The 132,324-nt window shown below is 31.3% G+C and overlaps 2 protein-coding genes across 12 annotated transcripts; one reads left to right on the top strand and one right to left on the bottom strand.

Moving 5' to 3' along the window:
- Positions 1-14,854: 14,854 nt before the first annotated feature.
- Positions 14,855-31,155, top strand: LOC143071883 (uncharacterized). 4 transcript variants are annotated; one of them, XM_076246525.1, is made up of 9 exons: positions 14,855-15,005; positions 20,283-20,360; positions 20,661-20,864; positions 22,464-22,592; positions 24,306-24,522; positions 25,701-25,894; positions 26,906-27,014; positions 28,020-28,131; positions 28,573-31,155. In XM_076246525.1, the coding sequence occupies exons 2-9, from the start codon at positions 20,307-20,309 to the stop codon at positions 28,781-28,783; spliced, it is 1,230 nt and encodes a 409-aa protein (XP_076102640.1). In that variant the 5' UTR covers positions 14,855-15,005; positions 20,283-20,306; the 3' UTR covers positions 28,784-31,155. The 4 variants fall into 4 exon arrangements, with proteins under 4 accessions (XP_076102640.1, XP_076102641.1, XP_076102643.1 ...); XM_076246526.1 differs by lacking the exon at positions 14,855-15,005 and adding an exon at positions 19,426-19,491; XM_076246528.1 differs by lacking the exon at positions 14,855-15,005 and adding an exon at positions 19,513-19,548.
- A 5,459-nt stretch (positions 31,156-36,614) lies between these two features.
- Positions 36,615-119,127, bottom strand: LOC143071884 (myocyte-specific enhancer factor 2C-like). 8 transcript variants are annotated; one of them, XM_076246531.1, is made up of 11 exons: positions 118,993-119,127; positions 118,682-118,756; positions 100,308-100,425; positions 62,829-62,958; positions 58,141-58,344; positions 47,515-47,658; positions 43,985-44,177; positions 43,076-43,257; positions 42,481-42,592; positions 40,601-40,751; positions 36,615-40,107 (listed from the first exon to the last, which is right to left on the bottom strand). In XM_076246531.1, the coding sequence occupies exons 4-11, from the start codon at positions 62,880-62,882 to the stop codon at positions 39,810-39,812; spliced, it is 1,338 nt and encodes a 445-aa protein (XP_076102646.1). In that variant the 5' UTR covers positions 62,883-62,958; positions 100,308-100,425; positions 118,682-118,756; positions 118,993-119,127; the 3' UTR covers positions 36,615-39,809. The 8 variants fall into 8 exon arrangements, with proteins under 8 accessions (XP_076102646.1, XP_076102647.1, XP_076102651.1 ...); XM_076246532.1 differs by lacking the exons at positions 100,308-100,425; positions 118,682-118,756; positions 118,993-119,127 and adding an exon at positions 88,807-88,941; XM_076246536.1 differs by lacking the exons at positions 100,308-100,425; positions 118,682-118,756; positions 118,993-119,127 and adding an exon at positions 82,747-82,868.
- Positions 119,128-132,324: the final 13,197 nt, after the last annotated feature.

Below are 132,324 nucleotides of genomic sequence, written 5' to 3' on the forward strand. Positions count from 1 at the left end.
TAAATCCCCATTTTGCATTCAGCTTTTTATTTCTATGTTAAAGTCATAAGAAACCTCAAATTAAAAAAAATAATGCATAGGTTTTTTTATAACTCAATGGATAGTTTTCAATTTAAAACTTATGTACATATACTTTTTTCTGAAGAAAATTCTTTAATTTGTACATATTATGAAGAAGTTTACTTTATTTTAATTGCTTGCTTCCAGGAAGCAATTCCCCCGACATATTTTCTGTATTCAAAGTGACCTTAGCGCATGACCCATCTCGTAAAAAATCGGTGATTGCAATACGCATAGATGTCCTTAAAATAAACTAATATCTCATTGTACAATACAATATACAATATATTTATTTTCCAAATTAAAGGGCCCATTAAGAGCATAACATTAATTACAACATGACATAAACATTACAGAGTGATTTAAGAAACATAAAATAATAATTGAAATTCAAATGCATGAAGAAAGGATCAGTGGTCAAGGGGAGATAATTTTGATATATTTTAGAGTATCTAACTAATTTTCTGATTTTCTTAGTTGCAGGCCTTTATCCAGGTATGCACATAAAATAGATAGAAATCTGCTATCTTCATTAATCATGATCCATGAAAAAAGATCATTTATATTTAAACTATCTAAACTGGGGTATTTTTTTATATAATCAGTGATATCTCTTCTGAGGTTATTGTAAATAGGGCATTCCAGAAGAAAGTGCATTTCATTTTCAATACAATTTGTATTACAATATAAACATATCCTCTCATGTCGAGGTAATATTTCATATTTACCACATACATTGGTAATTCGTTCATGTCTGCCAGTTTCTATTCTTAAACAGTGATTGCTAAGTCTGTATTTTGTTAATAAATGTTTTTGTGGGTGCTTTAAATCTAAATAATTTTCATAGTCAAATGACTTTTTGAATGAAAAATAAGTGTCCAATTTGCCTTGATTCTGTAAATAAAAATCTCGCATTTTCTCCCAATCATTTTGAAAATTTGATTTGAGCTGTTTTTTCAATAAGTTTTTAAATTTATTTTTTCCTAGATTTTTACATATATTTAGGTCAATACCCAATTTTTCACTGTAGAAGATGATATTAGAGAGCCATGAATTATTGGAACTGGTTTGACCTTTACTTTCTATCATTTTTAACTCAGCATAAGCATTTTTCAATAAATCAGATGGAGAATTCTCTAGTCTATGCCAATACATAAACATATGTGTTAGCAAATTTATATAAAGAGGATATCTACCCAATTCAGACAGGACTGCTACATTTGTGCACATCTTTGTAACACCAATAATATACTTACAAAATTTTAAATTTAGCTTCTCAAACTCCCAATCTTTAAATATGTCATAAAGGGACAAATTTTTCCTTTTAGAAGTAATGTTAATAACACCCCAATTTTCACAACCATAAGTTACAATTGGCTGTATACAGTGATCAAATAAATGCAAAAGAGTTTTAATAGGAGGATTAGATGATTTCAAATCTTTATAAAGTTTAAAACTGGCCTTTTGACCTTTTTGGAATAATTGTTTCCTGGCTTCATTAAAGTTTCCAGTATTTTGGATGACTATGCCAAGATATTTGTATTGTTTAACACATTCAATAGAGTTATTTCCTACATTAAAATTTTCATTAAGGAGTCTACCACTCCTATTGAATATTATAATCTTGGTTTTCTTCACATTTATTTCCATACACCAATCTTTGCAGAATGTGCACAAAGTATCAAGTCTCTTCTGAAGCCCTTCTTTTGAGTCAGATATTAATACAAGATCATCAGCATAAAGTAGACATGGTATCTTTTCATCATTTACATGTTAAACACGTGCTCAATATCCATACCTTTTTGTTGAATGTTGACAAACAGGTGACAATCGTCAGACTTCGGCTTCAAAACACGAACTTTAATTACCTGCTATATTTTCACAACAACACTGATCGATTGAAAATAAAATTAACGATTATAAGAAATGTATGCAAAAAAAAATGATAAAATAGTGCACAGAAGACTAAGTTTATGATGTTTGCATGCATTAGTTCAATAATTGGAATAGCATTATTTTTCACCGGTCACTCGTTTCAAATGAATTTAATTAATTATAACATTATAAGGCCAAAAAGTTTCGGAATTGTCCACCAAATATATCGTTTTGACTAAAAAGACCTATTGATAAAGGACACGCAATTGAAGCACGATTTTTATTAAAAGTTTATTTTCTGATATATCAAACATTGAAATTATGTAGTTTGTTCTCACAGTGAATTGTGAAAGATCGTACCTTTCTGCACTGTTTATATGACTTTACTTCTCGGTTAATTGTATTTTTACGTCCGAGGTTGTAGTAACAGCTTCGATTAATATGAATGCCATGTTATAATGAAAGCTATCAAAATCAATGATTTTGATATAAGAGCATTAAATGATAGTACCACGACTATAAAAGGTATTACTTTAAAAGTATATGAATTATAAGTTGTATAAATAAAAAAAAATATAAATGCCTGCGCAGTACTATACGGTACTGTAGTGCAGATTTTCTGACAGCTTTAAGAGTATAAGAATCTTGACAGATCATGCTAAAAAAAAAGCTTATTGTACCATAATGTTATCATCATTTTTACATTATGGAGAAATTGATATTGATTTCTAAAAAAAAAACGTTGTATATCATAATAAAACAGTTATTAGTTCCCTCGATTTGTTACTAGTACCTTTAAATTTCCTATGAAATTAAATACAAGCATAGCACTAAAGCCGACTTCTTTTACACTAACTATGATGAAGCTTGAGATACAGTGATGGGTATAAGGGTATACGTAAGCTTCACAACCAAAAGACTAAAGTAGTCATTTTCATTTGATTAGTCACGGCTCGAGGAAATGATACCATAATTAATAGATTTAGTTGAAACTAGCTGATCATAGCTTATCTGTATACTAGATCGATAGAGCTGCACAGCTCGACCATAACAGTTTCATACTGTCTAAATGCCAAACGGTTTATATGTTTGGTTTCCCATTGTTGTCTCGTGCGATGGTTAACCCAACAATACGTGTCGTGTACATTGCATCATACGTTGTTTACTATATACCACTTTATTCACAGGCACATATCCCAGCCAAAAAAATGTCCTACATACCTAAATATAACAGTGTTACTATACATGTACAGTATATTAACATAGACAAGTGCCTTTGGTATCATACGTCTTTTACCTTACCATTGTTTCTGTACAACGGTTGATGAACTATCAATTCCCAAGGTATTATTATACGTCTTTACCATACCATTGTTTCTTTACAATTGAGGATTACTGATAGAGTTTAATATAGACATCTATTGTTGGCTTCCAAATGTTCGGTTTGAGCATTAATACTGATGGAGGTTTATCTTAACATATAAAAAGAAGATGGCATTTCCAATGTATTATTAGCTTTCAAACTTTTGGTTTTGAGCATTACTGATGGAGGTTTATCTAGAATTATAAATAGAAGATGTGGTCTGATTGCCAATGTATTGTTGGCTTTCAAACTTTTGGTTTTGAGTATTTAATACATGATGGAGGTAAATCTAGACCTGTGACTTTTAAGCTTCAAAACGTTTGGTAAGTTTATCTATTCTTATATAGATAAGACCGTTGTTTTTCCCGTTTGAATGGTTTTACACTAGTAATTTTGGGGGCCCTTTATAGCTCGCTGTTCCGTGTGAGTCAAGGTTCCGTGTTGAAGGCCGTACCTTGACCTATAATGGTTAACTTTTATCAATTGTAACTTGGATGGAGAGTTGCCTTATTGGCACTCGTACCACATCTTCCTATATCTATATAAAAAAAGATAAGGTTGGATTGCCAATGTATTGTTGGTTTCCAACCGTTAATTTAAGATTGCTGGTAGAGGTTAAATAGACATGTTTCTTTAGGCTTCAAACGTTTGTTATTGAGCATTATTATTGGAGTATGATATAGACATGTAGTGCTTGCTTCAAAATGTTTGATTTAAGCATTACTGATGGCGGTTTATCTAGAAATATTAAAAATAAGATTTGGTCTGATTGCCAATTTTTTGTATGCTTTCAAACTTTAGGTATTGAGCATTGTTGATAAAGGTTTATCAGACTTGTAGTTTTTGCTTCCAAATGTTTGGTTTTGAGCATTCCTGATGGATGTTTTTCTAGACATGTATTGTTTGCTTCAAAATATTTGGTTTGAGCATTATTGATGGAGGTTTATCTAGAAATATAAATAGAGGATGTGGTCTGATTGCCAATGTATTGTTGGCGTTTAAACTTTTGGTATTGAGCATTGCTAATTGAATGTATTCAGACTGTATTATTGGCTTTCAACCGTTTGTTTTTAAGCATTACTGATGGAGGTTTCTCTAGACCTGTATTGTTGGCTTCCAAATGGTTGTTTTTGAGAATTGCTGATGGTGGTTTCTCTAGACCTATGTTGTTAGCTTCCAAATGTTTCGTTTTGAGCATTGCTGATGGAGGTTTCTCTAGACCTGTTGTGTTGGCTTTCAAATGTTTGGTTTTGAGCATTGCTGATGGAGGTTTCTCTAGATCTGTGTTTTTGGCTTTCAAATGTTTGGTTTTGAGCATTGCTGATGGAGGTTTCTCTAGACCTGTGTTTTTGGCTTCCAAATGTTTGGTTTTGAGCATTTCTAATGGAGGTTTCTCTACACCTGTTGTGTTGGCTTTCAAATGTTTGGGTTTGAGCATTGCTGATGGAGGTTTCTCTAGACCTGTTGTGTTGGCTTCCAAATGTTTGGTTTTGAGCTTTGCTGATGGAGGTTTCTCTAGACCTGTTATGTTGGCTTCCAAATGTTTGGTTTTGAGCATTTCTGATGGAGGTTTCTCTAGACCTGTTTTGTTGGCTTTCAAACGTTTGCTTTTGAGCATTGCTGATGGAGGTTTCTCTAGACCTGTATTATTTTTTTCCAAATGTTTGGTATTTAGCATTACTGATGGGGGTTTATATAGATAGGGGAAGGTTGGGGTGACCGCTAACATGTTTAACCCATCACATTCTGTAGGTATGTGCCCGTCTCAAGTCTGGAGCTTATAATTCAGCAATCTAATTAAAAACCGATCTCTTGTCGTTCCCGTTTTCTGATATGTCGCGTGGATCAGAAAACGGGAGCGATGAGAGATCGGTTTTTAATTAGATTGGTAATTCAGTGAAAGTCGTTTGTTGTTATGTTACATATTTGTTTTTCGTTCATAATTTTTTACATAAATCAGATCGTTAATTTTCTCGTTTGTTAGAAATGTTTTTCAGTTGTCATTCCTGAGCCGTTCATAGCTGACTTTGCGGTATAGGCTTTGCTCATTGACGAAGGCCGTAAAGTGACACATAGGTGTTCACTGCTGTGTCATCTGATCTCTTGTGAAGAGTTGTCTCATAAAACATACCATATCTTCCTTTTTATATATAGGATTGGCTTCCAAAGTCAAACGTTTGGTTTTGGCATTACTGATGGAGATGTATCTAGACCTTAGTTTGATTGTTGGCTTTCTAAAGTTTGTTTTTTGGCATGGTTGGTTAAAGTTTATCTGGATCTGTATCTTTGGTTGCCAAACGCTTTTTTTACCATTCTGTTGGAATTTTATCTAGAAATGAATCTTTGACTGCCAAATGCTTAAGTTTTAAGCATTGCTAAAGAGTGATTAAGCATTGCGGAGGAAGATTTTTATTATTGCTGATAGAGATTTTTAGCATTGCGGATAGAGGTTTTGATTATTGCTGGTGACGGTTTGCATTATTTTTTTATTAAAGTTTACAGCATTCGTTGATTAACTCGAATTTAACATTGCATCAGCGCGAAACAGTTACCTTAAGACAAAGAAGTTCTAATTATAGAGATAATCTTAGAAATCAGGCAAGATAAAAGAAAAATACAAAATTAAAAGTCGAAGAAAAGTAACAATACTACCGCAAAAAAAAACGTCGAAAAGACGAGCAACAGTCAGGAAAATACTGCATATAGAAAGGTAAAGATAAGCAAAAATAATCTAACCAAAGGACGGAGTGAAATCAAGTGCTCTGGAAGGGTAAGAAGAAAATGTTAAACAGGTCGCACCCTCATGTTGTTAAGGACATGCACAAATTATATATGTGATCGTTCTCATTCGGCGATGTCTACCAAGATAGAAGGACGACAATTGGAACTTATTCGTGGTCATCTGTTACACTTATATTTCATTTCGGTCAACAAAATCATGCATGGTGGCGTTCAAACAAAATTGAAGGAAAAAATCAACTTAACCATTAAGATCAATTGGTGTAATAGATTCATTGTAAACAGCAATGATGTATGAAGGAGCATGATGGGAATCACAAGCTCTTGTATATTGTATCAACTGAGAGATTTAGTCTCCATATAGTCGCTGCTGGAATGTTTCAGCAAGGAAAAGAAAGTTCAAAAAAGGAAAGCTGAAATCATCTCTTTTTTCATTAAGTATAATTCTCAACGGATCATTGTTGTCAATTTCTAGATGTGAGTCAAGATATGAGACAAACCTAAATGTATCAATGGGATCCTTTATTTCAAGTTCGATGGGGAAGTTGCGTTCAACAGAGTCACAAAACTCAGCATTGCCCATTGAGGTGATATTATATATTAATAGCAGACTAGTACATCGGAGGTTGGAGGATAATACTAGCTTCTTTTCTTTTATCACGAAAAAAAAAAAAGAAATGAAAATATAACAGGAATAAGTCGGCAATAAAAGGATTCTACCATTTTATCGAGTTGTCTCTTTGACATATTCCCCATTCCCATTCTCAATTTACAGTTGGTTCCAATTGGAATTTTTGATTGTCTGATGAAAAAATGTACTCAAATCGTTACAGACATATTGTTATTTTGTGTGTTTGCTTTTTTTCAAAACAAATTAAGATAGGATTATTCTTTCAATCCATGCTACGTTTGTGTTCTGATAATGCCAAAAGACCAGTGTATACTTTTCTCTTGGGTATATGTTCCTTGTTTTCCTCCGAATTCGAATATAGACCTTAAAGATTCAAGAAATTTGTCCTCAAAAGACGTGTTGTCACTTAATGCTAACAATAGAGATTTAAAGGTGAAAAGGTCAGATGGCCTAGAGGTTTTTTAAACCAAGAAAATACACGTATCCAATGGTAAAAAATGGGAAAATGGCGCGAGCAAAATTTCAGACAATAAGTTTTATGCCTGAACTTAATGCCTAGGCGTTAGACTATTGCCTAGGATTTAAGCTTAATGCCTAATTTCACTTATTGCTAACTTACATATGTTATCAGTTTTAAAAAATAAGATAAGATAACTTTATTAGCACTAACGCATTGACAATAAATGGTTGTGGCAACAAATTAAAGACAAACTACGATGAGGGGTTGTAATACCTTTTTGTGTTAACCTGTTATGGCCCTTTTCAAGGTGTTGTTAACTGTTATCTGAGATCAATTTAAGCTGTTACCTGTTTTCAACCCTGTTTGTTAACTGTTATCAGCATTTTTGCATTTTTACATCAGAGGCCCCTGAGGGGCCTCGGGTGTATTGCCATCGCCTACTTTTCAATTCGCGCAAAGATCAAAGAGATGCATATATAATTAGTTTTGGAATAATAACCGACATTATAGACCCGCGGACCTATATAGTGCAGAATAAAATTCCGTATCACTTCTTTTAAATTCATGTTTTCAATGGATACTCAGTTTTTTTAATTTTTCTTAATGCAAAATTTATAATATGAAAATGTTTTGTCGTTAGAAATATTTGTATTTTAATCAAACGATCTTCAATATCAAAAAATTGTTGTTGCGGATGAATACCACGAGTGCGCAAGAGGACAAGAGCGAGTGTGTAGAAAATCGAGAGGAAATCAATTCACACATTTATACACAGAAAGGTAATTATATTTCAATTATTTGATTTGGAGTAACCTTTTTAAACCGTTTGTAGCATATATTTGTCTATAATATTAACGTAGCAAAACCAGGAAAATTTAATCTGTCATATTAAATATTAAAATAAATTATCAGATCACGTCCCCCGCAGCCATTTTGAAAATACCAGCAGATTGGGTAGGAGTAACAAGAACCTTCAAGGCCTTTAAAGATAAGGTTACTATTTGTGTATTTTTTATAACAACAATTTGTTTTTATAAAGATCTCAACAATTTTTTGAGTTAAATTTCTTTTCTTCGTTCTTCGTAAATAACAAGTAGATTGATCACTTGGACACACACACGGAACTATTTTCTGTTTTTTAAGATACTGTTTCGGATTTTCGCTCCCCGACTTAGTTTGTTGCATTCAATATGTCCCCTTGACTGGAAAATACGCGGAATTTGTAATGACTCTGAAGTCCTATGTCTATGTAAGTAATTCTAATATATAATTATTGGTTGAATTTATTGTTTATATAATATTCAGAGAAGACTTTTTCTTCTTCCTATAGAGTTGGACTCTTTTTGAGTGTATAAAGACTCTTGCTCGTAAAATCAAGAGTCTTACTTTACACTGAAATGTCAGAATTTGGGTTAATCACATTTACTGAATTACTATAGATATATTGGGAGAAACCTTACAGTTTTGGAGATATAAATATAGATTAACTGTCCTGTTTTTTAAGTCTTCCTTAGCTTGTAGTATTGTATTATTTTGACCATATATGACATGTATCGCCAAAATTATATGATAATTTGATGACATACTTGTGCTTATCATTCTCTACAGCATTATTTAATTTAAATGTGTAACCATATCCATGTCAAATTTTAGTAACTTATATTAGACATTTGTTCACACATACATGCATATGTGCATATGAAAACTTGAATTGAGCAAATATGATTAGTTATACAATGTATCTATGAGAAATACAATCAGTTAACTTTATCTACATTGTATGAGCACCCATGAGATCTTAAATTGAGCAAATATGATCAGTTATATGTTGAGTAAAATTTGAGCTAGATCTACTCAATTGAGTTAGATATATATCAATATTGAGACTAATCTAAATGGTTATTTGAGCACACATGAGCCTATTTATACTATTGAGAGCAATATTGGGATACTGCATGAGCAAACTAAGCAAATCTTTATTGAGACAAACCTATGAGCGCTATATTTTTAAATTTGTTCTTGACAATTTTTTGTTTATTTTTAAAAAAAATATAGGGACAACAGAGTTGGTGTATGTGGGTTCAATTCCCACCCTAGGCATTCATTTATATTGGCTGGTGCAAAGCGGGCAGTTTAGCTTAGTGGCCCCACACTGACTCTGTTGTTCATATGTTACTTAATAAAATTAGGCGGCATCGTTCAGGTCTTGCCATCTTTATTTTTCTATTCGAAAATCAGACACAACAAAACCATTGAATAATTGTGAAAATTATACCACAGATAACTATGGTAAAACTTTAATTGTTTTTGGCATAATTAAACTTGGCTGCCATTCAAGATCTAAAACGTTTTTATATTGATGAATTATATATATCAGATTTGGATTCTTTTGGTTACAAAACATTTTGGATGGTACATGTAGGTAGCGGCCAAATCTTTATTCCTAAAGGCTTAAAGCTTTCAGGTCTGAAAATTGCCCAAAATCATCACATTTTGACAAATTTGGAACATAAAATGTACTTTTATGAAAAGAACTGATTTATTGAGTGTTAAGACTTTTGAAATAGACCCAAATTACGAACCAAATTGAGAACTTTTTGGAATTTTATATAGTTTAGGCTATTTTGGGCAATAAGTGAAACTTGTCCTTTGAATCAGTGGTTTCACAATAACCATTATATACTAAGTATCTGTTAAAAGATAGCTCTTTCACAGTACATTGTTAAACTTAAAGATAAATATATACCGACAATGACCAATATTAATGATGGAATGAGATTATACATGTATATATACTGTTTTATATTGTTACATGTACATACATAAATGAAAATTAAAACCAAACTGTTGTCATTATTCATAAAAAAAGAAAAGGGAGGTATGATTGGTATAAATCAGACACCAGCTCTAGAAACAAAATGATGAAAAAGAAATAAAGCTTATAACCATACAACATTTTTACAATCAGAAAAAAACTATACATAAATCAGTTAGAAATAGCCATGAAATGTCAAATGTTAAACAATATATACAAGAAAACTAATGGCCACATCAATGTACAATCGGGAAATCAAGATATACACCAAAAAATTACAAGGCCTGTTTTACAGGTTTCTTACAAAGGACCGACACATTCATATGGTAGTTGTGTTCTATATGTATAGTGCAAAATGTTCTCATTGCTAAACCAGTGGTATCCAAAGTATTAAATCCAGAACAAAGTAAAAAAAACCTAACAGTTGAAAAACTATCCAAATGTTGTGATATTCAATTAACAAAAATACCATCATTAGCAAATGGCTATCTACATATAATACATTGTAATATTTACAATGAACCATTTAATAATTAAAAACCAATTGTTCAAAGAACAATTGAAGGTCTTTCCACAAGTGAAGATCTATTTTATTATCAAAATATTAAAAATCAATCTAAAATGTCAGTTCCTATGGCTTTATAATATATAAATATGAATTTAAAGCAAAGGTCAAAATCTAGAACGTGCAAATTACCTATGACCTTGACCTCAATTTCAAGGTCATAAACCAAGGATCTCAAATCAAAAGACCCTAGGTCTTTATTATGTATGGTTAATGAGTTATATGACTTTACGCATAATTCTAAATATAAGATGGGCAAAAACTCCTATTTATTGTTTACACACCCTTTCAACAAAAATTTATAAGTAACGGCATGTTGCAACTAACAATTTAGTGAAAATAAGATGTAGATATGTTATAAGGTTTTGAAAATAAGTAAAAATAAGCCAAAATAAAAAATATAGAATATGACCTTGACCCTTGACCTTGACTAATTTTCATTTTTTTTGGACCAAGGATCTCAAATTAAAAGACCCTAGGTCTCTATCACTTGTGGTTTACCAGTTAGAAATGCAAATCACTTATATCAAATACATAAGGGGGAATAACTCTCATATGGAGTATCAGGATAGCTTCGGTTAAAACTAAACTCCGAATCCTGAAGATGTAACGAGCAATTTGGTAAAATAAATTTGTCGTAATCTTTTACGGTTGCGAAGGAGTAGTGGCCACAAGAAAAACAGTGTTTGGGGAGATAACTCTTACTGCGCGGTTGTCAGTTTTAAAGCGTATAAACTATACGATATCGTATTCCAAATACCTAAGCGACATCTTTTGAAACAACAAAATTACGCAAGAAAAAAAATTAGGCGGAAGAAAAAAAAAATAATAATCAGAACAAAATCAATAGGTCTTTCTACGGAAAGGTGGAAAGACCTAATTAGAAAACAGAACCTACAATGTACATGTATAGCTGCTAATTAAAAAAAAAATATAATGGATAAATGATTGACTGTGTTACAATAAAACCAAGATACAAATGTAACTCAGTGAAGCTATTTATGAACATTTAAAGAGTTTGTGTTGACTGCAACAAAAATCTAGAATAAGGGATAGTAATCTTGCTGTGTTAACATCCATTTAATTAGCAATTGATCCAAAAGCTAAATGTTTCAGAAAAAAGACCTGGATACTACATGTACAAACATTGTTAATTAATGCCATTTGTAGAGCAGGATCTGCTTACCCATCCGGAGCACTGAGATCACCTGTTTTGGTGGGGTTCGTGTTGCTCAGTCTTTAGTTTTCTATGTTGTTTCTAGTGTACTTTTATTTGTATGCATGTCTTTTTCAGTTTTAGTCATGGAATTGTAAGTTTATTTTCCATTTATGAGTTTGCTGTTCATCTGGTATCTTTAGCCCCAAAGTTTCCCCTGGGTCAATTATTTTTCTCGCCACCTCTTTCGCCAAAACAATATATTTTTCCCCACTTTATTTTTTAATTAGCCACAATATTACAATTTATCTGTTTTGATATGATTGTCTTAAACCTCTTTTTCATAGTTCAGTGAGTGACTATATAGCTACTTGAAGAATTGTTTGCTATGTTGATTCTCTATTATAAGTTATACGCTAACGATTTTTGTATGTGTGCAACTATATGGTCATAATGCCAATCTAACAGTTCTCATTTGACCAAGTAATCATTGATAATTCACAAAGTTAAGTTTCCTAGTTCAAGTCAGTATCTCAGATATGATAGCATATTATATTTAATATTTGTACTATATTGTATGGTGAACATATCTGTCTGGTAGGTATAATATAAACACCTGTCATTTATCAATAATTCAACACAACTTGAGGTCCTCTGATGTTCAGTACTTCAGTACTTTGATTTGTTAACTGTTTTTACCAAAATCGAGGTCGGTTGTTTACCTGTTAACGGACCCCCTATTGCCCCCTCTACGATAACATATATACAATGAAGGAGTGACAGTGGATAATTATGAGAGAAATATATAAAACAAAAAAGAGAAGCATATACATAATTACAGAAATCAAGTATACCTGAGTTTTAATAATGAGTTTCTCACCAACAAGCATTTACTCAAATAGTTGTCAACAATTTTTAATATTGTTGGGGAAATACTATTTAGTATTGATATAAGCAAGTTATATGATAAAGAAGGTTATTTGTTGTTCAATCGAACATTACTTAATTTTTTAATGAGGTTATCTCTGACATAGTTATAGGATGAACATTTTAAAAGTAAATGCAGTTCATCTTCAATGTCTCCATTGTTGCAGCAAAGACATACCCTACTTTGCTTTGGTATTTTTAGATATCGCCCTCTTTCAATAGATAAAGTATGAGCACTTAACCTTAATCTACATAATGTTGATCTATCACATTTGGATTTGCATTGATCAACATACGAGGGTCTTCTATTTGGTTTATATAGTATATTAAAAAAGTTTATTTTATTTTGATTGATGTCAGTCTCTTGCTTCTCAGTGGAAGGATCGCTATATCGTTGATTCTCTCTTGAATGGGTTTTAAATACATTTTAATATCAATAGGATTTAGATAATAAAATGAAATCCAAGTCTTGAAATAAGATCCAAGAGTTATTTTTTCAGTTTCTTTATATATTTTTGGAGCAATTGAATTATTTGACTAGTATATGAAGCCATTATTTTATTGCTAAACATTCTATTCTGGTATTTAAGGCATTCTATTTAGCTCGGCTAAACATGCAGCATTGGATGCTTTACAGTGTATTCCTAGAATTTCTTTAATTAAATATACTGCAAGTGTTCGAAGGGATCTGAATCCCTGTGTTGTTTGCCTGTTCCCCATACTTCTATGGCACGCCGTTTTTATATTTATTCAAGAGCCCCTAATAAGAATTACAGTATTTTTATAATAAGTGTCACTATGCAATGGCTTGGGCTCCTGACGATGGACATGGCCATGGTCAATTAGTTAATTCTAATTGGTCTAAATAGATGTTCGAAACACCTTATGATCTATGGAGTTGGGGTGCTGGGATAGGCTTTGACAACGATTTATTGAAATATCTTATTAAGTAAATAAGATATCTCTATTATTAACTATATAAAAGATATCTTATATAGTTAATAAGATATCTTTTAAATTAATAGAGATATCTTATATATTTAATAAGATATCTTTATAAACATTTTAATAAGATATCTTATTTAATATATAAGATATCTTATTTAATATATAAGATATCTTATTTAATAAATCAGATATCTCAATTATCTCATTTTGTTATTAAGATATCTCAATTAGTTTATAAGATATCTTATTTAACTAAATAAGATATCTCGAAATTGAATAAATATAATAACGGCGTGTCATATACTTGAACTTCACTACCGTATAGAGCAATAGGCACAACTAGGGAGTCAAATAATTTTTCTAATAGCTTGCATTGGTTATTCAGTCCATTTTTTAAATTTTTTAGTGCTTTTCTACCCTTTTCAACAAGCAATGAGCTGCATAGATTTAGATTTCCTGTGTGCTGCAGTGTTATGCCAAGGTAGCAGTATGGTTTGACTGTTTCCAGGACTGATTCGTTATTATATCTAAAAAAATATTATGGGTTTTTCCATTTGAGTTAAATTAATGACTTTTGATTTGTTCATGTTAACTTCTAGTTTCCAGCATTTACAAAAATCACTAAGAACATTTAAAGCTGTGTGTAATCCCTTTTCAGACTGATTTGGTAATACAACTATAACATCTGCATATTAAATGTTTGTATTGAAATCATTTTAATGTATTCATATAAACGCTTGAGAGTGTTTATACTTCTATTTATAACCAATTGCGAGACTAGATTATGTTTTATTTTATCTGTTCACCAAACTTTCACAGTTTAGATGTCTGATTTTCCACCTTAACAAATTTCCCATAATGAGCCTCAAATTCCTTAAGCGTCAGTAGAACCAGAAACCAATCACAATTTATTTTTAATACCTCCCTCAAATGTGTTTTATTTGTAGTTTTGCTAGATTCTTTTGTTCTTATACATCAAGAAAGATTTAAGAATTTATAGGATTTTAATTATTTTCATGTTTAAATTGTTGCTGGGTTCTTCCTTGAAAATTGTAAGGCAGAACAGAAATGGAAAGTCTCAACATGAAGGGGTACCAGATGATCCAAACGGTTACCATATTTGTAACAGGATATGTACGCGGGCACCTGTTAGACACAACATAGTCCGTTGGTCTTTTGTCATCTTTGAATAAAATACTGATTGACACGTAAAAAAACCCTAAGAAAAATATAGATAAATGGTTTCATCTGTTGATAAAAATATTTGATGCTCCTTAATTTTAATCTTTTAAAATTTCCTTTAGTCATGTGATGCCAAATACATTTCTTGCGCGGAATAATCGCCATATTGGATACGCTATAAATACCATAGTGTTTTCCGTGCCTAAAATAGCACAGAAGTTGAAGATTTTATTCGACAAGATCCTACTGGATAGTAAAAATAGCAACTTAGATATTTTTATAAGGTAAATATCTATATTTTAATTGTTTTAAACCAATAAGTCTCATGATCTTTTCATCAAGGATACATCCACCCAAAATGGCAGTGAACGGGCCGCGTAAATTTGGCACAATTTCAATTTAGGTTTGTGTATTGTCTACATAGACAAATTCCATTACCCGCCCGTTCAGTAGTATGCTCGGAACATATAATGGCGACTTATTTAAAGATGTATACTATTTTATTTTAGATAAAACTGCCAATTTCATAAATACAAAACCACTTCAGCTAATGGTGATCGATTTTGAAATCGAAAGTGGGCGACACGATTACGAGTCGACATCGTAACGTCTTGTTTACCCAGTTTTGATTATACCACGTGCTGTCTATTTATGAAAATTTATATTTAGCTAACTTTTATTTATGAAGATTTATTTAGAATATTGTGAATCAAATGAAAAGCAGTGCATATTTGCTTCATAATTCATTGCAGTATTATAACATCTTTGTGATTAGCTAATTCTGGTTTATTGAAGTTTAAACTTGCAAATAAATGCAAAAGGACAGATGCATCCATGATCACTGCAAGCATTGATCTTGCATAAAAATAGAACATGAATTCTATGTTGAGAACCAAAAAATGTATACAGCCAGAAGGAGAGTAAATAAAATGAAGTTAAAATTTGTTTGAATTTTAAAATGTAAAAATGAGGTCATGCATTCATGCATACTTAATATATTTTCAGATAAAATATAAAATACATTGCATTACTTCATCCAATCCTAAGCAGAACAGAGACTATTTTAATTGTCACAGTTGATTTTCATACATACATTTCAATGTTGAAGATTTTATTTTCCATATTATGTACTGTTTATTCGTTTAACAATTGGATACTTGTATGTTTTTGGGGAATTTGTTGGACTTTGTTATGTTGGCTGGATGTAAGTTATCTATATATACATGATATAGCTGCTATGTACATAAAATAATAAGTACTATATATACCATGGTTTTTACGAGTTAACATATTTAAACAAACGAATCCGAAGGATGAGTTTGTTTAAATATGTTAATGAGTAAGACACATGGTATATAAAATTTGTAATATAAATAAAATGATTGACAGCTTCAAGACCTTCAACTAATATTGGAAATAGATCACGTTACAGTTTTATCCAATGAAATGGAAGCTCGCGCAAGTCACTTTTGCGCTTCGTGTATGATCGTCTGTATATTTCGTGTAATAGAACCCCTGAATTTGCAGAAAGTAGAGAAAATGTTGGATTTTAGTTTTGCGCCCCGTGTATGATTGTAGGCGCAGGTAATTTCATAATGTCATCAGACTGAGGTAAACAAAAATGTCGGATTCCAGCGACAAGGATTAAATAATTATTCTAATGACGGTAAGAGTTGTTTTTTTTTTGTTTCAATGTATCATACAAATTAATCATATTTTACAGAATTTTCATCTAATTGAAAAATGCTTTTCTTCCGTTATTTTATTAGATTATTTATTAAAACACAATTTTAATGATAAAACAATATTTTAACAGTGTCGGATCCAGGGGCGTAGATAGTGTATGTCCCCTAATCATGTTTTTCACAGATATTTGTAGCCGATATTTATTCCTTTTTGTATAGATACCCCCCTTTTTAAATCGAAATTTAATTGAATTTTCGCAAAGGAAATGATGGTTTTACATTTTTTTTTTTTCAAAACGAAAGAAGAAACATTTAGTAATTGTTTCAAAATTAAGGGAATTCGTAACAATCCTATATAGTTTGAAAAGGGTTTCTTGAAATGTGGTACACATAATTTATTGCTTTTTCTTATAAAATGAAAAAAAAAATGAAGATCTTGACCTTTTAGTATGTTTTACAGTTTCCTAAATATTTTAGAGGCGGATACATATATAAAAAAAAAAGGTGGAGCTTCAGCCATGGAATAACATGAAAATGAATATGTTATACCATGGTTGAAGCTCCGCCTTTTTTCCTTTGGATTCTAGTCGAGTTGCATATTTAATTAGCAAAGTATGGTACAACATAAATTTGCATATAATATACCATGGTTTTTCCTCACCACACTTTTTAAGCAAATTATTTCATAAAAACATTAAAGGAAAAAATCCAATTTATGTTACAACAATTGCTGTACCAAATTTATTTTACGCATATTTTGAGACATGTACATACACCTTATCACTATTTGTCTGCCATTACTGGATATCACACAGGTTCCCGTAAAATTTTGACATCATAAAACAAAATATCTGACGCCACAATGGGAAAGTGGTTGTTGTAGGCGTCAAAAGTTCAAGCGGCCGGGTCAGCCGGGATTAGCGATAAGGTGTATTTAGGCCAGCAACATTTCAAGTTACTTACTTGTTTGAATTAATGATACAAGATAGAAGTTTGAAAAGCAAAAAATATATAAAAAGAAAATAGTTTCAGATTATTCTGTAAGTAAATTTAAAAACAAAAGCAGTTTCACGTTTTCTTTACCACATTTATAAGTAATATATGACAAATGTTTCCTTTTATTTAGTTGTTATTTAACCAGCTGATACATGAATGTATATATGAAGTCAGCTTTGTATTGCTTTCTACAGTTTTACTTTGTCTGATTTGCAATTTAAATTTTACTTTTTGTTGAATATATTTTTTGTACTGTTATATTTGGTAATGACAAATCCTAGTTTATAATCCTTTTGAAGAATGGAGACATTTACCAAAGCAGTATTTACATGTATTTTTCTTCTTGTTACATCACTTACGGTGTTGACAGAGTCATAGCTATATAGATTTTCATCATATCTGAAAGAGGTTTTTAATCTTGAAAATCATGTCAGTTGTTTTCTTCTGTCATGTACAACTAAAATGTATGTCTGGGAAATAGTTTTTTTTTTTGACACAGACATATAATATAAGAAGTATTAAAATGTACCAATTATATGATAGTGGCCATGGGTCATGTATTATCATGAAGGTCAAAAGTTACTTATGTCTCGATACTTTACTCTTACCCTTTGACATGAAGCCTTTGGCAGAGTTGTGCTTCTCATGTACATTTAAATACCAGGTTGACAAAATAAAATTGAGAATGGAAATGGGGAATGTGCCAAAGAGACAACAACCTGACCATAGAGCAGACAACAGCAGAAGGTCACCAACAGGTCTTCAATGCAACGAGAAATTCTCACACCCGGAGGCGTCCTTCAGCTGGCCCCTAAACAAATATATACGGTACAGGTTTAGAGATAATGAACCCCATACTAAACTCTAAATTGTACACAAGAAACTAAAGTTAAAATAATACAAGACTAACAAAGGCCAGAGGCTCCTGACTTGGGACAGGCTCAAAAATGCAGCGGGGTTAAACATGTTTGTGAGATCTCAACCCTCCCCCTATACCTCTAGCCAATGCGGAAAAGTAAACGCATAACAATACGCACATTTAAGCCTGATTTATATGAGTTGACCAGTGGGAAGTTAACAGTCTGCACCGTTAGCCACTAGTCCAATGCCCCAGACTAGTAAATATTAATTCAGACTGGTGAAAATTTTATATAGTCATACATGTATAAGGACAAGTTTTGATATTTAGTGTCCAGACTAGTAGATGAAAAAGTTTTTGGCGCAGACTGGAAGTATTTGGGAAAGCTGGGTATTACTTGCAAAGTATCCCAAAATGTACACATTCCTAGATGTAATGGCGCCATTTTTCATGTACTATTATAATACGGGGGACATGGGTACATGTACAATGTAGGTTAGTGCAATACAATTCTTTGCAATTTATATACAAAATAGATTTTTCTAGAAGCACTATTTTGGAATACAATTACATTAATAAAATGATTGAGTAGATAAAATAAATCTGAATATTTTATTCTATGGCATACACATGCATGTTGAGTTAAATTTTACAGGTTAGAAAAAAGAGTTAGTGAGTCAAACAACTCTGAATTATAACGAAACTTTGTTATTTACTGTTCCTGATCTTCCAGCTCAGATAGCGAATCATTTTATGAAATATCAACCAGCTTTATGTTTTCAAGATGAAATACAACAAATAGAAGTTTTTAACGACCTTGACTGGCTATACAGCCCTTGCACGGTCGGTCGCTAAGATGAAATAGTGTGTGCATACTATTCTTATCTTCTTTATATAGACCATCACATTTAGAAGTGGGTGGGACTAAAATGAAATCTATACATAGAAAAGTTTATATTAGTGACACAAGAATTGTGACATTTCTGTCAATATACTGTTTTAATATTACAGAGGTTTTCTCCTAGTATTCAAATCAATGATATTAGCTAGAGAATCTATCCAAAATCAATAAAGAACCTTCTTAGCTTCCTGATGTCACCTCTATAAATAGCCACAATGGAAATTCCCAGTTCACAATAACTCGGTGTGTCATGCCTTGACATGTTTAGTACATTGTTAGATAGATATATTTCACATGATCTCAGGTATACACAGGTAAAATTAAAACAGGTAAATCTTTTAGTGTATTTTGGGTAAAATTAATATATATAGACTAAACATTGCAAGGTTTGTTGTTATGTTATTTATGAAAAATAAAATTATCAATAAGAAGGTATTAAAAATAAACAATGGTAACAGATGAGAAGTTCATTTCTAAGTATGGTTATGCATTTACCATGACGAAAGATAGACAATAACCTTCTTAGGGGATTAGTATTGGGTATTTACATTTTTTGTCCTTTCAGTTTGTAAGAGCTTTTACTACATTTTGTATTGCATCTTTCAATGTATTTACATATATATATGTAAAGTGTGAGAACTATTTGAGATTTTTATTTTGATGCGTCTCAAAATAAGTACATGTTTATGTCAATATAGTGACTAATGATATGTTTGTTCTAATAATACTCATATCAGGTAAAACCAAATGAGAATATATATAGTTAATATCACCATGAACATGGAAGGGTGTAAATGGTAGTTTTGTCAACAGTACATGTACATTTAGTACTGTATGTGTGTAGATTATTTGTACATTTATGATAACAAATATATGTACATGTATACTGCACATCCCAAAACACCTCCATGTATATTAAATTATGAAGAATTTCTTTATATTTGATATTCCTGTTTTGTCATTAGCGCAGTAAAAGGAATGAAATCTGCAATCAGGTATTGATTAAATGAAGGAAGTAATTTGTCAGGGGGATTTTCAGTTAACCATTATAGACTTTTAACTGATTCACGCAATTGAATTTCTTTAAAAAAATGTTTTAATAATTATAAATTAAATGCAGGTGGAAACTTAAACATAAAAGAAAATGGGAAGAAAGAAGATTAGCATAACCCGAATCAATGATGAAAGAAATAGACAGGTAAGAATAAAATAAAGGGAAAGATGACATTTACAAATGTCATTAAATAAGATTTAATTTGAAATTATAATGTTTGCTCACCCTTCCTGTTTAATTTTGGAACTATAAGTGACTTTTTTCTTACCTAAAAATAAAAATCATGCATATTCATGTAAAATATAACAATTGTATCTGCTTATATTTTTTGTGTGTCATACACAAAAAAGAGTTTGAAGCTTTTCTTAAATAAGTCAGTTTGTGTCACATGTGACATTGTGTGCCTGTACTTTATTAGTAGTGTACATGTCTGTCTTTTTACAGGTGACATTTACCAAAAGAAAGTTTGGTTTGATGAAGAAAGCATATGAATTAAGTGTCCTGTGTGACTGTGAGATAGCCTTGATTATATTCACCAGTAACAACAAGCTGTACCAGTATGCTAGTTCTGACATGGACAGAGTTCTACTGAAATATACTGAGTATAATGATACCGTTGTCAGTCAAACTAACAAAGATATTGTAGAGGTAAAGGATTAAATACTTATGTTAGACTTGAACAAAACACCGAAACCAGGGGTTCAAATAAATGGTGGTCCGAGGTCCGTGACCTTCCTCTTTTGCAATCAGACTTTTGACTTGGTTACTAGCTACCCCGACAGACTTTGACTTGAAATAAAATTAAAAATAACTTTGCAAATCTTTTAACCAAAGTCTCCAATAAATGATCTAAAAACTTATTTTCATTTTTATTATTCATGACAGCGATGTTCATTTTGCTCAACTGCTAGCTTTATGCAGAAAATCGTCGACAAGTTATGTGTAAATTCGAGTAAAATCGTATCTGACTGACAAAAACAACATTGAAAAACAATGGATGTCGTGATGACAATTACAATATCGGGTGTGATTCCGGGGATGCGGATAAGGGTTAATACAGGGTTTTGGCAATCAACTACATAAAGAAACAAATTCCAGGCAGGTGACAAAATATATCTTTGGTTATGAAATATAAACACAAGAATTGAAAACCAAAAGATATATGGAAAAGAAAGAAAAAGCAGAAAATGATTTATACAGAAACTCAAAATTACTTTTTGACAAATTTTAATGTCAAATTCCAATACAATGTACGTGACAGTATAAATTTTCTTTATCAGTGATGAATGTTGATAATGCATGTAGATGTTTTTAAAGTGTAAACATATTACTGCAATTTCAAGGGGTAATTTTTTCTCCATTTTGAAGGGCCAGTTAAAATAGCTGGAAGTTTCTTTCTTATTTTCACAAATAGTGCAACTAGATATGATACCTGAATGTAAGCAAAGCATCATAAGCTTTAGTGTCAACCCTGAGATAATCATATCATAATTAGTAATACCAATTGTTGAGACAACACACCCACCCACAGTGACATCCTTCCCAATACCAAAAAAAAAAGATTACTTGGATTAATTATATACAAGACAATTGCATTTATCATGAACAACTGTGAAACTGATAATGAAATAAACTAACCTAATACCAAAAGTATGACCTGGAATTTAAGTTGTGGACCTTTCAGTTTGGAGAGTCAAATGTGCAGGACCTTCCAGTACCAAATGTTAATTTGAACCCCTACAACACCTCCAAAAAAATAGTTGTTCAAACAATGACTAATGAAAAACAGATAGCTTGAATTGGTACAGATATAGTGGGACACATAAGATACAAGAATATTCATATAGTACACAGGTGCCCCACTCACACTTTAGTTTTCTATGTTCAGTGGACTGTAAAAATTAGGTTCAAAACTCTCACATGGCATTAGATTAGAAAGATCATATAATAGGGAACATGTTTACAAAGTTTCAAGTGAATTGGACCTCAACTTCACCAAAAACTTTAACTTGAAGCCGGACAGACAAACAGATGCACAGACCGAAATACATAATGCCCTTAAGTGGGACATAAAAAGAAGTTTATGATAGAGTAGTAATATAGAATGTTGTAATGCAGGATATTTTGTATGCATGTTGTATCTGATTATCTTTCCTACATATACAAATGTTGTGCATTTGTGTACACAGTTGTTGTTTTATATAGATCAAACATTTAATGTATTTAATGTATTTAAATTTTAATTAGATGTTAAACAAGAAAGACATCTCTGGTGAAGGAGGTGATGATGATGACAACTATGTACTTACACCAAGGACTGAGGAAAAATACAAAAAGATAGACGACGACTTCAAAAAAGCCATGGAGCAGGGAGTAGTAAGTTCATGATCAGATTTCTTAATCTAACCATATCATTAATTTATCAGTAACATTTCTGTAACAGTTAATATTTATGTGATGATGAGGGTTTTACAACCAATATCCAAATTACAATTGTTTTTGAAGGACCACATAATAAATGTACATGCATTTTCATCAAGTCAGTAATGTACATGTTTTATTTTTTATGCCCCACCTACGATAGTAGAGGGGCATTATGTTTTCTGGTCTATGCGTCCGTTCGTCCGTCCGTTCGTTCGTCTGTTCGTCCGTCTGTCCCGCTTCAGGTTAAAGTTTTTGGTCGAGGTAGTTTTTGATGAAGTTGAAGTCCAATCGACTTCAAACTTGGTACACATGTTTCCTATGATATGATCTTTCTAATTTTAATGCCAAATTAGAGATTTTACCCCAATTTCACGGTCCACTGAACATAGAAAATGATAGTGCGAGTGGGGCATTCGTGTACTGAGGACACATTCTTGTTTATTTGTAAATTTTGTATATTTTTAAATTTGTTAATATTGACCCTATTATTACTAGAGTAGTATCTAATTAACATAAAATTTTGGCCATATCACAATGTGCTACATTTTTCATCCTCTCAATCGTCATTTATCAGATGAAATGTTTTTAAAGCCATGCCCTACAGATTGTTCATTTTAAAAATTATAGTTGAGTTTTCTTTCACAAAAACATAAAACAACTACAGTTATATATGCATGGTTTATTTTACACATGTCTAAGTGCATTGTGTTGTGAAGGAAATTTATATTCAGTACATGTATGTGATGTAAATAGTCGCACCTTAAATTCATTTGATGGTTCCAGATTATACAATATTTAGCTACATTGTATCCTGGATCTATTTTGGTCTTGTTGCTTGTGAAGTTGTAGCTATTTCTGGATTTTCATTGATTTTATATAAGGATTAAATATTTGTAGCTATATATAAATAATTAAAAGACATCAGATGAAATTACAGTGATTATTAAAATCTATTTTGAGGAATATTAAGGTGTTATAATCATATTAACATGTGTACTGGTATATATTGTTAGGAATATTTAGGTGTTATAATCATAATAACATGTGTACTGGTATATATTGTTAGGAATATTAAGGTGTTATAATCATATTAACATGTGTACTGGTATATATTGTTAGGAATATTTAGGTGTTATAATCATATTAACATGTGTACTGGTATATATTGTTAGGAATATAGATGTGGTATAATCATATTAACATGTGTACTGGTATATATTGATAGGAATATTAAGGGGGTATAATCATATTGACATGTGTACTAGTATATGAACTATGAGTGTTCTTTTTAACATTTGATTGCTGGTGTTTAATGCCACTTTCAACTTAATTTGAAAGCACCACTGACCTTTTAGCAAATAACTAACAATCCTTTATTATATTAAGCTTAGTTAAACTAACCTAATTATCGAAGTATGATTATAACACAAAACCTCAGTGTTAACACACTTGTGATTACTGCAGATTTGACAATTGAATCTCCTGACTTTGGACAGGCAAAACAAATATACATTGTTGCAGTGTGTTTCATGTTTGAGAGCACTGATATTGCCCATGGGGAAATGATGTAACAAACCAACATAAGAACACAGTGTAAAACAAAATAAACCAATACGCTCTCAAATTTTGTAACCAGCATCTTATTTCAAACACTTTTTGTTTCAGAATCAAGGACAATATCAACAGATGAATGTTACAGTGCCCGTCGGTCAACCTGTCCAGAATGCAGCCTTTTCCTTACAGCAACAACAGGCTGCTCTGCAACAATTACAAAATCTCCAGCAACAGGCAGCACAAGCCAGCCAAGCATCCACCTCCTCTGTTGTCATGTTACAACCTAATACTACACATACTGTGTCGCCTTCATCCAGTACCCAGTCAGGTAAATAAGTCATGTTACAACCTAATACTACACATACTGTGTCGCCTTCATCCAGTACCCAGTCAGGTAAATAAGTCATGTTACAACCTAATACTACACATACTGTGTCGCCTTCATCCAGTACCCAGTCAGGTAAATAAGTCATGTTACAACCTAATACTACACATACTGTGTCGCCTTCATCCAGTACCCAGTCAGGTAAATAAGTCATGTTACAACCTAATACTACACATACTGTGTCGCCTTCATCCAGTACCCAGTCAGGTAAATAAGTCATGTTACAACCTAATACTACACATACTGTGTCGCCTTCATCCAGTACCCAGTCAGGTAAATAAGTCATGTTATAACCTAATACTACACATACTGTGTCGCCTTCATCCAGTACCCAGTCAGGTAAATAAGTCATGTTACAACCTAATACTACACATACTGTGTCGCCTTCATCCAGTACCCAGTCAGGTAAATAAGTCATGTTACAACCTAATACTACACATACTGTGTCGCCCTCATCCAGTGCCCAGTCAGGTAAATAAATTCTAAAGACCTTGTTTCAAAGGCCTAACCTAGATGTCCTCAATGTAAATGAATGAAGACAGATCTTGAATTGGTCTATCAGCACTGAGAAAGAGAATTGGATTAAAGTAATCTTTCTTGAAATGAAATTCTCATTTTCAGAGGTGCTCCTACCCATGGTGCAAATTGTTATAATATGATAACTATTTTTAATTTGAAATGTTTACTGACTGATTCATTTACAATTTCGTTTTGAGGATCATTATGACCCACGGGATAAGCAGATTGCCTGTTAAGACGTCTGATGTGACCATTGATTAGATTGGGGTTGTACCATGACAAATTTTAGTAAAGAAACTGATCTAAAAACTTTGTTATTTTGAAAACGAGGAAAATAATGAGCGCTGGCAAAAATACTGAATATACTGTATCACTGTCATGCAGTACTGTGGCATGGTGTAGCTAATTACCAAATATTCTGTATATATGGTATTTTGCTGCTATTGTAATCTTATTTTATAATAGAATATAGAAACAACTTTTTTAAATACCATGGTGATATTTGAAAATACTTGGGTCAAAACAGTTACATTATACATGTACTGTTATTGATATTTAAGTTTTCAGCTCAAATATGATAAATGTTTTCTGATTGATTTCAGTTAAGGTTGTGCATACAGACCAAAGTACATCAGAGACTCCTAGTAGGGGATTTATGTTGCCTTCAGGACTAAGTCTCAGCAAAGAAATGATTCAGATGTTGACAAACCCACAAACACAGACACAAAATGAAAAAGAAAAACCAAGACTACGAGTTGTTATACCAAGCAAAGATAAAGATTCGTCATCAGGACAGGTAAGGACAAGACAGTCTCGCAAACAGCATCGGTAAAATCACCAATCAAAATTGAGATTGATTATATTTGATTTAAGCCTACAAATGTTAAAGGTTTGTCCTCAGCACTGGTAAAATCATCAAATAAACTTTAAATTAACTGAAAAACAGCAACTAAAATTCAAGTGTAGTTGTACCTAAGAAAAACAAAGAGCTGATGTCAGCACTGTGTAAAGGTCTTATCAATCAAAATCTAAATAAATTTTATTATAAATAATTCCAACAGAACTTTTTGATAAACCTTGAAAGAGTACTAGTAGGGTCACAAAGTTAGAACAACCTATCTTTCCATTTTGAATTGGCATAGTTACAAATTTGCTGTTCTCTTTATTCAGTTCAATTATAAACCATATGTGTATATGATCAATTCAAAAAAACTACAATCTGTGGCCATTGAAATTTTGGTTTTGTTCAAAGGAAAATAAATAACTCAAATTGGTCGTAGTTAGAGATGAATCCCAAAACCAATCTTAAATTATAGCAGGGAGTCGAGGAGTCAAGAAAAAAGCAGCAGACTGCCACACCCTTCAAAACCAATGTTAGGAAAACAAATCTAAAAACAAGCACATGTCAATAAAAACATAATACCTATTGATTGATCTGGGTTATTGAAAAACAAACTTATGACAAAATAGAACACTGTACTATAAGTAAAATGTCAATAATTAAAATAAAAAATGTGCAAAATGATGAACCATTATGTAAGCTAACAGTTACTTAAAACAAAGACTGGGCAATACTAAGAACTATTAATTCAGGTAAAACCTTATAAAAACAGCTTGCAGTTACTGAAAACAAAAACATAACAATATGACCAACCATTGATATAAATAAACCTGTATAAATGTATTGGTATCAGATAACAGCCACACAAAACTTGAATGATAGACTTGCTTTCTTACACACAATTACTAGTCTGTATATATATTATACTTCTCAAGTGATTTTACATGATGTTTTTATCTTTAACAGGGTTCAAGTAAATCTGGATCATTAGACACACCATTAGTCTCCCAGGCCACACCAAGTCAACAGGTCAATACATCACTTCCTTCAGCTTTACCATCTGGCCTTCTACCTAGTAAGTCACAATCATTGTACTAATAGGGGGACAGGGTAAGGGTTAGGGTACAAACAAAGTCTCCCAGGCCACACCAAGTCAACAGGTCAATACATCGCTTCCTTCAGCTTAACCATCTGGCCTTCTACCTAGTAAGTCGCAATCATTGTACTAATAGGGGGACAGGGTAAGTGTTAGGGTACAAACAAAGTCTCCCAGGCCACACCAAGTCAACAGGTCAATACATCGCTTCCTTCAGCTTTACCATCTGGCCTTCTACCTAGTAAGTCACAACCATTGTACTAATAGGGGGACAGGGTAAGGGTTAGGGTACAAACAAAGTCTCCCAGGCCCCACCCAGTCAACAGGTCAATACATCGCTTCCTTCAGATTTACCATCTGGCCTTCTACCTAGTAAGTCACAATCATTGTACTAATAGGGGGACAGGGTGGGGTCAGAGTCACAAAACTTATACAAAGTTCCAGATGAGCACTAAGGCAGTCAACTATAGAAATAAAAAGATTTGGTATGATTGCCAAGGCGTTTTTTGGCTAAAGTTTTACCCTTGACTGTCTGCATGTACATCCCTCCGTCTGTACATCCCAAATTTGCTTTCCATTTCTCTAAATTTAGTTTGCCTCATCCAAATGTTATGAAACTTATACACAATGCTTATTACCACAAAACACAGATCAAGTTTTAATTTTGGTGGCATCACTTATACTGTTCTAGAGTTATGCCCCTTTGCAAATTAAAATTTACTGGATTTTTGGTTTCCTTTCTCTAACTTAAGTTTGCCTTTACCAAATGCTATGAAACTTATACACAATGCTTATTACCACAAAACACAGTTTATGTACAAATTTGGGTAGTGTCACTTTTACAGTTCTTCAGTTATGTTTGTTTATAACTTTATATTATATAACATTGCATTGTATTGGGAGAAGAGAATTTTAATGTGTCAGGTTAATATAAAGTGGGGGCACAACACATAATAAAGATTTAACATTGATTAATGATTACAGGTGATTTAAGGATAGACAGTGCTGATTTGGCAAACTTACTGGCCCCTTGGGGTCAAAACCCTGGACCACTGACAGCAGCCATACAGTCCTCTGGTATTACATTGACACCCGGGTAAGTTGAGATCCTTAGACCTCATATTAAATAGTTGCATCATTATAGGGTTTAATCTGAACCTGTTTATAAGACAAAGGACCAAAACAGTGTGACTAAACATGAAATACGAACATAAATAGAAAAGATATTTACATTCAAATATTTTATACTGTATTCTGGCAATTTGTAAAATAAAATAATGTATCAATAATAATCTTTGGGAATGAAACTGAAGCTTATGACAGAAAACAAATACAAAAGAGTTAATTTAACAGGGGAAAAAATCCTTTAATTATCTACATTACTTAAGTTAATTTGAAAAATAGAAATAAATTGAATATTTGAATTTTTAGAGAAAAATTGTGTTTAGAAAAAATGATACTCTGTGATTGTATAACTTGTTAATGAAATGTTTAAGGTGTATATTTTAAAAAGTGAAATGATTGATATATATTTTAGTGGAATGACTCCTACTACACTGAGTCTACAGAACTTGTTAATACCAGCTAACCAGGCAGCTGCTTTACGATTGTTAGAACAACAGAACAAAAACGTTAAAACAGAACCCTCATCACCACGGAAACGATCGTCTGCTGAAGATAGTGATGATGACAGGGAAGATGAAGGAGACCCACCAGAGAAAAAATCTAGATCTACATCAAATCGGTGATGAGGGCTAGATTTTAACCATGTACATATGTAAATAGTTGTAGCAATAAGTGAGATTCTTACATCATGTTTATAAATAGAACTGTATGGAATGTATGATAACTTTAATAGTGCTATGAGGTATGAACAAAGAATGAAAGATTTCATATGAAATAAAATTAGTTTTTCCTCATTAAATGATCTGATCATTGAACCATGTAATGGTCTTGTTTGTGAAACATATCATCCGTTAATTTGATCATCAATCACTTTATATGCATCGCATATTATTGTATTTTTTATGTCAAAAATAAATACCTATGTTCAACTGATAAAATTAAGCTTTTTAATACAACATTATTACTTGATGTGTAATAATTAGTTCAAATTGCATTCAGTTTGTTATTGGTTGATTTTACCACACATTTATAACTTCTGTTGCCATAGCTACATTGTACAGAACCCAGATCTGCCTAAACTCTGTTTTTTTGGTCTGTTGAATTCCATAACCATTTGTAAAACAGTAACAAAACCTGATCATGACGAAACATTTAATCTGGAAGTATTAATATAATTATATATTGTTGTTAGTGATGATTATATGCAGTTTATATCAGGAACAATATTTCTCAACATCTCAGTTCTGTATTGGAATGAAGATATTTATATTGATGATGTTCACTTTTTTTACTGTCATAATTTTCGTTAAAACAAACCTCCCTCCACTTAAATTACAATATTATTATCTTATAATTAGATATGTGGTGCATAGACAATCCCTTCTAAGCTCAGATTGAATCCAGAAATTATCATGACTTATCCATTATATTGTGATGTAGATTAGATTATCTCCCTTTGTACAGATATTTGAAGATGATCTGAACAATTAATACCACAATCATTAGTAATTAGTTGTTATTAGAACATCCTATATGTTCATACTAGATGAGATAAACGTTGAAGTAGATTGATACAATAAATGTTCATTTGATTAATATTAATTCCAGTTGCCGTGGTTAATTGTTTCTCTTTTGAATTCATTGAAAAATAGGGTTATTGTTGAGTGTTTAAATTTATGGTTTTGATTAATCAGAACACCTGCAAAAATTTATGTACTAAAAACATTTGAACCAGAGAATGAATTTAATAATGTACATTCAGAACTCTATTTGTGATGATTTTTATAAGAACTCTTAAATTAAATGTGCCTTTCATTAAAAAAGATACCAGTGAATTTGTTTTCTTTTTTGAGCGCATGTATAAGTACCATACAATCATACGATATTTCAATATCATAAGCTATTTAAATTTTACTTAACAAACTTTAAAAGTGTCTTTTGACCTGTTTTAAATAAATATCATTAAATTATTTAATTCTTGATTTATCGAAGTTATTGTGATGTCAGTTGTATATGCCCATTATTCAAAATCAAATCTTTTTCTTATATTACACAATTCAAAAGTAACAATACTTAAAATTTAATTCATTGGTATTTTATTGGATGCAAGATAAAATAATGTATAATATATAGAGCAAGTTGGAATCATGGTATATAGCACATAAAAGTCGTGTATGTGTGTGTTGTTTACACCGGTGGTACATTTTTATGCACTCTGTCAAAACATTTTACATTTTTATAATAATATATCTGAAAAAACATCTAGTGCCAAAGTCTAGAATTAGATAAATGAAATGATGATGTAAGGTCAATTATCAGACTTTTAGTCAAAGATGAAACTTATAAAAATGTTTGAAATTTACATGGTCACAGAATTATAAAATAAATACAATACTGTCGCAAGTTAACACTATATTCACTGTTTTCACTTTAAACTGAGTTGCCTCATATTTTTCTAATTTTTCCAGGAAAGTAGTTATACATACTTTCAAGATTTGATTCAAGATATAACAGTCATCTTACTTATTTGTAAGCTATATGCAATTCAAGATTGTCTCATAAGCTTAAAACTGAGAAAAGGAAATTTATTTGAGATTTAAATGAGCATAAAATGTGCATAAGTATTTTATTCTTAGACTTTCACTGTCTGAAGTTGTAGTATAAAAATTGTGGGGAAGTGGAAAAATCTTAGTTACTTGAAAGGCATGAATAGTCATGATTTAAACAGAATGTAGGAAATAGTTTATTGACGACTCAAAAATAAATTTCATTCAGAACTATTTAAAAATTACATATTTTGAATATGGTAAAGATGAAAATAATATTTTAAATTTGTTGGTTTTAAAATTATTTTGTTACTTTCTGCATCATTGAAATCCTATATCCCAACTGTTTTGTTTCTGTCATGTTAAGAAATTGTTCATTAAATGATCATTCTGATATTTTTAATCAGAAGTTTTGTACATAAATATGCATATTAAAAGATTGAAAAGTTTATTGGTTTTGTTTTAATACTTGATATATGATTGGTTAGCATTGCTTTTGTTAGATTTTTTCTCTGATACTTAGAGCATGAGCACTGGCTCTTGTTTTGTTTATATAAAGTAGATACTGGGTATTTGTCAATCAGTAGCCTCATGGCCTAAATAACCAGAAATATCTATAGAGCAACATAAAATCTTCAGCAATAGACATGTGTCTACACTATACATCAACAAGTCAGTAGCCTCATGGCTTAAATAACCAGAAATATCTATAGAGCAACATAAAATCTACAACAATAGACATGTGTCTACACTATACATCAACAAGTCAGTAGCCTCATGGCCTAAATAACCAGAAATATCTATAGAGCAACATAAAATCTACAACAATAGACATGTGTCTACACTATACATCAACAAGTCAGTAGCCTCATGGCCTAAATAACCAGAAATATCTATAGAGCAACATAAAATCTTCAGCAATAGACATGTGTCTACACTATACATCAACAAGTCAGTAGCCTCATGGCCTAAATAACCAGAAATATCTATAGAGCAACATAAAATCTTCAACAATAAACATGTGTCTACACTATACATCAACAAGTCTCCGTAAGTAGTGAATGAATTAAATTTCAATTAAGAACAAAAAGAAGATTTCATATTAGATAACTACTGACTAGGATCCCCACTATAAACAGGCAGATGAATTGTAGCAGGGTTGGCATGCTATTTTTCTGAGCTCAACTTTCACCTTTTATTGTATAGGTATGAATAATTTTGTTTAGTGATAAATCTTGAAACAGGATTAAAAAAACATGAACCCACTTCTTCAAACTAGAAATTTGTAAGGGTTCGACGGAACCCAGTGTCTTGCCTACTTTTGCTGTTAATCGCAGGCTCAACAAAAATGAGCATAAAAATATTTCTCTCAATACTATCTTTTGATTTTAGGAAGCTTCTGTCCAAGTTTGGTGAAAATCAAGGATAGTTTACGAATCTAATATATGTTTTAAAAACTTTAACTGCAGTCTGTATGTAATGTTAACTGGAAGAAAAACTAAGTCCATTTATAAGGAAAATACAGATAAACAGGTACAAAATTTTAACAAAATTTCCTTGTTCAAGAAAGTTATTAAAGTTTCAAGAACTTTAACCTCAGAGTGAAAATATTGTTTCCTGGCAGAAAAAGTCCATTTATTTGTAAAATAAGGAAAACAAATTTACTTCTTGTTACTATCTTATGATCATAAACAAGCTTCTGTCAAAGTTTGGTACAAATCCAGGATAGTTTAAGAAAGTTATTAAAATTTTGAAAACACAGAGTGAATGTAATATTTCCCAGCAGAAAAACTATTTCAATTTTTAAGTAAACTATGGAAAAAATGGAATTTTATTTTTACAAAATTTACTTCTGGATATTATCTTATGATCATAAACAAGCTTTTGCCCAAGTTTGGTACAAATTCAGGATAGTTTAGGAAAGTTTTTAAAATTTCAAAAACTTTAACCACAGAGTGAATATTTGTGGATGCTGCTGATGACCATAAAGCCCGCTCGACAAAAATAATAATTGGAGATAACCCTGGTTTTGTGTTCACTCAACTAATAAAGAAATGACTTCTCACATTGAGTGGAATATATAGGAATTATAAATGAAACAAAACACCAGATGAAGATGGTTATTAAAAGGCATGAAGATAGGAGGGAGAGATAACCAAAGACTGAAGTAGATAAGACATACCATTACAAAAAGACAAAAAGTCCATAAGTAACAGTAGATAACCAAAGTCTGGAGTAAATAGGACATACCATGACCATAAGACAAAAATTCCATAAGTAACAGTAGATAAGCAAAGTCTGGAGTAAATAGGACATACCATGACCATAAGACAAAAGTCTATAAGTAACTACACAAACAAAAGTGCTTGTTAGCACTGAAGGGTACATATTGATTTCATTTTGGAATGTCAACTTTTAGAAATTTGATCCTGATAATTATGATGAGTTTATTATACGACCGCAAAAATTTTAATTTTTCGTTGTATATTGCTATCACGTTGGCGTCGTCGTCTGCGTCGGCGTCGTCATCGTCCGAATACTTTTAGTTTTCGCACTATAACTTTAGTAAAAGTGAATAGAAATCTATGAAATTTTAACACAAGGTTTATGACCACAAAAGGAAGGTTGGGATTGATTTTGGGAGTTTTGATCCCAACATTTTAGGAATTAGGGGCCAAAAAGGGCCCAAATAAGCATTATTCTTGGTTTTCGCACAATAACTTAAGTTTAAGTAAATAGAAATCAATGAAATTTTGACACAAGGTTTATGACCACAAAAGGAAGGTTGGTATTGATTTTGGGAGTTGAGGTCTGAACAGTTTAGGAATTAGGGGCCAAAAAGGGGCCCAAGTAAGCATTATTCTTGGTTTTCGCACCATAACTTTAGTTTAAGTAAATAGAAATCTATGAAATTTAAACACAAGGTTTATGACCACTAAAGGAAGGTTGGGTTTGATTTTGGGAGTTTTGGTCCCAACAGTTTAGGAATAAGGGGCCCAAAGGGTCCAAAATTGAACTTAGTTTGATTTCATCAAAAATTGAATAATTGGGGTTCTTTGATATGCCGAATCTAACTGTGTATGTAGATTCTTAATTTTTGGTCCCGTTTTCAAATTGGTCTACATTAAGGTCCAAAGGGTCCAAAATTAAACTTAGTTTGATTTTCAAGTTGGTCCAAATCGGGTCCAAATTAAACTTTGTTTGATTTCATCAAAAATTGAATAATTGGGGTTCTTTGATATGCCAAATCTTACTGTGTATGTAGATTCTTAATTTTTAGTCCTGTTTTCAAATTGGTCTACATTAAAGTCCAAAGGGTCCAAAATTAAACTAAGTTTGATTTTAACAAAAATTGAATTCTTCAGCTTTTTTGATATGCTGGATCTAAACATGTACTTAGATTTTTGATTATGGGCCCAGTTTTCAAGTTGGTTCAAATCAGGATCCAAAATTATTATATTAAGTATAGTGCAATAGCAAGAAATTTTCAATTGCACAGTATTCAGCAATAGCAAGAAATCTTCACTTGCACAGTATTGAGCAATAGCAAGAAATTTTCAATTGCACAGTATTGCGCAATAGCAAGAAATCTTCAATTGCACAGTATTGTGCAATAGCAAATATTTTCAATTGCACAGTATTGCGCAATAGCAAGAAATATCTAATTGCACAATATTGTGCAATAGCAAGAAATTTTCAATTGATTGGAGTTATCTTTCTTTGTCCAGAATTGTAGTTGAATCAACTTAAATCATTGTTTTATACAATATACAATGTATATTCACTTTTACTACCAACTGATAAATTAAAACAATCTTTACCATTCAGTGATAACAAGCACCTTTTGTTACATTTTAATATTTTATGATGTATTTAAATGAGTAGTTATTGTTGCAAACTCCATTAGAAATTTGAATTGAGATCAGTTTTGGAAAAAGGGAAAGGGGATGTGAAAAAAAAATGGGGGTGGGGGGGGGGGGGTTAAATTTTTCTCATTTCAGATTTCATAAATAAAAAGAAAATTTCTTCAAACATTTTTTTGAGAGGATTAATATTCAACAGCATAGTGAATTGCTCAAAGGAAAAAAAAGTATTTTAAGTTCATTAGACCACATTCATTCTGTGTCAGAAACCTATGCTGTGTCAACTATTTAATCACAATCCAAATTTAGAGCTGAATCCAGCTTGAATGTTGTGTCCATACTTGCCCCAACCGTTCAGGGTTCAACCTCTGCGGTCGTATAAAGCTGCGCCCTGCGGAGCATCTGGTTTGAGTTATCTTCCTTTGTCTTTATATACATATGTCTTTTTCATATATCAGAATTTCTACACATTCATATTAAACAAGCATTTTAAAAGTTGATACATATGTACTGGTAATGTCAATTGGGTCAAAAAAAATATTTGACAAATATAGTAATGAATAGATACCGATAAATCCTTACTTGCTAAAGTTGTTTCCTTGGACTAAATGCAAACCGCAGTAAATTTATTTTTGTATAGCATTCAGATGATTCAACTGTACATACTCCTATCCATATACTGATACAATGGCATAACCTGACCTTGACATAACTTCATGGTTCAGTGATAAATGTTGAGCTTGACATGATTAGATACCAAAATATTATAAAATTATATTTGATGTTTGAAATAGTTATAAATAGCACATAAAACGTAATGGATTCATCTGACCTTGATTGTCTTATTGGTTCATGATTAAGATCTCTGATGCTACATGCAAGTAACAGTATAACTACATATATGGTATAGTTTTAAATAACGAAGGTGTTCTTGTCTATCTAAACTAGTATCACTGACCTTGACCTTATTTCATTGTTTAGTTTTTGTGAAAGTCACTGTAAGGTTAACTGCATAGAAGCATTGTATGTTGTACATGCATATCTGAACTGACTTGGGTGTATTTTTCCTCTGAACTGGTTCCACTGACCTTGACCTTATACCATTGTTTATTTTTTGTGCAAGTCACTTTAAGATATAGGTTATCTGTATAGAATCATTGTATGTTGTACATGTACATCTGAACTAACTATGGTGTACTTGTCTGTCTGAACAGGTTCCACTGACCCTGAGCTCATGTCATAGTTAAATTTTTAAGATTGTAACAGAAGTTACTGTAAGTTATATAGGTTAAATGCATAGAATCATTGAACAGTGTATACATACATCTGACAGGGTTCAACTAACCTTGACCTCAAATGCATCATGTATCTAGATATATTTGGATGGATCAAGTTTAATAATTTTAAGTCAAATGAAGCCTCTGTAACCTTGAATAAGTCCTTCATAAATAGACTATAATTTGAAACTGTTGCCTGTTGAACAATAAAATTGAAATGCAAATGGGATATATTTCAAAGAGACAACAACCCGACCAAAGAGCAGAAAAACAGCCCAAGACTACCAATGGGTCTTCCACAAGACCACATAACATTACGCAGATGTTACCCAGTAACCCAGAAATCAAGGAATATATGAAATATGTTTTATAGCTACATGGTTCAAAAATCAAGAACAGTCTTTCCTCCAATTTTGCCTTAATAAGATCACAACTATTATTTTCTTTCATTATTATATGTTATCTGGTTCATCATTAAAATTACAAAGATCATAAAACAAGATAAACCCTTTTCAAAATGTTGCTTAGTTTCTGTAAATTAGGAAATCTATATATGCCTGCATTTAATATTTTGGTTATCAAAACCGGCTATTTAAATATTACGATTTCAGGCTTTGTTCAAATAATGCTATCAAAATTTCAAAAGATTGTCTACCCATAAAAACATTAGAAATATTTCTGAATTTACAATAGTTTACTTTTCAACCATCTTCCCCGCTATAAAAATGAAAGCAAATCACTCACAAGGCATAAATAAAATGTTAAGAATGACAAATAATATAAGCTTTATTTTTTACTTTTTTTGTTATTATTTACATTGTGATGACATTGTGTGTATGCACCATTACATTTGTGTGAAATCTAAGCCTCTGATACACCTCGTTTTCCTGTGGAACTCTACCACTACCCTTCAGTATAAGTATATAATTATGTGTATTTTTTTTTTAATATTACAATAAATTACATGATAACAATACTTAATTTTACAATGAAAAAGTATAAAAGGGGGAAGTCATCAAACATTAACACCGGAAATTTACATCTCTTATATTTCAAACTCCAGTAGATGTCCTAGCAGGAAAATATTTCAACTCCATATGAATTTCTAATGGGATCTAATGGAAGATTAAATTATGTATTTCAAACTTCGCCTGATGTTCTATTGGTCAAGGTTAAGTCATGCTTATGTTGTTTTAGACGTATAATCAGACTTAATAATTTCACATATATTTTTTTTCAAATACTTGATGAAGCATCAGTCATACAACAACCATTAAATAAACTGAAAATTTATATATTTCGCAACTGTCACATCAAAACTTGACTTGAAGAAATGTTTATATACAAAACATATAAAAGTACTATACAAGTCATCCAATCATTAAAACTCAAAATTTAAGTTAATATAACTCACGAGAAATTAAGCATGAATGCACACTGCACTGAGATTTGATTTAACAATAATAAAGTACATAGCCTCAATTTGGTTTTTATGATATTTAATGACTATCATTTGCAATCCTTCAAGAATTCATTGAGGCACAATTAATATATTATTTGAATGACTCTTGCAGAAACCAAACATTTAGGCACATGAATTTATCAACGTAACATTTCCCTGAGGTAATATTCTGTCAACAATTTGTATAATTTTTGAAGTTTCCCCCCCACAAAAGAAATGTGGCAGTATTTTCTGTTTACAGGTATATCATGCAAAGTGTTTTATTGTGAAATTATTTATAATAACATTAAGAAAATGCAAATCTACTTAAATAAAAATAATGATTCAAAATCTATTTTACTGATATTTTAAATTTGTGATGAGTTCTATGATAACATATAATCATATATAATGATGATCAAGAGGACAACTCATCTCTGCTATACAGTTCTAAATAGCACTTTAAAATAATGAGGGGTAGAAGCAAGTTTAAGAGGCACATAATGATAAAATCTATTTGGAAATGCAAACACAAGTCCATACATGTCTCACACATTCATTATTCACGTCATTAACTAAAAGCACAAAATAACTACGACAGTAGTTCTTCACTAAAGTAGAAAATCTTACTTCAATAAGAAGCAGAAATACAGATCATCACAAACATTTAAATATGTAGAAAATATTTTAAACACTTCAAGTTTAAAATTTTAGAATAAAAAAAAAGAATCTGAAACACAAATATTCTGTGTGTTAAAAAATAATTATTTAAGATAGTCAGCATGTATTATGATCTATAACAAAAGAAAAAGTACAATTCTGTCTGAATTTTGATTTTCATAAGAGAACATGACATGGATTTGTGGAAGTGTTTTCATGGGATACCATACTAGAGTCTGAAAAAGTTTGATAGTAAGACCGAAATTTTGAAATATGTAAAACTTATTGCCTTTTCTAGACTATTTTTAGACAATATTTTAACAATTTAAAAATGGCAAGTTGTCAGTAACATAAAGATAATGTACTTAAAAAACTTAACTCATCAATTATACTAAAAGATTCATGTTTTGGTGTTTAATAACATGTATGAAACACAATTGTTAGGATTTGAAAATTTACCAAATTCATGAGAATTTTTGTTCAGACTCTTGGTATCATGTATGTTTTGCTGGAATTCCAAAAGTACAAAAGTCAACAATATAGAAATAAAATTCAACATAAACAACACAGAGTAGAGACAATAAATAAACAACAAAATATATAGTAACAACTCAGAATCAACAGAAGCACTATAAGGTATAGCATCAAGCAAATAAATTGCATTCTTAACATTTTTTTGGGGACACCATTGTAGTTAATGTCCAAAAAGAGAAAATTTAGAAATAAATGTAGACCAGAAATAACTTTTATTTCTTTTTGAAATATTAATTAGGTATTTCTTTTCTAGTACCAATTCAGGCATATTAATAAAAATAATCATCACTAAAAAAAATGTCTACTCAATTGTCTTTCAACACCAATATAAACATTTCTCTAATAGCCTTAATAAGATTTGTTCAAACAAAAACAAAAAAAACAATACAAAAATAATAAGATCTTATGAGTGCCAAATGTTTTCAATAATTTTTCAACACAAACATTTTGGTGAAATTCACATGATACAATGTTGTACTTAACCAGTTTTAGTACATAATTTTCTAGGAATAGTTTCAATTTTTCACATAAAATCAGAATCATTCTGACGCTTGTACAGACATATGTAAATTATATTTTATGAAAATAATAGCTTTATGATAATGTTGTTTCGAGTGATTACCTCCCTTATATCAGGTTCTGGAGATTCTAACACACACTGGCTGCCTACAGAATTCTTAGAACATTTTATTACTAACATAAGGATAATTAAAAGAAATAAAATATATTTCAAATAAAACTTTTAAATTCATAATTACTAAATCTGTTGTTAATAATTTGTTTTATAAAGCAAATTTATATATTACTAAAAAGTTTGTTTTACATCACTGGAACAGGAAAATTCGGTTAAGCGAGTAAACTTTTATGGTTCCAAATTGTAAAAAAAATAAATTGTTAGCTTCCATGTAAGTTTTTTCAGTGTAAATTTTCTGACATTCCTTTCAAAATAAAATGACAAATTCTCTGGCAAAGACAGTGAATATGTAGAATAACATTGTCACTTTTATCTCATTCACACTTATGTACGAACATGTGATACATAAATAAACAATAACAAATATGACGTACAAACATGTGAAATTGAGAGTAACAGTGATAAAATATATATATGTACAGCAAAATAGTTATCTCCATTTAAAAGGCACATACACAGTGTGAAAACCATGGTAACATTAAATAGCACAGCTGAGGTAAAAATCTCAATGTCACAGTGAAGCTTGGGGTCAAATTTAAAAAAAGGTCAACACCATGGCAACAATTACATAATATTTAACAAAGAACAGTTTATATGACTACTTAATTTATATAACTCAGCTATAATACATATTCTAGGTAGCCCATGGGCCTCCATGATCAATACGAGGCCTTTTTAACATAGGTCCATCATAGTCTAACGAATGTGATATGCCCGTGGGCGATGAATTGTTACTATGTGAGTGGTTGATATGACCAGGAGAAAGATGATTTTGGCCTGTTGACGGAGGTCTTAACGTATGATGATTCGATGGAGTAGTCGAGTCTCGAGGTGGAGATAATGGTTCGCTTTTTATATTCATAGATATATTATGATGATTCATCGTATTCACATTTAGAGGCGATATACTGCCTCCACCGTGTCCACTGGTCCTACAAAAGAAAGGTGAAAAAGTCAAATAAAGAGTTGCAGAAAAATTAAAAAATTTGATTGCACATTTAAAAGCAAAATGGTGGTATAATGCCTATCATTAGTGAATTAAACTGTAGTTGTTGAATGTAGAAGATGGGATTCAAGACATCCAAAATAGTACAAATTAAAAAAAAATTAGGGTGCATGACCAAAGTCAGGAGCCATTAATTCATTAGTTATGTTTGTTGCTGTGTTTCATATTTGTTTTTTTTTGTATATTGTTTGTACATAAATCAAAAAGTTAAGTGTTCTTTTTGAGCATTCAACATATAAAAACATGCCCCTATTCACATTCATTGTACATTTCTGCTAGACATTAAGCATTTGCGAATCAATAAACTAAATTTACAAGAACTATTCTTAGAAAATTTTGAGTTTTTATATGGTTAGTGAAAATCTGAATAAAAACCATTGATGAGGTGTAAGATACTGTGAGGTATAGGTACTACTTACGAGTGTAAAGCTGGATGGAAACCACTGATGCTTCCAGGTCCATTACCTCCAGGAGGTATCCCTGAGGTCAGTGATCCTCCGCTCCATTGTTGTGAGTAGTTTGGCATGTTACTATTCATATCTATATTGTTGTTATTCAAGGCAAAGTCATCTGAAATAGAAAATATTATAAAAAACATTGCCACAAAATAACAGTGGCATAAAGTAATCAAACATAGCTTTGGTAAAATTTCAGTTTTATTACAGGAGGCATCACATTGAAGGGCTAAATAGGATCAAAGCATTCAAATACTTTCATTGAGTTATTATTTTACTTCTGTTTATAGTTTATTCTGTATTTAATATACTTGTTTTGTATTTAAAATTTTATATCATGTATGTATGTCATGTGTCCAGGGATAGAACTTAAGACTTTTGCAATGGTAGCCCACAGCTTAAATTTTGTAGCCCATATATATAGTCCTTTACAAGAAAAGCAGAAATTTAAGTAGCCCCACACCAAATTTTAGGGACCATTGGCCTGTGGGCCCCTGCTAATTTCATACCTTGTGTGTCATTTTAAAAGACTTATAGTTTTAATGGGAGATATTTCCAACATCCATAAAACTGCAAAATGTCCTTTTAAAAAAACAGCTACATTTTACAAAATTTTATCATTCCATTATATACCATGACATTGGAATAAGAAACTTTAATTCCGTTGTATACCAACTTTAAAATTTTGGATAATGAATCTGTGAGAATTTTAATTATTAGTGCCGTTTGTTCAAAGACCTTGTAAAACAACAAATTCATCCAAGCATTAAATACAGAATGGTCGCAGCATTATGATTAAATACCACAAATGAGACAAGGTCTCAAGTGGTTTATTATGGGGACAATTACTAACAATAATATACATTGTCATAAAACTAAAGTGATTAACACCTCTATTATTTTGACAATTGTTTGTAAATAGATATCCACATGTCCATAACGACTCACTAATGTGATTTACTGATTGACAATCGTGTAACGTAAATATGTCCATTGTAGCATTAATAACACAAGACAATTACTATAGAATTCAAACTTGTATGCAATGGAAGTATGTTAATAATTCAGGACTTTTTGTGTAAACTTATTCCTGTTCTTCACATTATGTAAATTATTAATTTTTAAAGACTTGCTCTTACATGAACAATTGTTATCTATATGTAATGATAAGCTATTGATATGTGTTGTAATTATACGTGGGTATTGAGGCATCAAACTTTTGTTTCAACTTCTATTGTTCCAACAAGAGAGAAATACAAACTTCTATATTACTTCCTCGTTTTAATTTCAAGTTCAAGTTCAAATTACAATTCTACGGCCCTTCATTTAACATATAAATCAAGGTTTTAAATATAACTTGATCTAGCAGATACCCTATATCTAAGTCTATAAAAAATGCATTTAATATGGTGTATATTTCTTTGAGGATTTTTTGGTGCATTTCTATTTGGGGTTATTGGGTTTATCCAAGTCATTCTACAATTTCTTTATAATGATAAAGCATATATACCTGTTTTTTTTTTTTTTAAATAAATTCAAATTGCTAGGAACCAGACAATAAAATTCTAAAAAAAAAACCTAATATAGCTGGCAATAAGCATTGGATATTTCTCATTTTTAAAGGTTGTACTGTTACCTATAATTGCTTACACCACTTTCATGGATAGTTGTCCCATTGGTTATCATACCACATCTCCATATATTTAAATGAGCATGCTTTCTTCAAATTAAGTTGCACTTGCCCTTTGTATAAAATTGTTGGACCTTTATTCTGACATGCATGGTACTTTGATTAATTGATCTAGACTGTGTTATCTCCCCTTACATGTAGAACAAATACTTACTTGAATGATATGAAGTAGGCAATGGGGACGGATAGTTTGTAATATGGTTACTAGGGCTTGTAAGTGACACTGCAGGGGTCAGGAGAGAAGAATTTGTAGACCTTGATTGTGTCTGAAAAGCAAGTAAAAAACCAACATGAGTTATTTACATTAATAAGTATGTTATTCTATTAAAAATTAAAAAAAATAACAATACGAGATATTTACGTTAATTGTAGTTTTTCATTCAAGTAAATGCTAGCAGATTCATTGGTCAAGTTAATAGAAAATTAAAATGTATAGCACCTTGTTGTGTAATTGCCTCTGACAGTATCTTTTTCATTCTGCCTGTTGGTGTAATGTATATCATCATTAAGGGCTATTCCCTAGAAGACATTTATCATTATTCAATCAAGTATTCAACAAGTTTTTAACATTGAACAGAAAGAGAATTTTGAATTTCACCAATAGTGATTTTTTTTGGTATATGATAACAGATATCATATCGCATGATATGTGCTCTTTTTAAGTGCAGCTATCTTGATCAAGTTCAAGAAAATACTTTAAGTTTCAATAAGTGAACTGCTGTTATCTACAAATATTAATGTGTACTCACTGGATCAGGACTCAACATGTTAGCTCTAGAGTTGGGCATCATTGGTCTCATATTATGCTGCCGTGATGGCGGAGATTGTCGTGAAAGTCCTTTGTTGACCATGGCACCGGGAGAAGGACATGGAGAAACCCTGTGAGAGTATCCATTGGGTTGGGAAGCTCCTGTTAAATCTACCATGTTACCTATGAAACAATTATCAATGTTAATAGGGGTTGCAAGACAAAATATTTCTGAGCTGTGTTGAGAATAAATAACAGCTCATTATTCTAGATTAATAGAATTAAACACTCAGTCTTCATGTTTATTTTCACTACGCCCGTCTAATATAAATTTTTGACTGCACTTAGTTCTCAAGTTATAATGTTTGGTTTAATGTTGATCATTTTTATGCAATGTTAGCAAATCCACATATAAAATTATTGCTAAAAAACATATTGTTCAGATCATGAAAATCAGCTGTGTGTAGTGGATTGTCAACTTTTTGGCTAAAAATAAAAATTGTAATATATTGTATGCAGAAAGGTTATAGTGTATATAATTGTGATTCTATATATGAATAATTATTTTTTTAGAGTTAAACTCATTTTAAACAATCAACTCGTATGTAGTAAGATGTTAATGTAAACAAGAAGTTTTTTGCAAGTTTAGATTTTAGAATTGAAGTCATTATTAAATACTCATTCAGTATGGATTACCAACATTGAGAATGCCAATATAATTCATATACAAGACTATGCTTGGATGTTAAAAGAAATTGTTTGGCATTAAGAGTAAATTGCCTTCATTTAGAGTTGTTGAAAACTGAATTAGGATGAAAGGGTGGTACCTGTAACAATTTTTGTTAAGCACTAAAAGGAATCACAACTCATACACTAGAGGGAGATAACTCTCATTATCTTGACTACTTACCTGTAGAATTTGGCCTTGGACTGACACTTGGATGTTGTGGTGGCTGTAATAACCCTGGACTACTGATAGTTGGGTTTGGTGACATTCCATGATGTAAAGACTGATTCATGTAAGGAGAGTTGTGCATTTGCATTCCAGGGGAGGGAACTCCAGGTGGTGGTAATTGATTAGGATATGGACTCAAATTGTGCTGCTGAAAAACAATAGATACAAATTGTTAACACAGAGATATGTTTTGCCTGTTGGCAGAAAGTTCAAAAAGAGAACTTTGATGGACAGCAACATTGGTAATTAATTCAGTCACTGGACTGTGATCTATGGGGCAGGGCCTCAAACTAATTTATGGACCCATAGTAATGCAACTTTAAAAAAAATGTTATTGACCATGTAGTTCTTATCAAACTAACTTAAGCAGAAAGCTTAATAATTATTGATACTTCGTCCAGAAAAAGCAACACCTATGGATCTCCTTCAATGACTGTGGTAGCAAGACAAAAATTGAAAGCATCTAAATATTAGATTTTCACTCTATGAGCTAAGATAAAATCAAATTTCTCTTGGTTAATTAAAGTTAAGACCTGAACAATAAAATAAATTCTCATAAATCATACTTTTAATCCATAGATTAACTCCTTTAAGCTTTATTTGTTTCATTCTATTATTTCCCTATAACGTGTAAGATTGATGCAGCTTCGGAGATAGAAATCCTCAAGGTATTAAACCGAACTTATATCTTAATAAAGAGTGGGTGTTGTATTCTTCACAACAGTAATACAAGTCAATTTGAAACTGGAAAAAATCCATTATTTTATAAATCCCTTCCTGAAAATTAAATCCAATAACTTTGCAACAGCATGATTTTTGTTACAATCTCATGGAGATAATGCCAGAAATGGCTATCTTGGTCTAAATGTGCTCCAGTCGTAAAACATTTTGGTTTTATTATATTGAAGAATGTTCACTCAATGACATTAACCCAACACCTCCTTTTATTCTTATTGTTTTGAGCAAAAATAAGCAAATGAATCATAACAAACATTTAGACAACCAAAGAGCACATCATGACAATTGTTAGATGTCCTCGAGTAAATTGACCATGTCTGAAATATCTGTCCCTGGACATTAAACAACCAACAATCAATCAATTGATTTTAATCTTAAAGTCAGATTTCAATTTGACCATGAAGTACATGCTAAAACCTAGTTTATATAGTAATGCTAACACCTCAATGCGAGTTCAAGATGTCCCCTAGAGTCAGTTTGATCGGAATTTTGTCATATGTAAAAATGTGACTAACACTTCAATATCTACAACCTAATGTTTCTTTGCTGTAACTTTATTAATTAACGTTTGAAAATGTTTAATAGACAAAACCAGTCATAGTTCAAAGAATTTAAATATTTTAACAAGCCAGATTTTAGAACCATTTTACTGTTTGTTTGAAATGATATAAAATACTAGTCATATTGGTGAAAATGTGACTGAAAAAAGTGTTGTTAGGGTATGCTTATAATACTAGTTTAAGATGTACCATCCCTAATGGTTAAATTGTATGAACATGGAAGAGGTGTTGTACTTTACTTGGATTAAAAGTTTATTTAATTTTCTACATCTAAATCAACATTGGCTGGGCTCAATTTGTCATCTTTAAGGGCTTAGTCGTCTAAATAATGAAAAGAAAATCAGCTGTCAAGATTACACCTAATCTATTATAATACTTAATTGATGCATTTTAACTTTTAATAATTTTAGGTGGCTTTAATGCAAAATTTGAATTGGTGTTTTCAATATACTATAATTAACTTCATATACTGATAAGCCGAGAAAATTAATCAATTTTACAAGCAAACAATTAGCTATAGAAAAGTTTGTCAAAGGCATAGTACCAGTAAATAGTTCAATGGTAGAGTAACCAAGATATATATGTATGCCTGTTGAAGCAATAAATATAATAGTACATAATAAATGCAACTTCTACAGATATGTTTTAAAATTTAACTTCATTAAACAGCTGCAAAAGTAGAAAAGTTAACATCACTGTACAGTGAACTTAAACTATTTTGATCTGAGCAACACTTATGAGTCTGATGTAGACAAAACAAGTACCTGGTGTATCAAATTATATGCCTGGTACCTAAGATAACTATTTAACAGAGGCGGACATAGGAGACGGAGGCCCATCTCACCCTTATGATCAAATGCATAAATTTTTACACTCCAAATGATGTGTAGTCTGTGTTCATTATTTTCTCTATTTTTAGGATCTCTATGTCAATTCATTCACAACTTGTTTGTTGTTAGAATAATGGTCTGTTTAACTTTCCCAGGTAGACTAATGGGTTGTTTAGCTGTCCTAGGTAGACTAATTGGTCATTTAGCTTTCTGAGGTAGAATAAAGGGTCTTTTAGATTTCCTAGGTAGAATAATTGGTCATTTAGCTTTCCTAGGTAGAATAATGGGCTGTTTCGCTTACCTAAGTAGAATGATGGACCGTTTAGCTTTCCTAGGTAGAATAATGGGTTATTTAGCTTTCCTATGTTGAATAAAGGGGCGTTTAGGTTTCCTAGGTAGAATAATGGTTTATTTAGCTTTCCTAGGTAGAATAATGGGCCATTTAGCTTTCCTAGGTGGCATAATGGGTAGTTTAGCTTTCCTAGAATAATGGGCCATTTAGTTTTCTTAGGTAGCATAATGGGTAGTTTAGCTTTCCTATGTAGAATAATGGGTTGTTAAGCTTTACTAGGTAGAATAATGGGTTATTTAGCTTTCCTATGTAGAATAATGGGCCATTTAGCTTATCTAGTTAAAATAATGGGTTATTTAGCTTTCCTATGTAGAATAATGGGTCATTAAGCTTTCCTAGATAGAATATTGGGTCGTTTAGCTTTCCTAGGTAGAATAATGGGTCTTTTATCGCTTCTAGGTAGAATAATGGGTCTTTTATCCCTTCTAGGTAGAATAAAGGGTCGTTCAGCTTTCGTAGGTAGAATGATGGGTTATTTTAGCTTTCCTATGTAAATTAATGGGTTGTTTAGCTTTCCTATGCAGAATATTGGGCCGTTTAACTTTTCTAGGTAGAATAATAGGCCAATTTAGCTTTCCTAGGTTGAATAATGGGTCGTTTAGCTTTCCAAGGTAGCCTTGTATTGTTAGATTGTTTTCCTGAAGAAATTCACTCTGCATCAACTTTTACTTGACTATCAAATATTCACATATAAAATTGAACAATGTTTACTTTTTCCAATTAATGATATAATCACAATGTTACAGAACTCCTACACAGCATAAATAATCAATTTATTCTTCGATTATACAACAAAATTCCCATTATTAATTAAATAATGGAAGACCACACAGGAATTTGCGGTGCCAACATTTAAATTTTTTTTGTATCCATAGCAGAACGGTGATCAGGAAGCATTTAGTCTCATTTCTGGCGTACTGACGTCAATGGACAACATTAATATTGATGACAAGGTAGTAATAGGATTTATATCTAATTAATGGCACCTTTTATATATACACTTACTCTCATCGAATTTTGATGTTGGATTGCTCTCTGATACTCCTCATTTAATCGGGAATATTTCTCATCCGGTGTTAATGAATTTCCGTATGGATCCATATCTGGTTCCGGACTTTCACACCCTTTATTTTCTTTTTTTGTTAAGGTCTGAAATAATAAAAGTACAAAGTTAATTTAGCACAATGTCAAATATAGCCTGCTCTAAGTCTGTTAAAGGAAGAGAAATGATTTATTTCAGAAACAAATTGCTTGGGAACTGTGTAGATGTTAGAATGCGTCATAAATCTGATTGGGATTGAAATTTTTCTTGCTTGCAGGTGATTTCTTGCTGTACATATTTGCTCTACTGTGTTTAATATAAAATCTAGACAAAAACAGAAAGTCAATAAGTAAACAGCAGCTGACAATGTATACATATATGCACTTAAAGAAAGTGTTTCTCATAAGAAGACTGTTGTGGTATGTACTAGGAAGATGATGTTCACTCAGACCATTGTTTCGAATTGTGTTTAAATTATATTTGTACTGAGAAGGTGATGTTCAGTCAGACCATATTGTTTGGAATTGTGTTTGAATTATATTTGTACTGAGAAGGTGATGTTCAGTCAGACCATTGTTTGGAATTGTGTTTGAATGATATGTGTACTGAGAAGGTGATGTTCAGTCAGATGACTGTTTAAAATTGTGAATACATCATATATGCATTGAGATGGTGATGATCCGTCAAACAACTGTTTGGAATTAATTTGATTTTCGCAGAGATCAAATTTTGCCATTCATTTACATGATTTTATCAGATTTTTTAAAACTAGTGAAAACAATAAACCCCTTTTGCATTTTCTCAACAGAATTACATGACTTGCTTTGAGCATGTATGCTCTGATATATTTTTTGCAGCGATTGCCAATTAGGTCAGCTGTTATCGGCAACCAATATTTATTTCAAGGTTTCTGATCAACATGTATGTAGACCATGTAGATAGATCATACATTTTTTTTCCTTTCAGTTGTAAAGTCAATGTTTAATATCTCCTTTCTGTTTCGACATAGAATAAGTACCATTTTATGATTTATTTATTTTTTTATTTCCTTCTTCTATGGGCGAGACTTTTATAAAATGTATATATACAATTGTACAACAATGTATTTATAATTATTATTTTTATTTGCTTAAAATATTGGGAACTTAAATAAATTATTTTATTTTCCATGGTGTGATTTAATAGTAATAATTTACCAATTTTTCATGATTCAACATTTATATACATTGACTGATTGTCAATAGATTTTGTCACCTTAGAGGGTTTATTTGGACTTAAATTCACCTGAACAGTCCCAGATAATCCAATTGGTCAAACTGTACAGAATTTTACAACCCTTACAAATTTTATCAACAATAACTGAGCCGTTATACAAAGGAATATATTTGTTCTGTATTCTTAGTTAATATTGGTTTAAAAACCAAAGATAAACATCATTCTGATCGACTTGTATGAAACGGATGTTTAGTATCATACTTTTAACTGGGGAATTCCATTATCTCAATATTATACTTAATAAGCAAAATTCAGAACTAAAAGTTTAAATAAAATCTAAGTGCAAGTCTTTTGTGTTTCATTGTCAATGAACTTAAACAAGCATCAAAAGTACTTATCATTCAATCGAAAGATTTTTCATTTCAAGGGTGAACAAACATTTTTTAATTTGATAAAGAAAGCCAAGTTACTAGGTCCTCTACAAGATGTCCTCGGTCGTAAGACGATTGTTGATTTGTAACCAAGTCACCATAACATGTGTCATCATGGACAGCTTCCTTTTCTGCACTGAGGAGATCACTTTATGGGACATGAGTTAATCAAGCATTATTCAATAAAATATTTTACCTACATAACATGAAAAGGGTTTTATGTGTTTGACTTCACTTTATAAAGCTTTCACCTAAAAATCACCTATAAAATTGCATTGATCAAAATCAACAGTCAAATCTTCAAGTCTCCAGAAAACCTATTCAATTTTATACAAACACAGAATTACTTGGTCCAAAGATGTTAAACTGTAAAGCTGCAATTTAAATGAATTTCATTTTCAAAATGAGAGAGTTTTATAACAAAAAGTATGTTGATGCCTTCCTTATATACCCTTTAAAATATGAATAAAATTTTGCGCGGTTGAGGTGAATGTACTTTTAAATACATGGTTCATAAAGACATTTATAAGTTCATCTTCATTCTTAATAAAGTTAGCGAAAAAGTATCCCTTACAGCTGGTATTAATTACAAATCTATGTATACTATCATTTTAAAACTAGTTTTTAATTTTGTACCAAAGTGACAAGAAGACTACTGCTTCCTTCTATCAACAAATAAAGTGTAACCTCTAACTGACACAAGATGTAGGCAATAAATCAATATAAGTATAAGATTAATTAGGGATTGTAATGTATGCAATGAGGAGAAATATTCTCTATACATAAATCATATGTAATTTACAAAAGTAATCCTTGCTATTTTATCATGTAAAAATTATAGTCTGATTGGGAAAGAACAAATTTTTATTATAATCTTAGAGAATTATATACAATATAATGTTATTAAAAAAGAGGTTTACTGAGATAGACCATGGAAGAAAATGAATATGATAAACAAGAAACATTAAGGAATGGGGCATAAACAATGCAGACATATTGAAAAAAAAAAATAAAAAATTGAATACACAGAAATATTAATCACAGCTATGACATCATTCGTGTCTGTCAATCAGGCATCAAAACTGTCAATATATCTATTGAAATATTTGACAGTAAAACTTATAACTTGACATAGACTACAATAAAATCTGTGAAATATGATTTTTTAGTTCACACTTGAGTCATTAAAAGCCTATATATTGTTGATCCCTGACCCTGAGTAATGAATAATCCTACAGTCCTGTTGCACTCTTAATACAAAGTACAATCGAAGCTGCTATTTCATATTCGGACAGTTCTAAGAAAAGTCCAAAAAGTTAAAAACTGCTTGTTGTGATGACTTTTTAACTAAAATTGAGAATGGAAATGGGGATTGTGCCAAAGAGACAACAACCTGACCATAGAGCAGACAACAGCAGAAGGTCACCAACAGGTCTTCAATGCAACGAGAAATTCTCGTACTCGGAGGCGTCCTTCAGCTGGCCCCTAAACAAATATATACTGGTTCAGTGATAATGAACACCATACTAAACTCCAAATTGTACACAAGAAACTAAAAGATAAAATAATACAAGACTAACAAAGGCCAGAGGCTCCTGACTTGGGACAGGCGCAAAAATGCGGCGGGGTTAAACATGTTTGTGAGATCTCAACCCTTCCCCAATACCTCTAGCCAATGCAGAAAAGTAAACGCATAACAATACGCATATTAAAATTCAGTTCAAGAGAAGTCCGAGTCTGATGTCAGAAAATGTAACCAAAGAAAATAAACAAAATGACAATAATACATTGCATAGAACAATCTTTGAGCTTCAATGTTAAAACCCAACTGTTTAGTGTTAAACAGGCAGGACAACTGGATGACTTCATTTAGAAAATGAAATGTTTGGAATTATAATGAAGGAGGGGCAAATATGAGGAAAGGAAAAAAGAATAATTAAATATAGTATACAACAAGACAAAAAGTTTTATATGCCTCACATACAGATTACAGATTCACCCAAATAAAATAAAATATTGTCCTAAGAAAATTAAATGATTGGAATTAATGAAGGAAGAACAAACAGACCAAAATTGAGAATACTGAACTATTTTGACATCTACTACCTTTTCTGGTGATGTGATGTATTAATCTGTTTCACAACTTTTAGAGATTGGTACATTTTGTTATTCAAGGCTTGTTACACAATGATTGCCCTGGTTGCTGATAAACAAATTTATATCAGCTTTTATTCCTGTCTGATTTTACCTGAAAGTTTATCAGCCAAGACTGTGAGAACTGGGAGAAAAGTCAATATTTACACTGATTACAAAGATAATTCCACTAAGCTGCCAGATATTTCTGTACTTCAAGGTACTCTTGTGGTCTGTCTATTTTTGGTTGAGATCAATATAGAACAGCTCTTCTCATGTCTCACAATGGGGGACTGTCTCAAACAATCCTTCGTGATGTTAAAATGGAATCTATCGTGTAAGAGGTTGATAAGTGAATCTTATAAAACTTTTAAGAATGGATCTTTTGATACTCATTTCTGATTACATATTTTAATCCAAACAATCAAAACAATTTTTTCACGATATGATTTATTTTCTGTTTTATTCATTAATCAAGTAAACATGTTTTTCAACATTTGGCAAAATTTCAAGTCAAACTGACATTAGTGATACACATACCTTTGAAATGTTCCCCAGGTTATGTAGACACAAAGTTGTTTTATTTTAAGATTAATATATGGTTATATTAAGGTATCTATTTCTGGTCTTTCCTAAAATTCTTTTTACTATGTAATTTTCATTCATGAAGGTTTTTGTTTACAAACATTCGATGAATGTGTTTCTCATTGCCAGATATCTGTTATATCCTATATCACTTTATATATTGGAATGCAAATTTTTGCCAGCACAAAATTTGACAAGCATTTGTTGCATTGTTTAATGAGTGTTAATATTCCCTAGCAGTAAAGATAATTATGTGATGAGACATAGAGTATACCAAGAGTATTAAATCACCAGGTGTACTGACTTGTACAGGAATATGAGCAATCAAAGGTTTTATGTTCATATTGTTCATGTAGTGGTGCTAACCACAGACACCATCCATTAGCTGTGACCACGTTTTTTTTTTATTTTGGTTAAACATGCGAATTACAAGCTAAATGCTCATGGTTCAAGGTAATTGTTAATTTTGGAAGTAAAATAATGATCAGATTGAAAGAGTGCTTTTTTTTAGGCACATTGCTTTCTTTGCAAAGCATTTATGGAGCAATTTTAACCTTAAATCCCAAATGATGAAAATTGAGTCACTCAGAACAAGAAACTAATTTTTCAGTCATAAATAGTTTCAGGATCAACAAAAATGCATCAAATAGAAGATTATGACTGCCATCTGTAATTAGGGGGCAGATCTAGGATTTGAGATTATTGGGGGCGTAAACTTTTGACAAGGGTATTATAGCAAGGCGAAATTTTATTTGAGGTACATTTTTTGAAATATTCTTCTAGAGTCTCTTCAGATACTTTAATTAAGCTGAGGACAATTCATGCTTTGCAGATTTTTTTTTGGGGGGGGGGGGGTTCATGCTCACCCCGCCCCGCCCCTGCCTGAATAAGTCCTGACCATTAATTGTTTTATTTAACGTGAATGAGGAATGAATATCATGTATTAACTCCCTTAGTTGAACAACATTCAAATCTACGTAAATGCCAAATAAAACAAGCCTCACTCAATTGACCTTAGTTTGAACAGGCTCATTAACTCATAAAACTAAAAAGAAACCACTTGAGAAAATGTGCTTAAAATGCATGTGCTTGTAGTTGAGGAAGTGACCTGAAGACTATCTATCATTAGTTGTTACTTATCAATCAGTCCTTTATAACCTAAATTACATCCAAATAACAAGATTAATGATGTGAAAAAATTTGAATAAAGACAAGAAATTACTAAATCCGGAATCCAAATAAAACCCTGCAGGCAATCTGAAAAGTAATGATTGCCCCTGCATACACAAATAAGTTGTGATACCTTAACAAGAGTATGTCCATAATACAAATCATCTATACATTCTGACATGCAGATTATTAGTTTTAGACAATGTAGTAATAATTCCCATGGCCTATAGATTGCTATGACAAACTATTTGATATCTGTTTAGAAAACATGACAGAATTCCTGGTACTTGATTAAACAAATTTAGTGATAACATCAATTCATTCAGTTTGTTTCTGGGACTATAAGTACTTTGACATTCAGATGTTTAGGCTGACAGCAACACCCTGATGTCAATTTTAGGTTTGTGATAACTGCCCTGGTGTCAAGGTTGTTCAGGGTGGCAAAATGTGCCATGATATGATAGTTGGCTAAAATTTGCCCTGATGTCAAGGTTGGCAAAATGTGCTATGATGTCAAAGTTGGCAAAATGCACCCTGGTGTCAAAGTTGGCAACATGTGCCATGATGTTATGATTGCCTACAAGTGCCATGACGTCATGGTTGGTAAAAAGTGCCCTGGTGTCAATGTTGGCAAAAAATGAACTGATATCATGGTTGGCAACAGTTGTCAAAGTTTTCTGGAAAGTGCCTTACTGTTAAATTTGGTGAAAGGATGCTAATGTCGAGGTTGGTGGCATGAACACTGACGATAAGGTTGATGGGAAGTGACCCAGTGTTTAAGTGGGAGGAAAGTGCAGTGGATATATGTATGATATGTCAAGGTAGTAGTGTTTCTGATTGGCACTAAAAGCAGCACTGTTTCTGAATATACATGGTTACGGCTGTATTTTTTCTAATAGGGGTATGCCATAGTTTGTACTAAGGACCTTCCATAGTATTTCTGAAAGGGACAGAAAAGTAGTGTTTTTGATAGAATATAGATCCTACTTCCCTTATTGAGCCTCATACCAAAGGATTAGGGATAAGACAAGTTGTAGTATCAGTTATGACAATGTATATAGAATGTACTTTTAATTAATGAAATGAAGCAGATTTTCAGGACTAATTACTGAATATCAGATAATTGGTGAACTATTGGACATGGTAAATGCCAGACTCTATTACTTATACCTATAAACAGGCTGTAATTGGCTCTTTACCAGGTTTTCTTCTGGAGGTAATATGAGGAAACATAGACTGACAGAACCTTGTTTTAAATTCAAGATATATTTTAATATATATAGCAACATGTATTGAAATTAACTTGTATACCAGATATCCATATTCAGTACATACACATAGTTATAATGTGTCAGTTCAAGTGATGAATTGGCAGTTTTTTTTTCAATCATTTTTTTCTTTCTTTTTCAAATGAATCCTTAAGTGTTTTTACTTGCCTTAAATATAGACAGATGAACATTATATGTTGTGATCTTGCATTTTTTAATGTACCATACTATCTGTTTTTTTTTAAATTATCAATCATTGGAAATTTGTGCATTCCTTCTTAATTTCTAGGAGTACTTTATCATCTAAAATAGTGCATTCATCATACATGTACACTACAAGTACATGTATTCAGTTTAATGTTTGGAAATTGAATTGAAGTATGTAAATATTCTGAACTAACATACTGATGTTTTCGAAATATTGAATAAAAACCTTTTTGATGCTTCTTAAAATGATGTGAAATGACAGCTACTTAAGAAAACTAAAAAAAGTCAGAAAATTAGAGTATCTTGCCAACAGTTACTAAGTAACAATAGAAAACTTTAGCTATAGGATCTAGACACAGGCACTTGTCTCAAAATATTTTTTTCCTATATACCTTAATGAAATATTGTATATCGTAATATAAAAGCCGTAATATGCCGACTTTAGCTATAGGATCTAGAGGGTATTCATTTCCCAACTAAAACCTCCCTATTGGGTATTCATTTCCCAACTGAACACCTCCCTATTGGGTATTCATTTCCCAACTGAACACCTCTCTATTGGGTATTCATTTCCCAACTGAACACCTCCCTATTGGATATTCTTTTCCCAACTGAACCCTCCCTATTGGGTATTCATTTCCCAACTGACGACCTCCCTATGGTGAACACTTGTGTTAATACCAGACAGGTATAGTAGCTAATTATTACAGTCTTCTGACCACATGTACATTCATTAACATTCTATCAGATTCAGGTAAAACATCTCTGTTTAATCCAATGTAAGTAGGAAGGGAAAGATAATATTCTGATTCATAAACATCTTCTCTTATCAGATCATGCCTCTGCTCTCAATATAAGACATCTTTATACCTATATATCATACAAAAAAACTGATGGATGCTTGCAAATTTGTCTTTGAATTTCTCATCTATTGTCTTTCAATATTAGACTTTTAGTTTTAATTAGGTTAACATCATTACACTTAAACTGTATATAAAATCTAATTGTACATCAAGTCTGAATCTATAAGTATATCTTACAACACTTGGACCAAAATTTGTCTATGAATTTCTCATCCATTGTCTTTCAATACTAGACTTTTAGACTTTTAGTCTTAATTAGGTTAACCTTATTACACTTAAAATGTATATAAAATCTATTCGTACATCAAGTCTGAATCAAGTAGAATTATATCTAAAAGCACTTGGACCAAATACTTATAACAGCTTATAAAACCATAAAAATTCAGATAGATTTACAAGGGTTATGACATCCTGTAGGGTTATTTTTTACAATGTATACATGTATGTTAGATATACTAATAAGTGCATTTACTTATAAACGTTGTTTTAATATATTCAATATCAAGGACTCAATCAACACACATACAAAAATATCAAATAATTATAAAAAAAGAATATGTGGTATGATTGCCAATGAGTTAACAGCCTCCACAAGAGATCAAATCTGTTACATTTATTCTTCTTTGCAATAATACAAATTTCTTTGATTTTTTTTTTTAATTGGTATTTCATTTTCTGCTTTAGTAGGTTTTTTTTATTACTTATACATGTCAAGCTGACAATCTTTAGAAAATATTATATACCATCAACCAGATGTTACAAATATTGACACTTTTTTCCTCATGAAAAATATGTGTTATGTAAGATAAAATCTAAAAGGATATACCTCATGTTTTATTACATAAAAATTTGCCTTTTTTAGAATTATGAAATTGCTATTTTATATCAGATGGTGCTTTGATTTTTTATGCATTACTGATATAAATATTTTCTGTAAAAACGCTGTTCATATCTATATTTTTCATCATATATAATAATAATTTAATTTTGGTTGTAACACGTCTTCTGATTGGCTGACGTTATTTTGTAATGAGCCCATAGACATAATTAAGTCATGTGACCGTGACGACATCAACGTTTTTTCATGGTTTTCTAATGTTTAAAATGGATTTAGAATTAAATTATAAGAAATGACTGTAATATTTTTTCTGTCTATTTGAAATAACATAAAAAATGTGGTGCACACTATTAAATAACCAGCTACGTGCGTTATTCGGTGTGCACCAAATTTTTTATGTTATTTCTTCATAGACAGAAAAAATATTACAGTCATTCCTAATTAAAATGAGCAGATGTGATATGATTGCCAATGAGACTATTCCACCAAAGTTCAAATGAAAAAGGTATAACAGGTAACTGTACGTCCTTTAACAACAAAAAAAGCCTATCATTTAGTCCCCTATAAAAGATTATTATTACTAACTTTGGTAAGAGAATAATAATACATTCTGTATATCAAGATAGATGCTTCTGAAACTGATTTTGCGTGAATTTGCCACTGAATATTCAACGAAGTAAATCAGTCATTTTTTGAAAAAAATACTGTATATTAAGAAAATATTGACAGCATTTATCATTGCAATTTTTAAATGAATGAATGATATGTGATTAGTTATTGCGATTTCAGGAAAAGTTGCTTATAGATTTTTATATAAGACATCTGAATGTGAGTTCTATAATTATGGAACTATTTTGTATAAATAGATTATTAATACACAATACGTTTTTGTGCAATGCTGGTACATATAATTTTAATTGGGAATCCCTGTCTGCTATTTGGTCCAATCAGCTTGGGGGTTTCCCAGTTGCTGCTGCATGTGAAATCTCGTTTACTAATTGCTTTTCGAGATTATCCTAATTAACCAATCAAAATTAACACTGCATTTGAATTAACCAATCAGCGCTTAATTAACAGGGCTTTTGTTTTAGGCACAAGCACATAATTATTCTGAAAGCAACGCTTGCTTGGAGCAGACATTCTAATTTTCTGGGAAATTATTCATTCCCACCCTCCGCTCCCTAGAGGATAGTTTTTACTTTATTGCTTTGTCATTTCAGCCTTTTATCATGTTTATTAAAATATATTGTTAATAAGTAGAGTAGTAATGTTTTCAAAAGAACTCACAGTTATTATGTACTTTGTGTTAGGAGTACCACAGATTTTCAACTGGAATTTGCTTTGTTTGTAATTATGTTTACATGTATTGCTTTATTGATATGCAAAGAAAATATTAAACTGTGGTTCTTTGTCCCAAACCTGTGTTTGTTCAGTTTATACTTCTAACTAAGAACCGGTTAACATATCTTGGGCCCCTTACTGATCTCTGATTAGTGTAAAACAGATGCTTCATTTGCACTGTATCTTTTCAGCGTTTGGTTCGGGCCCCAAAAGGGAAAGTATCTTAGTATTCACAACATAGTCCCTAAATAGATTAAGGCGCAATATATAGGGAGGATTGGGGGGGACTAGTAATGTGGATTAATTGCAATAATCCCCCAGTTCAGCATTATTTACATAGATACTAATTTTCGTTAATTTCGTTGATTCAGGAAAACCACAAATATAAATGTTCAACGAATTACAAATTTTCTAAAGGAATGTATGCAGACTTTGCCAAAACCATGAATTTAAATATCTACGAATATGCAAATTTTGCTCAATCCATGAAAAAATGGAACCCACGAAAATAAATGAATCGACAGTATGACAAACCTACCTCTACAATATCTTTGTTTGTACGACTTTCGTGAGGTTCGTTATACTCTGTGTACTTGAGGAGGACTTTGTCCATATCAGTACTCGCATACTGAAACAACTTGTTGGCACTGTTAAATATAATCAAGGCTATCTCACAGTCACACAGAACACTTAATTCATAGGCTTTCTTCATTAAACCAAACTTTCTTTTGGTAAATGTCACCTGAAAGTAGAAAAAAATCTTTATAAAATAAAACTCTCATGTAATTTTCTAAATCAGACTGAACATGAAGGTCATCTTTAGTTAATGCTGCTGAGCACTCATTTCAAGTGTGGACTTTGTGCTTCAAATTGATACCAAACACACCAAGAATTTGTCTGGATAGGATCAGGACTATTATAACTAGAGATATTGAAACTTCCTTTTTTTAAGACAGTATAACGTGTAGATATCATTTGGTACTTTGTGTCAATGAGTTGCTGTCTCATCTAAAAATTGAATCCCATAGATGGAAACATACATAAACTGGATCAACAAAATTCTTTAATGATGTATACACTTATGACAGCTAGGTTTGAAAATGACTCTCTATCCAAAACTTCTGAAGGAGGGAATATAAACCAGATTTGTCTCCAATGCCATGTACAGACAAGAGGCTGTCACAACGACAGCAAACCGGATTTATTAACATTTATTTGTGTCCTGGCAATATCACAAGAACCATTACTGATGAATGGTGAAAGAGAAAATCGTCAAAATCAAATTTGACCTCCATTTTGTCATTAGTATCAACATATTAAAATTTGAAAAGCTTAGATTGAATGGTTCATGAGTAAATGCAACAACGTGAATGGAAACACCATTTTTCAATCTTTCAAGAACCATAACTCCTGAACGGTAAAAGTCAAAATCGTCATTATTGAACTTGACCTCTATTTTGTCATCAGTAACAACATATTAAAATTAGGGAAGCTTTGGTAGAACAGTTCATGCGTAAATGCACGGACATGACTAGAAACTCCATTTTTCAATCTTTCAAGAACCATAACTCCTGAACGGTAAAAGTCAAAATCGCCATTATTGAACTTGACCTTCATTTAGTTGTCAGTAACAACATATTAAAATTTTAAAACTTTTGGTTGAACCGTTCATGAGTTAATGCATGGACAACATTTGATTGCCGCCCGACCGCCGTACATCCCCAATTCAATAACCGACATTTTTGTTACAAAAATCCGGTTAAAAATGAAAAGAAAAGAATAAATCAATATTTAATTAGCAGAATAATTATGTCAGTTATTATTAGAAATTAGCACTCAGCAGATGGTCCTTAATTGTGGTCATGCAGTTCTATATATAGATACCAGACTTGCTCAAATTCTGATGGACATGTCAAATTAGAGACTGACATCTGTTGGTTTTCTTCTTGAAGATTATTGAAAAATATGCATGAAATGAGGAATTAAGGAGGTTACAATGATTATATTAAATTATAGGAAAGAACTCATAGAGATCCCACCTAGTCATGAACAGATCTAACTTTAACTGTAGACAAAACTCTTAACATTATCTGCTATAGATGGAATCGATTCAGAATGAAAGGAGCATCAATATAAAAAAAGAAGATGTGGTATGATTGCAAATGAGACAACTCTCCACAAGACAACACTATCCAACTCTTCATCAAGTCAGGCTATCTTGACTATATGTAGTTCATTGTTGTCTGCTTTTGGTTGCATGGTTTTTTGTTTGTTTGAGTTGGATGTTGGTGGTTGGTTTGATATTCTGGGCTATCTTAAGTTTATAGTAATTATTATTTCCTTTTTCATGTACTACATAACCTACAAGCAACACATCCTTACACATTCTAACTTAACGTCAGTAAAAAGTCACTTCAGGCAAAGTCAAACTACTTAACAAATGCAATCAATAAATTAGGTCTAATTTGTAACTCTGCACAATCAAACCCTTGGATTGTGTAAAAGGTCACTTTACCTACAGGCAAAATACTTTATAAATGCCACTCAGTAATTCTGCAACAGTCATTTTATTATAAGCTAAAATAATTCCAATTGCCATCAAATCTGCTATTTGTAACTTAACCAACAGGAAAACCTCATATAAATGCTGCTTTTGTTTGTATATTTTTTAGGATGAAATATGAATAGGAAATGCTCCCTTATTGACCAATAAGATTTAAGTTTCACATGATAAATGAAGAGTTTGTAACCGGGAAAACACCTTGTTATGTAATTTAACTACTAGTACAACCTAGTTACATCTCAACAGAGAAACGATGGCACTTGTTTTTTATTGTATACTTACTAAGAAGTCAATATTACTTTCAAACATATTTTCGTTTCAGTCACGATTTAACAAAACGTCACATATGGTTCGATTGTCTTAGGTTACACTTGTAAGGATACCAGTGCAATTATATAGAGGACCCATACACGGTCTCAAACTACGGGACAATTCTATGTTACAATTCAAATAGTCCACCCACGATATAAAAACCTACAATTACGGAGAAACCGTAAGATACTATCACATAATTATGACGACCGGATAAATCTACTTTCTTTTGTACTATGTATGTCTAGGTTGCAGGAGATTTAACACCTCTTTAAAATTACAGTTAAATAACCTTGTCAGAAACACATGTACACCTTTTGCATATATAGTTACAGTTAAAAAAGATAATAAGAGATGGCTAAAAAATCAGTTGAAGATGCTATGAGGAGGCAGCATGATTCTAGATATACCATCTTAGGGGTATTTCATATGGACTTAAAGGCAGAAATAATTTGGTAAATTTTGTGAAAATTTGAAAGTTTTTAATCTGTTTTTGTCCATGACTCAAAGTTATTACAAATATGATATGGTAAACAAAGTAAATCTATTATACATGTTTATGTTTAAGCTGGACTGAAGGATGACCTTTTTTTTATATTTTGTCCATGACCCAAAATTATTACAAATCATATAGTCAGCAAAGTAAATCTATTATGCATGGTTATGTTTAAGCTGGACAGGGAAAGACCCTTTTCTATATTTTTACTTCTCTGATTTGTCAAATGGACATTACCTCTTTTTGACTTCTACAGACTTTAAGCTGATTTAACTGTATAATTCTAATAACAGTGTAATCATTTGTTATTCAAGTACCAGTCTTGGGTCTCTTGGGATTAGGATTATGTGAGCACTCTTTCCAAAACAAAACTATCAACTCATTTTGTATTTTCATTGATTATATTAAAATTTTACAAATCAGATTTCTGACTCTATGATGCAAGTTTTTAACAACTTTGACTTGTATAGCCCTCACATGATTGGAACGTCTGACTCAATTCATGCAGTTATTTTTTATACTAAGAAATTTCAACATTTTTTATTTCAACAATTATGTTGCAGTTATATTATACTTAGAAAATCCCAAAAAGTTTTATTTCAACAGTTACAACGAATTGACATACATAAATTCTGCATTCTAAATATACATTACACTTTAGCTTAATAAGGAAACAAACGATTCTTCTCATTATTTATAAATGTATTTTTCAGTTGAACCAGCTCTTCTATGAATGTAATATTTTTGTAACTAAACACTTTAAGAGAAGGACACAGAACTTGGTCAAACCTTGTACCAAATTTTATCAGAAGCATTAGAATTATTGGCTTGCAGAAATTTAATAATAAAGGTATTGTAATAGAAAGTGATATTGTTAATAAAGCAAGCAAGTATAAAAATGTCATTCAAATCTCTCTGACTTTATTGATAACAATGTTGTTGTGAAACAAAAAAACAATAACAGTCTCTATAAAGGTATTATACATATTTACTGAATATTCTTCATGTCTGTTTTGTTCTTTACTTTAATAATTTGTCAAGTTCTGGCAATTGAGTTAGCGATCAGATCTGCTTTTCCTGCTATATATGATACCAGTTTTAAGAACTTTTTTAAGCTAGTTATAACATATATCTATTATATGCACCTTTTGTTATGACATGGAAATTGAGTAAGCAAAAGTTTCCCACTTTTTGTAAGGATTGTAACACAGATCTTACGAAATAATTAATTTTACCTGTAAATTTCTAACGGTAGATTAAAATGTCATGACAAAAACCTGGCCAAATAATAAGAAACATGATAGGCAATAATGAAAGAGTGGGGTTCATTAATTTTGCATGTTTATTATGAAATAGTACTTAACTGAGCTTTTACTAACCCTATCTAAATGGGTGTCAAGTTTCTGTATATCAATACACCTAAATTACTAAACCTGATTGTGTTAATTGGAAAGTACATTAAAACTAATCAATATCCTGATCAAGTAATTACTTTAACCTTTTAATTATGATTATAAACAGAAGAGATCAATACACATCACGTTAATGACTAGACTGACCACTACCTCTCTAACTAATGTCATACCACCACAAACATTTCTTAACATTGTCTTCATCCTATATATGTAAGATTTGCACTGTTTTCCTGGTATTTCATATGCAGTCCAATTTTTTGACAAGCTGAGCTGATCATTTGTGGAATTGCATTTAAATTTTAATCAACCAATAAACACTCATCTTATTGATACCCTCATTTTTTGGGGGGAGGAGCTTAAATTACTGTTTACTAATCTATCTAAACCTATCATTTTCCGTTCTATAAATCTTCATCCCCCTTTTTTTCTTGTCAACTAACCTGTCTATTCCTCTCGTCCCCTATTCTAGAGATCTGTATTTTTTTTCTCCCCATCCTTGCTTTTTCTTCCGGCTGTGGGGTTTCCTGTACTGAAGCCACTATTGAAGATTTATCACCAGAACTAGAAATCCTGAAATATAATAAAGGATACATATAAAAACCGAATAATCATAGACAACATCATCTATATTAAGACATGGTGCAAAGAAACAAATACAATATTGAACAACATTCATCAGCTATAGTGTTATAATACTGTTCTAAATCTGCATTTATGCCATGTATTTAGTGCCTTGTTATAAACATCTTAAAGAAATTAAATCAAACTTCAAACATCCACCAAAGAGATCGCAGGAATAAATTCCTTTCATTTATCTTAAAAAAAATATCTATTGCATTGGAATGAATTCTATCAGCTTAACATCAATGCCCTTGTAGGACTGATTTAATTCACCTTAACCTTCTAGGTAACATCAATGAGCTTTTATGAGCAGGTTCTTTTAACCTGCTAGCTCAGAGAAATGAGCTTGTGAAATAAGCTCCTATGTTTAAACCTTCTCTTATAGCACACAGCAAGGAGCTTATAGGAACATATTCCTTTAGTTAAACCTTCTAGCACAATGGCACAAATTTGTTACAAGATTTAACAATACCTGGAGACAAACCTTCCAATACACAAGAGCTTGTATGAATGAAACCTCAAACTCTTTTATTTACATGCAAAAATGTACCATATTCAATTATAAATGCACTTTTATTTTGTAGGTGGCAAAATTAAGACATAAATTTTCCTATTCCCACCTATTCCATCATCCTCTTTCAACTGATTATGACCTAATATATCAATAATATGTGCATTTGTATTTCAAAATAAGATCCATTGTCTGAAATAACACAAATCATTATTTCTTACAATACTGATGCTTCTTACTGTACAAATATTATATAACTAAAATACTATTCTAAAAAAATGTTTTCCAAATTTCTGTTGTTCTATATTCAATATTTTTCTCTCCTTTCATTAAAAAACCATCAGGTTGACGTAAATATATTGGAAATACTAAAATAAAAACTAAAATAAATTACAAGTGGGTGGAACCAACTGGAAATAGGGAACGATACAGTTATAAATGTTTAAACAGGTCCACACTATCTCTGTACAAAGCAAACAAATAGTTAATATTTAATCTGCCTGCCTTTTTTACATTAATAATCCAAAGTATCATTATATTCAACTATTTATTTTCTATTTATTATTGCAATAATGCTCTTCATATCCTCTGTAACTACAGTCAAAAGAAGGCTTTTTAACAGGCAGGAATGTGATGTCCAGTGGTTGTCTTTGTTGATGTGGATCACAAGTGTTTCTTGTTTTTTATATAGACTGTTGGTTTTCCCGTTTGAATGATTTTCAATACACACATTTTTTTGGGCACTTTCTAGCTTGCTTTTTTGTGTGAGCCAAGGCTCTGTGTCGAAGACCTTACTTTGACCTATAATGGTTCACTTTAACAAATTGTGACAATGATGGAGAGTTGTCTCATTGGCACGTATACCACATCTTCTTTTATCTATAATACTCCCAAGAATGTGGCAATATAGTCTTCACAGCATACAACATACAGTAACACTATCATTTTATTTCAAGCTGAACGAATGTTCCTTTATTACCGTTTAGTACAAGAAAACTAATTTTGTAATTTACTTTTTATTGAATTGTTTCAGATTATAACGTTTTATCCAATAACATCAAAATAACTAATGATGAAGAACATTTCAGCTGTTTTATATTGTTTAATGTTCACTGTTTTTGGTTTTGAAGAGTTTGCAAAAATGGCAGCAACACTCAGGTTTTATTACCTAGATATTTAGTGTCATAATTTCAGCAATGATGAAAATCATCAGTATATAACTTGACCTCAGTTAAGTCCACAGTAACAACGTATTGAAATTTGAAAAGTATCAAGAAAATATTTCTCAACTTTATATTGCACGCACAGAAATGACTTAAAATACAATTTTCTAATCGATCAAGGACTCCTGAACAGCAAAAGTGAAAATCCACAGTATAAAGCATGTCCCTCATTTTGTCATCAGTTGAAAATCATTGGTTGAAAGGTTCAATATTATTTGCACAACGTGAGTCAATTGCAACGGAACATTGTTCGACTGTTCAAACCAAAATTATTAACATGTTATTTTTTTTTCAAAAAAAAACCGCAATAATAAAAGTGATATAATTATAATAATGTAATTAAAAAATTATTTATTCATGGTACATATTTCTAATTTTCAAGAATTGAATGTTGGAAGGTTAAATGTGGAAACTAAATGAGAATGATACATCAAGGGCAATCTATAAATATGACCTTGCATGATGTATTGTAGGTCTCTGTATGCATCCTAAATAGAACAAATAAAGGCATGCAACTACAATGATTTTGGTTCTTTATATAAAAACTCCTAAGCTTATATCGTCTCTTGTTACTGAAAGTATGCTTATCTTTATTGATAAAAAAAACATGAAAGAAATAATTTTACAAAAGATCATGTAATTTTTTACAATACATGTATATACGTAAAAATCAAAATATGGAAAAAAATAACATTAGCTATGAATTTGTGAATATTATTGAAATAAAATATACATACTCATCTTCAATATCTGTATTCATTATCTTACTGTGAAATCAAATATAAAATCACTGTTAAAGTCAGATTATTGCTCTGACATTTTTCTAAATGTTACCTCTGACACGCCTTACTATAGTGGTGTAAATTAAGGAAAAGTCACTCATCAATATTTTTATCATACCTAAATAAAAACATCTGCTCAGAGAAGTTTTTATATTAGATTAACATACACTTTTAAAGAAAAATCCTTGTAAATGTTAAGCAAATCTGGTTTTAAATAATTATTAAAAAAAATATGTATACATATTAGAGCTTGGGTGGAGGGGGGATGGCGTCAAGGGTGCTTACAAACAAGTGAACCTTTTTAATACTGCCACATCATGTGTCTGTGCAAGCATCCTTCATTCTAAGTGGTTGTTGTGTTGATTGCAGTTTACAATTATAATTGTTCAATTATGGTTGTGGCTTTAGATAAAAATCAGGCTGGTAGTTTTCTTTTTTGAATTATTTCAAATTTTGTTATCCTGGCTCCTTTTATAGGTTACTATATAGTGCAGGTTTAGCTGATTGAAGAATACAAAATGAAGAAGATGTGGTTTAGTTGCTGAAAGGTTATCTTTCAAACAGAGACCAAATAACATAAAATTTAACAACTATAGGTTACGGTACGGCTTTCAACAATGAGCAAAACACACAGCCTAGTCAGCTATTAAAGACCCTAAAATGAAGGTGATCGTTTAACTGTTCACTTGTTTGTCCCTTGCTATCAAACTAAGTTTTTTCATTGTAATCATATCAAGTCTTTTTTTTTCAAACAGTAAATGTCTTCCAAATATAATTAATGATCTTTTTTTTTTTTTTTTTAATTTGATCAAAATTATTGAAGGTGAAATTTTTTCAAATTAATAATTTTCCTTTTTGTAAACGTCTATAAAACAGCAATTTAAATCGTGACGTAAAATGCTTTACCACAATATATCCGAAATAGATCACTGTCTATTTATAAACAAAAAACTCAAATTGCTTTTATCTAATTCACACTGCACAAATCATTAGGTAAAATAGTTCTTGGTTAAATCGATAGAAGAGACAATTTGTTTAAAATAACATTGTCTATACCGAACAAGAACTATCTGGTTCTGTCGTAGACAATAGAACGTTACTATCAATTACACTTAAAAACATCAGGAAGATAGATACTAAAACTAATTAAAAATATAAAATAAACCTAGAAAAATTAATTCGTCAAACGTTATATTAATAAAAATAATTTTCTTAAATAAAATCTTACTTTTCTGAAAGTTCCTATAAAATATATTTTTTAATTCAAGAGGATGTCCTGTATGGTAAATTAATGTTCATCAACTGCATCCTTCTGCATCTTAATTATAAAGAGGCATATGATTTGTTTACGTCATTTCTTAAATACATAATCTTCACTTTTTTTTTAATTATCATTCACTGATTTACATCGTATAAACTCATTGTAGATACCAACATTGAAATTTTGTAATTGTGCCAGACGCATGTTTCGTCTACTCATCAGTGACGCTCAAATTAAAAAAAGGTTTAAAAGGCAAAATAAGGTATGAAGAGCGCTGAGGACCAGAAAATTCAGTTTTCTCTCAAGTAAATCTTTATCATGAACCATCACTTTAAATTACAAAGAAATTTCTCCACTAATATCTTTGTCTGAAAATTAACAGGAATTTTTCAATATCTAAATAAATTTGATAATTTCTATATAACATATCAATTATGCAAATTAATCCATTAAATTAAAATGTTTTTTTATTACAGGATCTAAGAAATCTGGAGGATGCAAATATTAAATAATAAATGCATTTAATTTTAAATAATGCAAATCTTTTAAATACAATACAGCTTGCAATTGTTAAAAAATAACCAAGGTCAAATAAAAAAAATTAAAACATTAAATTTTGTTGTTTTAGTCATCTGTAAAAGAGGATGACGCTAGAATTATCTACTTTAAATTATAAGTTTTATTTACAGGAAAAGGGGAAGATTAAAATCAATTTAAAATACTTTAGTATTAAAATATATCAGTAAGTGGAAACTCAAAAACTTAGTTTTTATACTTTAATTAGCAAAAGTCAAGAGTATAGAAAATTTATCAAACTTAAGTATTATTTATAGGAAAAGAGAAATTTATCAAATTTCAAATACAAGTTTAAGTGGACAATAAATTTCAATACTGAATTACTTATATCAGTGAAACTTGACAAAAAGTTAAAAAATACCAATGTTTTTACTCACATTTATTACAGTAATGTTATCCGTTTATATTAAGCAGAATTTTTAAACTTCCATCTCCATAAAACCAAAAAAGCTGAATGTCACTACATGTATTCGAACAAGCCTGATACTGAGTGGTTTAAAACCTGACCTGCTTACTCCACTTGTCAAACCAATACTAGAACTGTGATAGCAAATTATACCTAGATATGGTTCAGGCTGTTATCAAACTTGCTTACAAAATATGTACTACATGACCAACTGATGCTCCAATTTATTATAAACAATCTACTGATAAGACCAAGAGACTTTTAGGACCTTGTCAAATGATTGATGATTAAAAATCAAAATAAATTGGTAAATAATAACTTGGAATAAAAGTGCATCCTGGTAAACAAACTTAAGAGAAAACAGTACTTTCAAAAAACTGTACTGAAACTGTGACTCCTCATGTCTCAGGTCTTTGTTGTTAGTCCAAAAAGAAGCTAGCAAAATTTAATTGAAATAGGTTTCAATCTACACATGAAATAATAATGATTTTTTTATAACTTTATAATGGAGTCTTCCTAAGTACTTTCACCAAATGTAACAACATTGATACTCTAAAAATTGAATCTTTATTTTCACACATCTTATTCCTTGCTGACTTATTTTTTAAGACCATTCCATAGGTTTCTATAATACAAGCTTCAGTCCATTTAAATCAATGTAAAACTCCTCAGTTAACAGTATTTATTTTGAAGATCTAAGAAAATCTTTTCATATACCTCTAACTGTGCACACCTTTTAAAGAGATGCAAGCATTACTTAAGTATCATAAAACCTAGGAACAGAAGTGTGCCACTTGTGCCACTCTATGCTGTTACATTTATTGTGTAAATATGATCAGGTTTATTTTCTAAATTACCTGTATATTATAATAATTTAGCACCTTGTATAAAAACATAACAATCATATGAATAGGAAATTTAAAATCAGCATATTCAAATGTACCTAATAAAAACATTGGTAATGTAGTAAATGTCAAAATTCAGCTTTTATGACCTGACTTAAGTATATATTTGAATGTTTTACATGTACAGGTTGTTACTATATATAGTAACTTGCGGTCACATAAATCTGACTGGTATGAAATAATTGCTGTTGGTGATCTATAGATGGGCCTTATAACCTTGAAATAAACATGTGACTCTCTGCCAAACATAACATACACTGCCAATATTAATATTTCATCCTTTTTCGTACACATAACCAAATGAAACCATTAATCCAGAGATTATGACTCCAGGAAATTTAAAAAGAGAAATTCAATGTGTAGAAATAAATTCTAATTGAATGTTCTGTTTAATGCTGCAATATCTTCACTTTTCCAAGCTTCTGTGTCCTTAATTCTGACATGAGTTCAGAAAGTTCACAGAATAAAGGCATGCTTACTCTTTCTTAAAGTGTAGGTAAATACCATGCCTACGTGAGCTTATAAACAGTGGACCATCAGAACGTCTCTTTTATCACAAAAATAGTAAAATAAGATAGTGATCAACACGGTGCTAATCCCCTAAAGGTACCAATTTTGCATTTAACCATTTTGCTAATTGTGGGTAATATGATGCTATTATGTGAGATTTCAACATAAAATGATTGCTAGTAAAAGACGATCTGTAGAACGAAACCTTAAAGCATTAATACAAGTTCAAAATATGAAGGTATAATATCCATACAAATCTTTTTAATTAAAAAAGCTTTTAAAATTAAGTTATCAATTTCAGCGACAATAAAGTGTATTCGAGTTGAATTCATGTTCTATATCTTACCTGCAGAGAATCTTATTTTTTTGTCTGTTATAAATAATGTGGGTCAAACCTGCATCATAAAACTACACAAAAGGGAGACTAATTTACCCAATAAATATGTAATATAAAACTATTGATGATTGATAAGTGGGGGTGGTTGTTAAATCAACAAGACCATTTCTAAGGAGGACTCGAGTTTCCAACACCCCACCCAGCTTATTTTGCATTAAAATGCACAAAAATCAGAACATTTTTCATCCCGTTGCCCCATTGATCATTATAATTGTCATATTTTTACATGGTTTTTGCGCTAGGTGGTTTTATCAGACTGCATATGATATTTCATGCCCAATAAGATAAATTCTGTATGACAGGAAGTTTGTGACAACTCACCTTGAAACACAGGTAAACAAAGTCATACCTTAACATTCAAATGAGAACTATATTATTTTGACAGAAATCTTGTCACTCCATTTGTGTCATATCAACTGACCAAAAACATAAACAACTCGTAAAAACAGAAGACATGAAATCTTTTAGAGGTTGTCATCAACCATAAATCTTAAGCCTGATATCCACATAAAAAACATTCAAATTACAATTCACAGCAAACAACAGAAGACAGATGTCATTACATATACAATACCACCTCATTAAATGCCACCTACAATAACATTTTGTTCAATGTTACCTAAAAATATTAGTCTGAGGTGAAGCCACATTCACTTTTACACCTAGGAATATTTAATAGTCTGAGGCAAATTTAAAGCAACATTCCACAAATACACCTAGGAATATTAGTCTGAGGCAAAGCCACATTCACGAACACACCTATGAAAATTACATTCACAAATAAACCTTGGAATAAGTTTAAGCTAAAGCCACATTCACAAATACACCTAGGAATATTCGTCTGAGCCCCGCAATGCCACATTTACAATTACACCAAGGAATATATTTTAGTCAAAGCCACTTTCAAAATTACACCTAGATCCCACTTTCACAAGTACGAATACTTAAGGCTCTGATGCCATGTGACTAGTACAAGTTAGAAGTCATGCAAATTGGCACCTATGAATATATCTGATGCCATGATGCTACCACCTACAAGTTCATATCATGCAATGCCATCTATAACAGATACCAACAAAACATTGAGACCAAAACATTAAACTGTTTTTCTGTTACAAATCACAATGTATTGTTTTTGTGTATATATATCATGCCACCTATCATTAGTGCCCTTGATTGGAATAATAAATATTCTTATTCTTATATGTGGCTATATTCTTATCTCTAGCCATTGGGAAAATAAGTTGACAAAACTGACAAAATCTTGAATGTCATATAAGAAGAATTATACAATATTATAGTACATTTGCTAATGGTAATTGTGACATGTGTGATAACTTTGACAGTCCTGACTCTTCCCTTCTACAAATAGAATACATATTATTATTAGGCAGTTTTAGACTGGCATAAAGCAGCCAGTATGTCTAATGGACCTGTATACATTTTAAGTAGATTTTAAATTGATGTTAAGTAAAGTGAAAATAGTAATAAGGAAGGGTCTCCATTGGACCTTATGTGACTTTGGGAAATCAACAGACATATGGGAATCAAGGGCTAAATGGGAAGCACACTAAAGGGATAAATGGGAATCACACCCAAGGGTTAAATGGAAATCAAAATCTGAGGTTAGAAGAAATCAGTCAAATCAAAGTTACCATAATTTCTAGGATATGAAGACAAACAGTTTAAAATGTTAAGAATTTGTTTCTAAACCTATAATAAAACAGACCAAATACCACAAAGTGCTATCAAACATGTAATAAGTATGCAAGTTTGTGTTTTAATGAATGAATCTTAAGGACAGTACAAATATTCTAGATAAAACCTTGATAGAGCAGAAAATAAAACATTCTATTTCAAGAATGGTATATATTGTATATACCTTGTAAATACTAAGACACATTATTAATGTAAACAAAAAGATTTCTTACCGTTATCAACAAAACAAGACAAATATTGTTTCCTATATCATCAACTATTATAAATCCTATAATTATGGCAATTGAGGAAAACAAAACAGACTAAATTGCAAACAAGCGGAAATCTTCCATTTGTATGACTTTTAACCTCTGTAGATAAGTATAAGTACTTATCATTAGTAGATGTGAATGTAAACCTATTGATTTTCCCAGTACTTTAACATTGCAATAAAATACTGAAATGTACTACTATCATGGTAAATAAAACTTTAATATGGATTAAAAAAACATTGCCAGATTTAGATTGTTAACTCCATTGTTAACACCCGTTAGTCCAGTATGCCTGTACTACTTGGTACTTATTTTACTTACCAATAAAAAACATCAGTTCGCTAATTCAAGCATATGATCTACATAGAACATATTTTCACAACAGTATGCCTGTTCTTACTTATACTACTGACCAGTAAAAAATACATCCGATTACCAGGTTTTAAAGCATTTGATCCACTTAGAACATTTTTTCACAATCAGGATTTTTCACAATCTGAAGATTCCTTAAGAGTATGAAGATCATTAATAATTCAGGTTATGATGACATTCTCATGACTATGATGAACAATACATTGATCTGAAGCCATGACACACCCATCTCATGACTATGATGAACAATACATTGATCTAAAGCCATGACACACCCATCTCATAACTATGATGAACAATACATTGATCTGAAGCCATGGCGCAGCCATCTCATAACTATGATGAACAATACATTGATCTGAAGCCATGACACACCCATCTCATAACTATGATGAACAATACATTGATCTGAAGCCATGACACACCCATCTCATAACTATGATGAACAATACATTGATCTGAAGCCATGACACACCCATCTCATAACTATGATGAACAATACATTGATCTGAAGCCATGACACATCCATCTCATAACTATGATGAACAATACATTGATCTGAAGCCATGGCACACCCATCTCATAACTATGAATATTATACATTGATCTGAAGCCATGACACACCCATCTCATATCTATGATGAACAATACATTGATCTGAAGCCATGACACACCCATCTCATAACTATGATGAACAATACATTGATCTGAAGCCATGACACACCCATCTCATAACTATGATGAACAATACATTGATTTGAAGCCATGACATACCCATCTCATAACTATGAACATTATTCATTGATCTGAAGCCATGACACACCCATCTCATATCTATGATGAACAATACATTGATCTGAAGCCATGACACACCCATCTCATAACTATGATGAACAATACATTGATCTGAAGCCATGACACACCCATCTCATAACTATGATGAACAATACATTGATCTGAAGCCATGACACACTCATCTCATAACTATGATGAACAATACATTGATCTGAAGCCATGACACACCCATCTCATAACTATTATGAACAATACATTGATCTGAAGCCATGACACACCCATCTCATAACTATGATGAACAATACATTGATCTGAAGCCATGACACACCCATCTCATAACTATGATGAACAATACACTGATCTGAAAATATACTGAGACCCTTCATTCTGAACGGTTCCACACAATGATATACTGTGGATTATTTTTATTATTCGTTGGATACTAATTTCTGTGGATTTCGTTGGTACAGATGAACCAGGAAATTAAGTGTTCAATTAAAGACAAGATTATCGATAAGGTTATATGCAAAACCACGAAATCAAATATCCACGAATATGCAAGTTTTGTTCAATCTATGAAAATTGATACCCATGAAAAGAAAAGAATCCCCAGTAGAATAAACACTTAAATTATTTTACAAGTATTATTTTTTTGTTATTCCGATATTTAAATAAAAAGTCAGCAGCAGTAAAAGAGAGGTGAAAGATAACAAAGAGCATTGAAACTCATAATATAGTAAACAAACTGACAACACCATGGTAAACAAACTGACAACACCATAGTAAACAAACTGACAACACCATGGTAAACAAACTGACAACACCATGGTAAACAAACTGACAACACCATGGTAAACAAACTGACAACACCATGGTAAACAAACTGACAACACCATGGTACAATAATGAAAAAAGACCATAGGTCAAACACTCAGTATACAAAACACAACATAGAAAACTAGACACGGCAAAATGAACCCCACCAAAATCTGGGCTTTCATAATCTCAGGTGCTTCGTTTTATTAAAGTACAAAGATTTGTATTAACCCATCATACAGCTTGACCTCTATAGTTGCAATACTTTCTATATTTCAATAAATTAATTTTGGATGTAAGGCTCTTCTGATTGGCTGACGTTATTTTGTTATGAGCCCATAGACATAATTTAGTCATGTGACCGTGACATCCTCAACGTTTTTTCATGGTTTTCTACGGTTTAAAATGGAATTTAGAATTAAATTATAAGAAATTATTTTTTTCTGTCTATTCGAAATAACAAAAAAAATGTGGTGCACACTGTTAAATAACCCGTTCTGCGCGTTATTCAGTGTGCACCACATTTTTTATGTTATTTCTTCATAGACAGAAAAAATATAACAGTCATTCCTTAAATAGTTACTGCTTTCTTAATACACCTTATTGCCATGTGTAAATTAAACATTAGCAGTTATGCTGACGCCACATAGCAAAATTGATTGTCATATGACATCAATAAGCCAAATGTCAAAACATCCAAAATAATGATAAATGTCTTAGCTCTAATTTTCCATTTTAAATAGAGTTTTTTCAATAACTTTCCTTGCCATTTTAACAAAAAGGTACATAACACAGACCAGAGCACCAGAAGACTTGAGGGGAATTCTTTTTAGTTTACTGTTAAAATTTTACATGTACTTTTTTCAACATATAGATTTAAATTAAACATTATAGTCTCTTTTCTTTAAAGCTGACCTGATTCTAGGATAGTAAACACAGGACATTTGTTCTGCTAGTGTACACCGATTGTTCTATCAGTAGCACTATATTTTTATCTAAAAGTAGCATTTCCTGTGTTTATTTGTTATTTGATAATCATGAAGTGTCCAGCGGTCACTAACATTTGTCTTATTTTATCAATCAACAAGTTTTAGTGACAAATATTTGTCAAGTTCTTAGAGATTAGGCAATAGTTATGCAGCCTTGAAACTTTGGAAATATGAGACATATATGTTGAATAATAATATTTACCGATGTCCATACCAGAACATCTAAGTTGATTATATGTTGTTGAAATGCATTGTTATAAGCTTTAAGGTCAAGTTGCTACTTAAGGCTCGCTTCACTTTTAAAAAGATCAAACTATTGAATTATAATGGATTATGAACACACATGTATTACTTCACGTACTGCATTCAACCCTTGGCCTCCTTCCCATTTCTAAACACCCAAAAAACTAAAGGTGAAATCAGTTTAAATCTGACTTCACATAATTTATTGATCAATATCGTCAAATGTACTTTTATATTTTCCAAGACATCAGGTGACTTAGAATCTGTGTATTATAAGATAGCAATTAGATAGATTCCAATACTGTTCCCTGGTTAACCAATGATCATACTTCAACACAAATTGTCTGATTTACTTTCTGATTTTTAATCTTCTTTACCCTGATCACCTCTTCATTCTATAGAACATAAAAGTGCTGTTTTTGACAAACTTTTAATTTCCATTGATGATTTAGTAAGTCTCTGTTGATGAGAGAATAATTCTCCTTAACTGTCATTTACAATAACTAATAATGTCACTCAGTTATTATGAACATAGGAGACACTGATCCCTACATCCTGGTTTTTTTATACCAGTAATATTGTTTATGATGAAGACACCACCCACATGTGTAAAAAAAGCTACTTTATCATATTGGCTACTGTACTTAAAATAATCATAAAACTGACTTTCTTGGTCAAGTTAAAATAAATCCCTTTTTAGATGCTCTAAACATATTGTTCGTATGGTATTTGAGACCACCACTCGTATAGCTTTTTCGGAATACTTTGATATTTCTTTTTTTATTTCCATTTATAAGGTAGTAATTTTGTTTATAGACACAGAATGTCAACCTATAATCAAATATCAACCAAAATGACAAAACGTTAGTTGAACAGTGGTGTATTAAACAAGAGGATGTATTAGTGAAATGATATATTACAATAGACCTCAATGTATAACAAGACAAAAGTCATTGACCCTTGCTCGGGGAAGGGAGTTCCAAAGACTGAGGGCAGTGACTAAAGTCAATAATAATGCTCACCCAAAAAAATGAAGGCATATACTCTCTCTGAGAAAATCTTTAAAACAGAATAGTTCACATTTAAAAAAAAAAAAGTACTATATCAGCCTGGTTGGTGATGTAGTAATTATTGATGAGTATAATCATGTTAGCCATCAACAAATCAATAGTTAATTACAGACAGGTGCTTGTTACTAATTTGTGGTAGATCATTCTAATTATGGAGATCATACATTAAATAATAGGCTCATTATAGGCATAACACACTAGTAATCTATATACAGACTACATACCTTATTACAATATGTATAATGTTAAATGTAGTACAACTCTGTAATATTTATTGTCAACTTTATGTATTTGATTATATCTTTATTCACAAATGGTTTCCGGGTGGATAAAGCCATTTCCTAGCCCAGAAAAAAGGGGGGCGGGTGCAAACTTATGTCCGCATTCAAATGCATTGATCGTCAAAAAAAGGGGTTAAAACCAATGAAACCCTGGTTACAACCCTAGGAACCCCCTTGGATCCTGTGGACTATATTTTAAAGTGTTTTGTCTGCTCATATAAAGATAACATCATTCGCTTACATCCTTCCAATTTTTATATTATCATGAATTAATCTCATCAAAGTTTACATTGCATCGGATGTCATCAGAAAACAATGGTAGCATTTTCTCAGGGATTTGTGAAATAGTGAAAACAGAGGAAAGCAAGAAAATCAAATATAGTAATTGAATTTTTTTACTGACATGAAGGTTTGGGTTTTTTTAATACATGTACACAAATAACAGAAACTAACACAAAAATCACCATTCAAGTCATTGATAAAATTATCCAAGTTTTTTTCTTCCTCAACAACAGTATCCTTTTTAACCCTCTTGCTGCCAGGTGTTTTTTAAGGTTGCATTTCATATGCCAGAAAATACGACCGCTTGATGTTTGTGACGTGACATGCCACAAAACATTGTAAAAACATATAACACTTTTTAATTTTTTCGTTTTTTTAATTTTTAAAGAGGTTTAATTACAGCAGTGATGAGACTCTTGCATAAATTCACACTGGACATATGTGTCCCTCCGGCACTGCCGTTGTGGACACATGTGTCCCTCCGTCAGCAAGAGGGTTAAGCAATTAACATCCATTATGTATCAGGTTAAATATGTCAATCTGTAGACTGTGTTATGTGTACCTTTCTTAAATTTACATTTTTGAAAATTTGTATTTTTGAAAATTTACATATCATTAAATAAGGTTAACTAAAATATGAATGCAATGAACTTCAACATAAATTTTTATTCCATGTTGTAACCTGTTGCATAGTGAATAGTTATTGTTGCAATCTGTTAATTAATGTGTTATACTAACTGATTTAGAAGAAGAAAAAAACAGTTCATATTTTAGAGTTTCTCATGTGGTCACATGATGACCTAACTGGGCACTTCTAAATATGCAATCATTGAATTGTTGAGTGATCATATGTATTGAAGCATTGTCTTAAATCAGGGGCTGATCTAGCCATTTTTAAAAGAAGGGATCACCAACCCAGGAGTTCCAACCATATGTCCCCATTCAAATGCATTGATCGTCCAAAAAAAGGGGGGGTTCCAAACCCTTCCCTGGATCCGCCACTGTAATTACCGAGGAAGAAAGGTTACTGACACTATTTCATTAATCATTAATATTTCCTATTACAATTGTACAATTTAATTACTTTTATAACAACAGTATGGATTAATTACTTCAACACACACAAGACCCAATGAGATTTTATAGCAGAAAGAGATCAAGTCAATTTCTACTTTTCAATTAAAAAAATCCTAATCTTAAAGGATATCATTGCCTTTATTGGCTTTAATGGAAATGTAAAGAAATTTGGTTTATGCTTTAATGGGAGTGTTCAATAATTTGTTTGTTGATGGTAATGAGATGTTTGTTTTTGGGTAGTGAATTGTGATAAAGTCTGGCTGATGTTTTTTGTAATGATGATGGCCTTGGTGATGGTAATAGGGAGGTGTTTTATGGTAGTGTTTTTAGATGAAGTCTGGTTGATAGTCATCAAGAGGATTAAATGGTGCTGTTTTGTGATTATGTCTGGTTGATGTTAATCAGGAGGGTTTTATGGCAGTTTTTTGTGATGAGGTCTGGCTGATGTTCATCAAGAGGATTAAATGGTGCTGTTTTGTGATTATGTCTAGTTGATGGTAATCAGGAGGGTTTTATGGCAGTGTTTTGTGATGAGGTCTGGCTGATGTTCATCAGGAGGTTTTATGGCAGTGTTTTGTGATTATGTTTGGTTGGTGGTAATCAGGAGGGTTTTATGGTAGTGTTTTGTGATGAGGTCTGGCTGATGTTCATCAGGAGGTTTTATGGCAGTGTTTTGTGATGAGGTCTGGCTGATGTTAATCAGGAGGGTTTTATGGTAGTGTTTTGTGATGAGGTCTGGCTGATGTTAATCCGGAGGGTTTTATGGTAGTGTTTTGTGATGAGGTCTGGCTGATGTTAATCTGGAGGGTTTTATGGTAGTGTTTTGTGATGAGGTCTGGCTGATGTTAATCAGGAGGGTTTTATGGTAGTGTTTTGTGATGAGGTCTGGCTGATGTTAATCTGGAGGTTTTCATGGTGGTGTTTAGTGATGAGGTCTGGTTGGTGGTAATCAGGTGTTTTATGGTAGTGTTTTGTGATAAAGTATTATTGAAGGTAATCAGGTGTTTTGGGGTGGTGTTTTGTGATAAAGTCTGGCTGATGGTAATAGGGAGGTGTGTTATAATAGTGTTTTGAGATTAGGTCTGGTTGAAGATAATCAAGAGGATTTTATGTTAGTGTTTTGACAATCAGTTGCAATATTAACTATAATCATGTGAGGCAGAACAAATTAAGAACAATTATCAACTGTAAACACTACTACTATTATAAAGTAATTTGTTTCATGTGCTTATAACATATAAATAGATCAGGCAATTATCTGAGGATAAATGTTTGTCTAGGTAAAAAGATGAGTATATACAAATAGCTCTGTGAAATACATGTTAAAGGACGCAAGGCCTTTTAAAACGACATTGGGTTAAAAAATATATTAAGTGTAGTATCATTTATAAAGATGATGATGAAGATGATCGTAAACAATAGAAATAAAATTCTCACCTGCAAAGGGATTATAACTCAAACATGATAAGTATATTCCCAAAGCATAAATATCATTCTAATACTTTCATAAATATAAATAAAATGATACTTTTCTTTTAACAGCTGTAAGTAACATTACTTATACCATATTAAATACTTATTGTAAATCCTTATCATAGACATAGACATTTAGTTGGACAAGAATGTTAAGCCTAACAGATCAATGACAATTACAAAATATATTTGGCAATGATCAGCCAAAATACTTACTAAAAATAAACCTAGTGTTACTATAAATAGATCATATCAAGACCCTTATCTTAAAGGTCATAATTATTAAATCAGTTAATGAATTAACAATTTGGGCTAAGTACATTGAATTTCCTGAAGCAGATTAAAATGACATGGTCATGTATGATGATTAAGCAAGGTTGTTTAACTGTACTTATGTATTTAGAATAATACTATAGCTGCAGTGTTATCTCATTATAGGGCCCCACCCAAATATGAAGACAACATTATAATCATACTTTAGAGGAAAAGCTTATCAGATTCCCACCACATTCTTCATATTAACTTGAGTGTTACAGGGACATATCATAAATCCACTAGATTACAACTGTATTACAGCCATTCAACCTTTTTTTTTTTGGAAAACCCCAATAAATAAACGTACAAACTTTTTTAAAACACAATGTTGTCGTAAAAAACCTTACTTGCTTCATACAGTGTATTAAAATATTTTTAGAATCTTAGATGATTGTATTAAGGATAAAGCAATGTTCTTTCATAAATACAAATCTTAGTTGACCTTCATCCAATCTAACTCAATTGTTCCATGTATGTATGCTGATAAATTGCATGTGTTTCTTACAAATTATCTTTTATAAACATGTATATATACCCCATATTTCCTTTTATTGACATGTATATCAAATATTTCCTGTTATTGTACATGTGTATCCCACATTTCCTTTTGTTGCACATGTGTAACCCCTCATTGACTTTTATCATCTAAATATTCAACATTTTGTTTTTTTTTTTATATATCCCACATTTATTTATTGTTTACACCACCTTTACTATTATTGTAAATCCCACATCTTTGATTATACACCCCACTTCTTCATTTGGATTATAAAAATAACTGAGCAAGTTTAGTGAAACCAAATGTACAAATAACATTTTATAAAAATAAAGTAAGAAAATCGTTCAAACTAATTGATAATTTAAAAAAACATTAACTGACTTCAACATCATAAACAATATTTAACAGTAATAAAAGATATATAGATTAATACATGCAGGTTGAATGCCAAAACCTGATATACTATAACTTTGAATATCATCAGTAAAAACCTTTTAATAACCATGGTGCCTATTTAATGGATTAGATATTCAAAAATTAAACAAAGTGCACTTCATTTTATCCACTCTTTCAAGAAATCAATTTCATGCTTACTTATTACTTAAGCAATTCAATTTTGTTATGTAAATTTTCATGCAGAAATTTTCTCTATTATCAATATTTATAAAGCGAAGCCAAACAGCAAGTCCTTGCCTGTTATAACGTCACTGGATCAATCTCATTGAAAACTGGTTTTACACTTCTCGTTAATATTTACACAATATAAATATCTTTTGCTTGTCTAGTGTTTATAGATGATCCCAATTTAGCACTACTCAACCGACTGTGCAAGGTGCCTAAATAGACAGTCTATATATACCTCAGCTATTATTGTAGAACCAAAATAGATACTATCAAGATATATATAACATTTGTAGTAAATCTATTTCTGTTTTTAATCTTTTTACTTTTTATAAACCCATAAAAAGAATATGAATGTTTCTGTTTGCATGGAACAGGTGTGGAATAATTTCAGTATAATAACAGGTATTTGTAACTTGGAATTAGAATTACTGCATTTCTCCTACTAAGATTTTAGATATTTAAAATGAATCATTTTGGTGGAAAGAAGGCTTATCATATCAGAATGTTGAGATTCTTTGGCTTGTTATGAATTCATCAGCAATTAAGATTATTATGAGCAATTCAAATAAATTACAATTATCTTGTGCATAAATTGTAATGGTTAATGAAAAAAGTTGTTGATGATGAGGATATGTCTGAAATCACAGAAATTAGTGAATTTCCTCTACAGACAAATGGTTATGGTGAAATCACAGATAATGGTGAGTTTTTTTTTTTAATTCAGTATAGTTCAATGGTGAGGTCATGAAAATTTTCGCCAAAACTGAAATTCTTGAATTTATCTTTGATCATATGATTGAGAATTATATGAAAATATTTAAAAAGGATGTATACAACATTTAATGAATTAAAGAGAATATGAAAAAGCCTGGGATGAAACTGTAAATCTGGCTTACAGAGAAATAATTGAGAATTGTACTTTGAAGTAGCGAAATCAAATGGGAAAATGAAGGAAATCAGGTCAAGAAAGATTAAAAATTTGAACTGACACTAAGGGATCAACTTAATGCTTACTTCAATATGGAATAGTAAACTGAAATGTCAATATGATTTAACGAAAACTTACTTTACTTCTTAAAAACATACAACATTCATCTTACCTCTATTCGTTGTAGTATTATTTCCTTGTTTAGGAAAAATCCCTCAAAAGTGTAGAATTCACAAAAAAATCTATATATAGACTGATAGTAAACACCCAACTTACAGGATACATATAGTGTATCTTCCTGTTTGTAATTAAGGGAATTTACTTACTCACGTCCATACAAACATGAAAGTGTAAGGTATTGATTTACTTATTGTCTTCGCACCTTTACCAAAACGCGTGAAAATAGGGGTATTGATGTAAAAATCTATACATGGTGTTAAACTACAAGAGGATTGTTATGAAATTAAATTCAATCAGCATAGTTTCAATTCAAAATGCAAATAGTTACATGAAACTGAGTTCGTAAAATATATGAATTCTACAGTTTAGAGCTTTAGACTTTTAACCCTGAATTGGCATTCACTAAAACCAAGAATAAGCATTTAGAATGGAAACTGACAATAAAAATTGATTGGATCCTCTGGTGACAAATGACTATATGACGCATTGAAGATCAACAGTCGTAGATCAACAGTCGTAGATCAACAGTCGTAGATCACAGAAGATATATGATCCCTAAATTGTAAATCATAGCCTTTTGTGGTCACCTCTTCACTGTCATACAGTTATACTGTCTTATATCTCTAAAGAAGTAAAGTGAGGAGTATAATATCACACAGAACTCTCATTCTTGCTATTATTTCCTTCTTATATTCTTAAAGTAACTTGTACCCCCCCCCCCCCCCCCCCCTTTATTGGAACATACTGGTAGATAACCATCAAGAGATTGTCAGCTAAAAAACCCATAATAAAATCTTAATATGCCCTTTACTCTCTTTCTTTTTTTTTTATTTCTTACTTTTTTGACATTTGAAATTCAATAAATATCAATCTGGAAACTATTAATAGAAGCAGTTAACATTAAAAAAAAAAAAAGAAATTCTAAAGATGACCCTAATTTTCTAATTTTTATTGGCATTAAACTTCAAGAAAGAAACAAACAAACACACATATGATATTCTATAAAAGTTGGAACTCAGGTAGCCATAGTCATATATCATTTAAAAAAAACTACAACTAACTTATTCTTTTGATCTTGATAGTTATAAGACTATAGTTATAATGGTAATAAACACCGACTATAAATCTGTTGGATACTCTGAGGCTGGATATTAGTTATTATAAAAAGATGGAGATTGTGTATTGAAAATATAATTATTCTTATGGGGAATATTAAATAAGAATAAACTCTGGCAATAAAATGTAAACATACCTGATTTGATAATCCTAGTCAGTATAATTAGTATAGAACAAAAATATCCAGAGAATGGAAGGAAGAAGAAAACATACGCAATAACTTCTGCCAAATCTTAACTTGATTGCAAAGTTGCTGAAAATGACTCATCTCAAATGCATCTTTACCTACACAAGACACATGGAGAAAAATTGTTACCTTCTCCAAAGGTGTACTGGGGTTCCCCACAGGGGATTTATCTGTCTTTACCCCTGTTGAGGCTTTCAAGACTCAGGTTCTCCATTAATATAGAAAATGTTCTATCACATTAACAAAGGAAAGCTGATACCTAATAGAGGATACTAGATAAACTTGATGCCAGACAGATATTGAAAGGCACAAAACAATTGGATTACAGAAAAGAATACAGGAGAAAGAAGCATCGGCATGCTAGTTTTTCTGTGTCAAAAGAACATTAGGTAAAAAGGCCACTCAAATTCCTTAGTATCAAGGCGAAAATAATGGATAAAACCAAGCCAATATTATTTCTTCAAAACGATAAAAAAAAATAATTTGAAGCAATGAAATCTGCACACACATAAATACAAACAATGCCTCCGACTATTGCTTGCAAATTACGAAATATTAACATTAACATAAAAATCCTTGTTAATACAATTGTATAGAATATATTAGTACCAATCATAAATTTTCACTACTAATACACTATTTAATAAAAACAATTAACATCAATCTGTTCAACCAAGGAAAAGTATTGACTAGACCATAAAACAGTCTACAGTTAAAAGTCAAGATCAATTGGATAGCTTTGTATATCAACATTTACCTAATGAAACTTTCAAAGCTTTTTCAAATGAGTTTCTGTATTTCTAATCAATACTAGTGTCAATATTCATAAACTGAAAACGCAACAACACTGTTTATACATAAATTTTAAATCCACTTTCATGTACTAATTTTAATGGGACAGTTGAGATCAATTTGTTGAGAGTAAATGCTGCAAGAGGAATATCAAAATGTACACAAGCTTCCTGAAATATGACAAATTTAATGAACACAGAATTTTGTCTTCATTTTCATTTATAAAACCTCTTACTTTATAATTGTTGCTTTATATTAGGTTTTCCCTACTACAATAAATTTTAACTTAGAATTAGTTTTTCACCATGTTTTTACTTTATCATGTTAGGTTTTTACTATATTAATTTTTTTACTACATAATATGTTTAAATACAGTATGCTTTTCCTTTAAACCTATTTTAATACATGGTTTAATTCTACCAAAAAATTAGTACATTTGTATCATCAGACCTTTTATGAATACAGTATTATATTTTTAATAAAAAAAATTACTACAAGTACATAAACACTTAAACATAACATTTGGTTTTTACATTATAGCTATTACAACAATTGGATTTGACTAATACAGTAACACGTTTTTACTGCAAATTCACATTTTCCTTTCCATGTAAGCAAAATATAAGGAACATACAAAAGCCTTCTTTTTAATTTGAAGCATTGCTAAATCAGTCCTACAACAATCAAATGAATGTAGGATGTCTGTGTCTGTTGGTCTAACCGTTTTTATTCCACTGCATGTTGATTTTGACAGTCAAATCAACATTTGATTGGTTGAAACTATCCCATGTGTCAATTTGAACAAATCTTCATATTCCATTCTGAGGTTCATATTCCCCTCTGAAATGTCGGGATAACATGTGTGACGTTACGCGCTGTTAATGTACATAACGTTTTAAAATTATTATATTCTTCTAAAAATAGCGATCGCAATAACCGTTATCATGTTCAAATTTATTTCAGACGATAAAACAAAAAGATTTATTATTAAATTTTGATCCGTATATTGTTTATCAATGGGTATGTCGTGTTTAGTTTAACTTCTAAAAACAACCGGTAAGAAAACAAAATGTATGCAAAATAATTTTTTAATGTATTAATAGTAAACAAAGCATAGTCAGTGGAATAAAACATTCATTTCCCTTTGCTTCAGAAGATATGAAGATTTGCACACCCTCGAAAAATCATATTTCCCTCGGGCAGAGCCCTCATGAAATATGAATATTCTTGGGTGAATAAATCTTCATATCTCCCTCAGGCACGGGAAATATATGTATAATATATAGTGGCTTTAATTATATTTGACAATTTCTTTATTTTTGCTTACTTACAATTTTGGTGACCTTTCTTACCTTTAATTGTTATAAAATATATGTATAAATGGAGATCTGGGATATCATATGTCATTGACAAATCAGCAATGAGTCCCCTGTGGAATATTCAGGACTTCCTGTTAAGGTGCATTGACCGTTACATAATGTACCGCCAGATATTCATTTCCTACAGGACACTCACAGCAATATCAGATTAGGTCAGCAATCAACCCTTATTTTCATATAATACCCTGTATTGAAATTGCTTTGTACTAATAATTGTAGAGAATCTGTCCTTCCTAGCAGACATATATACAACAAACAGTCAATTATATATGAAACATTATCCCTAGTAAAGATACATCAGATCTGACAAGTGCCTTAGGTTAACCAACTCATGTACACATCAATATGTTTCATCAACATCTCTCTTGGCAAGCAGTTACATACTGTTACATGGTACCATTGTACACACTCATTTTTTTCACATAATCTACCCATTTTAAACCTTTAAGCACTATGCAATGATTTATTTCTCTAATTCTATGCCAATTTATTATACTTTCTTCTGCTGTAATAAGTTTGAATATGTTTTATGTCTGAAATTTTTCTCTCAGATACATTGTATATTTGTTAATCATAATTTTAAATATAATGTCAAATTTAATGTCTTCCTCTATTTCACTATTATGATGTCATATCAAAGGCAACCATACCTAATGATGTTTCCCTGAAAGAGAGGTTACCTCCCTTCCTGATAGACCAACTGGTATCAAAATCAAGCATAATAATTAACATTCATGCAAATATTCCCCGCTATAAAAATGCAAGCACCTGAAACTTCTTTGAAATTCAGAGCTCCAGTTAAATTGAATACCAGTATATGATAATTACAAGATTATAAAGAGGTAAGATAAGTATAAATCTTTGATGAAAAAATTAAATCCAATTAAAATCATAAAAATTTGAGACCTTTGTTGATCAACACTTTAATGGATTCATTGTAAATTAAAAATATTTCAAATGACAATAATACAGTACTCACATGACAATATATAATGGATAGATCTACTAAATATTTATTTATTATGTCACCATTGTATTTCCATTCTGAGCAATATATCTTAATCCGAATTGTCAGGATAACAAAGTCTATAGTGTGGACAGAAGAAATCAATAAATGACCCAAGTTAAAGTATACATCACCTCTTTCCCACTCCCAATTCTCCTAACCCACTGTTTTGTACTGATTACTAACTCTAATTGGATGTATATGTCCTAACCAAATTCCGATTCTTCATTCACTGAGGCTTTTCTCAGAACAAAAATCAATGGAAATCTGATGTTCTCCTCATTAAAATCAACGTGAAAGAAATAAAGCATGGTTGGTGTTAACACTCTTATTTCCGAGCTCAACACCTACACAGTTTACAGAGTCTTGAAAATTTATTTTGTCCCTGTAGTGTTTTACGTGGTTTTAGTCTGTTTAACCACAAAAATAAACACCAAATTATCCATCGTTCTCAAACATTTTGTTTACTATGTACAGCATCATTTCATCAATCAAATTATAAGATTTTCATAAATGGTTCAATGTCCAATGCTTTTCCAAATAAAGTTATATTTACAGAAAAATTAATGCAATCAGCTTGCTGACCCTGTGAGAATAAAACAACTTACAATTCATATGAAAGAAAAGAAACAGCAACCTAATAGAACAACAGCCACAGTATAGATCAATTGATTGTTTGTTGATTGTTTAACATTTAGTGAGAATCAAAGTATAGACATCTAGACATTATATTTTAAGTTTTTTTTTACTGAGAAATGAGTCTGTGATGAGTATCATAAAACAATGACTCTCTGTCTTAACTGATCAGACAAAGGCATCTATCGGAAAATCTATAGTATAAAAGTTAAGGGCATACAATTCAGAAGTAGGGGCAGATAACTCATCCAAAGTGTAGTTTCTCCATATATGAGAAAATCTATGTTATAAAAGGGTATACAAAACAGTTCTAGGGGCAGATAACTCATCCAAAGTGTTTTTTCTCAAAAATGGGAAAATCTATGGTATAAAAAGGTAAACAATACAGTTCTAGGGGCAGATAACTCATCCAAAGTGTTGTTTCTCAATATATGGAAAAATCTATGGTATAAAAGGGTATACAATACAGTTCTAGGGGCAGATAACTCATCCAAATTTCATGTGTTTCTCAACATTGCTAATAATGGCCTCACATAAAACAGACACACTGTGTTATTCTATTAGTAGATGTTTTCAATTTACAGCAAATGAAGACTGTTACTTTCCTATCATCAATGATTAACAATAAATTTCTTTGATTCATAACACTTATATATTATGATGCACAGCAGGAATGCTTGCATGATGATGCAGCATCAAATATTAATGCAAAGTTGTTTACTTGAGGTAATTTACTTTCAAAAATCAAAATAGGATCTAAATGAGTTTTTGTGATTTTTCATAAAATAAGCAAATGGAGCCAATGCGTTTCTTTCGCAATCACTTGTGTTTTGCTGCTAGAAACAGCTCTATTGAAATTGAAAGAAAAAAATGACAGAAGATATTAACTGCATAATTTAACAAAGAAATTATCACATATAGCTTACAACTTTGTGACTTATGTTAAACATTATAAACTAATGAACAAGGAACACTATCCAAAAACCAGCTACAAATATCTCTTTTCTTTGGAAAGTTGTTTTATTTTTTGTTGAAAAGTGCTAAATACATTGTGAAGTAAACTATGAATTATATTGGCATATTTCTTGATTAGCCTATCAAAATTGACCTAATTTCATGCCATCAACTTCAGCCTTAAAGTTTCAAGTGAGTGTCTGCAATTAGGAATAAAAAGATTAACAAATATACAAATGACAGTCACAGATGCCATCAGTCCATTCCTGAAGCTAAATCAACCTACGTCATTGTGTCTCTGGTGGAGAGTTGCCTCATTTACAATCATACTACATCTTCGTATTTCTATAATGACTATGGTACTTATATTTTTAGGCGTAGGTTTGGGAGCAATTTCATTCTTATTTGTTTACAATGAAAAGATGTTCATCATCGGCAATGGTAATATAGAATTTCTGATCCTATATAAAAGGGGATGTGGGAAATGTATGTTAATGAAACAGCAATCCAACAACAACAAAAAACCACAAATATATCTTATGAGTAAGTGATGATACCGTCTTTAACAATAGACAGTGTTCTATACAATATTTCAAGTTCAACTTAAAAATATGAGAGAGTAAATTTTACCAGAAACGTATTAAATACAATAACCTGTTTGCATTAGGTGTCAGATTGTTAAATTTTTACAAGCACTCAAAAGTGAAAAATGTTGTCCACCTTTCAGACAGATAATTTGTCATGTGTTTTACATAGAACAGGTACAACATCTACTTGTGTTTTCATTTAGATCAGCAGTTCAAACAACTGTTGTGTCGCTGATTCTCAGGTCACTATTGATAGTATTTAGTGAAATGACAACTCAACACACAGTTTCCTAGGATCACCAATATAATAGACAGAATATAAGAAGGTGTCACCATTAAAATATACATGATATAACTTATATTAGTTTAAATTAAGTAACACCGTTTTAATTTCTTCTACAATGAATAACCTCAAACATAAGAATAGCACATAAATAGGAAGTTCTTGGCAACTTAACTATACTTCTAAAATTATGTACAAATGAGAAAAGACTTATAAAAAATATAATTTGCTTGCAAAAATAAAAAAATTGTCACACGACTTTAAACCACAAGACATCATATTCAATCGAGATATAATGTTCAGCTTGAGTAATCATGGCTTAAATATAAACAAATATAAACAAAACAAATACATTAGTATATCATTACTTACCACAACACATCAATAGCTTGTTAGTGTTTTAAATCCTTCCAAATATACAAATTGTCACAATCTTCTTATAAATAATGATTTTACAACTTATACCTATATGACATAAAAACACCTGTAATTTATTCTGATCTTACAAGAAATAATATGACACTTCACTGTGCTTTGACGTCACCAGGAAAAATGAAGGTCGCAAACCAATGAAGCAGCAATAACGAGATTTTAATCCATCCAAGTTTTTTAAAAAAAGGTTTGAGGTTTGATATTACAGGTATTAATCCCAACGGTACATTGATCTCTTAAGAGTAAGGTGACACACATGTCACATGTCTTATTGACCTGGGAGGAACTATTACATTTTATTAACCTGGGAAGACTTCATACAGCTTATTATACAAGGAATATAACCCGAGTCCTGCTGAGGTCAATTTAAACTAAGAGGCTCATGAAAAGAATTGGAGCAATTCATATCCGTAAAGTTTTTTTATAAAATGAATGCTTCAATGGATGATAAAGTTGAAGATTAATAAAAAGAAAACATTCCATTTATTTTTTTAACTATTAAGGCATGTCATTTAAAAATATGTTTCCTGAATAATTTTATTTGGTTGAAAGAACTTTACTAACTATGCTTCAATGCATCATACAGCAAAGCTTAAAAGATATGAAGCATTTAAAATTTTCATCCTCAGTGAGTTTAAACTTAGTCCATTCTGCATGTGCCAAGATCAGGCTTGTAGCTGGCCCAAAATCTTCAACTGTATAACCAAAACTTTTGATAAAAGTGTAACAGTTTCAAAGAGACCCTTCCAACTTCATAAAGAGCTGGGAGAGGGAGATTTTCATTTGAAATTACTGCAATTTGATTTAATTTGATCAAATTTATGATATACCTACAGAGGTCTCAATAACAAAGTAATTGTCGGTCATAAATTAATAAATTTCTATTTTTTTAATATAAAACTGTAAAGAAAGTACTACTTTCAAACGTTTTTTTCTTCTCTTTTCATTGCTTAACAACTATATTCGTAGGTAAAACCAGATGTGTTTGTAAGAACAAGAATGCCCCTGAGTGCAGCCTTATTTGGAAAAGTCAGTCATCCAGAACCCTAAAGCATCCTTATACCTCATAAATATAATGCACCTAAAAACAGCTGCTGATTTACATGTATTCATAAAAAAAAAGAACAGTATAATAATCACAAATTTTGAAGTCCAAGAGTTATAATTCCATGAAAAGTTGGTTAACAGGAACTTCAAACACAAATTCTGTAAGCCATCAATAATGCAATTGCACCAAAAAAAAATCAGATAAATATCTACAGGCATTACTGAAAAGATTAAGTCAGGATAAGGTTTCATGTTAGAATGACAGATTATGATGAATGGAAGGAAGACCATTGAAAGGTATCAAAATCTAGTTTCTTTAAGATTGTGTATATTTACACTCGACCAAATACATCATTGAAGCACAATTTAGAAACAATCGGAAAATTTCTATTCTAGTTATTGCCTCACTATTTCAAATCTTGTTAACTTAACAAAAGCACTGATTAGCTAAGAGAAAAAGATACCAATGGAGCAGTCCAAAATCAGAAGTCCATGGCAGTAAACAGACATTGACACTGTGACCAAAAATTAAAACAAGGAAAACAAAGTAAAGACTGAGTTACACAAACCAGACCAAAAAACTGAGAGTAGTTTCCAGTGCTACAGAATGGTAGCATTTATGCTAAACTGGTGATGAGCATTTGTTAGTCATTGCAAGTAAACACAACTTGGTGCTTCTCATAAAGCTTGAACTTCAGTATCTGTGGTAAACAAACTCAAAGTCGCAGTGATAAACCTAAACCTAAACAGCTTTGACATTCATTTAGCATAAACATATATACTTCTGCTGTATAAAACCACTGGTGTTAATATTCCTGATTTAACCTCAGTTTCTAAGACAATCACTGCACCATGAGCTGGAGTCCATGTCTTATAACTTTTAACTGCCACATGGAATAAATAAAATTTAACACTAGTGTAAGATACAAATTTGACAAAAACTGGTCTTTTACACATGTTGACTTAAATGTAGTTCAATCTGGCATATCTTAATTTATGAATGTGTATGTTGACCTGTTGTATGACAGACAATAAGTAATACTAACAATTACAATGTCTTTTCAATTAATATTGTCAACATAACATAAATGTTGCAGCTGTTTCAAATATGTCCATAAATTTCTGTGTATATGCTGCTTAATTCATAAAAGCAAAAACATTCTTTGTACAGTATTCTAGTACATGCAGTTCAAGTCTGTTCAACCCTTATCTCAACATTTAGAAGAACAACAAAATTAAAGAACTTAAAAAGTCCTTTTGCAGAGACATATTAAAATATAAAGAAAATGTCTTCAGTTACGAGTCTACTCAAGAGGAAAAAAACACCACAACAAGCAATGACCCTTCAGGTAAATATAAAAACACAGGCCACAATAAGCAATAACTCTTCTAGTAAATACCAAAAGCACAGGCCTCATCAAGCAATAACTCTTCTGCGAAATATCAAAACCACAGGCCACAACAAACAATGTCTCTATTGGAAAATATGACTCTTCTGGGATATATCAAAAACACAGGCCAAAGCAAGCAATGACTCTTATAGAATATACCAAAAACTCAGGCAACAACAAGCAATGACTCTTCTGGGAAATATTAAAAACACAGGCCACAACAAGCAATGACTCTTCTGGGAAATATTAAAAACACAGGCCACAACAAGCAATGACTCTTCTGGGAAATACCAAAAACACAGGCCACATCAAGCAATGACTCTTCTGGGAAATATCAAAAACACAGGCCACAAGCATGACTCTTCTGGGAAATACCGAAAACACATGCCACATCAAGCAATGACTCTTCTGGGAAATACCAAAAACACAGACCACAACAAGCAATGACTTTTCTTGGAAATACAAAAAACAGAACACGACAAGCAATGACTTCTTGGGAATACCAAAAACACAGGCCACAGCAAGCAATTTCTCTATTGGAAAATACCAAAAACACAGGCCACAACAAGCATGACTCTTCTGGGAAATACCAAAACACAGGCCACAGCAAGCAATGACTCTTCTGGGGAATACCAAAAACACAGGCCACAGCAAGCAATGACTCTTCTGAGAAATACCAAAAACACAGGCCACAGCAAGCAATTTCACTATTGGGAAATACCAAAAACACAGGCCACATCAAGCAATGACTCGTCTGGAATATACCAAAAACACAGGCCACAGCAAGCAATTTCACTATTGGGAAATACAAAAAACACAGGCCACATCAAGCAATGACTAGTCTGGAAAATACCAAAAACACAGGCCACAAAAAGTAATGACTTCTGTGAAATACCAAAAACACAGGCCACAATGAGCAACGAATCTTCTTGAAAAAAGATAAACAAAGTCAAACAACAAGTAGCTTCATTTGCTGACTATGCAAACATAAGTCTAGATAAAGGTATAAAGATACAGAAATATATTTTATGTAAATGAGAATCATGGCATAGGTGTAGAATTGTAATATTTAACCTCAACAGAAGTGTTAAAAGTATGATGTGAACACCTGTGTTATTTCTGGTAGCTATGAGAATTACAGTTGATATGTTGTCACCTTGTCACATGGAAATCATTACATTTTAACTATTTTGAATAGGATACATTTCAACAACATGTACAACATGCAAATTATGACATTTGTGATGATCAGCTACCTGCAGAGATGATCCAAAATCATAATGAATCAGGCATTGTATATTCCCTCCACTAACTAGATTCTCTAATTCTTGTCCCATTTTTCAGAGGTGATTGTTTGGTTTAATGTCTGACATTTACATTGTCCAGCATACTATTAAGAATGCTTTAAAGACATGGCTATACTATTCTGTAATGAATAAAAGTTCCTTTATAACAATATTAGTTCTAAGTGGAAGAAATATTCTGGAATATTATTTCACTTAAACTGAACAAAGGATATATTGCATATTTGTTCCAAAAGGAACAATTATTATTACATTATTTATAACAAAGTTTCCAGGGGAATTATGTTGGAACAAATATGCATTGACAGTACCATATCCATTCCTTATTATAGAGATACTTTTGTCCTACCATTAATGTCAGTTGTTCTGAGATTAGTTTGAACTTAAATAAGGAATTCTTCTCAAATTCACATGTTAAACAATGTTTTGGTCAAATAAAGCAAAGGAAATCACCTTCCTTTCAAATGAAAACCTGCAAACAGTCAAAACTTTTACACCGACTTATTTTATAATACACCTTTTTAAAGAACCACTACAAGTACATTTGTACATGTAATACCAATTATATTCATTAACTATATATATAGCCTTAAAAATGGGACAACTTTTCTATATTTCCATAATATGAAATGATTTGGTTCATTACATTAAAACAAGACATTGATTGGATGAAGATACTCGTCCACTGTCAGTAAAGGTAAAAGTTGTTCAAAATTCATTGGTACTTTTAACAATCTGTGGATTGGTACTTTTAACAATCTGTGGAAATAGCTGTATCTGAATAAAATTGACCTTATAATTATTTAGTTCAAATCAAATTTCTGTTGTGTGGTCCCTATATTAGTTTGGATAACAAAGTGGACAAAGTTGTTTTTATAAATGACAATTTACTGTGACTTATAATAGTAAATATAATGTACAAAATAATATCTAAAACAATCTTGCCTCAAGCAATGTCCATAACAAAGGTTAGACAAGGTCATCTGATTTAACTTTACCAAACTGACCACTGTAACCAATATTTTCTGTTGTTTATATTTCAGTATATATTAACTGGGACTGTAACACTAGTATAATAGTCCCAGATGTTTGAGTATTTTATAAAAATAATTTACACTGACACATACAAGATTGAAACCTCTGAAATGGTTAATTTCTTGAATGCTATATTTTGTCAATATTGTGGTAAATTCAAATCTGATAAAGGCAACCAAACTCAAAATGTAAATAATACCTTAACTAACAGTTTGAAATTAATTAAACAAATCATTAACAGATACCTATTTGTCAGATTTCAGCTCTGAAACCTTATTTTTGACCTGAGTGCTATCAGTTCCAAGAATAAAGGGTTAAATCCAAGGTGTACAGTGTTTCAAAACCATACAGATTGTTCTAAAGGGTACAGATAAATTTCAGTAAAATCCCAGAGTATTCTTATTTTAAGTTTAATGTGTCCTCAAATGTCTAGTAAAATAAAATTAATTATCTACTGTAAATTCAGAAATTATTGCGTGCATTTATTATTGCGATTTTGTCATTTAGACCTAAATGCGATTTTAATTTTTACAATTTTGAGAAAAATCCTGTTTAAATCATATGAAATATTTCAAAATGAGGGTTTGAATTATTGTAATTACAACTCTGTAATTTCTGAATTTACAGTATAGAGAATAAAGAGTTTTATTAGAAATCTGAATGTTCATTGCATGCTAATCCTAAATGTTTGGATATCTTTAATAAATTGGACTATCTGAAAAAGTATTTGCAGATAAATGCCAATTTTCAGCTATGTTTAGAATACTGATTACATCAAAATTATCTATTTTAAGTCAGGATTATGAAAATTGAGAATATCAGAAATAAAACTGTAACACAACCCTATCTAATTTGATGTTTTTTACACATGAAAATGTCAATTTCATTATGAACAATTTTTCCACAATCAGGAGTTGAAAATAAGTTTGAAATTTGTGTTACAAATTTGAATAGCTATCAATGTATTAATTTAAGTTGCAGTATAAAAACAATATTAAGTCAATGTCAGAAAAATATAAACTTTTTTTGTGGCACAAAACTGGAGTCGGGCTCAGTAAAACCTTATCCCTCCCAAGTTTCTCAGACTCGTACAAAAAAGTTTATATTTTTCTGACATTTATCTAATATTGTGTATGTCTTGACTTCAGTTGCAGATTATTAGCATGTGACATATGAAATATCTCATACCAACGAAAACTATACTATGTGTTAGGCAGATTTATTCATACTGTTCAAAAGCCCATTTTAACAAGAACATCTTGTAAATATGAAGTCTATAGTTTTGTAAATCTAACACTATTCTACTATCTGCTTTTATACACTCATGGATACCTCAGTATCCTTTAATCTCAGCACCAAACCATGACATCACTTAGAACAACTTAACACACTTCATTTTTAATTTGATATTGCATGATGCTAGATTGAACTTTATATATATTTATATTTGTTATTGGTATGTTAGACTAATAAATACAGTTCTATTTCTACCTATCCTTTACTTCATAGTTTGGTTCTATTATCCATGATAACCCAGTGATATTTAGGATTCTTCATAAGTTAGTTTATATTTTGATATTTAGGACAGTTATAAAAGGTATCATTTCATTTATCATATTCTATTTTTGCAAAAGTTCAATATGCTGAGTAAAAAAAGAATGTATATAACGTAAGGGTACCCAAATTGCACCGAGTACCCAAATTGCACCTATTTAGAAAAAATAGCAATCTCTAGGATTCAAAGATTTCCTAGAGACTAAAAAATTTGTATTTTTATGATTTGATACTATGTACGTCTTTCAACAAAGGTAAACATATTTAGATATACACAAAACGTTCACAGTATTTATCAACAGATGGACTGTTTACTGAAAAAGCAAAATGTACGAAAACGTCACCATGCGACGTCATCAAAACGTCATCTTTATAAATTTAGCAAATACAATATATTATAAGTATCCATTTCATAAAACATGAAGAGTAAGCATGGACTTATATCCAATTGTTCAAAATATTTGAAGAAATTAAACAAAAGCTCGGTTATTAGACTTTTGACGATGTGAATTTAAGCATGGATGCAATTTGGGTACTCCTCATTACAGAATCATGGATAGTTTGGAGGTTGATTCAAACCCATTTTTTTATGACTCAATATGGATTCAAAATTAAATTGGTGTACCTATACAATAAAGAAGGACAGGGCTACAAATAAACACAGTATGGACATTTTTTTCTTGATCATAAAAAAACGTAGGTGAAAAAACTGTCAAAATAGGTGCAATTTGGGTACCGTCACGTTAGAAAATCTGATTTTTTTTGGTTTTTTTTAGACAGACAATTAAGGGTTCCAAAATTAAATACTGGGAGTACTCAGAATTTGGATCTACTTATCTTCCAGTAAAACAGGGAGCCCAATAATTGTAACAAAATTAAAAGGAGGGATTTAAAGATTAATTGAGCAGGGAAACTCTCAGATGAAATCAGTACGTGTAAAACCAGGAGAGAGTTGCAGATTTATTGGGCAAAAGGGCCGATAGATCTGATTGGTATAAAACTAGGAGACAATCTGAGATTTATGGGGAGAAAGAGCTAATAGATGCAATTGGTGTAAAAAAAGGACAAAGATTAATGCAGGATAGGGCAGATAGATGTGATCTGTGTTAAATTAGGAGTGGAGAAAAGGATTGTTGTAAAATCATGAAAATCTGCCCGATGACCGAATTGATTTTATAAGCACACTACACATGTATGATATATTGGCCTTTACTGGGGTGAGTGACTGCGATAATAATAATTTAATATCCATTTACACTTAGGTATTAAAATAACAGTATTTTCTTCACACTTTTGGAATATATCAAATAGATTATAATGTTTCACACCTAAGGTACATGTAAACTTTTAACTACCATGGCAACAAAATAAAAAAGACCTTTTATTGTATGAACTCTAAATTCTATAAAAATAGAGCAATAACATAAATACAGAATTTTTTTTGTAACCTTGAAATAAATCAATGCATCTGGAAACATGATACATAATCTTTAAATGTATGTCATATGTTGCACAGGGTTGATACATATTTACAAATTAAGTAAAAAAGTAATATTGCTGTGAAAATATCATTATTATACATGTTATGTAAATGTAATTTTTTTTTTACATATTTAAAGATGTACTTTTGTTGGTTTCTTTTCAACCAGTTCTTTCGACTGGAAATAATTTAACTTAGTGAACATACTGCTGATTCATCATTATTCATTGGAGACCAATTTTTATGGATTTCATAGATACCACTAATTTAAATGATTAACATCTTCTGCACGCTTGTATGTAGACTTTTATAAAACCCAAAAATGAAATATCCATAAAAAAAAATTTTTCTTTAAATCCATGACAATAAATGAACCAACAGTACATCCACACACTAAAAAAAAATCTTCATTTAAACAACTTTTTTTTTTGATAATTCAATCACAAACTTGACCATATTGATGTTTTGTTCTTTTCCAGTGTATTTTAAACTGCAATGAAAATTGGGTCAACCAAAAAAAAAATACAACAGTGTAAATTAAGACTCTGAAACTTTAATATGCTTAATAAAAGAAAATGACTTACATAGATGAATAAAGGAAACCGATCTTAAAATCTGTCAAGGATGGTGTTAAAAAAAAGTTTGAATTTTCCCATTAAAATCCTAACAATTCTTTCATGTCATGCTACTATGCTCATTTGAACATGGATAGACAGTTACTTGTCAATATTTACACAAAATTTTTGCTATTTCCTCATGATGATCACTCTGAGGTAAAAATGAACCAGGTGCTCCGCAGGGCGCAGCTTTATACGACCGCAGAGGTCGAACCCTGAACAGTTGGGGCAAGTATGGACAAAACATTCAAGCATGATACAGCTCTGAATTTGGATTGTGATCAAATTTTTGACATTACATGGTTTTTTTTACACAAAACAAATGTCAAGATTTTACAAATCAATTAAAGATTTCTTCTTCAAACTTTTTAAATCTAAAATTAAATAGTTGACACAGCATAGGTTTCTGACACAGAATGAATGTGGTCTAATGAACTTAAAAGGTTTTTTTTGCCTTTGAGCAAATCACTATGCTGTTGAATATTAATCCTCTCAAAAAAATGTTTGAAGAAATTTTCTTTTTATTTATGAAATCTGAAATGAGAAAAATTTAACCCCCCCCCCCTTTTTTTCACATCCCCGTTTCCCTTTTTCAAAACTGATATCAATTCAAATTTCTAATGGAGTTTGCAACAATAACTACTCATTTAAATACATCATAAAATATTAAGATGTAAAAAAACTGCTTGTTATCACTGAATGGTAAAGATTATTTAAATTTATCAGTTGGTAGTAAAAAGTGTATATACATTGTATATTGTATATAACAAAGATTTAAGTTGATTCTGGACAAAGAAAGATAACTCCAATTAAAAAAAATTCTTGCTATTGCACAATAGTGCAATAGGATATTTCTTGCTTACTATTCTGGACAAAGAAAGATAACTCTAATTAAAAAAAAATTGCTATTTCACAATATTGTGCAATTAGATATTTCTTGCCATTGCACAATACTGTGCAATTGAAAAGACTTGCTATTGCACAATACTTAATATAATAATTTTAGATCCTGATTTGGACCAACTTGAAAACTGGGCCCATAATCAAAAATCTAAGTACATGTTTAGATTCAGCATATCAAAGAGGCCCAAGAATTCAATTTTTGTTAAAATCAAACTTAGTTTAATTTTGGACCCTTTGGACTTTAATGTAGAATTTGAAATTTGAAAACAGGACCAAAAATGAAGAATCTACATACACAGTTAGATTTGGCATATCAAAGAACCCCAAGGATTCAATTTTTGATGAAATCAAACAAAGTTTAATTTTGGACCCTTTGGACCTTAATGTAGACCAATTTGAAAACTGGACCAAAAAACTTCAATAATCAAGAATCTAAGTACATTTTTAGATTCAACATATCAAAGAACCCAACCGATTCATTTTTTGTCAAAATCAAACTAAGTTTAATTTTGGACCCTTTGGACCTTAATGTAGACCAATTTGAAAACGGGACTAAAAGTTGAGAATCTACATATACAGTTAGATTCGGCATATCAAAGAACCCCAATTATTCAATTTTGATGAAATCAAACAAAGTTTAATTTTGGACCCTTTGGGCCCCTTTTTCCTAAACTGTTGGGACCAAAACTCCCAAAATCAATACCAACCTTCCTTTTATGGTCATAAGCCTTGTGTTTAAATTTCATAGATTTGTATTTACTTATACTAACATTATAGTGCGAAAACCAAGAAAATGCTTATTTGGGTCCCTTTTTGGCCCCTAATTCCTAAACTGTTGGGTCCTAAACTCCCAAAATCAATACCAACCTTCCTTTTGTGGTCATAAACATTGTGTTTAAATTTCATAGATTTCTATTTACTTAACCTAAGGTTATTGTGCAAAAACCAAGAAAAATGCTTATTTGGGCCCTTTATTGGCCCCTTATTCATAAACTATTGAAACCAAAACTCCCAAAATCAATCCCAATCTTTCTTTTGTGGTCATAAACCTTGTGTCAAAATTTCATAGATTTCTATTAACTTAAACTAAAGTTATGGTGCGAAAACCAAGAAAATGCTTATTTGGGCCCTTTTTGGCCCCTTATTCCTAAAATGTTGGGACCAAAACTCCCAAAATCAATACCAACCTTCCTTTTATGGTCATAAACCTTGTGTTAAAATTTTATAGATTTCTATTCACTTTTACTAAAGTTAGAGTGCGAAAACTAAAAGTATTCGGACGCCGGACGACGACGACGACGACGACGACGACGACGATGACGACGACGACGACGACGACGACGCCGACGCCAACGTGATAGCAATATACGACGAAAATTTTTTCAAAATTTGCGGTCGTATAAAAATTACATGAACTTTTGTATAAAGATTGCCACGAGACAACTATCTGTAAGATATAGTTTTATGTAGTTTTTCAGCGACAGTTTTATGCATATTAAATCAAGACCATAGAATGATGTAAAAATGGTTAAAACAATTGTAAACTGTAAATTTAGAAATTAATATGTATATTTATCATTGCAATTCCTTGACTTAACTGGGAAAAATGAAAAATCTTATTAATGTGATTACAAAAAAATCTTTGAAGGAAAATCACTGCTGAAATTATGAATGCAAGTTTTTATTATTGCGAAACCGATGCTATCCCATTTGTCACATTAATAAAAACATTGCAATTATTTCTGTATTTACAGTAACCCCATCCTTTTCACTAAATCTAAGTATTTGAATATTTTACAAAGTATAAACATGCATGGGTAAAATTGAGAATGGAAATAGGGTCAAAGAGACAACAACTTGACCAAGAGCAGAAAACGGTCCAAGGTCACCAATGAATCTTCAACACAGCAATAAAATCTGGCACTCAAACAAAAATATGTACTAGCTCAGTGAAAATGGATGTCGCACAAATGAAACAAACTAAAAAAACATACAATACTAACAAAGGCCATTAAAGGATATTGTATCTCTATAACTTGTGAGTTTTGTTGTTCCTAAGGTATCTTCTACCCCCATTTTTCCATTTTATTTTGCTTTTTAGAGTACATACCTGCTGCCAAGTCTCCTTGGATCTTGTAAGTGGTCTTCAATGTTTGCTTTGGATATTTCTCTTTGAATGTGAAGTTTATGCTTCTAATATTGTTTGCTGGCTTTCAACTGTAACATTTCTAAAATTAACAAAATAATTCCTCACGTTACAATTATAACAATATTTCTTTACAAAAATCAGATGGAAAATATATAAATATTAATTTAAAATGTTTTCAAACTTTCGTATGGTTGCCTCTCTGGCAAATATCACTCCCTCAACTTAATATTATAAATGAAACCTTCTAATTGTTGCTACCAATATATTTATCCATTCATAATTTCATCCCTCCATCCATCCATCCATTTAAGCTCCTAAAGTATACTTATAAGTAATAATGTTCTTGAATTTTATTTTCAGAAATTGCACTTTAAATGCAATTGTTTTAACAGAAGCAGAACCCATTTAGAATGTAAAATGTGCTTTAGGTTTTTAGTAATTGTAGTTTGTTGCTGTATATCATATTTGTTTTTCTTTCAATGTTTTGTACATAAATCATGCCATTTGTTTTCTTCTTTGAATTGTTTGACATTTATGTTTTTATTGCCTTCTCTATATAGCTGACTATGCGGCACAGATTTTGCTCTTTGTTGAAAGCAATACACTGACCTTTAGTTCTTAACTTCTATTTTATTTGGATGGAGAGATGTCTCATGGGTATTCATACCACATCTTCTTATTTTTTTATTCAATCACTGCCTTTACAAAAAAAAATATTTGAAATAAATAATAATTCTTATTCAACTATAATCGTGTAACGTTCTGCACTTAAACATTTGATTTGACATAGGTTTGACTTAATTTCCCATTCTTTTTTCTCTTGGTGATATTATGTGAAACAGTATCTTAACATGTATATTTCTAGCATGTTTACTATAGGGCACTTAAATGTACATGAGAAAATATATCCTAAGGAAAAAATCCAATGCTTTTATAAATCATGTTGACAGATAGTCTCCGCCATGAATTAAAATACTAAAATCTTACAGAACTAGGGTTATCACTTAAACAGTTCTTTTCTACAGTGACTCTTACTACAAATAACATGCAAAAGAATTCATTCATTTAAACTAGTCTTTGGTGACTCAGGAATAATTTGTAAGATGATAGTATTTAAGGTACAAATAGTTTTCGGACGTTTTGTTCTCTATAACAGGGAAGCCCTATTACGTATTACAAACTTCAAGATGATGTTTTATTGATTGTGATGATTGTTTCTCTGTAAGATGTCAACATGAATATTTTTAAATAAACAGAAATTGTGATAAAATTTCAATTCTAAATAATAACTTTACGCTGAAATAATTTTAGTGTTAAGGATAAATTTCCTGTTTAAATATATATTTCAGAGATGAATGTGTATTTGCAGAAAGATGTGTTGTGTACCATGATGATACATCAATTATACAGCATCCCAACAACACTAAAATCAAAATAGGCCTTCTTACATTTTCAAAAATAGTATGCAATTTCTTTTTAATATATAATTAAGAACGGATAAGGGGAATGTGTCAACAAGAGACAACAACTTCAGACCAAAGAGCAGTCCAAGGCCACAAATGGTATTTATGCTTAAATACCCATTAGCAAATTCAAAGTTTCTGTTACTAATATTGACCAGTTCAAATATAACAATTTAGATACCACTAAAAGTATAGCACAAAAGTGCATACACTGTTACAATGAAAATTTCAAAAGTATTGAAAACAATTTCAAAACACCATTTTTACAAAAAATCTTGTTTAATTTTGTAATAGACCAGGAAATAACTATTTTCTCAAAAAAAGCCTTACCTTATTTAGTACTACAGAAGTCATTCCAACCATTTAGAAAAAACTTCTAAATTTTCAACAAGTTGAAAAGTGAAAGAAATCTAACTGTTACTGCAGATGTTGATTATAAGGGGAGGGGCTACGCAGAGAACATCAAAGGTCTAGGACAATGCAAGTGGTCAATCTAACTGGACAGATGGACAGTTATAATCCACTCAACTTTAAATCTGGTCAAGATGTTCATTTACCTCATAGGGTGGAAAGGTAATGTTTGGCCATAATTATCCATTTAACATGTTTTTTTTTAAAGAAGTATTTTAATAATAAAAAGAGTAAGAGCTATCCTACATTAGAAAGTGAAATAGTTATTCATTCATCTGAAGCAACTCTAATCCTTTTAACCTTAAATGACATTTCATATTGACCTCCATGATATGGCCTATTTATTTTCCATTAAAACCCACCTTTATGTACCAATACAAATTTTAATCAGTTTTTTATATGACCAATCAGTTATGGTTAATATTTATATAATATAATATGGTTTCTGTATAAACATCCTTTATGATCCGACACCCTGTGAATCCCTTTAAGTGTCAGCTGGAACCAGTCATGTATTAGTCCCAGCTCTCAATGTATAATAAAGGATCTTTACAATAGAAAACAAAATGACATACAAATGAATAAAAGGAGATGTGTGAAGCATATGTCAATGAGACGTTAACCCAACAATTTATCAAAGTCAAAATGTATAAAAGGTCTTTACTTATTATCATTTTTTTTTGCAATAATGTCAATGACCCAAAGTACAGAACAAATTTGAGAATAAATATCAAACAAAGTCTCAAAATCTGTCATCTACCATCAAATTCTCAAATGACAATATGCAATAACTAACTTTGGATACAAATGTTATATATTACATGAATATATGTAGCATGGTTTAACTTGTCTATTAAAAACACAAAATACCCTGCACTGGTATGATGTTCTCTGTAACATTTATTTATGAGTATAAGTCAAATTCATTCATAAAAAATGTGTCCATAGTACACAGACGCCCCAATGCACTATCATTTTCTATGTTCATTGGACTGTGAAATTGGGGTCAAAACTCTTATTTGGCATTAAAATTAGAATGATTATATCATAGGGAACATGTTTGCTAAGTTTCAAGTTTCAAGTTGATTGACCTTAAACCTTCAACTTCATCAAAAGCTACCTTGACCAAAAACATTAACCTATTTTTTAAGTATAATACAAAGAAATTGGCAATAACAGAAATCAAAATACCGATTGTTCATAATTAAAATGAATGGGATAAAATTAAAACAAAAGTATGTGGATACCTGATATATCCTTGGCACTATCACATTTTAATGTTCATCCAACTGCAAAATCTGAGACAATACCCAAGTAATTTGACATATATACTTTTAAAAAGGTTCACATTATAATGGACATGTGTACTTAGTGTTTGAGAAAACTTTGAGTTTATATGAACTCAAACTTTATATGTATGGCAAACAACATGAAAAACAAACCTAAACCTGAAGATATCAGAAGGATGCAAATACCATAATGGTCTTCTCTTGTCAAAGGCTGGACATTAAATGGCTTTAACCAACTTCATACAAAATATTCTTCAAAATAATATACAGTGTTTTTCTGTCTAATCATCAGAAAATATCAAGGTCAAAATAAATTCATGTTAATGCTGACAATTTATTGAAACATCCTGAAAAAGTCTTTGTCAAAATTATAAAATACAATTGTTTCCTCCTTTAAACTAAACTTCAAAGATGGGATTTTTTTTTATAATTTCATTGAAACAGGTAGTTTATCAAATTTCAAATTTCATTTAAACTGTCAGAACAATAGCAAATAATACCCAATAGCCATTTTGAAAGAAGCATGGATGCAAGATTTGACATTAAGGGAGTATGCTTCTCAGGGAATTAAGAGTTAGAGATTGATTATAGTGTGACCCAAAAATTGGCTGTAATTTTATATATTAATAATTTTTTCCCCTATTTTTACAGGGGGCACCAGTAAAATCTGGTAAAAATCTGGTGAATCTGTGCCAGGATAGAATTGCAAAAACTGTAAACAAATATTTTAATCCTTGCCCTACAATTTGTATATATATATATACATGTGTATCATTTTTCAGGACGGAATAAAATTCCTGAGAACTTTTGTTATATTAGAACAATCTGAAGGCTGTAAAAACCTTTGACAATTAAATGTATCATATTCTAAAGGTAATTGAGTTTGTAACAGGAGGAGTAAAAACAAGGATTTCAAATCATAACACAGTAGTAAATTTATTATTATATTATAACGTGAAGTTCAAGGAGCAAGTTCTATATTTGAATCTAAGAAAGTATTACATCTGAATCAAATAATTTAGAAAATATAGACAAATTTTGTCTACATCCGATTTCATCTGTACAGCTGCAGTATAATGTACTCAAATTGTAATGAAAACAGTACAAAAGTAGGTTTTTCAGTAATTTACTTTTATTTGTAAATATATAAACATATAGATTGCCTAACAATGTAATTTTAACACACTATTTAGTATGTAAATATAAGAATGTTTAAAATATTTACAAAATGATGAAAATAAACGCAATATTTCGCTAGACCAACTAGCTTTATCAAGCGTGCATCTATCTAGATGAAATCGGATGTAGATGATAAGAAACTTTTGCAGCTCAATGTATATGTTGCACTTAGCTGCTTTGAAAATAAGAAAATTTTGCAGTTCAATGTCTATGTTGCACTTGATTTAGGCTGCCTTGAAAATAAGAAAATTTTGCAGCTCAATGTATATGTTGCATATAGATATAGGAAGATGTATTGGTATGAGTCCCAATGAGACAACTTTCCATCCAATTCACAATTAATAAATTTAAAATGATCAAATGGAAGATTATATAGATAAGTTAATTTCTTTTTGTAAGTTCTTATAAAATACAGCAATTTCAAATTAAGTTATAACCTAATATCTTGTTACAATGAAGATTGATAGGTGAATGCTAAATGCTGCATATTATAAAAGAAAAAGAACAAATATTTATGTAAAATACCCAATTATATTTGACAACTTATATTTCATAATCATCATAATTTAAAGATGAAGATGACAGGAAAAATGAAAAAAAAACTTAATTATTAAACAGAAATTTTAATGTGCCCATGATATGAGACTCAATTTTCACAGAATATACTTTAATCCTCATCACTGTCAGAAGATGTACATAAAAATTCATGATAAGCCTGCCCTTAGCAGTAATTAAAATGGTTTGAGAAATAGACTTACAACATTGATAATCTTCAACAGTAAAACGCCCAAAAACTTGGAATGCAAATTGTCCATAAGTAAACAGACATTCTGACATACAATTACTCCCCTTATCCTTGTCTCATGGGTTTTCATGCTATTAAGAATTCATTGTGACGTCCCATTGAATAAGCATGCATAGTACGAATTCATAGTAGATGATCTGAGTGACTCTCTGACCATAAAGCTTGACAACAAACTGGTTAAAGCAACATTTTAAAGTCCTACATCTAAGCAGCAAAAAAATGAAAATCAAGATCAAGAATGTGTCCCATGCATATGATGTCCCCTCTTGCATATGACATAATAAAGGGAAATAACTGGGGACCAGTAAAAGTGACGTCACCCAAATATTTGAAGTTGATCTGTGTTTTGTTGTATTAAATAAGCTGATCTTTAAATGGTGAATAAGTTCCATACCATTTGGTTGAGGCAAACTAAAAGGAGAGAACAGAAAACTATTTTTGGAGGTACATGTAAACAGGTGCATAATATTACCAATTTTCCTAATAATTTGGTATTTTAGGGATAGCTAATCAAAACAAACTTGTAAAAAGATGAAATTTTTAAAAAGAGTCATTTTTTTCAAAATTACTTTAAAGTAAAAATTGTCCGAGCATGTTAAAATACTAAGAATATTTTTAATAATTACCACGTCTAGCATTGGTATTTTAGTTTTATATCTGATGGGTCAGTACAAAAGTCTTGGTATCTTAGTTATATATCTGATGGGTCAGTACAAAAGTCTTGGTATCTTAGTTTTATATCTGATGGGTCAGTACAAAAGTATTGGTATTTTAGTTTTATATCTGATGGGTCAGTACAAAAGTCTTGGTATCTTAGTTTTATATCTGATGGGTCAGTACAAAAGTATTGGTATCTTAGTTTTATATCTGATGGGTCAGTACAAAAGTATAAGTATCTTAGTTCTGTATCTGATGGGTCAGTACAAAAGTCTTGGTATCTTAGTTATATATCTGATGGGTCAGTACAAAAGTCTTGGTATCTTAGTTATATATCTGATGGGTCAGTACAAAAGTATTGGTATCTTAGTTATATATCTGATGGGTCAGTACAAAAGTATTGGTATCTTAGTTTTATATCTGATGGGTCAGTACAAAAGTATTGGTATTTTAGTTTTATATCTGATGGGTCAGTACAAAAGTCTTGGTATCTTAGTTTTATATCTGATGGGTCAGTACAAAAATATTGGTATTTTAGTTTTATATCTGATGGGTCAGTACAAAAGTATTGGTATCTTAGTTCTGTATCTGATGGGTCAGTACAAAAGTCTTGGTATCTTAGTTATATATCTGATGGGTCAGTACAAAAGTCTTGGTATCTTAGTTATATATCTGATGGGTCAGTACAAAAGTATTGGTATCTTAGTTATATATCTGATGAGTCAGTACAAAAGTCTTGGTATCTTAGTTTTATATCTGATGGGTCAGTACAAAAGTATTGGTATTTTAAATATTGTTACTAATTATATCCATTATATTTCCTTCTCTGACAAAATTGGTATATAAAACATTTTTTTTTTATTTTTCTAAAATTGCTATAACATCAGAAATCAAAACTCATTAAGTATCAATAATAAGAAACCATAAAATATTTTTACGTGACAGGATATAATATCACATCATATAGAAAGATTTTCAGGAAAAGAGGATACATTAAAGTGTTGAAATCAATAATTATTAACTAAGGTTACCATCAAAGTTATAATACATGGAGATTTTATACACAAGTAATTGCATGGAAAACAAGTGTTTAAAGATATATACATATTGAATCTTTTTTAATGTGCAAGAACATGTGTTACTGGAAGAAAAAACACAGCTATGAGTAATGTGTATGTCTGTTTCAAAAAGATATAAATATACTGTAAATTAAGATATTTTACCATGTTTTTATTATTGCAAATATTGGAAAGGATACTTGTCAAAAAAAGTTTTAATTTCCATTCAAATATTGATTGCTTTATGTCATTATGCAACATTTTCTGAAATTGTATTATTTTATCTGGCATATTTGTATAGTGTTCAACAATTTCAAAAAATGGACTTGAAATTTTTGAATTTTTAGTGTTACCTGAACACGAACGGAATTTTTTACTTAGGGGTAAATGTCAAGAGACAGCTGTAAACCCAACAACACTATAAAATCAAAAAGACATCTTATAATACAAGTTAAAACAAAAATCCTTCTATACTTTGTTATCTGTTAAACAAAGATATGTATTGCCTGGCCCAGTGTGGTTTAGGCATGTATACATTGCCTGGCCCAGTGTGGTTTACGCATGTATACATTGCCTGGCCCAGTGTGCTTTACGCATGTAAACATTGCCTGGCCCAGTGTGCTTTACACATGTATACATTGCCTGGCCTAGTGTGCTTTACACATGTATACATTGCCTGGCCCAGTGTGCTTTACGCATGTATACATTGCCTGGCCCAGTGTGCTTTACGCATGTATACATTTATTGTTTGACTCACACACTTTTTGATTTCATACAAACATGGATCTCTGTTTGACTTAATTAGAATTTTTTTTTCCTGGATATGGATTTTAGCTATCAAATATGTTGCCATCTCCTTCTTTTAAAAAAAAGGTATTAACAAAAATACCAAACTTTAAGATAAATTCTAAAAGGGATAGAAACTGAGAAAAACCTTCAAATATCTCTCTATAGAAATGTTGCTTGCTTTGAGTTAATGGCTTTATGCAACAATGTATTCCAGCTAAGCAGAGAAAGTCTTGTATATTGTAGATAATGTATATTGTAGAAAAGATAATTCAAGAGATGAAAATATCAAATAAATTAACATCACATTTTGATTAAAATTTATTAAAAAAGATACCATGATTTTCATAGAAAATCTTAAACCTGCATTTATTTTAGTTTCAACAAGAACCTGAGCAAGAGATGTATGTCTAAACCTGTTTTAGACCGACCACTAAATCTTTGGAAAATTTAAATTGAATACAAAAACAAGATGATAATTCCTTAGATGATTTATTAAAACACCAATAAACTGTTATAGACCTTATGGTCACCAATAACAATCATTTTGGCAGTATGTGGTCATGCATGCTAAAATTTATGAAAAATGACCACAGTTTCTGCCAAAAACATATCTAAACTGACACAGGGTTTATTCAATGAGAATAATGAAAATGTTTAAATGATTAATGGCTTCATCATGTATTAACTTTTTTCTCTGTTGCCAATTTTTTTCAAAATTTATTCCAAAATGACATGTCTTGTTGATATTTACTTTCGGTCATTAAATTCACATTATTTCATGATAAGACATGCAATTTTGATATGGAAATTCTGAAATATGGACAGATGCATGCAACAATACTTTCTCCTTTGATGCATCTAAGAATTATTAAAATCATACCAAATGTTGTGATGCAGTTACTGCACCTGTCCTGAGACTGTGGATCAAAGGTGATGACCAAAGGTCAGCCTATTGCGAAAATTCTAATCACCATTATTCAAACAGCACTTTCTTTAATTTCTATGTCCTCATGATCATCCATAATTTTAATGGAGCAATTGAAAAGAACCGCTAATGTCTAGTGAACCATGAAACAACCATGGATAAAGGTGAAGCGGCTAATTAATGGTTTAAGGGCACACTTCTTTATTAAAAGTTATTGTCAAAAGCTATTATAAAGGCGTTAAGGAGCAACAACTGGCACTCAAATGATGACAATAAAATTAAATGGGGAATAAAACATAGTCATTGGTTATGTGAAGATCAACAATTTATTATAAAAGGTGAAAATAGGCATACACCGTTATGTAAGTAATAACTGATGATTAATAAATATTAATTAACTGTTTATGTAAGTTATCATATTTTTAAAATCTCTCTATGATAAGTGAAAAAATATACATAAAATGTTGCATAAAGAGGCACAAACCATAAAAAATTAAAAATAATAACCAATTAAAATGAATACTAAATACTTTCCAAATATTGAGTTATTTGCCCTTTAAATAGTATATTTTATGAATTCAGTAAACATAATTAATATTCCTAGAATCATTAAAAAAGTTTCAATTAATGATGTTAAAGACATTATTTTATTAAATCCATGATAATGAAAAGATCATGTCATAAATTAGGTGGGTCCAAAAGTCATTTCTGTATAAACCTTTAACATGAAAAGCTCAGACCCCAAAATAAAATCATTTCACCTCAAATGGAACTCTGCCTACATTTTTCTCTGCAAGGACCTTTTTTTTATTAAAAAAAATCACAAGAACTTATTCTGATTAATATCTATAATGAATGCAAAATAACCCAGTAAATTATGTAATGTTAACATTTTTGTATAATTATAAAAACAACAGGTCATTGTATTGTTGTAAAAATTGTTCTGGCTGTAAATGGTACTCTACAGGAACCTACCAATACAGGTCAGAAAAGGTTCAGAAAAATATCATCAAAATCACTTATATCCAGCAAAAATTAACTTTATTGAAATTAGGTTACCTAGGTGAATTGAAACTAATATTAGACATATACATATTAAATGCCAATAAAGGAAGACTGTAAATATAAGCAAATAAATTCAATAAACATTTCTTTCTTCTTTTCTCAAATACATTTTTTTTTCTGTTAAACAAAATAATCAACAACATTTCAGCCTATTTCATTTCAATAATAAAACAATAGACTCAAAAGTGTGTCATATTAAAAGGTGAATGTTTTCCTCATGGAACTTCAGGTTCTAATTCTTCATAGTCTACTGACAGGTCAATATGTCCGGCTGACCAATGCCTGAATTTGGACCATGAGAAATTCTCAAACCTTTTAGATATCTTATACAAATCAATCATAATCAAATATTATAGCAACAAATTAAATTTAATAAAATATATATGACATTGACCTTTGGTAAAGTACACCTTTAAACAAATTAACCTGAAATCAGCCATTGGCACCGTGACATTATAGATAGAAATATAAGAAAAGAAAGTGATCACGCTATATCAGGAAGAAGCTAACATAATGCTACATTTGAGCTCATTTAAACCGTACCGTTCCTTAAAAAATACTTGAACACCATTGAAAATTTGATAATAGAGAAATACAATACACAAGACACTCACATGTTTCTGGCTTCACAGCTCCAGGCATAACATGACTATAATCAATACAGTCTATATGCTTGCAAAACCTACACTTAACGCCAAACACATAATTAGATGTAAAACATTCCGTTACATGTCTAATATGGAGCCTCGATTGTCGTCTTAAAAACATATATAAACAAACTGACAAGACATATATTTAATCAATCTTTTTACCATTGAGGCATGAAGGTATCAAAAATTTAAGTATTAGTTTAAAAAAAAATTTTAATTCGGTCAATGACCTGTAAATTTGATTACACTGTTCATTACAATGTATAATTTGATGTTAATAATTTTACTTTTCGGTCATTAAGCCATATCCCTGAGATTTAAGTGTTTGTTGTAGCCATACAGTATTTGGCTATATTGTTTAGATAAGGGAACATAAGAGTATGTTTTAAAAGACACAACTGTTTTGACACACCCTAGAGGTATAAGGTTGGTAATGTGAGGCCAACGATCTTCAAATAAAAGTGAATACCCTAAATATCTTTTGATTCAAACTTAATAAAGATATAATTTATAAACAAATATAATACTAACAATAGTTAAATGTAAATACCCTTCATTGTGATTTTTGCATTGTTAAAGTTCATTTAGAAAGTGACTAGTATCAATCAAATACAAACAAAATAATATGAAATAAGAAAATGGGGTATGAATATTGTAAATGAAACAACTCTCCACCAGAGACCAAATGATGTGGATGTAAGATACTTAAGGTCAATGTATAGTCTTCAACAATGAGCAAAAACCACTGTATAGTCACCTATAAAAGGCAACAAAATGGAAAATAAAACCAATTGCCTGAACAAATTATGACAAAACAATAAAACAATTAACAAATATGACAGACAGCAACCAACCACAACCACTAAATTACAGATTCCCTGAATTTGGTACTGAAATGAGGGTACAAAACTACAAGATAATACAAATAAAGTTGAACAGACAACAACAAAACACTTCCACTCAAGTCAACAGACAAACAGATATAAACTTGTCTAGCTGCAGGTGAAAGTATGACCAATAGCAGCAACAAGATAGATACAAGTAGCTTAACATTAATATTCTGCACATTGTGCTATTCACAAAAGTTTAATGACCAAAATTTATTAGATATTAACATAAAGAACTTGTAAAAGTTTTGTCCATTTAGATGATTTATGAAATGTGCAGCACATGACTAATGGCTGTTCATGGTTTTTCGTTACATTAAATTATTTCAGAGGTGTGTCAAAGGTGTGACACAAAAATTCAAAATGCAGCTTTGGTGAAAAGTTATAAAAATTTTGTGTTGTGGATTTCGTTAGTATACTGTGGATTCATTTATTTTCGTGGGTACCAATTTTTGTGGTTTGAGGAAAACTTACATATTCGAGGATATTTAATTTCGTGGTTTTGGCAAAGTCAGCATACATTCCTTTAGAAAACTTGCAATTCGTTGAATATTTCAATTTGTGTTTTCCCTGTATCCACGAAATCCACAAAAATTGGTATCTAACAAATATTAAGGATTCCACTGTGGATTAAAGCACTATAAATGTTCACTGAAGTACAATTTTTCTGCATGCTTTTATAGGCTTGTATGCAGACTATAGAAAAACAACAAAAATCAAATATCTAGGAAAAGAAACATTTTTTTGAATCCATGAAAATTGGTATTCACAAAAATAAATAAATCCTAACAGTACAAGGAACTTTACATGATGCATAAAAGATACATTGAACTAAAAAATATTTCTGCACCAAATTTACTTCATGTACTGTAAATTAAGAAATAATTAGGATGTTTTTATTATTGCAAAAAATACAACACTGAACAGGGTTGTAATTGCAATAATTTAAATCCACATTCTGAAATTTTCTATATGAATTTAAAACAGGATTTTTCTCAATTTCACAAAATATAAAATCAGATTTTAGTCTAAAATGACAAAATGGCAATAAATTTCTGAATTTACAGTATTATAGCTAGGAAGTCTCAGAGGATTATTATTTAGGTTCATTATTCAAGTTCTGACAAACTTTTATCTGGATCTTGATGTTTATATTCTAAAACAGAGTTTTTTGTTCATCTAATCGGGGACCCTCAAATCCCCTGGCTATAGACGTTGCTTGTGAAGCGTCTTAATTTGTTTCAACAAAAGCAAAAAACCTACTACAAATCTTAAATAACTAGCAAAAATATATATATTACTTGAAAATCTCTTGGGGTCAGCTTAATGCAATGAAAGTCGATAAAGAGGAAAGCGTAACATATGTACAGTTCAATTTGTACTTCTGTTTTTTATAAGTGCAGCTATTTGTATTTAAGAAAAGCATGAGTTTAATGAGTCAGCTGGTTAGGAATTATGACAAATAGGTCAAAGAAAGCTTTAAAATTTCATTCTTGAAAACATTAACAAAAATTTTGTTCATAACTCTGATGCAAACACAGGTGTGATCTCAACCAATCTCTAGAATCATTCTTGAAGACAGCAGTTGAGCACCATTATTAAAGTCTCATTGACCCTGATAAACATGTATATTTCTACAATATTCAGGGCAATATTTGCCAGGAAACAATTTCCTTTAATAATATTTTGAGTTAACTGTTTAGTGAGTGAAATGAAACCTTAATATCCTGTTATTGACAGCTGCTTGTGACAAGTCCCAGCTAGAGGTCCTTACCGGAGTAATTAAATATTCATCTCATACTTAATAAAGGCGTCAACCTATATCTTATTAAATCAGACAAATTAATTTTCATTTTTATTTGTGTGTGCATTATATTCTGCATAAGTGTGTTAGAACTAACTTGTATAAATAAAAATAAGAAGATGGGGTATGATTGCCAATGAGACAACTCTCCACAAGAGACTGTATAGTTGTCAAAGAAACTGCATTATTTACCTACATATAAAAAGCCTGATTATAAGGATAAAAAAGAGCAGTCTTATAGAAGCATATTATTTTTAATAGTACTACTGAATTCTTAAAACATTTTCTATTCAAAGAGACTAATGTTAAACATGAACAACTTCTTAATTATAGAAATATAACTTCTTCATACGATATGTTTCTCTCTTTTATATTAATCTTCAAGTTGAGAACATTTTGTTAGTCGAGCAACTGTAAAGATTTGGTGAGTACACTGAGAAGAGCAACTGTAAAGATTTGGTGAGTACACTGAGAAGAGCAACTGTAAAGATTTGGTGAGTACACTGAGAAGTCTATCGGTGAGTATCAGAAACTAATGCTGAAATTTACTGAGGTGCAAATCCCAAAACCGTCCTATAACCCAAATTATGTGACATCAACAAGCTATTAAAAAATAATGTTATACATTCTTGGTCTTAAAAGTCAGATTACGTAACACTCTAATAAATATTTCAATAGAAAAGGCAGCAGCATTGCCATATTAATATTCGTTATTCATCCGTGATAACATTACTTCTACCTTAAAAAAGATGATTTGCACTTCTACGTATCTGAAGATCCTTTCATCCTTGTCACAAACTTTAAGCTGCTGGTGATAGAAATTGAATCATTCATCATAAAATTGAAACTTTAGCTTTGATATTTATGTGGCTTTTCTCCCTGCTGAGATTTACTGATCTAGAATTGCAAATATAACTGAGAGGTGCAATTTGGTCACATAAATTATAAATGATTTTATAACATTGATTTTTGTTTACTTTGTTGACTTTGAAGGAAGAAGATAAGACACTGATTAAGAGGTAATCAGAAAACAAATCCAACTCTGATCAATAATGTAGTCTGAAATATTGATAATCCTTCCTCTACAAGCTGTTCAATTTTAAACTACACCAAACATTTGAAACTAAGTCACTTCATCAGGTCAGAAAGGATATCATATGGGGTAAACATTCATGCCAAAAAAATCACTCTATGCACAGCAAAAAAAAACACAAAAAAACAAAGGAATAACACTTTTATTGCTGTTCTTCATCTGAAAGTCAATGATTTACCTTGAGTACCTGCATTAAACAACTCGTGTACATCAGTGAAATTGATTCATTGCAACTCTGCTAAAAATCTTTCCATTTTTCTTTTATCATTAACAAAAATAAGTGTAATACTTTATTGAAACCAAGCAATTGTTTAAGAGTCAACTAACTATGATTGAGGGTCCTGGACAAAACTATCTCCATCGGAGTTGATGTGCAAATACTGATCAATGATCCAATGAACTGTCAAAATGCAGTCGTGGTCAGAGGAAACTGGTAGACTGACATGTACAACTTCCAATATACCCCATATACAGCAGACCTGTTGTTTATAGTTTTAAGACAGACAGACAGAACAACAAAACGTATCATTGACCAATGAACCGTGAAAATGAGGTCACAGTCAGATGAAATCTGCCCGACTGATATGCTCATCTTACAATTTTTCCAAAAAACAAATAAATTTTATCTCCTGCTTTCAGTATATGAGAAACAGGTCTATTCGTGTATTTTTAACATAGACCGCTGATCCATAAATGATGTCAAAGTCAGGTAAACCTTGCCTGACAGACATGTAGACCTAAGTTGCAAGCATACCATATTTAGATTTGTTTTCAGGCAGTTGCTGAACCATGTAAATGAAGTTAAGGCAATGACTTATGGCAGACAGAATCTTTGTATCATATAAAGGCATCTGTATACAAGGTATTAGGTCTTCTACCCTTTGTCAAGCAGGCTAAAAGAGTGCATTCAAAATTGACAAAGTTTATATTGACGCTTGAATTTTTTTTACCACAGAATAAGTGGTGAAGCTGCAAACAACCCTATAAATCATGATTCTGTGAGAAAAAAATTGCAGGCTGGACAACAAAAATGTGTCGTTGGGTAGAAATTGATCAGACGCACAGAAATAAAATAGAACTTAACTTTATAAAAACGTTAAATGTCTTACTTGTCGGACTCTTACATAATCTTAAATGTATCTGAAGTCAAACTAATGCCTCAAGCCAAAGCCCAATCTTAAACCTTACTATTACATTAAAGCATGAAACTCACTGTAGCACCTAAATTGGACTTAATAACAAAAGTGCTACCTTCAGTTCTTTTAAAATCCTCTAGTCCTATCCGTGTCAAACATATCACTATTCAGAAAGTACAGGCACACCATAATAAACATGTGATGTTTTTATTTGTATTAAATAAATCATGTTTAAGAGAAAAGTCAAAATAAAGCATGTAAACAAAGGTTAAAAAGTCACATTTACATACATACTTAAGGTGGACACACATGACAAGTTTATATGACCAGACTAACATAAAAACATCAAGTCAGAATATTTATATGAATCTCAATATCATCAAAAAAGGTTTGTGATCAGTGGCGGATCCAAGGGGGGGGGGGGGGGGGGGGAGGGGGGGTTCCAGGGGTTGGCCGATCAATGCATTTGAATGAGAGCATATAATTGGAACACACACACCCCCTTTTTAAAACGGCTAGATCCGCCCCTGGTGATGATTGTACATATATTATGATAGTTTTCTGTGAGGAATGGAAAAAACACAATACTTTCCCAATCCACAACAGAATAGTATTCAAAATATAATTCATATAAAATGATAGCACCATTTTCTGTGTATGTCAAGTTGGGGAAAACAAGTAATATTCATCAAGTAAACATTGCCATTTTCAAAAGGGGGGTTCAAACCATTCAAAAGCATAGATCATAAAAAAGGGGGTTCAAAGTCTATACCCCCCCTGAATCAGCCACTGATACAATAAATAGTAAAAGTTACACCAATTGTAATTCTGTAGCATGTTTGTGATTTTTTTCATATATAAAAGCCCGTCATAACCCTAATATAATGTTATATCCTATGAAAAATAGATAATTAATTTTGTTACCATGATCAAATATTTAGTTAGAATTGTGTCTTATATGATATTAAAATGGATTCCAGTAGCCAAACTATTGATACACAATAAATATTTTACAGTGACAATTCTTGACATTTTTCTTCTGGAAGAGTATTTTTTGTGGAGTAGATGATAAACTATGTTTACATTAATGGTTATTTTTGAGTGATTTTGATATTTCATAGTGTTAATCTATTTAGACTGGTCTTAATTTTAGCTAACTTAATTTTACAGTCAGCTCATCAAAGATGGCACAGCCTGGTGTCCTCAGTCAATATATTATTAGCTCAGCCTCAAATGGCAAAAGTTCTGATCACATGTCTAAAGGACCACATGTTTGAACTTAATGATCACTTTCCCCAGGATGGCAACACTTCTGACTACCCTACTTAATCAACTATCATTCTGTCTCTAATCTGTGATCACATGTTTTGAGTCAACCATCTTTTGCTCGAAGATGGCAACACTTCTGATTACTTGTCCTGAATCAACTATCACTTCACTCCAACATAGTAACACTTTTGATTACTTGTTCTTAGTCAACTATTACTGTCCTTAATGAAGGCAACACTTCTTATTACTTGTTCTGAGTCAACTATCACTTTCCTTAATGAAGGCAACACTTCTTACTACTTGTTCTGAGTCAACTATCACTTTCCTTCATGATGACAACACTTCTAAATTACTTGTTCTGAGTCAACCAGGAAAAACAAATTCTTAAAGATCTCAACACTTCTGACTTCCTGTTTCGAGTCAACTATCAAATCACTTCTGAGTGATAGCCTCTCTCTCTCAGTATGCTACCAATAGCCCTCCCCCGATCCCTCAGTGTGGTCCAATTAACCCTTGTGAATGCAGTATGCCATCACTAACCCTTTCAACCGCAGTGTTCTACAAACTAGTCCTCCCTCTCTCAGTATTGTACACATAGGCCTCAGATAGTGGCCAATTCATACTCAAGTATGCCACCACTGATCCATTATCTACCCTAGTATGCCACCACTTTTAATTTAAATTGAGTGATTGTTAGAACTTAAGATTTCACCCCTAAAAATAAATGTCACCACTAAACAATCCTCCCTAGCATATATTCCACAAAACAATTATCCCTCCTTCGGCACGGCATCTCACCTCATCTTTTATACCACTTTGTGTGTAAGCACTTTCACAATGTATTATTTAGAGTACAACGTTTCTCTCTATTTTCTTTAAACAAGTATTACATACTCACACAATTTGGCAACATAGTCATCATTGTGGAACAATGTGTCAATGTTATCCCTTTAAGCAATGTCATTTACAATTAAAACTTTTCTCATAAAACATGTAAAATCTGTACAGTGTACAAGTACATGCAATCATTTTCTTAAACTGAAAAGGAATTATCAGCTGCTTTTAGCATTTTAGAAGTTTTATACATTTTTACTGGGTCTTTATATGTTGGATTTTATTCTTCTCTTGTTTAGTCATATATTTTACCCCATGTGCCCTCTTTTCGTATTAGGGTAATTGTACTTGTATCACGTTCGCTTATCAGGAAATAACTATCGTAGATTACATTAATAGTGGATTGCAGTCTTGTAAATCTTGAAACTGTATTCTATAAATTGTAAAACGGTTTCATTTCATTGTGCACGATATTCCGGTATACGTGATTGCAGTAAACTGCACAGCTCACATTTATACCATTTTGCTTAATTTCTAGATTACATTTAGTTAGTCAAGTGCATCTATTTAAAACAATTCAATTACTTAGGTTCTAAAGGCACCTGTTAGATTTATTACTTAGAATACACATATATATATTTTGAATGCCGTCAATTAGAAGTAAAATCAATGTATGCCACAGATCACATTTTGAGCAGGAAGGCTCTCATTAAGAGATGTCAACGATTTTTCTACTACCAGAGTCAATTTTCATGCTGATCTTCCGATACAAGGTGCACCAATTACCTTGGTAATTTGTTGCTAGTGACAACCCATTCTTTTTGACGTGTTGATGACGCAAATTCTATCCAATTTCATTAAGTTGACTAACATCAATTATCTCGCAGACTATTCTGACCCGGTTTTTTCGTCTAGAAGCCATTAGGGTTTAATTATCAAAGTTAGAAACTTACAATTATACTAAATTTTCCTAAAAACCAGTACATAATGTATTATAAAATAAAAATAAAGCAATATTTACCTTAATTCTGTATGGATTCCACGTTTCTAGCAGACGACAAAATCTGCAAAACGCCTCTTGCTGATATAAGAATTCCTGTAAAATAACATCAAATCCTTCTAAATACACAACAACCATTAAATAGCTTGTAAAGCACATCACTGGGAATTTATTATCGTGTCCAAAAAAAATGTCTTTTATCCGAAATATTTTTCTTCCAAAAACTTTAAAAAGTTGTTTGAAAATGGTAAATTTTGTTTCTTGAACTTTTGCCCAATTATTTTCAAGAGTAACGTAATTTAAACATTGTATTAAAAATGTTATGTTCTTACCTTAAGTCTTATATAATCAAAACCAAAATAGCCTCACTGTTTCTATTTTTGCTTGCGACTGTCACTAAATTCGCCGAGATGTGCTATTTTAGGAAAGAGAAAACACATTTATATCGTATATATAGGTTGAACATTAACGGTATATTATTACGCACACTAATTACGCTTCATGGTTGAACCTGCTGTCGAACCTTAATGGAGTAATTTCTTAAAGTAATGTTTATCCGGTTATAACGTAAAATACTTTTTTCTTTAAGGATCAATAACGCATCTTGTCATTTTTGAGAAACTATTTTCTCTTGCGTAACAACACATTCTTGATTGGCGGTGCTTGTTTGTGTATTTGCGTCATCAATGACCTGATTTCACCTTAAACCACTAGATATATAAATTTTTCTGGATCAATATAAATCCATTTTAAACTTGCAGTTAATATCGGACTTCCTCCTGCAGCAATTTACAGAACAAATTACCGATATTTATAAACATTTGTGGACAAGAAAAGTAATGCATTGGATTTCGCACATCTCGTGACAAAGCGATTTATATTTCATGACGGAAGGCATAGGTATAACTCGGTTAACGAATTTTGTTAATATTTTAGCGCGTTACATACGTTTGCAATTGTCAGAATTTTATATTCACATTTTAAATTATTTTGTATTAAAATACAATGACTGAAACGGTTTTCGAACAATGAATTAAGGACACGTTAAGTTGCAACATTAAAGGGGTATGAGACAAACACTTAAAATGATATTCTTCTTGTTTAAAGTGTTGATAAGAGCGGAATTTTGAAGAAAAAAAACAAACAAATATTTCGTTTTAAGCAGTTAAATTCGACTTAATTAGTCAAACACGCTCATAAGCATCGCTGATGTATTATTGACTTGCAAGTGAATAATTCGACCTCATATTAATCCGTATTCATTTCAACTGCAATTTAGTCACTTAGCTGGAGATGGGTTACGCATGAGATGGGCGTATTCAGCTATTAAAGTAATATGAAACTTCATATTCAAAAAAAGTTGTACATGTTTTATCATATACTTGAATGAATAAGTTTTACTAGCTAGATAACGTGTACGGGAACATTTTTGTGGAAAAAAATCCTTTATATTATCAAAATTTTCAAGAGTGTACTGCTGTTGAATAATTTTCTTCTCGTATACTTATTCACCGATATTTTCTTCTATGTAGTGACCTTAACTACGAGACCATTCGTTAGAATTTCGACCACCTTACCGCGCAAAAGCGAGTGGGAAAATCGTGATAAAAGAATGTAAACAAACATGTACTGGATGGTAAACACTAATATCTGATTATTGAAGAACAAATTGAGTACACGTAATCATTTAAAAACGCATTAGCTGTCAAATTCATGTTCACTGGTTGGACTCAAATTTTCATATTTGATTTATAACATACTAAAACGTATATCCAAATTACAAATAGTCTGCAACACAAATAGAAACGCATGGACTCGATAATATGTATCAACAATCTGTGTGCATTTTTTGCCTAGGCATTATTTGACCATCGATATAACCTCCGAAGACTGCCGCCGGTCATATAAACATAATATAAATTGACAAAGTTCTACCACGTGCAATTGGATTTCTAGGTCTGTTTGATTTCAAGTTGTAGTGTAAAACGTGTGTTGATCATCGTTTTTATCTATATGAGAATGACTTCTTGTGTGTCAAATCAGTCAACTGAATGGTTCATCATTGTAATACTTTCAATGTTGACATTCTTTTCCTTTTAATACCTGAATATATGCGTAACCCGTCTACAGCTAAAAGATTAAATTGGAGGTCACATGAATAAGTATCAATGCGGTCAAATTATTCACTTGCTAGTGAATAATCCATTAGATATTTCTTAGATAACTTTGGCAAAATTTAACCAAATTGGCTGATAAAAGTGAATTATAATTTCATTATTGCACTATTATTAATCATTGAACCAAAACAATTATACCTTTATTTATTTTCATTTTGTAGCCAAAGCCCCTTTAACAACCTTTAGAGAACAGTTAAACTGACAAATGAGAACGTATGGTAAATGAAAAAAAAGAGTATACAATAGCTCTCTAAATCACTTATTTTTTTACTTTGATTGTTTACGAATGTCACGATCCGGTAAACTTTGGCAACAAACTCGAACTATTGCGATCTCCAAGCACTAAATGATGTAGAATTTGTTTATAATACTTTATAGATTTGAAATAAATGTAAAAGATCAAAATCGTGCATACAAGACTTAGTTTAGTATGTATCCGTATATTGGTTCAATAATTTCGATAACATCAAAATTACAAGAAACTAATTTCATATGACTTTTAAAGGAAAATAATGTCAGCATTGAAAGTAAAACAAGGGTAAAGCCATTTAATCGACTGATATGATCCACACAAAATATCATTCAATGATGATTAACATATTGTTTTAACCTAAAACATGAAATCAAACAGACCTAAAATAATCCAATAGCACGTGGTTGCTCTATATTTATTTACATATATTATGTTGGGTTGTATGACCACCTGTAGTCTTCGGAGGTCGTCTCGTTGGTTAAACAAATGGCGTCTAAACTAAAACACACATGAACTGCTGCTATATTTTGCCCAGCTCATGCATTGTTGATTGTTTATTTTAGACTTTTTGGCATTTGGATATAGTTTTTAGTATGTTATGCATCAGTAACTTGAATTTGAAACAAATCGGTGAACATGAATTTGATATTTAATACCCCTTTAAGTAAAATCTTTATGTATACTGCGATGATTACTCTTTTTTTTTTGGCCAACGTTTAAGCACGAAAAAAGAGCTTTGTGTGATCAGCAACATTTAAAGAAACCAAGTAAACGTGAATCGGCGGCTTACTTCATATATTATTATTCGTCATTTAAGTTCTTTTTAATGCAAAATATACTGCTTACTGGAATATGATTTCGAACACTTACTAGAAACTAAACTAGTCGAGGATAACAAGGTATAGTTCGATTTACTCTTTCATAGGTATAACTATGATAATAAATGCCTCTTTAAATCAACTTACAGTTGCATGAGCTGCCTTTATAATGAAGACCAGTTGAATTACAATGCCTGTATCGTTATGATCATCTTACAGTTGAATTACCAGTTCTGTATCACTCAGATTGTTGGTGAAAAGAAAGTCGAGTGTGTGAATCTTTCCTGCCAGTACAAAGCCTCTACATTATCCAAGACTTCTTCAGTGCCTCCTCGTGAAAGCACACGGTTAACTAGGTTGTATTACCCTATGCTTTATCGGTAGAGGATCTCGGCTCAACAAAGCCCAGAGATGCAACGTGTAGGCAAACCAGCGTGATGACATGCCCTAGCACTCATCATCCTGATCCCAGCTATTGGTCACGTAGCATTGCCTTGTTATTGAATTTTTGAATCAAATACTTATACTTTAGAAATAAATCCAGATAGAAAATTCGGGTAGATAGAACTCGTAAGCAAGGACAATCGTCTTAAGGATGGAAACCCTGAGTACAGAAAAGCTGCTGGTCCTTAGGGCACAGGGTGTTAAGCGTAGGGTTAATCGCCCTACATTTGATAAAATTTTGATTACAAAACGACCACAAAACTACTGTGGCCGCCCTATGTCTCCCATGGGACTAAGTAGATGAAGTAAGTAAGTAGGTAAGTAAATATCATTCAGATCATCCTACAATTGACTTACTTTTTCTGTGTCATTCAGATCATCTAAAAGTTAAATAACCGTTTCTGCATCGTTCAGATAATCTTATAGATTAATTACCGTTTCTGTATCGTTCATATCATTTTAGTTGAATAAACCTTTCAGTATCGTTCAGATCATCTTAGGGACGACATCAAAAGATCGATGTAGGATAAAAACAAACTTAAATCGAATATTTTGGGGTGGGGGTCAACATTGCTGCAAGTTTTGTTAATCTAAAATCGATTTTACATATATCCATATAGGTAAATCAATTTTTCCCAAATTAAGTTAAGAAGAGGGGTAGGGGGTCAGCGAAAAAACTATGTGAATTAAGTTTTTTATCCTACATTGAACTTTTGATGTCGTCCCTTATAGTTAAATAACCGTTTCAGTATCAATTAGATTATCTGATAGTTGAATTACCGTTTCTGAATCGTTCAGATCATCTTATAGTCGAATTAACGTATCTGTATCGTTCAGATCATCTCAAAGTTGAATTACCGTTTCCATATCGTTTTGATCATCATATAGTTGAATTACCGTTTACGTATTTTTCAAATCAACTTGTAGTTGAATTGCCGTATCTGTATCGTTCAATTCATCTTATAGTTAAATTGCTGTTTCCGTTATGATCATAAATTTAAACATGTTAAATCAAACAGACCTAGAAAATCTAATTGCACGAGTTCAGTATCCAATTATATCTACATGTATCTTTGTTTATATCGAGTTATAAAACCGTCGGCAGTCATCGGAGGTCATCTCGATGGTTAATTAGATGGCGTCTATACTAAAATAACACACGAACGGTTGATACATGTTATCAAGTCTGCTCATCGTAAATTGTTAATTTTAGACTTTTTATAATTTGAATATAAGTTTTAGTATGTTATAAATCAAATATGAGAATTTGAGTCAAATCAGTGAACATGAATTTGACAGATAATGCCCATTTTATTATGCACCTTGATGACCCTACATGTAAATTGCATTGCCTGTAACATTAGATAAACACCCGGTTAAATTTCAGTTGATGTACAACTGAATTGTATTAACTGTATAGTTCATATGATCAAAAGATAAATTGCCTTGCCAGTATAGTTCATCTGATCAACAATTGAATTGCCTTCTTTCATAATATCTACAATCGAATGGCCTTGTGTATATAGTTAAATGGCTTTATATTTGATTACCCCTGCCTTATCCTTTACATCTGATGCATGATCACAACATGACGAATTCAGGATGTTGATGAGGGAGCATGTCAATGAACCTAACAATACAACCAGATGCTCCGCAGGGCGCAGCTATATACGACCGCAGAGGTTGAACCCTGAACAGTTGGGGCAAGTATGGACACAACATTTAAGCTGGATTCAGCTCTAAATTGGGATTGTGATTAAATAGTTGACACAGCATAGGTTTCTGACACAGAATGAATGTGGTCTAATGAACTTAAAATATTATTTTTGCCTTTGAGCAATTCACTATGCTGTTGAATATTAATCCTCTCAAAAAAATGTTTGAAGAAATTTTCTTTTTATTTATGAAATCTGAAATGAGAAAAATTTAACCCCCCTCCCCATTTTTTTTTCACATCCCCCTTTCCTTTTTTCCAAAACTGATCTCAATTCAAATTCCTAATGGAGTTTGCAACAATAACTACTCATTTAAATACATCATAAAATATTAAAATGTAAAATAAAGTGCTTGTTATCACTGAATGGTAAAGATTGTTTTAATTTATCAGTTGGTAGTAAAAGTTAGTGCAATTAGATATTTCTTGCTATTGCGCAATACTGTGCAATTGAAAATATTTGCTATTGCACAATACTGTGCAATTGAAGATTTCTTGCTATTGCGCAATACTGTGAAATTGAAAATTGCTTGCTATTGCACAATACTGTGCAATTGAAGATTTCTTGCTATTGCTAAATACTGTGCAATTGAAAATTTCTTGCTATTGCACAATACTTAATATAATAATTTTGGATCCTGATTTGAACCAACTTGAAAACTGGGCCCATAATCAAAAATCTAAGTATATGTTTAGATTCAGCATATCAAAAAAGCCCAAGAATTCAATTTTTGTTAAAATCAAACTTAGTTTAATTTTGGACCCTTTGGACTTTAATGTAGACCAATTTGAAAACGGGACCAAATATTAAGAATCTACATACACAGTTAGATTTGGCATATCAAAGAACCCCAATTATTCAATTTTTGATGAAATCAAACAAAGTTTAATTTTGGACCCCGATTTGGACCAACTTGAAAACTGGGCCAATAATCAAAAATCTAAGTACATTTTTAGATTCAGCATATCAAAGAACCCCAAGGATTCAATTTTTGTTAAAATCAAACTAAGTTTAATTTTGGACCCTTTGGACTTAATGTAGACCAATTTGAAAACGGGACCAAAAATTAAGAATCTACATACACAGTTAGATTCGGCATATCAAAGAACCCCAATTATTCAATTTTTGATGAAATCAAACAAAGTTCAATTTTGGACCCTTTGGGCCCCTTATTCCTAAACTGTTGGGACCAAACCTCCCAAAATCAAACCCAACCTTCCTTTTATGGTCATAAACCTTGTGTTTAAATTTCATAGATTTCTATTTACTAATACTAAAGTTATGGTGCGAAAACCAAGAATAATGCTTATTTGGGCCCCTTTTTGGCCCCTAATTCCTAAACTGTTGGGACCAAAACTCCCAAAAACAATCCCAACCTTCCTTTTGTGTTCATATACCTTTTGTTTAAATTTCATTGATTTCTATTTACTTATACTAAAGTTATTGTACGAAAACCAAGAATAATGCTTATTTGGGCCCTTTTTTGGCCCCTAATTCCTAAACTGTTGGAACCAAAATTCCCAAAATCAATCCCAACCTTCCTTTTGTGGTCATAAACCTTGTGTCAAAATTTCATAGATTTCAATTTACTTAAACTAAAGTTATAGTGCGAAAACCAAGAATAATGCTTATTTGGGCCCTTTTTTGGCCCCTAATTCCTAAACTGTTGGAACCAAAATTCCCAAAATCAATCCCAACCTTCCTTTTGTGGTCATAAACCTTGTGTTAAAATTTCATAGAGTTCTATTCACTTTTACTAAAGTTAGAGTGCGAAAACTAAAAGTATTCGGACGACGACGCAAGACAACGACGCAGGACGACGACGACGACGCCAACGTGATAGTAATATACGACGAAAAATTAAAATTTTTGCGGTCGTATAAAAACACACAGAAGACATTTAGGTCTTCAACAATATAAACATATGTAGTTAAGGTATGACTTTGTCAAAGAAATATTCAGCTCAAAACTCACCACCCCTCCCGCCATCCCCATTCAGAGACTAGTGTAGTCAAAATGGACGGGGTATATAAATATGTGGCAAGTATAATTGAAACTGAACCCTTTGCTGCTTTCTTATATTTCATTGCAATATATTGATATCTAGAAAATAATCATCCAAAGGGCGATAACTCGAGAAAAATAAATCATAATCAACATTTTATAATTTAATTTTGGATGTAACGTGTCTTCTGATTGGCTGACGTTATTTTGTTATTAGCCTGGCATCCGGCCCAATCTAGCTACGCGTCGTATACTGACAAGATTAGCCAGGACCCCAGGCTATTTTGTTATCAGCCCATAGACATAATTTAGTCATGTGACCGTGACGTCATCAACGTTTTTCGTGATTTTCTACGGTTTAAAATGGATTTTAGAATTAAATTATAAGAAATGACTGCAATATTTTTTCTGTCTATTCGAAATAACATAAAAAATGTGGTGCACACTGTTAAAAACCCGCTACTCGCGTTATTCAGTGTGCACCACATTTTTTATGTTATTTCTTCATAGACAGAAAAAATATTACAGTCATTCCTTAAATATACAAACAAACATGTTATCAACCTTCCAAGCAGATTATACAGACAGCCCATATGCTACAACGTAATATATCATAATAAAGTCAATTACAACACATGGTTACATAGTAAGGTCAATTACAACACATGGTTACATAGTTAGGTCAAGGACTTCGTCAAACTCGTCCGTTATATCGATTTCCTGGAGGACGATTTCCATGGGAGACATCTCTAACTCCTGAAAATAAAACGACTTTTGTGAATGAATGTAATTAAAAGGTATGAAAGGAGAATTATGATTCCTGTAACATATAGCCATCTAAAGCTATTGCATCTGTTTTGTTTATCTTGACTTCGCTAATATCCTCGTATCCAATGACCAGGACTTTAAAATAAACCAATTTTTAAAACTCACGATATTGGTGAATTACTAAGTAAACGTCAGTATTTCCCTTTCTTTATGGTCAAAACGCTGATGCTGCACGCCAAGGACGTATATTAGTTATACGTCCTTATGCACGCGTAACACAATTCATGGAAGCTGAATTTTGCAACTGTGTAAAGAAGATGACTCCATTGTACACGTTTGTAAAACCATAAAGATATTCGAAAAATATACTATTTTACAATACATGTAGTGTCATTGAGTTCGTGGATAAACAAATAAATCATTTATGGAGTTCTAATCCTACTTTACACAAACACTCATTACACGCTTGAATAAAAGAATTATTATACCATTATCATTAGCAGTATATGTATCTACTTAAATGGCTGACGGTCAGGTATGAAACGGGAATAACACATCTACACGATAAATGTCCATATAAAATCAAATCAAAGCAATAAGTTGCACAATATCCCAAACACAATGGTAGATTCGACACAACAAAAATGGACACAAAAATCAAATTGACAGGTTGTGAAGTAGGTTTCTTAAAGAGTAGAGTGGTCTAAACAGAACATTTAAATTAAATTGAACATTGAACAATTTATTAAACATTAAAATGATGTGATGATCAGATGAACCCTTGTAAGACAACATGAACACCATGTAATTAATCCATACACCGAACAAAGTTGACATATTGCTTACAGTATACAAGTAACATACATAACTATATGGAACCCAAACATTGACCAATGAGATCAAAGTCAGATGGAATATGCCATACAGACGTGTACACCTTACAACCATTTATTTCACGAAAGTATCTGAGAAATAGGCCAAACCGGTAAAAAAAAACTTAGCATTGTCCTATGACGCACGAAAAACGTTCAAGGTCAACATCTTTTGAAAATTTAACGAAGTCTGAAAAATGATAAATGAAGGCAACAGTAGTATACAGTAGTTATCAAAGGTACCAGGATTATAATTTAGTACGCCAGACGCGTGTTTCGTCTACATAAGACTCATCAGTGACGCTCATATCAAAATAGTTATAAACCAAACAAATACAAAGTTGAAGAGCATTGAGGATCCAATACAGCTGTTCAAAAGTCATAAATCGTTTGAGAGATAATAAATCCGGGTTACAAATTAAAACCGAGTGAAACACATCAACTATAAGAGGAAAATAAAGGAATAACAGAAACACTGAAGTGCAACCAAACAAACACCAACATGCGAGTACATAGAAACGATCTATTTGATAACAACAAGGAATTGTTTATTTAAATATACAATTCCTTGATAACAACTGCCGTATTCCTGACTTGGTACTGGACATTTTAAGAAAAAAAAATGGGTTGAACCTGGTTTTATGGCTAGCCAAACCTCCCTCTTATATGTTAATGTTAAAAATATCGCTAAAATGACAATACTATGTGACAGAAATTCAACACAAAGAAACGCAAGAACACTGATTACAGAGAAACGCACAAATTAAATAATGTAATAGTCGTTACACCATGTAAAACACAGAATAACAACAAGCATCTTCCGTTTACAACATACAACACTGGACATAACAATGACGTATTTTTGTAACGAATATATAATCAAGTATCTTCACATTACCAGTCCAAACTATTATCATGATAATGACGGTATTGAAAGGCTATTTTTAATAAATGCTGTGACGACGTCAAACTTGTTTGGGCTAACACAATACTTTATCAATGTCCGATTTTATCTGAAACCGTTTCCTTTTAAGAAGCTAACCATAGGCCATGAAAATGTGATAGTACAACCTGGTGACATCCATAGAACAAATTCAGATCGTAGTTCTTATCTTGTCAGCTGGAATTTGTCATTACTGAGAGAAAATCACCCAAAATTCCATAAAGTGCCTTTTTGTAAAACTACATTGCAAGAGATAGTTAAGGAAACTTTGAAATCAGATCAGAATGTCCACGTGAGCACTGTCTCTAAATTCTCAGCAAGAGCAGTAGCATATAGAGAGAATCATTTAAGAATAAATAGCGTGTATGAGGGAAAAGAACTTCAGAATTTAATCTCGTGATGATATGGAACCATTACCAACAACAGAAGAAGAAAAAAATATATTAAAAATACCGAACTACGAGGATAATTCAAGAACATGTTTATTGCAAACTGGTCTGAAAACACTTTAAATCCGTTAAAATAAAACGCAACAACTCTTGCATCAAACGTAGCAGCAATGTTTCAGAGGACAGTAGTGTAGACATTCGACTCGTATAGTGATTTTACAACATCAAGTTAAGGAATTTTCCTTTAAATTTTAAGAAAATTTCCAGAATAAATGCAAATAGTTTGAACATCTTTGTTACAGAATGACAGGCCTCAACTGGAGCAGGTGTGGGAATTGTTTTGACAGATGACTAAATATTAAATAATACACAAAATAATACACAAAACAGTTAATCCAAAAAACGAAAAGACTTCGAATATAAAGAGTCTGAACTATCAAGAAGGTCAAGAATAAGCAACAGAGAGTGACAACATAATTTCCGACGTTGACGTCGACAAGAGCCAAGATGTTAAAAGATAAGAACATTTACTGAGATATTTCAGAAGTAAACTTATGATGCAAACACTAAATTGTAAATGAAACTTGACTGATCTGTCTTACAAACGTGACAGTGATAATAATGATACACGATACACAAAGGAAAAGCATTCCTCGAAAATTGGAACAGAGACCTAAACTCGACATGCAAAGAAGTATGTTAAAGATTTTGATGGATGATCGACTTTCTCACAAAAATTACAAGGTAAAATGTAGGAAACATTCATTACTGAAACTTTAAATAATGACCTTATTAATACAGTTGATGAAAAGTAAATTATAGGCTTGATTTTTTGATAAATTTTTTTCTTCATATTTGTCAGAGTGGCGGATCCAGAACTTTTCATAAAGGGGGGGGGGGGGGGGCCCTTTGGTTGACCTAAGGGGGGGGCCCGCTCCAGTCATGCTTCAGTGATTCCCTATATAATCAACCAAATTTTTCCCACGAAAGGGGGGCCCGGGCCCCCCAGCCCCCCCCCCCCCTGGATCCGCCTATGGTCAGGACTGGAATTATACAAACTTAACTAAATGTTTTAACTATACCTAGATTTGGCTTAAAAGACACTAGTGTATGTCGTCATAAAAGTTACTGCATCTATAAGCACAACTTAATAAATCTAATATGTCTTGTACAAAATTCACCGTTCAACTGTACATGGTCCATTACAAAAAGAAATTTTCTTGGAGGTCTAAATAATTGAAGGATTCGGCACCGTTTACTTGATGCAAAAATCATGAGATATGTGTATTCTTCTATACTAGTAACCAAATAAAGGCAACAGTAGTATACCGCTGTTCAAAAGTCTAAAATCGATTGAGAGAAAACAAATCCGGGGAAAAAACTAAAACTAGGGGAAACACTTCAACTACAAAGAGGAAAACAAATGAACATCAGGAACACTGAAGTACAATGAACTATTAGATAACCGATTTATTTTATTAAACTGGAGTGTTCTTACACATTTAGGTGTTTTTTTTTAAATCCCTCTCGTGTATAACAAAATTGACAATAACCCTGATAATGATATGATTACAGAAATTTCAAAAACAAAGGAATGTTTGAATTCATTCAAAGCGAATGTCAGACTTAGGACTGAGGTTATTGCCATCATTAGTAAGAACACTAGTATGTGGTGGAAGATTTTTTCCCACAGAAATAGTAGAGTTTGGGGGGCAAGAAGCATACAAATCTAATGATATGGAGGCTGAGTGCATAGTATTCTTACGTCCAGTTATCTAGGGTTACTGCATATTGTGTTCTGAAATTTCCTTCCTCTATCTATTGGTAAACTAACCTTTTACATGAACTAGTATTCAAAAGATTTGAACAGTGAGCACCTTATAATCTGCTGATTGAAGTATTTGCGGTTCTTTGACACTCTCTGACTGGTATCACTTAAACTTTAAACATTATCAACGATCCATGAAAATGTGGTCAATGTCAGATTGACAGACATACATGAACACCATTACAGCATTCCATACATCAAATTTAAGGTAAAACAGTGTATGTCATATATAAAAATAAATTAAAATATAGAAACTAGATAGTAGTCTGAACCAGGTGCTCCGCAGGGCACAGCTTTATACGACCGCAGAGGTCGAACCCTGAACAGTTGGGGCAAGTATGGACAAAACATTCAAGCGTGATACAGCTCTGAATTTGGATTGTGATCAAATTTTTGACAATACATGGTTTTTTTTTACACAAAACAAATGTCAAGATTTTACAAATCAATTAAAGATTTCTTCTTCAAACTTTTTAAATCTAAAATTAAATAGTTGACACAGCATAGGTTTCTGACACAGAATGAATGTGGTCTAATGAACTTAAAAGTTTTTTTTTGCCTTTGAGCAATTCACTATGCTGGCTGTTGAATATTAATCCTCTCAAAAAAATGTTTGAAGAAATTTTCTTTTTATTTATGAAATCTGAAATGAGAAAAATTTAACCCCCCCCCCCCTTTTTTTTCACATCCCCGTTTCCCTTTTTCCAAAACCGATATCAATTCAAATTTCTAATGGAGTTTGCAACAATAACTACTCTTTTAAATACATCATAAAATATTAAAATGTAAAATAAAGTGCTTGTTATCACTGAATGGTAAAGATTGGTTGGTAGTAAAAGTGAATATACATTGTTTATTGTATAAAACAATAAAAAAAACTTCATCAAAAACATTTTATATTGGCAAATTTCCAATGAAGTTATTTACATAAAGTTATTGGCAAATAAAAATAGAAAATGACATCATAGTCATGTCTGGCAAATGTCCAACATACACTATCTAAAAACATTTTAGATAAGATAAGGAAAAAAAGCTTCATCAGCAACATTTTATATTGGCAAATTTCCAATGAAGTTATTAACATAAAGTTATTGGCAAATAAAAATAGAAAATGACATCATAGTCATGTCTGGCAAATTTCCAACATATATTATCAACTACTATTCTATACAAAGAAAGATAACTCCAATTGAAAATTAATTGCTATTGCACAATATTGTGCAATTAGATATTTCTTGCTATTGTGCAATACTGTGCAATTGAAAATTTCTTGCTATTGCACAATACTTGATATGGAATCCTGATTTGGACCAACTTGAAAACTGGGCCCATAATCAAAAATCAAAGTACATATTTAGATAAAGCATATCAAATAAGCCCAAGAATTTAATTTTTGTTGAAATCAAACTTAGTTTAATTTTGGACCCTTTGGACCTTAACGTAGACCAATTTG

This window comes from Mytilus galloprovincialis, chromosome 4 (genome assembly GCF_965363235.1).
Source record: "Mytilus galloprovincialis chromosome 4, xbMytGall1.hap1.1, whole genome shotgun sequence".
Classification (NCBI taxonomy): Eukaryota; Metazoa; Mollusca; class Bivalvia; order Mytilida; family Mytilidae; genus Mytilus; species Mytilus galloprovincialis.

Excerpts from the sequence above, each read along its gene's own strand:
- LOC143071884 (XM_076246529.1), bottom strand. The coding sequence starts at position 65,503 with ATGAATACAGATATTGAAGATGA. Across the intron at positions 62,959-65,480 it reads AATACAGATATTGAAGATGA|GATTTCTAGTTCTGGTGATA; the intron begins GTATGTATATTT and ends ATTATATTTCAG. Across the intron at positions 40,108-40,600 it reads TTCCATCCAGCTTTACACTC|GACCAGTGGACACGGTGGAG; the intron begins GTAAGTAGTACC and ends TTTCTTTTGTAG.
- LOC143071883 (XM_076246525.1), top strand. The coding sequence starts at position 20,307 with ATGGGAAGAAAGAAGATTAGCATAACCCGAATCAATGATGAAAGAAAT. Across the intron at positions 20,865-22,463 it reads CTAACAAAGATATTGTAGAG|ATGTTAAACAAGAAAGACAT; the intron begins GTAAAGGATTAA and ends AATTTTAATTAG. Across the intron at positions 22,593-24,305 it reads AAGCCATGGAGCAGGGAGTA|AATCAAGGACAATATCAACA; the intron begins GTAAGTTCATGA and ends TTTTTGTTTCAG.